Source organism: Coenobita brevimanus, chromosome 63 (assembly GCF_032717465.1).
Source record: "Coenobita brevimanus isolate Jiangsu-jjx chromosome 63, ASM3271746v2, whole genome shotgun sequence".
NCBI classification, from domain to species: domain Eukaryota; kingdom Metazoa; phylum Arthropoda; class Malacostraca; order Decapoda; family Coenobitidae; genus Coenobita; species Coenobita brevimanus.
In genome coordinates, this window is record NC_137016.1 from 613710 (window position 1) to 757888 (window position 144179).

A 144179-nucleotide genomic window follows, 5' to 3' on the forward strand; every position below is an offset into this window, starting at 1 on the left:
GACGCTTGGGGAACCATTATAATATATCAAGTACTACTATTTTCATTTTTCACTCTCAGTCACCACAAGCAGGCTAAGCCGGGGCCAGATTGAATTAAAAAAAAAAAAAAATAGTGTTCCATAGCCGTTGTGTAACTTTACAGGAAAAGAAAGCAAAATTGATCAATAAAAAACAAAACTTTTAGGGCAGAGTATTGCAGATAGGAATAGTGATATTTTTCATGATTTTTCATGATACGTTTGATTATTTCTGTTAAATCGATTTTGGAAGTCTGACACTAATTTTGTTTTGTGCTACACATTGTAGCGGAAACTTGAAAATGCTACATAAAAATTGGTTTTGTATTATTAGCCGTCGTAGCTTGTTATTGCATGTAAGGGATAGGGAAAAACAGTACTAATTTGCCACTGTCGGATTTATTAACGGTATAGTGTGCGAACAGGAGTAGACGCTAGTGCTGACCAATCAGGAGTAAGCTTTCAACCTGGGCCAGTGAGTGGCGGGGAGACAGGCCACCCAGCTATTGTTTGTACATGGTCGAGATAGAAGCCGCGCATCGTGGAAGCTGAATCTATTTTGTCACTTCTCTTGGCATCCCTACTTACGTCATGGAGGTAAGGGCTATCACTACTCAGCATCTTAACTATAGTAGGTTGCTGATTTCCAGTATTTTGACTCAGAGATTAAATGTACTTGTTTAATTGATAACGGGCCGGCCGACTGATGCAAAGGCTACTTGGAGTATAAAATTTGCTAGATTACTTGCCTTCCTTGATTATTGTAGTATCGTATGCGCTCGGTGATTTGTCATAGACGTGAGGGTTTCATGTGTGTGTTGTAAATGGTGGAATATCCATCATGAGTCGTGACGATGCATCATTATCCCGCGCGATCAGAAGGCTTCCCGTAAGTGAAGAATGGCCTGTGGCCGTTAACCCTAATGGAATTAGTGTCGTTCGGTTAAGCAAATGCAGTGCATAAGTGTACATCTTGTAAGTTAATTATATGGTGATAGGGTTAATTTTCAATTTGGCTTGCCACATTTTTTGGGGGGGAGTGGGGGTGATGTGTACTTTTGGGAATATCTTGGCATTTGTTTACCATAACAGACAAGGATAAACATATGCTTTACATTAAACAGCAGAGGCACCTTACCAGATCAAGTCTTCAGACATTCTTTTGAATTTTCTGATAATTTCTATAAGTGGTTTGGCCATGTGGAGAGGCTGGAGGGTGAAAGACTGACGAAGAGTGTATGTGAGTGAGGTGGAGGGGGGGAGAGGGAGGGGGAGGCCGAGGATGAGATGGAGGGATGGGGTGGAGAGGTATATGAGAGAGGGGGGTGTGAGTTGGAAGCAGGGCAGTGAAATTGCGGGGGACAGGGAGACATGGAGGCGATTTGTTTGTGGCCACCCCGAACGGGATTGAGGCGTCTGGCAATAGATAGATAAATAGTGTTTAGCCATGTTCCTTCCATTGTATCAACTTATAAAATGTTTTTTGAGTGTAATGGTGGACACTTTCAGTTGCCATACAGTACCTCTTCATAACCGTACATTTTAGCCAAACCCAACCTAACTGGCAGTTTAACCTAACATAACCAAGACTTAAGTAAGTTTTAGCAAGCCTGCCATTACAAATGTCAGTGAGGCAAAATAATGATGATAACATTGAGGGGGGGGGGAATCAACATGAAAATAGAATAATACAGAAAACAGTATTTATTGCCAGGTGCATCAATCCCTTAAGGGGTGGCCACAAACAAATCGCTTCTGTGTCGCCCTGTCCTCTGCCATTTCGCTGCCCTCCCCTCAGCTCACACCTCCCTCTCTCATATAGGCTACCTCCACTCCATCCCTCTATCTCATCCTTGGCCACCCTCTCCACCTCACTCACACACTTCCTCATTAGTCTCTCACTCTCCATCCTTTCCATGTGAATCAGCTCTGTATTTCACCTAACCCTTTCTTTCACGTCCACACCACAATGCTTCTTCACTTCCTCATTTGTCAGTCTGCCTCTCCATGTAACTCCACATGCTCCTTTCAAATAACTAATTTTCACTGCTCTCACTCTTGACTTGTTTCCTTCCAACAAGGTCCAAGATTCACTTCTGTATGTTAGAGTTGGTATCACAATATTATCATGCAGCAGCTTTTTAACTTTGAAACGCACTTCACAATTTCATATCACTGTCCTCAAAGAACCTGCAACCTCTCTTCCTTGTTGCACCCTGTCAAGAACTTCATCCTTCAAACTCCCATCCTTGTCACACTACCCAGGTACTGTACTTAGCCTAAATGCACTCACATTGTCCGTTTCGTCATCATCCAACCTCACTATACATTCAGTGACTTCATTTCTCTTGTGAAGGTAATAACTTTGTGTGAGAGGGCAACAAGCCGATAGAATGTAATATAAGCACCGTATTGAAGACAAGCCTTTAATAACTCCTAAAGACTGCAAATTTCTCAGAACACCTATCCCCAGAGCCACGGTTAGGGCCTGATTTTTCGACTTTTCTCAGATTGTAATTTTTTTTTTCTTACATATTTTAAGAGCTTGAATTTACACCCTGAAAATGTATATCACACTCATATGTCCAGTGGTTACCCTACTACCAACTGTCAGAAATAAAAAAAAAGTATAATTGAATCTGCTAGAGAATGGCAACTGACTAAACATAATTGAAAACAATGTAATATATTTTCTTAGGAATAAAACAAGGTGAAATGATGATCATGAAAGGATATTAGAGTTTATAATGGTGTGTAGCAAGGGAAAACCCCAAGTACCTGGAAACAAAGGGAAAGAATGAGGGTCCAAGGGCAACTCCAAGCCAGGTAAGTCCTTAGATAAAGCCCAGAAAATTTTGAAAACATTCGCCTTGAAAAATTCAGATTGGAGGACTTTTACTGTAAAAGTAATAGTTTTAATAATGGTAATAGCAACAATGATAATAATGATAAGTCAAGTAATAATAATAATAACCATCCATCCATCATCCGATCCTGTGTTGCCCCAGGAGGAGCGTAGGAGCCCGGGGCTAGGTAAGTAGGGCCTGACATTTAAGATGAGAGTGATCAGCCTCACTCATCCCTGAGTGGCATTACATGAGCAATAAACCTCAACCACTGCTTGGATATAAACCTACACCAGCTCAGTCCAATTGGGGCACCTTAATTACCCACTAAACCACCAGGTGCCATAATTTGGCTATATGTTTACCACCTAGCATAGTAAATGGTTTCCTGGTGTACAGGAAACCATTTGGCTTGTCACTCTGTGTAGAGTCACCCGTGGGTAGAAGGAAGAGGAAAGAATGAAGGAAAGACCGAAGAGGGAATGTAGGCAGAAGAAAGAGGAAAGAAAGACAGGAGAGGAAGGAAGAGAGGATAGGGCAGACACCCAAAGCAGCACTACATGAACTGAGTGGATTGTGAGTGCCCCCACCTACCAGTACAACTAATAACATCGTCATGACCACCATTGTCATTAATATCATAGTTCCACACCTGGGATTAATACCAAGTAGGGCCTCATCATTGAATCCCCCAGAGCCATAAAAAAACACTGATACCAGCATTGTCAGCAAAAACCAGCTCAGGAGCACAATAACAATGTTTTGTAGCCAAAAAAGACTGAGTTATCCAAAGTGTATTGCAAGTATTGTGCTGCAGGAAGTATTTAATGAGCAGAGTATAACTGGATATAAACTTGGGGGGATGGAGTTGACTAAAGTTACACAAGTAAGCCACTGTGGTCACTTAGCATAACTCCATGTAACCCATGTTGTAATAACCTACTCATTATCAGAAAAGTCACTATCTGACCCATCTGTACTTAACCTAAACCTTTTGGATAATGGAGGTTCCGTGTATTTGTTGTATAATAAACTGTGTAATTGTTCTCATCTGTCAAATGCTATCACATGACATATCCAGTCTCTGGACCAGGTGGTAACTTTTATTAGGTTTTGTAAGCCAACCAGTGTGACATTTGACAGAAGCTAATCTGATATTTTACCAGAGCCCGGATGGTGACCGTAACAGTCTAACGCCACGGTCAAGGTCAAGATCACGGTCTCGGCTGGACTCCCCCTCTGGCCACTCCCCTCCTTCCTCACATCGCCGGCCAGCCTCACAGTCTCGCTCTCCCCCTCCTCGCAGACGTTCCTTCTCAAGGTAGGTTACTTATCCATACTATTTATTTGTGCATGCCTGTGGAATAACTGAGGTCTTACATGCTTTTTGATGATTTTAGCATGACTCTTTGTTGCATTAAGGCTAGAGATTCATAATGCCTTTAATCTTACAACTCTGAATTAGAAGTCTAAAGTTTTTCCAGTAGTGAAAACCTTAACTATGTCCTTAGAAGCTATGTTTTGAAACTTTTGATTTGATGTAGAGCTGGAACCAAATTTGATCCCCCCCCCCACACACACACACACACACACACACACACATTTATTGATAGGTTTGATCCAGAAATGGAAAAGGTACAGACATGAGAAAACTATCAATAGTATGTTCAGTGAAATGGGTCAGTCACTCATTAAAGCCCATGGATTCCTGGTTCCACCTTAAAAGTTCAAGTGATTGGAACAGTATCCACCAGAATTAGTCTACTGGATGGAAACCAGATTGGGAGGTTGTTTGCTAATCACGCTCACTGTAGGATGATTTGACATTTTGAAAATTATATTTTTCTCCTGCCTATTTCCCTCGTGATCCATTATACTATCTTAGGTCATAATTTTGCATGTTACAGTGGTAGCTTGTAAGGCATGTCATTTGTCTGGTCCAAAATAGCTGACATATGCATTACTGTTTTTCCTCATCTGCTAAAGGCAGACAACCTCAGCACCACCAGGTTGTCAACATGCAGATTTTTTAATGTGTGTTCTCTGCAGATTGAGTATCCCAAGTATAGTCACTGGTCATTTCTTTTCCACTGAACACTGTTGTTAAACAGAATTCTCAGAGTACGTGTGTCATTATCAAAGTGTCCTGTATGCATTGTGCAGCTTTTTATTTATTTTTTTACAGTTGTGTATTGTGTTCCTTTTATTTTGCCTATACTGTATTTGAATGTTTCAGTTTATATATGGTATACAGTAATTATCTTTGTTTTTCAGTGGATAGAGACTCAAATTAGTGAGGCATTTGTAGTACCTTGGTATAATAATAGAGAGGAGAGGTTAACATCATGAAAGAGGATAGATATGGTCTATCTATAGCTCGACGCCCTAATGCCGCAAAGGGTGGCTGTAGACAAAACGCCTCCGGATCGATGTCACCCACCATTTGACTACCCTCCCCCCAACTCACTCACCCCTCCCTCATATACAGTACCTCTCAACTCCATCCCTCCACCTCATCCTCGGTTTACCCCTCCCTCCACCTCACCTGCATACACCCTCTTAGTCAATCTTTCATTCTTCATTCTCTCCACATAGATATGGTACTGGTAAATAATGAGTGAGAAAGCGAGGTACTGGTATGGAGGGTGATGAGGTTAAGGAACTGACAGTGGACACACTTGACTGGAAGAATTTTATACGGAGGAGGGTTTGGCACCTTGTGTTTTCCTCTTGAAGTGATGTCACATGAGTGACTGGATGCTAGGCAGTATGAAGTGCACAAATGTAAGTGTTTGTGCTTGCGAGGTGGAGTCAGAATTTTGGGGTTATTGAATGGTGACAATGAATGTGATCCATGTAATTGGCCTGGTTTTGGTTAAGTTTCTCGATTGGTGTTTTTCTTGCTATTTGGACCATTTCTGACTCACTTAGGTGGGAAAAGAGGTTTAGATGATGTTGATGTACTGTATTTATCAGAACGTATTTGCACATTTATTGCTGAATGCATTTTAGGGTGCTAGTTATTGTATTTAGGTATTACTTATGGTAGTAAAGCCATTATTCTCATTGGGTAAGGAGGCTCCCTGCCACCTGTTCCTCAGCAATTTATTTTTCAACACTGCTCATTAATGTCCCCTGGTTTGTGTCTCATGCCTTTTCATTATCAACTTAGATTGCATGAATGACACAAGAATATAGTAACGGAGCAGAATCAGAAGTTAATTGGCAAGAAAGATGTGTTAGTAAGCCTCCTAACCACGCTAGAATACTGCCCTAAGTCTCAGGAATGCAACTTCAGTACACCGTCAACATAACGAGGGTGTTTTTTTTATGTGTATATATATATATATATATATATATATACATAGATAGGCTCCAACATGCTGGCATGTCTTGGCCTGTCACTCTCTGACCTTGTCCCAGGTCTTTTTTTGGTCTGCTGGGGGGGTGGGGGGGAGTTGGTAGCAGGAGACTGATGCAATGGCTCGGGGTGGTGGTGGAGTCCGATGAACTACTATTGCCACCAGTATCCCCACCACATGCAGCACCCTAACCAGACATTATCACACGTATTTTGCACAAAAATGACACAAAATCACACACCACACAGGTTAGTATCACTGCCCTACTCAGTGGCACTGATGGGACACAGTTGCGATGGATGCACTATGATTGCAGCTTGCATAATATTGATGATGTAACATGATGCGGGGTAGGCGAGTGTACGAGAGATCCTCACTCGGTGACTGGCGGTGCAAGAAAAACGAAATGGGTGGAGGGGCTGTGCAAGTGTTTTTGTACATTTTGGTGGGTGGATGGGCTCAGCTGGTCGCAGAGCGTGCATTTCAAACTTTTTAGTCGACTACCCCTGGACGATACTGCGCAGGACCCATTGCAAAACCGGGGGTAGGCCTATGATAGGCAGGGTAGTGTGGTATTTCTACCCCCATCGCTAATCCGAGATACTGTATCAGGTATCATATAGCCGGGTATCCCGTGAGCATGTACAGTAGCAGATTATAGGAATAGTGATGTGCTGGGATGAAGATAATTGATAGTGGAGCTGTAGTTAAAGGACCAGTCAGCAGGTGGGAAATACATGCTGTAGTTAATAAGGGGAAGTTGCTTAAAACAGGATTGGATGATCATTGTGGAGATATTGAAGCATAATGGTGAGAAGGTAGGTAACACTTTACAATGTGCATTTGGTATGGGGTACTGTACACGTGAAATTGCTACCAAAACTTATAATTTCTTTGTACAGTATATAGAAAAGGTTAGCAAGGAAGAGTGTTCAAATCATAGGAAGATCATTCCTTAAATATTGCAAGGATGGTGTACAGTGATCCAGTGGTTACAGCGGTTTTAGTAATCACTGCTACATCAGAATCTTCATTCCTGCGGTTATCATGCAGGTTTGGGCTAAAAGAAACTTTATTGCATATCTGAGGTGGTATCTGCCAATAAGTTAATACATTTCCATCCATCATCCAATCCTACATTGCCCCAGGAGGAGGGTAGGAGCCCAGGGCTAGGCAGTTGGTCCAACATTTAAGATGAGAGTGAACAGCCTCACTCATCCCTGAGTGCCATTACATAAGCAATCAACCCCAACCATCCCTTGGATATAAACCTTCACCGGCTCAATCCGATTGGAGCACAATAATTACCCACTAAACCACCAGGCACCAAAATTTGGTTATATGGTTACCACCTAGCGTAGTAAATGGTTTCCTGGTGTACAGGAAACCATTTGGCCTGTCACTCAGTGTAGAGTCACCCATAGGCAGAAGGAAGAGGAAAGAATGAAGGAAAGAAAGACAGAAGAGGGAGTGTAAAGTCACCCATAGGTAGAAGGATAAGAAAAGAAAGACAGAATAGGATGGAAGGAAAGAAGGATGGAGTAGAGGAAAGGGCTGACACCTGACAGCAGCACTACATCGAGTGAGTGGATGGTGAGCGCCCCCACTTACCACAGAGATGCATTTCTTTATGGGCATAAATTTAGAAGAGATCTGTTACTTGACAAAATTTAGAATGTAAACTTTTGCCATTGAACATGTTAAAGTACTTTCATCTCCTACTGGATGCACTAGTGTTTGGTATTTTTGTGTTGAGAGTCCTCCATCATCTTGTACAAGATCCGTCAGATTTGTGGCAGAAGTAGTGGAAGCATACTAATGACTTGTCAGGGGCTTTATGCCCTTTGTTGATATCCGCGATCTTCCCTAATATTTTGGAATATCGACTGCTTCAGTGCCAGTATGGTTAAGACATAACTACAGTATATGATTGCCTTCATAGATGGAAAAGATATAATTTGTCATGCTGTCATTTGGGAAATTTAGCCATTGTAACATGCATATTTCTTATCATCATTCATTCATTGCCAGACGCCATGTATCCCAAATGGGGTGGCCAAGGGCTTAGAGTTAACTGTTTTACAGGGAGGGGCATTAATCCTCCACCAACCCCACTTGACACGTAGGGATGCCAACAGCATCTGGTGTTCCCAGGCGGTCACCCATCAAGTACAGGTAACTCGCACGGAACACGATCTCACGGAACGCGCTCGCAATTATACACGGTAAGGGCTGGGATACATATAAGACAACGTAAGATTAAAAAACCATCATGAAAACTACAAATTAACGCAGGAGAGGCCTTTGAAAGATCAAATCCTCGAACGTCACCGCAGTGCGCGGTTTGTTTTGATTATGTGACGATCTAGGCGGGAAATTATTCAGTGAGTGAGACATTCCCGAGTACAGTAGCACAGTATTTGTAAGTTAAATATTTAGAGTACTGTACTGTTCTGGTAAGTTTATGTGCAACTTAAAGTACTATTAAATAACGTTAAAGCAAGAAATAAAGTCTTATAACCAGTTTACCTGATAGGCGTCAGAATATTGCCTTTTTTATTTGTTCGTTTTTTCCACAGTACTGTACAGTATTTGTAAGTTAAATATTTACTGTTCTCGTATATACTGTACTTGTAAGCACTTAAATAAAGTTAAATCATTAAATAAAGCCTTGTAACCAGTTAACCCGAATTATATGATTACCCATGATCGGCGTCGGAATATTGCCTTTTTTGTTTGTTCGTTAAACTCTTACTGTACTGCTTTTCTACAGTACTGTATTTGTAAGTTAAATATTTACTGTTCTGGTATGTACTTTTAAGCAGTTAAAGCATTGAATAAAGCCTTGTAACCAGTTAACCTGATTTATATGATTACCCATGATCGGCGTTGGAACATTGCCTTTTTAGTTTGTTCGTTAAAGACTTATAATAAGAGAAAAATACATTTTTGTCTTGGTATCTTTACCTATTTGCTCAGGTTTGCTGTAATGGTTTGGATCATTTGATGCAATGCAAATTGTAGAAAACTGTGAAAACTTTCGGGAAGTGAATGAAAATCTGGGACATGAGACTGACCTTGACTTCACCCTCTCGTGTGTCATCTGTCAGTTCACCACCTGATATCGTGATGAGTGGATGTACGATTTTTTTCGCTCGTGGCCATGCCTAACCACACATAGTTACACCCATTATCTCGACCCAGACAGAAAATACAATCTTTTTCCTCCCTTGCAAAACACAAACAACCACCCTGTTTACGAGACAGCAATATATATTGCGAAAATAACAAGTTAAAATGATGGAGAAAGATGAACATGTTATGACGGAAGAAGTACGTTTTCCCCGTCTGTAAACGTATTTATTTCTGCTTTGTATCTGTATTCGTAATAATTAGACTTATTGTTAGTTCTGAAACTGCATTACGATTCTATTTTTAGCCATACTCGTGGTGTGGGAGCTGGAAGTTGTGACACAACTTCCTTATTGCTAATCGGACTGACCCTCCACTTTATTCTCCCGTGGCAGAGTCTAGCCTTGGAGGACGTGCAGTTTTCTCATTTAGGACTGAAAATTCAACTCTTTCGCTCCCTTTTCCAAGCATGGGCACAACGATAACTTAAAAAATAACTCGAAACTACCATAAACATATATCAAAAAGGTGAAAATGTATTCATAACATTTTTTTTTTCCAGCCATTCTTAACAGATTATGTACTGAAATCATTCGATATCACAGCACTGCATTTCTAAGTTCAATATGTACTGTTCTGGTATGTGCTTGTAAGTTAAAGCACTGGTACCAGTTAACCTGATTTATATGATTACCTATGATCGGCGTCGGAATGTTTCCTTGTGTTTACGTACAGTATTTGTGTGTTGAAGTTTTGCTGTGGAGTACTGTATTTGTGAGTTATAACATTAAATAAACCTTCTAACCACTTAAAGTGCTTTCTAGTGATTACCAGTGACAGATAACAGCAAAACAACACATTTGGGGGGTCTAGGGAGCAAAATATGGAGTAGTTTAAATATACGCGATTTCGCACCTAACACGGCACGGTAGGAACGAAACCCACGTGTTCCGTGCGAGTTACCTGTACTAACCAGACCCAACGTTGCTTAACTTCGCTGATCGGACGGGAAGCGGTGTACTCAACGTGGTATGGCCATTGATTCTGATTTTTGCTTTACACAACTATTATATACTGCATACAGTACAGTAATACCCTGATATGCGATACCCTGGCTTAATGAGGGGGGTAGAAATACCACCATACCTCGCCTAATGATGGCCAAACCCCGATGTAATGATGGGTTTTGATTTTGTTTTATTGATTTTGATGATATTTTAGACTAAAATTGTGTGTTTAGGTTCATTTTTAAACAGTTTTTAGACATAGTGTATTTTAGCATAGGTCGGGTGAACATTATCATTTTGGGGTACAGTTTACTAAGTGATTTTTCCAGACATTTTAAATTTTGATGACTCAGATTTTATTTGTTGGTTTTAGTGAGTTATTTACAGGTGTTAGGCTTTGGTTAGCTTCTTTTACAGCTGTTAGGACATTTAGATTGGCTTTAAACTTGTGTTTGGGCTGATTTGGGTGGGTTTTGGACTTGGGGAGGAAACTCAAGGCTGAAAAATGCATCCCATTACTTTACATGCTAAAACTACACCAATATATGATACCCCACCTAATGATGCGTTTTACCTAACCAATTGCATCATTAAACCAGGGTATACCTGTACACCCTTGATATAACGAACTAATTGGTACCAGACTCTTAGCGTTAAAGCCAAACACCATGCTGTTTGCTAATTTCCCAGGTGTTGTTGCTTTAACTGAACAAAGATCACTTAAATATAGAATGTTGTTTGGCCATACAGTCGTACACAATAACATATTGCTAGGTCTAAATGGCTGCTTTTCTTAATAAATGCTTTTTTATGGCTTCTCTTATGATGCTGGTCACCCACAGACTTATCCGGCATTTTATGGGATGCGGAGGAGCTCTTGTGTGTGTGTAGGGACGCCACGCTTTTCGGTGTTTCCTGCATGTCCATTCTTTTACCGAACAAAATTCGTTTAATGAACGTGACATTTGGCCAGCTGAAGGTGGTTGTTAAAACCTAAATTCTTTGAAGTAGAGTTCGGTATATCGAGAGTTTATTGTACTGTATGTTCACAGTAAACTCAAATATCTGTCATCACAACATCTGGCCCAGCGCAATGTCTAGCGCTGCTGGCTCAGTTCTGTTAAAGTAAAATCTGGCGATATTATGCAGTATCTGACCCTGAAACAGGATGTAACTGGCGGTTCTATGCAATATCCAGCGTGGAGGTTTATCAACCAGCTTGTAAATGGTAGCCAACTGGCACTGTAATACTGTACTGCATTGTATTATTACCTTATTGTATTTTATGCTTAATTTTCATCGTTTTCTCATGGGGAAGTTATTAGGATAGAGGTTCGAGATGGATAATAGTGCAGTATCCGGCTTGACGCCGAATATTGAGCTGATTGGGGTTGCTATGCAATATCCAACATTTATGTTAAATATAAGTAAAAAATGAACAAACAAACATTGAGGTTGTGAGCCTTGGGTGGTGTAGATTTGCTAAGATTTTAAAAGGTGCGATTAATATTAATGTGCACATGTAATGAATGTAACTTGATAGATTATGTATGCAGCACACCAAGTTTTAGTGAGCCACATTGCTTGGGAAATCAGAGCTGCACTGTTGTGAATAGTAATTACTGAAGCTTGTCTTACATCATGTTAATTAAACTGATATCTGCATGACGATACATATATGGCACTAAACATAACCAAAGTATATTCTTACATGAAAAATTAATTGACTGGTAATGACTTGTACACTTGGTGCTCATTAAGGTGTATGAGAGATTGTCAGCAGGTGTAACCTCCATAAACCTAACACATTTTGGTTATTTATTCAGTGGTGAGTGCTGTCACATTAGTGTGGAACAAGAAGTGGGTTCAGGAACACCAGCTCAGTGATAAAGATAGCAGAGCACAGTTGCACACAGTGTAGTTGTAGGATTAGTGCTGTTAGTGATCTCAGTGCCATATTCTTGTCTGACACTTACTGTTAGGAAGGTGTTGATGTACCACAGTAGAAATATTTTATAATGTACAGTTGAATCTCCATGCATTACTTAGGAAGGTGTGGATGTGTCATATTAGAAATACAGTATAATGTACAGCTGAATCTCTCTCTGCATTACTTTGGAAGGTGTTGATGTATCATATTAGAAAGATTTTATACTGTGTAGCTGAATCTCTCTCTGCATTATGTAGGAAGGTGTTGATGTGTCCTGTTAGAAACATTTACGTACAGCTGACTCTCTCTCTGCATTATGTAGGAAGGTGTTGATGTGTCATATTAGAAATATTGTATAATGTACAGCTGAATCTTTCTTTGCATTACTTGAGGGCCTAGAGTAATTGTGTGTAAGCAAGAATTGTGAAATATGCAAGCCTGAAATGCGCGCAGACACAGCCTGCATCGAATGGTAATGAGGGTGAAATCTGGACCGTACCCATTAACATGAAAGGGTTAAGTACCAAACGTCTGATCGTCCTGTAACACAATTTTGTCTTGCATTTACCACCAAATTTCAGTACTCATGATTATTGTACCTGTAACAGTTTTGGTCATATAATTTGTGATACAGAAATTAACTGTGGCCGCTGACGTCAACATGGGTTTAGCTTATAAAATCCAGAAAGTCGTTGGATAACTAAATTGTCACAAGCCTGGCTTGGGCTAACTTCATATTCCTTGTTGACCCATAACTCCACCACTCTGACACTACTTTTTCCATTCATTCCAAACCACAGAACTTCACGGTTCATGGTGCTTTTGGTCGAAATGATGTTCTGGGCAGTATATTACTCTGTTATGTAAACTTTTAATGTTATCGGCCACGGTTCAAAAAGGTCTAAACCCATCTTTTTGACAAATTCTCTTCATTTGCCATTTCTCCTAGTTTCACTAGTCAGTCATAACCCATCCATATACTTAACAGCAATAAATAGGAGAATCTAGCAGATACTGTACAACTTTTCTCATATTGGTAAGATTAGCCAACATTTTTCTGATATTGGTAATTTTAGCCAACATTAATACCAGGAATGTGGATGTTGGAGTGGCCCTGGTGAGAGAGGGTAGTGTTTGGAAACTCCCTGTACTGTTGTTTGCAGATGATACTGTGTTGTTGAGTGAAGACGAAGGGGAGCTGCAAGGCTTGGTGGATGAGTTTGGGAGAGTGTGTAAGAAACGGAATCTAAAGGTGAATGTAGGGAAGAGTAAAGTGATGGTCTTTGAGAGAGGTGAAGTCAGTGAATGTATAGCGAGGTTGGATGGTGAGGAATTGGAAAATGTGAGTACGTTTAAGTACTTGGGTAGTGTGATGAGTAAGGATGGAGGTTTGGAGGGTGAAGTGCTTGAAAGGGTACAGCAGGGAAGAAAGGTTGCTGGTTCTTTGAAAGCAGTGATAAGAAACAGGGAAGTGAGCATGGAAGTGAAAAAGTTACTACATGACAGTATTGTGATACCAACTCTAACGTATGGAAGTGAAGCTTGGACGTTGTTGGAAGGACACAAGTCAAGAGTGAGAGCAGTGGAAATGAGTTATTTAAGAGAAGCCTGTGGAGTCACATGGAGAGACAGGCTGACGAATGCGGATATAAAGGAGCGTTGTGGTGTTGATGGGGATGTGATAGGAAGCGTTATGAGGAACACACTGAGGTGGTTTGGCCATGTGGAGAGGATGGAGGGTGAAAGACTGACGAAGAGAGTGTATGTGAGTGAGGTGGAGGGGGGAAGAGGGAGGGGGAGGCCGAGGATGAGATGGAGGGATGGGGTGGAGAGGGATATGAGAGAGGGGGGTGTGAGTTGGGAGCAGGGCAGTGAAATGGCGGGGGACAGGGCGACTTGAAGGCGATTTGTTTGTGGCCACCCCAAACGGGATTGAGGCGTCTGGCAATAGATAGATAGATAGATTAATACCAGGCTTTGCTTCCTACAAAAATGAGTGGACACATATGTACTGTACTTTGGATATACTGTACAGTTGTTTATACACAGTATTATTATTTAACACAGTTTTTATGGAGAATGATGGGTAATAGATAAGTGGTAAATTCAGGAAGTTTCCCAGCTAGGCTTGAATGTATGGAACTACGTACAGTGAGTGTTCTTAACTTCTTAAGTGTGAGCAGATAAGCCTGTAGAATGACGAACCGGAGGACTACTGTATAGTGAATCAGTGACTTAGCCTTGTGTAGGTAGAGATTTGGCTGTATAATAGTGTTACCATTGTATGTGTGCAATTTCTAGTTACTAGTACCTAAGTTTTTATTATTATTAGTGTGCCCTGAACTTGATCATTTGATTATCCTCATAGCTAATTAGAAGCTAATTCGTACAAATCACAAATATATTGTAACACAATATAGTACTTATTTCGTTTATGAGCATCCATATTAACCTATTTCAGAATTGGTGATATAAACCAGGTATGAATATTGCCTTCAGGCCAACTTGTCTGTGTGATTCCTCTTGTAGAAGAAAATATAAGAGTGGTTGTTTGTGGGGTGGTGAAGGTGTAAACAGTGCAGTGTCTGATCTCCACGCCTTCCTAGCCATGTACTCTCCATCGTCACCCACGGTCCACAGTCACAGGCATGTCTCTTCACCCAGGGTGCTCTTATAACCAAATTGGACTTATGGGGCTCTTTATAACCAGATGGAGCTTAGTTCTTGTTTACTATATATATATATATATATTTATCTAAAGGTGAATGTAGGGGAGAGTAAAGTGATTGTCTTTGAGAGAGGTGAAGTCAGTGAATGTACAGCGAGGTTGGATGGTGAGGAATTGGAAAATGTGAGTACGTTTAAGTACTTGGGTAGTGTATAAGGATGGAGGTTTGGAGGGTGAAGTGCTTGAAAGGGTACAGCAGGGAAGTAAGGTTGCTGGTTCCTTGAAAGCAGTGATAAGAAACAGGGCAGTGAGCATGGAAGTGAAAAAGTTACTACATGACAGTATTGTGATACCAACTCTAAAGTATGGAAGTGAAGCTTGGACGTTGTTGGAAGCACACAAGTCAAGAGTGAGAGCAGTGGAAATGAGTTATTTAAGAGGAGCCTGTGGAGTCACATGGAGAGATAGGCTGACAAATGAGGATATATAGGAGCATTGTGGTGTGGATTTGGATGTGATAGGAAGCTTTAGGAGGAATACACTGAGGTGGTTTGGCCATGTGGAGAGGATGGAGGGTGAAAGACTGAGGGAGAGAGTGTATGTGAGTGACATGGAGGGGGGGAGAGGGAGGGGGAGGCCTAGGATGAGATGGAGGGATGGAGTGGAGAGGTATATGAGAGAGGGGGGTTTGAGTTGGGAGCAGGGCAGTGAAATGGCGGGGGACAGGGCGACTTGGAGGCGATTTGTTTGTGGCCACCCCGAACGGGATTGAGGCGTCTGGCAATAGATATATATATATATATATATATATATATATATATATATATATATATATCTGAGCAGCAGAAGGATTTTCCAATGAGATAGGAAAATGAGAAAAGCAGGCCAGGGGCACACAAGGATACTTTGTTTAAATTTTTGTCAGATGTCATGTCAGGCAAGTTTTACCTTCATGGCTGCAGTGTGTCTAAATTGGACAAAAATTCCTTGGTACACATCATTTGTTTTTGTGAATTTAATTCCTCCAAGGCAGTTTATTGGGAGTTAATTAAAACAAAGGTATTGCAAATTAAAACATAGTTGTTGCAAAAATTACAGATCAGTAACAAATACAGTGAGTCCTTGAAATATGAAAACTCAAAGTACGAATTTCTGATGGTACGAGAGTGAGGAATGTAGGACAAATTCCACAATACGAAAGTATCTGTCTCAATGATATGAAAAGAGATACGAAAGGAAATACGAAATTTTCAAAATGGGCGCACTGCACAGCGCCACGCTCGCTTGCAGCTAGAAAACAAACTAATCCCTCTCTGGTAAACACATTTCTCGCGCGCTTCCCAGTTGAGTCACGTCCGTCCTCTCTTCTCGGCTTCGCTGTACGTTACGCGGTTTTTCGTTGTTCTTCCTGCTTTCCTACTTTCACCATGCCTCCCAAGTGCTCTGCATCATCTTCAGCATCCAGGAAGCCAGCTGCCAAGAAGAAACAACACCGTACTCTGACTCTGGAGAGGAAATTGGAAATTATTAGGGTCCACCATATGACTTAGCACCATATCTCCACGAATGTTCAGCCCGCAGCACAGGTCTGTATTTAACTGTACAGTGTACTAATACTACAGTACAGTAATTAGTTGTATGTTTTATTTTTTAATGTCTGTACAGTCGTATAGTACTGTATACGTGTATTGCATACTTCTAAATAGGAGGGGTAAAGTTTCAGTGGGGGTCCAAAGGGATCCTGGAACGCATCCCCCCCTATATATGTATATTACAATGGGAAAAATCATTCCGATAAACGAAATTTTGGATTACGAAAGTTTTTTTTGGTCCCTATCCCTTTCGTATTTCGAGGACTCACTGTACCATGAAAATCACAATAAAACTAGTGTTAATCACAGTAAGGTGGTGTGGCATACTAGGCTACACTGGTGTTGTGGGGGAAGGAAATCACACCTGATATGAATGGACGAGTGGTTACGGAAGGTATGAGACGTTTAAATTTAAGAGAAGACGCAGAGGACAGAGATAGGTGGAGATGACTCATATCACGTCCGACCTCGGCACTGGGAAGAGAAGGACGCTAAATGATGATGATGATGTTGATTCCCTTAACTCTGTCAACAAGTTTCCTACTCTGCAAATACAGCACTGATAAGTGCTGGTGGCACCAATATAGATGAATTTCATGTATGTTGGCTTGAGTAATAACATTGAACAACAGTAGAATTGGAAGTCTTCAGTTAGTTAATTGATCACTGTGGCAAAGTTGTCCTCAAACTAATATGCTGGTGATGTTATTTTCATTATTTGAGGGGCACCAACTCAGCAGATGTTTGTGGGTTCCCTGCTAAATACCGAGAGGAAGCAGTTTTGAATTACATCTAAAGAATTCATGAGTGACATGGTCTAATGTATGTAGCAAAGTATGTACTGTACTATTTATTGTCAGTTTGATCCGTGATTTGTACAGTATATGAGTATACTTGTCTGATCTGAGTGATTAGCCCACAAAGCCCATTATTCAAAGCATGGATACCGTTATGTCTCCTTTTAGATGGAAAGTTTATTTTTATTTTAAATAATTATGTACTGTAAAGTGAGTTAAGATGATATAGTGACATAACATTTGTAATTTGTAAAATATCCTTAGATTAGGTAGTGCTTAACTCCCATCTGCCGGGTAACATCTATACACATCACAATGTGTCGTCCAGGCGGCCGCCGGGTAGCAGCTATACTCGCAAGTGTCTTCTCGGCACCAAAGAGTAGGGAGGGAGTCCCTCTGTAGCACGCAGGCGAGAGTCAGTCTCTTCCTTGTTTTTGCCAGGTGTACAACAGTGTCTTCAGGTTCCTATTTGTCTGATTCTGTCTGTGGCACCTGTAGTCAATTGCATCATCCACCCCTGCCAAGCGTCATTCCAACGATACTAGAGGAGGGCTCATTGATAGTGCCATAATGCATGCTTTGGATGCAACAGTGTCTGGTTTATCTAGTAATGGAGAAGTTATCATTTATAACGTTGAGAGCAAATCCGTAGTCGGCGCTGCGGGCAGACGCACGAACACTTCCCGCTCTCGCGCCTAAAATTAGTTCTCCTCATATCAGTGCAGTGACCGACAGACCTAGGGATTCCTTTCATTCGCAAGAGGAAGAATTGTTGAGTAATATGGTCGTTAATTTGTTTCCCTAAGTGCTAGACTTTCCTAGATGTTAAAGTTTGAAACAAGCAATTCCCAGGATATTGCCTGTAGTGAGGTGACAACTGCGTTTAAAGTAGCCCGGCATTTGGGGGTTAATCAGGCTAGTGAAATACAAGCAGTTGTTTGTACTGTACATGGAAAACCCTGCGGGAATAATTGCTGCGGGTTAGGGAAACAAACAAGCTAGTGCTTGGCTACAAAGCTTTAGTTAAGCATTTGACTACAGCAACAGTGCGTTTGCATATTTTTGAAAACCACCGTACTTTTCCAGAGATTAAATGTGAAGGAATGAGTACAGTAAGTAATGATACACATTGAGCTAATGCCATGATACATCCTTGCATTACACAGAGATGTATGGTTGGGTTATGGTTCATGTAATTAAGATAAAAATATAGATTGCATGTTTCATTTGCAGATCCCGGTCACGTACACCACGACGTCACCGATCACGTAGTGGATCTCCTCGCAATGGCCATGACAGTCGACGTTCCAGACGCTCACGGTACAGTATTCTGACAATCTAATCTGATCTCACTTTATCTCAGAACTCTCCTTTCCTCTCCTCTCTGGGCTCCTTTCCTCTGATATGCACTGCTCTGCACTTTTCCTGTCTCTTTTCTCTGATACATACTGCTCTTATCTCCGCACTCCATTGCTTTCCTCTGTTGTATACCGCTCTTATCTCCGTAGCTTTCCTCTGTTACATACTGCTCATATATCCATTGCTTCCTTCAGCACTCTTCTCAGCTGTTTGTTTTGTTTCCTCTCCTCTCTCCTCTAATCAGGTCTTCACTGCTCTCTCCTTCCTTTTCCTTTCCTCTCCTCTGCTCTGTACTGGGATAAGGCAACATTGGGGTCCAGTGGACAGCACATAGAAGCCACAGCTGTAGTTAGTACAGGTATCCCTTGTTTAACTTCAGGTAGTAGGTGGGTGGCTGTTTGGTAGCAGTAGTAGGTGGGTGGCTACCATCAGCCCAGGAGGTATGACAGTGAGAGAGTGTGAAATGTAACTATAATCTTGGTAACCAAACACACAATCATCAGCCTTCTGCAGGAAGCATTCAGCCACAGTACAATCCCTTGATGGTCTTTCTTCTGAGTGTCAGAATCCAGGCAGAGACTTCCATTGTTAGATACCTGTAGTATTGTACTTAAATTTTTCAGATTTTCTTCCAAGAAGAAAATTTACTGGTTTTGGCACGTGATTTAACTTGCAGTCCATAGAACACAACATCTGTACCATGACCAAGACCAGTATGGAGATTCCATACTAGGAGGCATGGGATCATTTATTAGTATGTACTGTATATGTTAAGTATCCCTGGTTCAGGAGTAGGGATGCATTACTCCAGAACTTATCGTTAAGCAAATTATCATTAAATGAGGGGTTAATAACATGGGTTCACTGAGGGATACCTCCTAGCATTCTGAGTGAACCTTTCAGTGGCATTCTTTCACCTGACCCAAGTCCAGACTCAGTTGAGATTTAATCCATTGTAAATAGATTATCAAGCACACAGTAGACCATGGTGATACAAAGTCACAGCTTAGTTATTCCGTCAACATCAGCCAAGTCGAGCTCTTCGTTGGTGATTGGCTGGCTGTTTCCTGCTCAGCTTCTCATAAACAAACAAAAACAGGGGGACCAGGATTATTCCACTTTGTCTCATTTATAAGTAGACTCAGATATAATGTACAGTACCGTATGTGGATTACATAATCTATGGTGTGTATTTCTGTAAGAATCATTGAAATGGAAAGATCAGTTTTTGGCATGGAAGTTGATACCACTATTACTGCATGGTGACCATTTCAAACAAACAGCATCCCTCCAAGGTACTCTTAAAATGAATTCATTAACCAGGGAGGTGAAAAAAAAAAAAAAAAATCTGTTGTTATAGCACACTATCTTTAAATGAGGGATACTTTTAATGTTAATATATGGTACAGCATTGTACAATGTATGCTTAGAATTACTGAGTGCCAAAGCACAGGTTTGGAATAACCTTTTTGTGTGGTAAACATACTTCTCATTTACAGTTGGGGAAAAAATGTACAGGTATCCACACCCAGGTGAATGATGGTTTCACAGTAGACATTTTGTTCATTGCTGTTTCTGTTGTATATATTTATTTCTGTTTAAGCTCCCATCTTTGATCATCATACCACAATAGCTTGATATTTGAAGTTGCTCACATTCTCCGTTTCCCGTCCATTTCAGCCTCACTATGCACTCCATGCCTCTCAAAATCCATAAATTACTCTGGTACATTTACTTTCATATTTTGTGTAGTACGTACACACCCTTCCAGCCGCAGTCAAGCGCTGCAGCTGCCATTCTTCGCTTAACAGAACAGTGTAATCAGCAAACAGGCAATATGCACACCTTGCCGTCTCTTCTGTATAACATCCCCATGTGTGTTGAATAACCAGAGACATGACATATTCCTATTTCAGTTCAGTATTCAGCTCACATAGTTCATCTTCCTCATGCACTGTTGCATGTACACCCTCATGCATACTCTTAACAGCATTAACAGTATCCCATATACTCCCTGTATTCTCATCATCTTCCACATTGCGTATCTTCCGTGTTATATGCTTTCTCCAGATCCAGGAAGGCAACATACAAACGTTTCCCTTCTGTACATCATTTTCTAGTATACATCTGAAAAGGAACATTGATCTACACACACCATCCCTTCCTTAAAAGTTTTAAATCCTTATGTTGTTTCAACAACTGTCCTACAATCATCTTTTCCTCTATAGGACAAATACCCCTGTAATCACACTGCATTATTCAAAACTGACTACCATGGTCTTTTAAATGGTGATTCAGCTGTACTGGGGGTAGTATTTCTCAAGGTATGTATTTTGGGGTGAAAACCAGTCCAGGATTGTATGTATCCTTTGTGTAACTTCTTTTTACAAGTGTAATTGGTCATGAACCAGCAAAAAATCCAGCTTGGTGTAATAATGACCTTTGGGAGTAAAGAAACTTTTGTCAGATTTTTGTTACACATTATTGTATTTATTGTTTTATCCATATTTAAGGATGTTTCCATAAGCTCGAGATGACACTGACAAATTTCTGATTTTTAGGTCACCAATGTCAAATCGGAGGAGGCATATCGGGACCCGTGACAACCCAGAACCTTCCAAGTGTTTGGGTGTATTTGGTCTCAGTGTGTATACAAGCGAGCGGCAACTGCACAGCATTTTTGACAAGTTTGGACCATTAGAAAAGGTTCAGGTGGTCCTCGACTCAAAGGTAAGATACCATTGACAGAACTGGCCTTTTAATATTTTAAATTGATTAGGTGCCTAGAGGTTGTACAGTGGGCATTGAGGAAATTTAGGACTGGCAGAAAGGCTGTTACACATGAGTGTTGATTGTGTATAGCAGAGTGTGTAAAGTTGGTGTTGCATCAGTAGTGTCCTGTCTTGAGTTCCATTCTGTTAACCCTTAAAGTACGATGACTGACTATCATCAGTTTGCAAGTTTACCACATAGAGTCCAATGACTGACAATTGCAGAAGGTCTGTCAAAAACTGCCGAGCACTAAGCGGGCCCCTTTTATGACATAAATGATTCCTACCCAATCAGAACTAGGAGATGAGGTGATGGGATGGAAGACCTTGCCCCCTCACCAGGTCGGTTGGGGGGGACCCATCCCCAGCCACTTCTCCATCTACCTCTTGCTAATTGGATACAGCCTGCTTTGTCCCCTCCTGCCCAATCTACTCACCAATACCACATCTACATTGTATAGGGGGTGTCTCATGCCTGTTCACCTCCCCTCCTCCTCCACTTCCCTCCACCCTCCCTTTATATCGCAGTTTCCCTGCTGTGATCACTTTGTATGATTCTTCCCGCATAATACCACTTCCCCTTCATTGGGGGGGTGTCGTCCTCCCTCCCCCACTCCACCTCCACCTTCCTCCTTTCCTATCCTTTGTCCCGAATATGACTAGGTAATTTCCCTGCCATGACCTGTGTCTGTGTACCCCCCCCCCCCCCCCTTTTTTTTTTTTTTTTTTTTTTTTTTTTTTTTTTTTCATGCTGACTCCTGCACCTAGTGTCATCAATAGAAACATATTTTACATTGATTTCAGTGATTTTGGTAAGGCTTTTTAGTGAAAATTAGGTTTTTGCTGAAGTTTTTGAGTTGAGGGTGGAAATTCCCCTCCCCCCCTTTTTTTTTTTTTTTTATCGCAGACTGATACACTTAGTTTTGTCAGTAGAAACATATTTTACATTGATTTCATTGGTTTTGTTAAGGTTCTTAAGTGAAAATTAGGTTTTTGATGATACTTTCATGTTTTCTCTCCTACTGTGAGGGGGAACTTATATAATCTTTGATGGGCGGTTTTGCAGTAACCATTAGGCCCAGGGGAATGAGACTGGCATTTTCAGGTGTGTAAATTCAAGATCTTGAAATCTATAAGGAAACATTTTTGCCTTGGTGAAAGTTGAAAAAAAAGACATGCCTGTGTGTGTTTCTGTTACTTAATTTTCCCTTTTACAACAATTTGGACCCACTAAATACACATTAGTATGTATTAGTGGATCCATATTATTGTAAATGGTAAATTGGGCTTCAGCACTTGGGATGCCTTGTACCAGTTGGTATAATTCCCATAGGTTTTGTGCTCATGCACTCGCCATGCTAGGTACCAGTTTATGTGACAACCAAGGGATTGCTGTATTGGTTCTCTGTTGAAGGTGTCTGTTCCTGGTGTAGGTGTTAGTTGGAGGTGAGGAAGTCTGTATATTCAAGGGTAGAAGAGGGTGCTTATGTAGTACATACGGATAAGATGACTGTTGGCAGTAAATGGGTGACTGGTTATCTTACTACAGGACACGAGTTATGCTTGTCAAATATTAAAAGAAGGTAACTCCTTACTGTACTACCCTTAACTTTCGTCTCTTCCAGACTGGTAAATCAAGAGGTTTTGCCTTTGTGTACTTTGAATCCATGAAGGATGCGACTGAGGCAAAAGACGAGTGTTCAGGCATGGAGATTGATGGCAGGAGAATCAGGGTGGATTACTCCATTACCAAACGACCACACACTCCCACCCCAGGCATTTACATGGGACGACCAACCACGTGAGTCACCAGGCTTCCATGGGTCATTTGTTTAGTGTAACAACAGATGTAGATTTTTTTTTTTTTTTTTTTATTTATTTTTTTTTTTTTAAATAATAATAATAAGATCGAAAGGTTAAAGTATCAGCACTTCATTTTGTATTGTGATAATGGATTTACTGGATACCCATTGATTATTTGCCATTCAGTCATATTTTTGGTCATATATTTAACCATATAGTGAATTAGTTTGGATTTTTAAATACTGTACATATTTTGTTTCAGAATGACGTGCATATCATAATCATTACCATCCTAACCTGGTAATGTGTTGATTTACCGATAAGGAAAGAAAGTTATGAACATAGCTCAGTAAAATTTCTATGCATATCATTCATTCATCAGCCATTGCTCCATTGCACAATACGGCATGGTATGGTAAATATTGTTGACCTCTTCATTGTACCAAGCAGTATCTAAATTAAAATTATTTATAGAATAAGAAGTTCACCATTAGTCCTTGGTCATTCCTCCTTTTGCTTACAGTACAGCTATTGGTAGATATATGGTATGTAGCAATCATTTAGAACTAAATGATGTGATGATGATGAGCCTGATCATTTGTGTTACTAAGATTGGATGGGGTAATAGGGATATGATGAAGTTATGATTCACTGGCGACTGTCAGAGGACCGAAGCTATTTATAGCACATACGTTCATTGTAATAGTGTTGATTTTCAGGAGATCTGGTTTTCATCTTTGCAATTTATTGGGACATCTATCTCTCCATTGCTAGACATCTTAATTCTGCAAGGGGTGGTCACAAACAAATCACCTCCATGTTGCCATGTTCCCTCCCATTTCACTGCGCTCCCCCCCAGCCCACAGCCTCATCTCTCATATGCCTCTCCATTCCATCCCTCCTTGTCATCATAGGCCTCCACTTCACTCACATACACTCTATTTGTTAGTCTCTCGCTCTCCATTCTCTCCACATGGACAAACCACCTCATTGTATTTCTCTAATGCTTTCTATCACATTCACATCCACACCACAATGCTCCTTTAGCTATTTCCTCATTGGTCAGTCTGCCTCTTCATGTTACTCCACATGCTTCTCTCTGGTAACTCATTTCCATTGCTTTCACTCTTGACTTGTTTCCCTCCAACAAGGTCCAAGCTTCACTTCCATATGTTAGAGTTGGTATCATAATACTATCTTGCAGTGACCCCCCTCTCCCCCAAATCATCAAATCCTGTGTTGCCCCATAAGGAGCTTCAGGAGCCCAGGGTTAGGCAAGTTGATTCTGACATTTAAGATGAGAGTGACTATTCTTACTCATCCCTGAGTGGCTTTATGTGAGCAGTAATCCCCAACCATCCCTTGGATATAAACCTGCACAGGCTCAGTCCGATTGGAGCACCTTAATTACTCACTAAATCACCAGGTGCCATAATTTGGTTATATGATTACCACCCAGTGTAGTAAATGGTTTCCCTCATTAACCAATGACTTCCAAGAGAAAGACACCAAAAAATTGTAGAACTTTACTTGGACACACACTTAACCATTTCTCAGCACAGAAGTAACATCAGTGCCTTGAAGACACTAATAGGTACTACAGCAGCACAACAAAGAATTTAAGGCACTGACTGTATCCTTTCTGAAGAAGCCAGCATTTGCAAAACACTGATTAACCCCCGGGGGGTATCTGATGTCGCACGCTCCTCCCTACGGGGGATTTCATGATTTTGGAAAAAATACACTTCAAACCCTAGTACTGTATCTGCCAAACTATAACAGCTAGAGAAAAAAATTAAAGATACATAAGACCCACCAATGTCTTTCATATGAAAGTATCCCCACGTCTCCAGGTGGTCCCATTGATGAGTAAGGATAAGTTAAAGTTCAAAGGGTGGCGGCAAGATGCTTGTGGCTATACACGTCAACCGGTGTTGCTCCACGGCCAAAATCATGAGGGCTATACACGTCAACCACCACATAGTGTGCCCCTGTTTTGCACTTGTTTTCTCTGTACAGATGGAAATACTCCATGGGAATTGTTTACAGACAGTTCTTTAGAAAACCCATTAACTGTCCCATCTGAAGCTGGACCCTAACCTCAACCAGTACAACCATGGATAAGCTGTTTATTAGTAAAAACGTGGGAGGGGGGGGAAGCACCTAAACCACAATATAGATCTTGTACGCCAAACTTACAACGATTTGAAGATGAGAGGAACATAGGTTATTGCTTACCCATTCCAACCTTGCAACTTCATATTGCATTATTCCCATCCACCAAAAAACAAGAAATGAACAACTGCCCAACACAACAAAGAGTATCTCGGCAACATCCTCCCCTCCACCCAACATTACAGACCACAGACATTTATATAAACACATAGACAGCACAGCCATCCAAAACCTTCAACCATTCAGCTTCCTTCAGGAACCACCAACAAACATACACCCTTGTAAAACTATCTTACCCAGAGAGACAACAAGAAATAAAGCTAGACTGCGATGTGGCCACCACCCTTACCTGCTACAGTACCAACACAAAATACTGTACAGCTCGCAGACCATCTACTTAGCCCACATCACAATATATTTACACACCACATGCACCATACTGTTACAGCACAGACAGTGTTTCAACATATGACAACAAAAGACCTCTGGGAACTACTGGCTGAAGTCACCGATTTCCTGTGGTTCACTGGGTTCACAACATAAATGAGCCTGGGGTTTCAGCAACAACACTATTATTTTATTTCAGCGCTATGAGTACAGTAATACAGTATTAGTTTCTTCACAAGTTTCGAGTAGTAGATGTAGCAACTAGGTAAGTACAGTATTTCATTTATAGCTCTTGTGATTTTATATTGCTACAGTATTTACAGATTCTGTTGGTTGCATTTTGGGGGAATATGTTTGTAGAAATTCAGGGAGGATTCCTGTAATTATCAAGTCGTGTAATACGTGTCCAGGTAAAGCTTAGTTAAAGAAACAGGCCAAATACATCTTTTGTAGAGCAGAAAAAAAAAAAAAAAAGTCAATAAAGTCATGCTTCATGGGAATCCTCTGGTGTGATGGTAGTGGCAGAATTGCTACTTCTGATATATTTGGTCACTCCCTCTTCTCGTTCTTTTATACTTATGTACTGTTTCACCCTCTTCTTCCACACAACATTGTCATTGTCCTGCAAATTGGTACAGTAAAGCTTCATTACCCTGGTATATTATACTATCTATCTATTGTCAGACGCCGTAATCCCGTAAGGGGTGGCCATTTGACTTTGAGTTATTGGTTTTACGAGGAGGGGCACTAACCCTTCACCAACCCACTTGTTGACACGTAGGGAGCACTTATGGTTTGGTTATATGGTTACCACCCAGCATTGTAAATGGTTTCTTGCCTTACCGGAAACCATTTGGCTTGTCACTCAGTGTAAAGCCACTGGTAAAGGAAAGAAGAGCAATAAGAAGTGACAGGAGAGATGGGAGATATAGGAAGAGAGGAGGGCAGGCACAGAAAAAGAATGATAAAGGCTAAGGAAGAAGTAGGCAGCACTACATCAAGTGAGTGGATGATGGTCTTTGGGAAAAACCCAGTCTGATTTTTCACCAGTACCCCTCCCCCCCCAATCCTGGCTCCCCCCCCCCTAAAACCTCCGCATTTAATGAGAAATATCGAAAATTCGGAGGGAAAGTGCTCACCTGAGCTTAGAAATGCCCAGTACAGGTGACCCTACCCTCACCTGGTACTGTGTTCTCTCGAGCCAGGCTCCAGAGAAGACATTTTCTCTGGGAGGGATAACTATTCCACACCACTCAGAATAGGTAGATATTTATGTATTTGATATGAATTTATGTGTAGTACAAGAGTATACTGGTTTTCATACAGTAATATAGGCGATATAAGCGTTGTTTCACTCACCGAACACATCAACATACCGCACCTTCCTTGGCGACATTGCCTGCTCATCACCTCTGCACATTTCTTCCTCTTGCACCACGTTATGTTTGTCCTCCACATTGTCATCGATTGGAGGATCACTCTCGCCTTGAATTTCGTACTGTAGCGCGACATGTCTTTACTGGCCAGGTCACTGGTAACAGGTGAGTTACCGAGACAGTGGCATGTGGGGCGGGGGGGTCACACGGGGTAAGGCATTGTCCCCACCTGGCCTTGGGTAGAGGAAGGTGTCCCGTGTATACGTACCAAAAATCTTGTGCAAAATTTGAAAAAATGTGCAAATGGCGGACCTTGAAATTGCAATGTGTTTATAGACGTCAGCGGGATGGGGTGGGTTAAACGATCTTATATCTGGAAAGCTTATGCACAGTGTAAGTCTGAGGCAATATTAAAATATGTGGACTTGTGCATTGCTTTATACAATGTTATAGTAAGATATAGAAGAGTGTATGCCTTTAAATGAATACTGGCATTGAAGTACATTATGCTTTGTTTTAGTAATTACAGTCTTGGACTATGGTGTAAGAAGCAGATATTTAGATATTTTGGCAAGATTGTGAAGAAAATTGTAGTATGGACTTAGTGGTAGGTGGGGACGCTCACCATCCACTCACTAGAAGTAGTGCTGCTCTCGGGTGTCTTTCCTCTCCATCATTTCCATCCATCCTCTTGTGTCTTTCTTTCCTTCATTCATTCCTCTTCCTTCTGGCTGTGGGTGACACTACACTGAGTGACAAGCCAAATGGTATCCTGTACACCAGGAAATCATTTACTACACTGGGTTGTTGTTTTCGTTTTTAAAGGCTCCAACATGCTTGCATGTGTCGGCCTTGGTCACCTAATGGCGGCTCTCCATGCTGCACGATCCATTGCAGCCTCCCTGTTCAGTCCCTTAACCCTAAGGTCACACTTAATGACCTCGTCCCATGTCTTTCTCGGTCTACCCCTCATAACCCCACCCCCAATATTAACACTTCTCACCTTCCTCACCCAACTATCATCCCCCATCCTCTCCACATGTCCAAACCACCTCAATCTACCTCTCCTCATCACAACACCAATACACTCCAGTCCCATCCTACCTCTCAACTCTTCCATTGTAAACCCAGCCCCTCCAGGCCTTGGACGCAGGGACGCACTGCACATCCACCTAATCATTGTCATTTCTGTACGTCTGAGCCGGCGAATGTCTTCCTCCTTCACTGCCCAGGTCTCACTGCCATACAGCATTACACTCCTAACACACGCTGCATACAAAGACCCCTTAGCACGTAGGGAGAGCCCCCTCGATGTCAGGAGAGGCAAGAGCTCCCTGAACTTCTTCCAACCACTTCTCACCCTAGCCACAGAGCTAGCTCCAGCCCCACCTCCAGCACACAACATGTCTCCTAAATAACAAAACTCTTCCACATACTCAAGAGATTCACCAGCAAGTTCAATTCTTTCACGTCTGACGATCTCCACCTGCTCACCCCGGCACGCCGTACACATAAAATCAGCATTATCTCGCAGTCTACCTCTGATACCACTACATCTCTTATGCACCCATTTATCACACACACCGCACAAGATGGAATTACTTCCCACGCCCTTGTGGCAAACTGCACATGGCCACTCTCCCTCGTCTTTGACAGTACCGCCACCAACCCTAGATATCATCACTTTTGTTTTATCTGCATTTACCCTTAAACCCTTTTGCCCCATACCATCTCTCCACTTCCTAAACCTTTCCTCCGCCTCCCTTTCATTCTCTGCAATCAACACCAAATCATCAGCATACAACAACTCCCACGGGAGTCCGTTTCTAAAGTCACGTGAAAGGGCTTCAAGTACCATGATAAACAACATGGGACTCAAGACTGACCCCTGATGCACACCAACATTCACGGAAAACTCATCACTCAAATCTCCATTCACTCTCACCCGGGTGTGAGCACCCACATACATGGCCATAACCACCCTAACCAGCCACTCCTCCAAGCCAAGCTTTCTCATTGCCCACTTCACCACCTCTCTAGGGACTCTGTCAAAGGCCTTTTCCAAATCAACAAAAACAAAATAAAGATCCCTTCTCCTACCAATATATTTTTCCTGAAGCTGTCGAACAATGAATATGGCATCAGTGGTCCCCCTACCTGGCATAAACCCAAACTGCATCTCATCAATATTCACTCTTTCTCTAATCATACCTTCTAAAACTCTCTCCATTACCTTCATTATCTGATCTAAAAGCTTTATACCTCTATAATTCCCTTTCCAGGGCATCACCCTTCCCTTTATACACATTTACAATTACACTCTTCAGCCAATCATCTGGGACAACACACTCATAAATAATCCTATTTATCAGGTCAGTGACTAAACTCACCCCTATATCGCCTGAGGCCTTCAACATTTCGGCAGTCAACCCAGACACACCTGCTGCCTTCCCCACCCTCATCCTGCCTATTGCCTCACTCACAGTAGCAGTATCAATCAAAGGCCAAGGGCCAGACACTGGATCTGCTGGCTCCAAACCTTCCCTGTCCCAGTCAAACTCCTCATTCAACAACCGGTTATAATGCTCTCTCCATGCATCTTTAATATCCTCACTGTTCACCACTACCCTTCCTTCATCATTCTTCACACACTGCTCACCTATGATATCCCGATTATCCCTCTTCACCTGACCTGCCACCCTAAATATATTTTTCCTTTCCCCATGATTTAGGTTATCAAGTAATTGTCTCTGTGACTCAGACTTTGCCCTGTATACCTCTCTCCTAGCCCTACGCTTGGCAGCCAAATATTCCTCTTTGCTACCACCCTTCTTCCATTCCCGGAAAAGCCTTCTGTTCTCCTTAATTGCAGCTTCTACACCCTCATCCCACCATGAAGTTACTTTATGTCTTGGTGGTCCTCTTGTCCAGCCGCATGTTACATCAGTAACTCTCAAGAAATTGTTCTTGAGGGCTCTGTACTGTTCATTAACGCCTCTGTCTACAGCTCCCTGTTCAGCCACCACTCTCCTCAACTCGCTATAGAAGGCATCCCTTACTACTTGGTTTTTCAGCTTCCATATTTTCCTCCTAGGTACATAAGTCCTCTTTTTCATCATTTGTTCTTTAAGCACCATATCACAAATCAGTAGTTTGTGCTGCTGCACACACTCCTCACTTCCTATAACTTTAACATCCCTCACTAACCTCCTATTGGCCCTCCTAACCAGAAAATAATCTATCTGACTGCTATTTCCCCCAGACTCATACGTAATTAACCTACTGTCTCTTTTCCTAAAATATGTGTTGCACACAATCATGTCCGTTGCCTCCCCAAACTCGAGTATCCTTTCCCCTTCTGCATTCCTTAGACCATATTTCCAAATTTTGGTGCCTGGTGGTTTAGCGGGTAATTACGGCACTCCAATTGGATTGAGCCTGTGCAGGTTTATATTCAGGGGGTGGTTGGGGTTTATTGCTCACGTAATGCCACTCAAGGATGAGTGAGGCTGGTCACTCTCATTTTAAATATCAGGATCAGCTTGCTTAACCCCAGGCTTCTACACTCCTCATGGGGCAACACAGGATTGGCTGATGATGATGATGATTAGAAAAATTCACTTTTAACCTCTTCAGCCAGTGCATTTACAGTATGTTTTGAAACCGTTGGTCATGCTAGATATTATAGGTTCTTTGATCTGATGGGGGCTGCACATCTCAAAACTTTTTTTCTTTTTTTTCCCACCTACCTCCAGCAAACTTTTTTTTATCAGTTTATGAACGACTTTCCGAACTGAAAGGGGTTAGACAGAGCCTTATGTAATAGTTTTGTTTACGGTTCTTTATGACAAAATAATCTGGTACTAGTCAAAATAAAGTGAAAAATGTCATCATAGTGAAAGGTTTCATAAGGAGGCAGGAATGAACTATGGTCACATTGGGAACACAGTAGAGTACTGTAGTGTGTAATTAGAACAAGTTACCCAAGAATGTATTTGATGTCATATCATTTTAGCTTCAAGAGTAGGTTGGATGGACGTATGACTGGAAAGCGTGGTGAATAACAAATCGTAGGTGCTAAATCTGTGAGGCAGAATTCTACAAGATTATTTTTTGATGCAGCAGTATCTCCAGGAGGAGCCCTTTCTATCTGCCTCTAGTGATTTTTGGAAACAAGGTGCTTCACTCCCATAGACTGAAGGTGAATTATGAAGATGAATTATTTCATGGAATTCTTAGTTCAGGAACAAGTGTACACCAGTATAAATTGTACTGAAGCATTATGCCAGCGTTTCTATGAAGTATGATAATAATATGCTAGAGTTGTCCAGAAAGCAGTTTGTGGCATCCAAACAGTAAAGAAAAATAATAGTTCCTATGATGACAAACAGGGTGGCTTTAGGAGAGGCAGAGGATGTGTGGATCAAATAATTGTTGTGAGACAGATAGTGGAGAAAGCTTGTGGAGAAGGCTTGTGAGAAGGACTATAAGGTGTTTATGTGATGCCCGATCCCTTTTATTGGATGTTGTTGTTTGAGGCTGACTTACAACGAGCACCACAATTGTATCCCTAGGGTTCGTTCGACCCTTATCCTGATATTGTTGGACTAACTGTGGAATCGTTTGGGATCTGAGATTATTCAAAATTAATTTAATTCTCTCCGTCAAATATCACACACAAGGAAAATTGGCCGTTCTGAATAATTACTAATAGGAAAGAAATTTGGTAGCTTGATCGTGAGTAGCGTGACAATAAGAGAATTTTTAGGTAGCGTAACAATAACAACTTTGGGTAGCGTGACAATGCAATAACAGAACTTTATACTCCCAAAACCGATTCAGCACAGGGGTCGAAAACAATTCCCACCAAGGCACGAGGGTTATGAGAAGAAGTTATACAGGATTTGAGAGATATTAGAGAGGAATGACAGTGAAAATAATCTTTTCAAAATGCTGAATTTACTAATATCTCTCCTTTCTTTAAATCACATTACATTATACTATTCAATTTACTAATAAATGACAACTTAAATTGATTTTTCTCTAAGAAATGAAACTTTACTTTTTTATAGAACTCTAGATTTTTCAATCATTTAACATTTTATTTATTCACAGTACACAGAATTTTCTCCACAATGAATTTTATACAGGCACATATACCTCAGTTAGCCAACAAATGTTATTACTCTTTAGATCTCACTCCTCCCCAACATCAGTAAAACTTAACATCCTGGACGAGTTGGTAACCCTTTTGAAAGACGGTACTTCTGACCAAACATTTTAACCACCTACATTACACTTGAAATCCTTCACTCCTGAATGAATTATCAGGTGCTGAGTGAGATTACGCTTCCTACCAAACAGTTCGCCACATTCAGTACACTCGTGGGCATATAGGGCTTTCTCTGAGCACATCAGGCGAGGGAGTTTGCCTTGGGGACTTAGGGTGCTCTACGAGCTCACCTGGCGTGGGAGAGCTCTAGGCCCCCAGAAGAAATGTTACACCCGACTCCATCGATACACTATATACCAAAAGAAAAATCACGACTATTCTCCTTTCACAAGATAAATTCACTAAACAATTACATAATCAAAAGAACTAATCACTGTGTTTTGTGTAAATGGTAAGTGCACAATGTAAATCCTAACGAACTTTGCTAGGGCAGTTACAATATGGCGGTTAGAGGGAGTTTTTGAGGTGGCGTTTTCACAGCATCTGTACGTGGCACGGAGACAAAACTGAGAGTGAGCGAGGAGCTGGCTAACGCGGGAAACTAAGCGACTTGGATGACGTGTAGGGTACTTTTGCTTTACCCCATATGAGGGTCACAATTCTAAACTTCTGATTCTGAACGGATGCAGATATTAATTTTCTTTACTCTCAATAATTTTCTTTACTCTCAATCTGACAGCGAAAATTTAGTTATTCTAATTATCCCACACAAAGAGTTGTAAGTTGAATCAACAGCGGTCGCTAGCATCCTCTCGGCGAGGAATACATTACCCAACTATTACGTCATGTCCTCGGGTAATAGCTAACTAAAATTTTTAACGACTTTCCCCCTCTATACGATATTATTTCTTCTATAAGCTTGTTAATCGACAACATTATGACTTTACTATGATTGCATCAGATCTGATCTAATAGAAAATGAGTACAGACGATACGCCACTCAAATACCCCACGTATGCCTCCAGCAAAGCTTCACCTACAGTATGTACAAATATTCTTAAGGACTAGCACAGCATAAATGAGATTTATGATCTTACAGCTACAGAAATGATAATAAAAAGAACATGTATTAACTACTAGGTACAAGCATGTTTCTATACCTTAAGCCTAGAATGGATTAGGATAAACACTTACAAATGTATAGCTTACGTACTAAAGCCTTAACTGACACGACTTCCTCATGTTTTGTCTCTTGTGGCATTACATTTATGACATTTATGGATCTGGAAAAGCGTATAACAAAGTAGATAGAGAAGGGTTGTGGAAGGTTTTGCACATGTACGTTGTAGATGGTAAGCTGCTAGGTGCCGTCAAGAGCTTTTATGATGGTAGTGAGGCATGTGTAAGGGTAAATGGGCACGATCAGTGTGGGCATGCAGCAAGGTTGTGTGATGTCCTCATGGTTGTTCAAGACATATAGGGATGGGGTGATGAGAGAAGTAAGAACATGAGTAATGGAGAGAGAGATAGCATTGGTAATGATTGGTGATGGATGGAATATCTCAGATTTGTTGTATGCTAATGATACAGTGCTACTTGCAAATACTGGGCCAGAGCTTGGTAGACTAGTGCAGAGTTTTGTAGATGCCTGTGAGTGTCGAGCCTTGAGAGTAAATTTAGAAAAGAGTAAAGTGATGGTTTTTGAGAGAGAAGGTGACTTCCAGTGTGATGTGATAGTGAATGGAGAGAGACTGAATTGGTGTAAGAGTTCAGATCAGTGATAGAAAAGTGTGGAAAATGTGCAAAAGGAGTGGAAAGTAGTGACACAAGGAAGGAAAGTAGCTGGTGCTATAAAGGCCTTGATAAGAAGCAGAGGCTTGAGTGTTGCAGCTGCACGAGTCTTACATGAAGGAGTGTTAATGCCAACTTTAACATGTGGATGTGAAACTAGGGAGTGGCATGAAAATGAAAAGTCAAGAGTAAGAGCAGTGGAGATGGGACTGCTGAGGAATGTCTGGAGTGCAGAGAGTGGATGGGGTACGGAATAATGTGATATGTGAAAGATGCGGAATGAAGAAGTCTGCAGACACCAGAATGGAAGAAAGTGTACTGAGATGGTACGGTCATGTGGAGAGAATGGATGACAGTAGAGTGATAAAAAAGGTATATCTGAGCGAATCTGAAAGAGGGACGAGGTGAGGTAGGCCAAGACGAAGGTGGAAAGATATGGTGGATGAGTGTTTGAGGAAGAGAGGTATGGAAGTTGATGACGCTAAGGGATTGACTAGAGATTGAGCTGGCTGGATGAATTTTGTGCAGAGAAGTGCATAACCATAGGATCGGCACCCCTTTTTAATGTGACAGCATTCAGATTGGCTCTGTCAGATAGGTATATGTGAAGCTGCAGAATGTAAAAAAATTTTGGCGTATCCAATAGAGCCAGGATTCCGGGGGCTGGAATGATGAGTGAATGGAAGTGTGGCTTATTGAGCTGAGCAAACTTTGACTGTCTTCACGTTGCTACTCCTCGTCCTGCCCTAGGGTGGGAAACGAGGTCTGGATGATGATGATTTTTTTTTTTTTTTTTTTTTTTTTTTTTTTTTTTTTTAAGGCATGTAAATCATAAGTGAAACAGGAATGTCTTGATGCAAAATAGTGTTGCGTTGTAGCAGTGGTTAATGTATCTCCTGGACAAGGCATGTCAGTGTTTGAAATACACTCATTTGTTGTCATATAGGTGACATGTTTTGAAATTAATTTTGCAAAGTAGTAAACAAAATTTATTTTCATTTATTGTGATTGGCTAAGAAAAAAATATTTTCACTTTGCATGAAGGCATATGAGTAATAAAATCTGATTGTATTTGGAACTCAAGATTTTATTTTCATCTATAATTGTTCGTTTTAGCAAGTTCGTAGCTCCTGATGCTTGTCTGTAGACTGTAGTGATGTTGAGAAGCTGCATGTTTCAGTCCTAAAGCGCCCTTATCCACCTAGCACTTTTGCAGTGGCCGCTGAGTAAAGTCCCATATTAGGGTTGTGACGCTTGCATATCCATCTAGTACTCTCGTATGGATTCCAGTTTCATTTTCAGATGTGTAGTACTGTACCGTATACAGTATGTATGTTCCTGATAAACTTTCATGCAAGTCTGTTTATGCTTCATGATGTTCATTTTTGCCTTTTTCTTCCAGTTTTGTCTGGAGGGATTGGTTGGGGAAGTGGGGGGACCCCCCACCCCTTTTTTTTTCTCTCTCTCTCTCTCCCATACTCCAAAACAGGAGCTGTCTTATGAGGGTCAGCTGGCCTGCTGCAATTATCCGCTTTTACTTATGCCCTAATAACATTTCTGAGTAGGAACAGAAATGCTTGGAAGTCCTTTTGTTCAGATGACCCCTCACAAGACGAAGGTAGGGGAAGAAAGTATGCCTGTTATGTACCGTTTCACCTAAGTTCTCAGACTTCACAGCTCACCAATCCCCACAAGAATCTTCCAGCAATATGACATGAGACCCGCAGTTGTGCATGTGTGTGCACTCACTCATTCTGCATGACTTAGAATATGTATTCAGTAATATTTAATATGTGGAGGCACCATTAAAAATACTGAGAAGAGGTTCAAAGTCTGATTCTAGAAAAAAAGTGAAATTTTGGAAGTTGAACCAAGAGGTTCAACTTTTATGGCAGTAAACAGTTAATTTTCACTTTATTGGTATGAATTTTGACATCATTAACTGTATTCAGTTATGAAAGTCAGATTATCATTCATTTTCTTAATGTAGACAAATTGTTTAGGTATTAGAGTAGATTAAAGTGATGGTATTGTATTGCAGACGTGGTGGCGGCCACGATCGTGGGTATGGTGGGAGGGGGGGCAGCGGCAGCGGAGGGTACCGGGGTGGGGACCGATACCGCTCCCCTTCCCCCCGGTACCGGCAGCGCTCCAGTGGCGGCGGCGGGCGACGGGACTATTATGATCGCGGGTATGTAGCTGGCACTGGGCCCCCCCACCACACCTCAAGTCATCAGCCACACACACAGAGGGTTGTGGAGGCAAGCTAACAGGGTGCACAAGCTGATGAACCACAAGTTATTGTCAAGTTTGTTTAAGGCATATCAGCAAGTCATTCAGGTTCCTCTTTGGCAAGTCCCACATCAAACAAATAATAAGAATGAGAAATCAAGTTAAGAATATGAGGATTCTCTAAGATACATGAGGTAAGATGGGATTATCTGAAAATGAAAAGGAAAGGATTATTATTACCAATTGGAACCTTTCTCAATGAAGTTATGCGATTGCCACGTCACTAAAATTCATGTTTGATTTGTTTATTCACTTTCTCTTTGGAGTTTGCACGGATTTGTGGTTACCTTCAGAGGAGTGTGTAAGAGGTTCATATTCTTTTATCCCAGCAGGAATATTGTGCTTTGGAGGTGTATGGCAGATTCAGTTTGTTGTGATTAATGAATGGGAAATTAATAAAGCCATTCTTAGGAGCCTTTTTGCATTATTTATATATATATATATATATATATATATATATATATATATATATGTATGTGTGTGTGTGTATAAAACCCATTATAAACTAATTAGATATACTGGTTTGTCACTAAGAGTGAGTGTTTTAGAATTAAGGCTTTCTGTCCAAATGATTTGATTGTAACCTTTGAAGCATGTGTTATGAAGTGTTGCACTTACTGGTGTGTCTAAATTATTGTGTGTCTTGGGATATCGTGGGTTCAGGTATTATTCATTTAGTGATGTGGAAATCGAGTTACTTCTCTTTAACTGTTGGTTCATCTCTCATGGCTGACATTTTGTTGCTATACAAATTAGAAGTCAGAGAGCTGTTGGCTAAATTTTTTATGGCATATAACCCTTCATGTGTACATAGTTCTCCAGACTAACATTTTGTTTTCCCTCCCTGTGTGGTGGCGTGGTACCGTTCCATGGCGGTGGCTGGGGCAGGTATGATCGTGGCGACAGGAGTTACTACCGGGGAGGATACGACCGCTACGATAGACCCCAGCATTATGATCGCTATGACCGCTATGATCGCACTTATGACAAGTACGACCGCTATGATCGCTCCAGGTCACGCTCGTACTCTCCACGTGAGTATTACATTTTCTCTTGTCACGTTCATGTCTCACTCAAGTGATAGAACTCCATAATTCCGTATAAAAAGTTCTTACAGTTTTTGAAGCTAAGCAACTTTTCACATTACCACTTTGATAAGTGGCAAAAAATGTCTTAATTTCTTTGAAATATTTTTTGGGGGCGCAGTGTTCATAAGGAAGATTTGAAAGAACAAATTTGTGAAAAGATTAACTTGAAGTGAGTACCAACTTAAACTGCAGACAAAATTCTCTTAGAATAAATAAGAAAATGAACAAGTAAATGGATAAAATCCTTGAGCCACCTGTCTATGGAGAGTGTTGGTAAACAAGTACTGTGTTTTATATGGATTCATGGATTTCTGTCACACTACATTGTGAATCCCATAGTGGAACTTTTTTGCTGTATGTATTTATTTTGTTCCGATGGCCTTCTTTGGTGTGGAAAAAATCTTTCATCACCTTTTGTATTGATTGCTACACTATTGCATTTTGTTCTGGCTTGACTGTTGAATTTATTCAGCTGAGAGAAACTCGTAGCAAGTAAAGGGTTAATGAAATGCATAATATGCACACCCCTGATTGGACAGAATCAAAGTGTAAAATACAGAAATATGCTCATTATATGTCCCTTGTTTTGTTATTTAATGTTTTCAAATCCACACTAAAGAAAAATTGCCATAAAATATACTTTGTTAAATTTAAATTTCAATTGCTAGCTCCTCCAATTTACAGTACCAGTAGTTCAGAAGGAATTGTGATATTTAATAATACATTAGATCTTATTAGCTCTTTAAGGTTGGTTGCATCCTTTAGCTTGTATGAAGTTGTCTGGTGGTAGCGGAATGTAGCCCTAAACTTCGTCAGCATCAGCTACAATATATCATAAAAGTCAAGGATGGTAGAAGTGAAAGTGGAACTGTTAAGGGATGTTTGTGAAGCAGAGAGGATAGGAAATACTGTGATATACAAAAGATGTGAAATAAATATGTTGTTGATAGGATGGGGGTGCATTTGGATGTCATTGTATAGGTAGAGTTGGTATAGATAGAATGGCAACAAAGGTACATTTTGTACTGGTATGACTGGATTTGGAAGTGAGAGGAGGTATGGTAGATCAAGAATGTGTGTGGAAGTGGTAAATGAGTGTGTAATATTTTAAGGTATGGAAGTTGAAGAAGGTGGGGAACAGACAGAGGATTGAAGTGGTTGGGTAAAGTATGTACAGAAGGGCACAAGGCAAGTTTATCCATCCATCATCCAGTCCTGTATTGCCCCACGAGAGCGTACAAGTCTGGGGCTGGGTAAGTTGGTCCTGACATTTAAGATGAGGGTGACCAGCCTCACTCATCCCTGAGTGGTGCCATGTGAGCAATAAACCTTAACCACCCCTTGGATATAAGCCTACACAGGCTCAATCCAATTGGAACACTAAACACTTGGGGCATGAATGGCATGCCTATACCTCCTGCTTACTGATAGGGATGCACTGCCAAAACAGCATACATGTATCAGTCAGTGAGAGTAGCATGGGTTCGTGGAGGTATCTTCTCACACATCTACATTTGACCTTTTTGGTGATATTTGCCCTTAACTCAGGTCCAAAACTAGTGTAAGTAAGGCTCACGGCCACCTAAAGCCACACATGCTGCCACAGTAAACCACCGTAGCATTATCAAATGTAGAACACGGTGATATTGTAAAGACACAGGGCATAGGGTATTGTTAGTTATAGAACCCAGTAATATTGGTATGACAGTACACGTACAGGTATTTATCATTCTATATCTCATTAACCTATCGCGACACTCAAGATCGGACCAAGTCATTGTCATTTTCCTCCCTGAGTTAAGAGAACAGGCATTGCTTTGGGGTCCCACATTTTCTTGCACTCCCCTCCTCATTGTCTTGAATATGAATCATTTGATTCTTGTAACAAGCTTTGAATTTGTTAAGCCAGTGGTGGACAGCTGTAGTATGAGCAGCCTTTGTGGTGGAATTTGGCTTAAAAAGCACTGGGTGTTGGTTTGCTTCTTGGGTGTTACTCACTTGCACATATTGCAATAGCAATTGCAGTATTTCAACAAGCATGTCACACTTTACAGTGGCAATCCAACTGGGATCCAGGTTCTTTACAAAGAGGCCAGTAGCTTTGTACAGTCTTCTGAGGCCATCTTGCAAGAGGCTGTCCATGAGACTCTTAATGGGCACAGTGAGCCCCACCACCTTGTCCTTTGTCGTAATCTGGTGTCCTGTGCTTGGTCATATCATCATTGCTAAGCTGCATGGTGTTGCCCTGCACATTAGGTTGATCAGCCTCATCACAACGAGCTTTCTGTGAGTTCGGCAATCTTGTCACAGCATGAACCTTGTGAAAGAGTGGACAAACTCCTTCCTGGTCATGCACTAAACACCATTCCGAGTCAGTGGCATCACATCATTCCTTGCCTCATCATAGTTGATCCATCCATCCATCCATCATCCAATCCTACGTTGCCCCATGAGGAGCGTAGGAGCCTGGGGCTAGGCAGTTGGTCCTGACATTTAAGATGAGAGTGACCAACCTCACTCATCTCTGACTGGCATTACATGAGCAATAAACCCCAACCACCCCGTGGATATAAACCTTCATTGGCTTAATCCGATTGGAGCACAATAATTATCCACTAAACCACCAGGCACCAAAATATGGTTATATGGTTACCACCCAGCGTAGTAAATAGTTTCCTGGTTACAGGAAACCATTTGGCTTGTCACTCAGTGTAGAGTCACCTATAGGCAGAAGAAAGAGGAAAGAATGAAGGAATGAAAGGCAGAAGAGGGAGTGTAAAGTTGCCCGTAGGCAGAAGGAAGAGGAAAAAATGAAGGAAAGAAAGATAGAAGATGGAAGGAAAGAAGGATGGAGGAGAGGACAGGGCAAACACCCGAGAGCAGCACTACATTGAGTGAGTGGATGGTGATTGCCCCCACCCACCATTAATCATTGTTGAACCTGCACTAAAACGTTTTCACTGTTAGCCTGTCATCTTCGTTAGTTGCTCTTTAGAATGGAGGTGGTATGCCTTACAGGTGGTAATCACACAGGTCCATTGACTGAATGAGTGAGGTGGCGTTGGGTACGAGACATGATGAACTTGATGTCAGCACATTTGTTTGTTACTGTAGATTGTGCAGGTGGATTATTGATAATTTAGAAAAAAATGCTTGGGTTGATCTCTGGGTATACTCATCCACTGTGGTTTAAGATGTGTGTCTGGCAAATGAAGAGTCTCTCTCTCTCTCTCTCTCTCTCTCTGCGTGTATGTAGCACGGGGGGAGGGGGATATTGGCTTTACTTCTCACTTTCCACACCTCTGTTTCAGATTACAGAAGAAGCTTAATCTCTGGTATCATATTATCCATTGATTTCGTATTTCTGACTGACCAAGACTTTTATCGCATATTGTAGCTATATTGTCGTTCGAACACTGGTGAACCATCCCCCTCCTCAACTGTCCAAATCATCACAAATCTCTATAATTTACACAAGAGAGTTTAACATCCATTTTTGATTGCACTATCTTCTATCTGCAACATAGATTTGCCACAATACTGATAATGCACAGTTCGCTGCTTGACACATTCGTGGAGGTAGAGCTTATGATATACTCTCAGATTATAACATAGGAGGTGCAAAAAAAAAAAAACATAAAATCTGACCTGTATCAAAAAGTGTGGCGTTTATAGCTTGGAGGCTCCGTGTGGTCGAAGCAAACAAATTCTTGCACTTTCGCTCAAGGCGTCATGGGCCTAGGTCTCATTCGTTTCTCAGGAAATGCTCTGTCCGAACCATCACTGTTCTCCCCTGCCATTTCAATACTGCTGTGCTTCTAAAATCCCTTGGATACTTAAGATTCGCTAGTTGGCTGAGTGTGCTGTGGTGAGCGTTTAGCAGGAAATACAGTACCTACAATATGTACTTCATTCATAGGAAAATATGCTTGGGTTGATTTTCATACTATTGGGGTAGTGTGTGGCATACCCTTGCTTATCTGGAAACCTTGATGGACCATCCAGCTTGTCTGTTGTATCTCAGAAATGTCAATTCCACCAAAGGAATTCGTTAGTGACCCCAAAATGTTTCCACCTTAACTGTTACAAGAATTATGGCAATATTCATTTACAAAACAAACTTTACCTTGAAAACTGGCAACAACTAACTATAATTATCCATCACACACCTCACAATATCTTGGCTTGGTAAGAAGAGAAAGACTTTGAGCCGTCTCTTATGGACTGAACTAGAACCTTATAGGATGATGGTTACAACATATTCAGTGTTCTTTATCCAGCTTTTTTTAAATGATGAACAGAGGAAGAAAAAAAAGTTCTCGCCAGATTAAAGGTGTCCTCCATTCATTTTTAAAAAATCAGAAACAGTTGGACTTGAACTGCTGTAGGTTGAAGTTTTGGGGGAAACTATTCTGGGGGAGTGAGTTCCAAAAAGAAGCAGTTCAAGGAATAAATGAATTTTGATCAGCAGAAGTTCTGCAAAATGGCAGTGTGACAGTCCAGTCATGAGCACTGTCAGATGCCCTTGTAGCACCGAGGTAGGTGTAGAGAGGTGGCACAACGGATGCAACTTTGTTAGAGCATATGCCATAAAAGCGTCTGTAAAATAATGCAAGGGAGGCAACATTCCATCTCACTTGTAGGGGAGGTAGTTAATCTGTAATTGCTGGGTATTTAATAATTCATGTACCCTTGTTCCGAAATGTGTCTAGTTGTGTTAGTGCAGTCTCACCACATCTGCTCCACAAGAGTGAGCAATATTTGAGCTCAGAGCAGACATGACTTGTATAGCTAACTGCCAGTCAGTAAAGAAATTACAGATTCTGTACAGTAATCCAAGTTCCTGTGAGAAGGTTTTAGCAAGTGATTTAATATGAGGGGTCCAAGTGAGGGTATTATTAAGTGAAACACCAAGAATTTCAATACTTAAGAGATGATTGGTGGCACTGAAGGCAATACAGGAATCGGGTAATATCTTGTCTGTTAATTAATTGGATATATCTGATTGTCATTGCATTAAATGAGACAATGTTATTTTCTCCCCTTTCAGCAATCTTAAATAAGCCTTGAGTTATGGAGATTGTTGTGCTGTGTTGGGAGTTAGAGATCTCAGACTTTGTGAATGGGTGTTTAAGTGTGAAGGAACTGTGAAATGTTGAGTCATACGCATATGAGTGAACGGAATTATGGGTGACAGACGAGATAATTGGGTTGGAACCAGGACTGATGCATGTGGCATGCTGGCATTAACTGCATGGAAAGTGCAATATACGTCATCTACCTTTACTCCAATGTTTTTGGTGCTGAGATATGAGGCAATGAGTGGGACAGAAGATGATAGGCAGTAGCGAGGGAGTTTGAATAGCAGGGAATGGTGCCATACTCTGTCAGAAGCATTAGAAATGTCAACGGCTACTGCATGTGTTTCTCCATGTTGGTCATTTGACTGATGGATGATATGTGTCAAGAGATTGAGTATATCAATGGTGGATCTTTCATGGTGAAAACCATAATGTCATTAAGTTGTTGGCTTCAAGATGTTTAGTAATGTGCTTATTAATAATAATCTCATAGGCTTTTCCCAAGAGAAGATTTGATAGCTGTTGGTCTTTGAGCAGAGGAATCAGTGGAACTTCCTTCTCTTAGGAATTGGGTGAATATTGGCTTCTTTCCAAGAATTATGGAATGGAAAAGCACTTATGCATAATCTGAATAATTTAGCTGGAATAGGTGCTAGTTCTGGGGAACACTTTTTCAAAACTGTTGGAGGGATTCCATCTGGACCTGGAGCTTTGTTAGTTGGTAAATTGTCAAGGATGGATTTTACATAATGTAGTCGGTATCTTCAATGATGCAGTTTTGGGAGAGTCAAGTTCTAGTACAGGAATGTTCTGACTGACTTCCTCTACGGTAGAACTTCCGGCAGGTGAACCGGCAAGGATGTTTGCTCTTCCACAATGGCCATTTATAGGGTTTCTGTCTTTAGATTTTGTTGGGGAATGAGTGTTGACTTTTTAAAGTTATTATTGAAAGAACTGAGAGTTGACCAGAATGTTCTGTTTTCTGTCTGTATATCTATATATTGCCAGATGCCATAATACTGTAAGAGGTGACCACAAACAAATTGCCTCCATGTCAACCTGTCCCCCCCCTCCCCACCCATTTCACTGCCCTGCTCCTAGCTCATCTCCTCCCCCTCCCCCCCTTATATACCTCTCCATTCCATCCTTCCATCTCATCCTCGGTCTCCCTCTCCATCCCTCCATCTCATCCTTGGCCTCCCCCTCCACCTCACTCACATACTCTCCTCGTTTGTCTCTTGCTCTCCATTCTCTCCACGTGGCCAAACCACCTCAGTGTATTTCTCCTAACGTTTCCTATCACATACACACCACAACGCTCCTTCACTTCCTTACATGTCAGTCAGTATCTCCATGTAACCCCACGTGCTCGTGTTGAATAACTCATTGCCACTGCTATCACTCTTGACTTGTGTCTTTTCAGCAAGGTCCAAGCTCCACTTCCATATGTTAGAGTTGGTATCACATTACAATACTATCAAGCAACGACTTTTTTACTTCCATGCTCACTTCCTGTTTCGTATCACTGCTCTCAAATAGTTAGCAACCTTTCTTACCTTGTTGTACCCTTGCACGCACTTCATCCTCCAAACTTCCATCCTTATTTGCAACACTGTCCAAATACTGTACTTAAATGCACTCACATTTTCCATTTCCTCATCATCCAACCTTACTGTAAATTCAGTGACTTCATTTCTCTCGAAGAGTATAACTTTACTCTTCCCTACTTTCACCTTTAGATTGTGTTTCTTACACACATTTCCATACTCATTTACCAAGCCTTACAGTTTCCCTTTGTCTTCACTTAACAATACAGTATCTGTTGTCATTAGGTTTATTTAACCCTTACACCGCGGGCTTGTTTTGCTTTTTCTTGCGGCTCCCGCGGGCATATTTGCGCTTCGATAGACTCTCTAAAAATATTTGCCAAAAATCAGTTATTAGTCCTAGAATATTAAAATCTTATATGCTTATGGCACATACCTTCAGCTTTCTCCTGGGATGTTTGTTGAGTCTTCGTCGAGTACCATAGGACTTGTGGAGACCTCTGAAGTTGGATAACAAAGTCTCCACTTTACACTTCCCGACAACCCGTAATATGATTACCACAGTCTGATATTATCACTAGAAACACCATTCTATGATTCTCAAATAGTTTGGAATCCATACTCCAAAAAAAAACACTGTCAGCAATGAAAATTACGAGGGCGTGTGACCTTCCTACTTGCGCTAGTTCGCCGCTGGTGTTCTGTCATTTATTATTCATAAAAACACTCACAGTTTATATTTCTATTACTATATAACACTTATATATATCTACAGTCTTTATCCATAAGTTTCCTTCAGTAATAGTAGTTTATTTCACTGTAGGCATTCAATTTCTTTCAGTAAAATACGTAGCATTCACTTTCTCGTCCTGTATACTGTACTAGCATTGAGAGTGAATGTCACGTTCACCTTCACTCTTATAACTCATAGTATTCATACATGCTAGAGTGAAACTTTCACTTTCATTACTCCTAGGGTATATACTCGTATTCTTATAATACTACTCATTTACATTTCTATTTACGTTCTCTATTTTATTTACGTTATTTACATTTCTGTTTTATTTACACTGTGTTATGCAATGTCACTTGAAGTAACTTATAAAACTATTTTCCACAGTTCACGTATATTTACATTCATTACTTTCACTTGCTTTTTACACGTTATTTACAATTCCACTTGCACTGTTTTACTCAATAGAAAGATCGTAGTCACTCTTTTATCAATTGTCAGCCCTTTACCTCTTTCCACACGAGGTTTAGTAGGGGGTAAAGGTCACAGGGCCCTTTGCACGGGGGTGAAAAACGGCGGTAGTTAGCAGGAGCAAACAGACATACCTTCACTTTGAAAGACGACAGTGAACTGATAGTGGTGGCCTCCTGCCGCCTGGCTTGGGTGAGTGCAATACTACCAACTTTAGCCTTGTGAGACCTGCTAATATGTAGCAATGAAATGACTGGCAGGAAACCAAGACAATACGTAATAAATTAGGTAGTTCCAGATGAATGTAAATATCACTTAGGCGTCTCCCTTCCCTCCTTATATGTATATTTATTATGAATATAGATTTTACGGCATATTTCAAGGGGAAATAAACAGCGAAAATTAGCGAACGAGTGCACGTGAGGTGTTGTCAGGTGATAATTAGCCAATTCCAGGTGTATGGCACTATCACTTACTTTTTTATTTCTTTTTTGTATATATTATTTGGTATAAGAATAGGGCATAGGGCTTATTTCAATGGATGAAATCAGTGGAAAATTCCAGGGAAGATTTACTTAGTGTAGAATACAGTGTGGTGGCCTGCAGTAATTAGGTAGTTCCAGGTGAATGTAAATATCACTTAGGCTTCTCCCTTCCTTTCTTGTATATATTTTTATTACGAAAATAGATTATACAGCATATTTCGAGGGGAAATAAACAGCGAAAATTAGCGAACGAGTGCACATGAGGTTTTGTCAGGTGATAATTAGCCAATTCTAGGTGTATGAGACTCTCACTTACCTTATTTCTTTCTTGTATATATTATTTGGTATAAGAATAGGGCATAGGGCTTATTTCAGTGGATGAAATCATTGAAAAATTCCAGGGAAGATTTACTTGGCGTAACACGGCCGGGCAGGCGAGAGGATAGGGTAATGGAGGGGAGGTAGGGAGGGGAGTCAAGAACGGGGAGAAATGGCTAAATTGTCAACAATGGATGGGAGTACAGATGAGATTAGGAGTGCTGACTAGTGTTGGACATACGCAGTACTGATAGATGATACAAGCCACCACTTGAAAGCCCGGGTGAATTCAGAATCACAAAAGTGACGCCCCGCTGTATGATCCCTTGCTCCCAAGCGTCACGAAAGTGACGCCCTGCGGTTAAGGGGTTAATAGTTTGGATGTCTGGTTGCAAAGAAAGTTTGAATTGGTGAGTTTTTTTACTGCTTTACATCATATCAAGGAGTGTTAAGTTTGACTGAGGGATTCAGTAGTTCTATATTTGAGTTAAGTGCAAAAGACTGTCGGGTCACTGCTTTGACACAATTGCTGTTGAACCATTTGGGGCAGTCCGATCTGTTTGTGAACTAATTTTAAAGAGTTTTAATATTACACCCAAAGGAATTAAAACTGACCCACAATAGTGACATAAGAATTTGATGGATGAAAACTCTTTGAGAAAACAAGCATCAGAGTTTTTAAAGTTGTTCTTATACATTACTTCCTTTTACCTGTAATTGCTGCATGCAGATGACATAAGATTGGGTAAGGAATCCTGCAGGATTAGTGGTCTTTGGTGGTTATAAAGCCTCACCATAGGGACCATTGAAGCAATATTGAAGCAATATTTCCCAAGTCTTCTTATTTACTTCTAGCCAAGCTACAGTTTAGTGCTGTTTTGGTTCTTAGTCCAGGTTTGACAGCTTCCCTCTTTTGTTTCTTGGCCTTAAGATGGTTACTTTCCCTGACTTTGTCTCATTCTGTTAGGTATTTGATGGTATATGAATATTTCTCTCTGCTAAGGCCCTTTGACAAATTCCCCTCCTCATTGCCAGTGTTGCAGATCAGTGTTTCCAATCCCACTACAAAGTCAAGAATAGAATTCAAGTTAAGCTGTAGAAAATACATGGTGTGTTTGTTAACATACAAAGCATGTGGGTATAAGGGTATTTATTTAAATGTCTTGCATCAAAAAAGTATTCTGTAAAAATAGTAAATATGGTCTCATAATACTTTCAGTCTTCTGTTGGTTGTTGTCAAAAGGTGAAGCTTTGATCCAGTGGTGTTAACTTATTTCAAGTGGATGATCAATATTTCAGTAAAAGGGGGGAGTGGGCTAGTTGCACCCATATGATTAAACAGAAGTCAACAGTCTTATTGATAAAATTAGTCTGTTGTATAACCTCAGAGCCACAGAGAAATGACTGATTAGAGAAAAACGACTGATGAACAGCTTCTGGTTCTTTGAGGCACAGAGGGTTATCTTGCCTCACAGTGCCAGTCTTGAGCTTGCAAGCAGAAACTTTGTTATTGCAAGAGACTTACGGTAGCTAAATGTAAGTACTTGAAAGCCATAAGACATAATTTAAATTCAGTTATAGTTTTTACTGGCAGCCAGTGCAACACAGTTGAGGTAGTGAGGGGATACTTGCAGGGAGACCAAGTGTAGGCCTTGTAGCCCTATTAACACATACTGAACTTCTAATAGATTATTTAGAAGACCGGTCCATTACACATTACAATAATCAAAACAAATCAAGACCCAGTGTTAAGTGATGTTATATCTTGTCTTTCCACTTAACACCCATTCATTTTTGTTTCGTAATATGCCATCATGGCGTACCTAACACTGGAACACTTCACCACTTCAACCCTGTAACATGCCTCAGTCACATCTCTCGTATTCTACACAGCCATACAAACCTGCCGATGTTTCCTCGTCGTTCGGCCAATACAGGACCTATAAAGGCTCAATACTTTTGCCATAAATTTTTTTTTTTTTTTTTTTTTTTTTTTTTTTTTTTTTAAATAATAATGTGGAAGTTGGTGCACCTGGGATGGTGCTTTATTGTGAATGTATAAAGCAGCTGCTGTGCTGTATTAGTCTCCAGTTGGAGCAGTTATGGTGTAATGGACAAAGTAATATTTCTCAGTCCCCATTGAGGAAGTTACTTTTCATGAGATTATTCTAAAATAGCCATTTTGAAAGATAACACACCCTACCCTAATCAATTTTATGTTTGTACCACCAACCCAGGTCGAATGAAGGCATCGGATTAGGTGCCTGATACGTTGACCATATGAAACAGGAAGGACTGAAATGCAAGAGGTTCCCCCCAAGTGAGGCATACAGCAGCTTAGTTTATTTAACAAGACCATTTTGTATCTATAATCAGTGAATATATTTTGGCTTATATTTTATATGGCTCACAATTTTATACTAATCCATGAGATGAAGTCTCTGACACCGAAAAATTATTTTTTATAATGATTTTCAAATTTTAAAAGTCTGATATTCTTGTGGACCATGTACATTTGGTAACGTGAGTTGTAAATGGAAACTGTACCAAGTCAGTTTTGGTGGTAAATTATTCCTTTGGTTGATCTGTTAGGGAGATGCTTCTCGTACTTCCAATGATCTATTATGTTCTAAATTCAGTACTCAGAGTAAGAACTTGCCAGAAACTTTTGAGTATGTTGTCTTTATCTTCAATTTGAAAAAGTAACTCTTGGCCATGATAGTGTTCCCCTAGTTTGAAAATTTTTTCAGGCTGCTTGCAAAGGGGCAGTGAGAACATGGAACAGATAGAGTGTACCACATGAAAATTATCAGTTGTCACCTTATGATAAAGGATATCATAGAGTTGGTAGTGCTAATAGCATTTCAAGAGCTGGTTATACTAGAGAAATGGAAAGCTTTTGAATAACTGAAGGTAGAGTGAGCACTAGTTAAGAATCTAATAACTAGAAATTCTTTCAGAAGTGTTACAGTATTAAAAAATTAATCAGTTGAATTAAGATGCTTGTGCTCCCATCACCTTCATGTGTAAGAGCTAGCTAAGAGATTAACTTCTAATAACAGTTCTAATGTATCAGCATTATCTGAAAGCTATGCCTGTCTACCATAAATGTACAGTACTGTCACTTTTGTAGGATACTGGTTCTCAGTATTGAGAATTCTTGCTCAAAGTGAGACATCGTCATGTATGAGTTCATGGAAAATCAAGGAATACTTTTGAAAGTGACAGTGCTTGAGAATCAACCTGCCCATCCATATGAATGTAAGTCACTTTGAATTTAACAGTTTGGTTAGCATGAAGGAAATTAAACCCTTTTGTGCGTGTATCAGTGTTCTGATTCTGTACTCATTTCATGTGTCCTGTATGTAAACAAGTAGCTAGAGCCTCCATAAAGGCTGAGGAGGAGGGAGGGGGGAGGAAAGGGGAAAGGAAAGGAGAGTGGGAAAGGGATGAAAGGAGGCAAGGAAGATGGGAGAAATTTTGAAGGAAGGATGAATTTACATAACAGTGCAAATATATGTACTTTGTTAACTACAGTACTTTTCATGTACGTACTGTCATCTTCTGAGATAATAATTATAGTCATATTAGATTCCAGATTGCACAGTTGCAAGTGTCTTGATATTTTGATGTATAGAGCATCACTTTAGTCCAAGATCAGTTTTTACTTAAAATGTGTGAACTATATTGATATTGATTTTTATTTCTTACACAGTTTTTTTCAATTATTCAGATTTTATCAACTTAAAAAAAAGTACATGAAGTGCTTAGGACGTGTCAAGATTATGCCAGTAACATAATTCTCCCAGGCAAACAATGATGCATCTGGCTATTGATAGATAGGAACAGTGATGCTTTGAGTAAAAATTTTCTCTCATATTTGTGTCAGCTTTGACACATACTCCAAAAGGATAACATGGTAACCAAGGCAGCATACAGGCTGGCTTTCTGTGGCCCCTCTTAGTTAGAACAGAGTATAGTCTAACAGTGCTGTCACCCTTTAGTCTGTTACTGCTGTACAGGTATTTAGGTTGATGTGGTAACATTGTTTATGGCAGAAACATAGAGTGCCAATCCGATTTATTCCTTGGGATGCTATTGGAAGGACTTAACAGGAAAACAGTGAATAAAGTGTAGTTCATCTTTTTTATACTTGGCTTGTGACTTACTAAGTGGCTGATGTTATTCATTAGTAGTTTCATTGATAAAATGAAGAATAGAATCTTGGTCGTTTCTGTTGTCTTACCTGTGTAGTATACTGTAGTTATTTTTTTTTTTAATGCAGTCTCATTATCATCTCCTGGGAACAACTACCTCAGACAGAGGGTAGCCTTGACAAAATTGCATCCACGAATTAGCTGTAAGCAGCATGACTTGTTATGTGGAAGAACAGTTAGACACAAGTGAGGAAGTTCATGAGTGTTGTGGCATTCATACGAATGTGCTAGAAAGTGTTAGGAATACCATGAGGTGCTTTGGCCCTGTGGAGGAAATGACGTTTAGAAACTTCATAAAAGAATGTATGCGAGGAGATGGAAGGAGAAAAGGGGAGATAGAGACTGAAAAAGAGGTTGTGGGAAGGAAAAGTGCTGACTGATGGTGGAGGACAAGACTGTGGGGAGGTGATTTGTTTGTGGCCACCTCTTCCAGAGTTAAGTTGTTTGGCTCTAGATGATTTCTTTATTAGGTGTTGGCATCTGTTCCTCTTTTCCGATACATGGGTAGAACTGATGTCACTAGAGAAGAAAGACTGCCATGGAATGTCAGCAGGATAATTTCTGAATCCATCCCAGTCTGCCTTATCAAAGTGCCATTGGGTCACCCTGACAGGTTCAGAGTGGGGAAGCTTGGAGGAGCCGACTAATGAGGCTTTGATGAGATTGTGGTCAGAGGATCCAAGTGGTGACAACACTTCTATCCTGTATTTCTCTGGATTATTTGTCAGGAATAGGTCCAAGAGATAGGCATTATGGTCAGGATTATCTGGTATTCTGGTTGGTTGCTTTACTAGCTGTGCGAGATTAAAAGCTTCTGCAAACAGCCCACTGTAGACCAGTATTGTCAGTCCTGGCAGAATGCGATAACCATTCTACATTGTGTATGTTAAAATCACCCAAAATGGTAATTTCATTGCTAAGGGAGAGGTTAAGGTCAGTCAACTGTGTGGATATGGTCATATACAGTGGGTTCTGAAGAAGCAATGGGAGAGTGATAGACTACACAGATATATTTGGTAGTATTTAGATAATTTAGTTTATACATTGAATAATCAAAATTAGTTGAAGTTCAACACAGTGTGAACTGCAATTTCAGATTTGATATAAACAACAGGTGCCACCTATTTACTGAAGTTTCTGAGGAGATGGTAACCAAGAAAACAAAATGATGATATTTCAGTAGAAGGAGAGATTTGGGATTCTGTGAGGAACAGGGCAAGAGGGGATATTGATTGAAGAAAAAAGTGAACTGATTTCAAATTGGTAGTAAGACAACGGATATTGGCCAAGTATAGGGCCGAACCTGAGCTTCTCCACTGACAAGCAAGAACTGTGTTTGCAATAGTCGCTCCTGGCACAGTTGCTTAATAGCGACCAGGAGGAGCCTGTGCTGCCAGCCCTACCCTGCTGGTGGTGGCAATCTGAGATACCACTGTGTTTGCTGATGTTAATGCAGCAGCCATTGCTAAGAGGGAATGGAAATAGGTGTGATATCTAATGTAGAGGTAATATGGGAGTATGCTGGCCTGCTCTCTGAGTGAGCTCCAAATCATCATGAGATGGTATTTTTTTATTCATTATGTTAAGATGATTTAACTACACAGGTTGTTAAACTACCTTAGATTACACATCAAGTATTGTGGGATATTCATCAGCTTGTGTTTAACCAAAACCGCAACTAGCGATGATGCAAGTAAGGAGAGGTCAGTGTAAATGTCTCACTTTTTCTAATGATCTCACCAAAAATTATTATCTCACTCCACATCTTTGGTCTTCATGTTAAGTAGCTTAATTAACTGGAGTCAAGGCAATGTGGAGAGCAGTGGAAATGAGTTATTTAAGAGGAGCCTGCAGAGTCACATGGAGAGACAGGCTGACGAATGAGGATATAAAGGAGCATTGTGGTGTGGATCTGGATGTGATAAGAAGCATTAGGAGGAATACACTGAGGTGGTTTGGCCATGTGGAGAGGATGGAGGGTGAAAGACTGACGAAGAGAGTGTATGTGAGTGAGGTGGAGGGGGAGAGAGGGAGGGGGAGGCCAAGGACGAGATGGAGGGATGGGGTGGAGAGGTATATGAGAGAGGGGGGTGCTAGTTGGGAGCGGGGCAGTGAAATGGTGGGGGACAGGGCGACTTGGAGGCGATTTGTTTGTGGCCACCCCGAATGGGATTGAGACGTCTGGCAATAGATAGACAGATAGAAGGCAATGTGCTGTTTTAGAGTGTGCTTTCAAAATTAACTTCATGGTACCTGGACATTTTTATGCCAGTATTATCATTATTAAATCCTATCACGGTATACGAAAGTACAGGCTAGCCCCTTCCCCCCTCCTCTCTTTTTTTTTTTTTTACATTTGTGGATTGCTCATGATTACTGGTTTTAGCTTGCATCCTACATTACAAAGTGCAGTTAGCAATGATGTAGAGAGGCAAGATATGGTCTGTCTTTGTTATATCCTTCAAAATTGTTACCAAAAAGTGGAGATTTGCCTTCTGCAGTCCATTATCAGTTTTATTTATAGGGCTGTTATCATCTTTCATTCCTGGGCAGGAATGACTATATCTGTTTCCAAATAATCCAGTGGTGATGGGAATTTTGGCTCTTTGGTTGATTGGAAATGTCACTGTGATTTCTGGGAAGGGTTTAGTCATACTTCTTTTCATTCAGTAGTGCATGATTTGACATGAGGAGCACTATGCCACGTCCACAGAAATGTTTTGCTTACTTTAGCTGTACTGATCATTGAGGTCAGTACCTGTCAAAGTAGTGTTCTAAGAGAACAGATTGTGTCCTGTGACATTAACTACATCCAAGTCTAGCTGGACATAAAGCCACAGGCAGTCCGATGTGGATTAATGGAATAATCAGGCCTAAAAATTATTTTCCAGTATTTAAGAATTAAGTTGTAGGTGGGGGCACTCACCGTCTACTCTCTCGATGAGCTGCTCTCGGGTGACTGCCCTTTCCTCTCTTCCCTCCTTCCTTCCTGTTCTGTCTCTCTTTCCTTCATTCCTTTCCTCTTCCTTCTGTCTACGGGTGACTGTACACTGAGTGAGAGGCCAAATGATTTCCTGTACACCAGGAAACCTTTTACTATGCTGGGTGGTAATCATACAGTATACTGTAGCCAATTTATGGCGCCTGGTGGTTAAGTGGGTAATTAAGGAGCTCCAATCAGATTGAGCCTAGGCAGGTTTATATCCCAGGGGTGGTTGGCGTTTATTGCTTACATAATGCCACTCGGGGATGAGTGAGGCTGGTCACTCTCATCTTAAATGTCAGGACCAACCTGCCTAGCTCCGGGGCTCCTACGCTTCTCATGGGGCACCACAGGACTGGATGATGAATGGATGAAAATGAATATTTAAGAATCTGATATTCCGTATTACATTACATTACAGTATTAGAGAAAATAGGAATAGTGACCTTGACTTATGGGTGTGATAAACCACAGGGATGTCAGGTATCTGGTCATTTCAGTAGAATGCTCCCAGAGATTGTATATGTTTATACTTGTGTAATCTAGTATTTGGCTGTGGTAAAAATGTTAAAGGCTTTTTATAAAATCTTATTTTTTGCATTTGTTGTGGTGAATGGTGTAGTAGCAAGCTGTGTTGATAAGCTGGAATTGGTATATTTAAGAAATTGTTACTCTAAAGCTGCATATTTAAAAAATTTGGATTATGGATGCACTGATGACATGTAGCTGCAGTCAGGTATCATTCAGCAGATGCTGCTGCCAAAGTACTGTATTTTATTTTGCAGGGTTGGAAGTAGGATTAACTGAAACTGTTTTGATAGTGTAAGATGCTAATGGTTTTGTTTTATAATTTACAGGAAGGTACAAGTATTGATTGGGTTAGCTCTCAGCACCTCTGCTTTATGCCCACCACTCCTCTCCTGTACCAGGTAAACCTGGCCACTACTGCTGCTTCAAAATAGTTTCAACAACTGTTGGGGCTGCCAGAAATATTATATCATTACATCTATTAGTTTTAAATTTCAAACATTGCAGTTAAATGTCAGTATGGTGGTCAGAACCAGTAATTACCTTTGTCATCATCATAATCATCGTCATCCCAACCCAGCCCGTCATCATCATTGTAATCACTATCATCCTAACCCTACCCAAATTCCACTGTTCATTATTACTTATAAATGCCCTATTATAAATTATTTTTCTTGCTTTCTTCAATTACAGTACACTTGATGCATCTTAAACCTCTGCCTACTATATAAACCATAATTCAACTGTATAGTTGTTGTCCCATGAAACTCAAAATTCAGTACAATATTTCTAACACACACACACACACCAGAGCAGTATGATAGTGCACTAATAAATTTAATTGGATTATATGCCATGAAACAATATAAAAGCAGTATTACTCGCACGTGTTGTTGGGAAATTTAGGTTTCATGATTTTAATGGAGTTATAATGCGTGTTGTTTGTTTAAGGTAATTCAGCATTCATCTCTGGGTATTCTCCATGGAACATAGTACAATAAGTAATGTTAAATACAGGCTTGGACTGGTGAGATAAAGTGGTCATATTGAAGAAGATAAATTATCTAAACAGCATTATCTCTAAGACCTTGTGAAATATTTGTGTGCTGTATTTTACAGTGGTAAGTTCAGGACATTTGTAATGACAGGAACTTCTTGGTATGTCACATGTTGTTGCCCTTTCAGGAATAAAAAGCTTATGACATACAGTATATATATATATATATATATATATATATATATATATATACATTCATACTGTATGGTGGGTGCGTAACACCCGTGCAGGAACAAACTCTCATCCTTTTTGTGTCCAGTTTTTTAATGCAGGAGTTATCTGTCACTCACAGTCATTCATATATGCAACAGGTCAGCTCTGGAACTCTCCCTCTGTCAGTATTTCCTGCTGCCTATGATCTCCAGTCTTTCAAACACAGTGTGTCCAGGCATCTCAAAATGAAATGAACGGATCTTGAATTTGGGTCTCTGTTTTCTTGTTTTTGCTCTTCCTTGGAGGGAACAGTCTTGCAGGCTTGTGGCCTTTGGTTCCTTCTTTCTTAGAAAAAAAAAAAAAAAACACCCCATGGATATAAACCTGCACAGGCTCAGTCTGACTAGTGCCCTTTAATTACACACTAAACCACTAGGCACCATAATTTGGTTATGTGGTTACCACCCAGCATAGTAAATGGTTTCATTTGGCTTGTTACTCAGTGTAGAGTCACATGTAGACAGAAGGAAGAAGAAAGGAAGAGAGGAAAGGGCAGGCACCCAAGAGCAGCACTACATCGAGTGAGTGGATGGTGAGTTCCCCTTCACTCTGATGATGTATGTAGATAGATAGATATAGATAGATTGACAAATAGATGCACAGTCAAAAACTTTCCAGCTCGGAAGTTAGCCTAACCTTCAAAGCCATTCTTGCAGTCTGCCTAATTGGACTGACGGCCTTACCACAAGTGTAAATTCAGTTCCATAGAGGTGTGTTTTTTGTTTTTTTTTAATATATAAATAAATAAAGGAGAGTGGTTGTCAGTCATTTTATGTACTTGACATTTGTAGAGTAGCCTCAAGCCCTCCACCACTTTTTTTTTTTTTTTTTTTTTTTTTTTTTTTTTTTAATGTGTCCTGGATTTATTTTGGAACAAGTCAGAGTACTGTATGACTTGTACAAGTTTCATGTTCTTGAGAGGATTAATGTTTCTAAATATTCCAGTCTTGAATGCTTCTGAACTACATAGATGTTTATTAGAGTGTCAGGCTAGGTTCATCTGCAGTTATTCATTAACATGTCTGATCATATGAGGAGTGTTGGGCAAAACAAGCTGTGGTTTATGGTTGTATAGGTTTCCAGTTTATATGATGAGGTGATCTTGGGTAGTGAATATGAACATTATTTTATGACAAGCTGTCTCAATAAAGCTTTATAGGGAGTAAGAAGTACTGTATGGCAAGTTTGTCTGCTCAGAAGTGCAGTGAAACCTATGAAAAGTAATTGAGTAGTTGGAAGACTGCCAAAAACTTTTGATGAATTGCCGACTTCAGAAAACATGTATTTGCTGTAGATTGCTTTAATGATAATTTTCTGTATGGTCTTTGATAGAAATTAGATTTGCTTTGATTAAGTCATACTTTTAAAATGATGATAAATTTTACCGGTTGTATGAGACAAGAGTAAGATAGCATGAACATTTCTTTGTGTAGATTTGTAAATGCAACACTGTATGATAGCTAATACTGTTCTGAATTATATATGTGTCAGATTGTTATGCTGAAAGAATGTAATCATTTTGTTTCCACATAAATTGCAGGTCTTAAATATGCAGCATACTGTAATGATAGTTACTTTCCAAGTAAGCAGTGGACTTTGATAGAAATACAAACTTTTGCTGAATGAAATTTTAATGACAGTAGCTGAAGTCATGTAGCTACTGAGTAAGTGTTGCAGTTTTGGTCCTTTTTTGTCAAAGTATTGAGTGTTTTCCTTTAGTTAATAAAATCTGTATAGTTTATGTTGTTTCTGTCTAAAATAGTATCCTTAATGTAATTATTACACAATTGTAATCCAAACAAAAACAGATGCTGCTGGAAGTTGGTAGTGATCTGCCTTTGTGTGTGTGTGTGTGTGTGTTAAGCTGACAAACACGACATCCACCTGATCTGCTCAGTAAGACTCATGTGCTGGTACCTCATGCAACAAATATTTAATGGTGACAATATGGACACTATTCTTAGTACACTGGTAGTAATTAGAAAGGAGGACGTATTGAATGGAAATATGTTAAAGTCTTATAAATTGCGAAGTCCAGACAATATATATGGAAAAATTATGAAGGAAACCAAGGAAGAGATATGTCAGCCACTTAGGTTATTTGATGATTCTTTAAGTTCTAAAAGTTCCAGTTGCGTGGAAGACTGCAGACATACACGATATGATGTATAACCTACTTGCTGCTGAAATAGGAATACCATGCATGGAAATTATTTTTCGTAGTTTACATCAAATTAAACAGTGATTTATTACTTAAATAAATCGCAAGGAAGTAGATACAACACTGAAGAATATTGTTATATAGTTGGTTATATATTGAATATTTCTCTCGGAGACGATCACTGTACTATACTGCATCAGCAATTTACTGTATCTAGTGTCCCGCAAATTATTATTATTTTTTTTTTCCGGAAATTATCCTCATTCTGAGTAAGAAAAAGAAAAAAATGATCCATTGACATTTTAACTCATGCATCAGTTTAGTTGTGAATCTTTAAATCTGACAGCCGTATGTGTGTGTGACGGTTGGATAAGATGAAAGGAGGACGCTGAGACCAGTGTGCTGTTACCACCTTGGAGTTACTGTTATTCACACAATTTACGAATGAATTATGTCTGTGGACAACCATTATGTGCCCTTGTAATTAAGATAACATGTACCCGTTATACTCATTGCTGTAATCATACGTAGCACTTTGCATAAGATCATTGTCACCTTGAATATAACTGCCCCAGTGGATGGGACGGCCGAGTCGGGATAGCTTTAGAAGACAATAAAATATATGGAAGAGCGTCTCTCCCAAGGCATATAGGAGGAATTACCTTGGGCTCCCCCGTGCTGCAACCGTGCACTTGAATTCCAATTTATATAACAGTTCACTGATGCACGCAGTGAAATCTTTGGCAGGCTTTTACCGTTTGTCGGTGAAGTTAGACCCATTGTCTCATACTAGTACAAGTAGGGGGGTGGGGAGTGAATTTTGGTCGTCATTCTCAAGATGCAGGTGCTTGGAAAGTATATAAACATATCAAAGGAGGTTACCCAGGAACATTATGAAAATGCATGAAGAAATTACATAGCCGGGCGGCCGTCCGGTGCAGGTGTTCGTGCTGAAAGGGCCGCACGCAGCCACACGGGTTGGCAAAACATGCGTCAGAGCTTGGCCGCCATGTTGCAAAAGTGTAGTGCACGTCGTCTGCTGTGGTCAACAACTGTACCGCCTTTAACTTCTCTGGAATGCTACAGTGTCACACCAAGCTAACAAATGGCACCAGGCAACAGGGAATAACTTTTCATGGGTAAGTATATACAGTTTGTATTATAAAATCAATACAAACGTCATATAGCCCCTGCACTGCTCACACTGCTGATGCATGGAGACGTGCAGTATTTCCACACGGTGAGTTTAGTGCAATGTAAAAAGTCAACGTGAATAACAGCTAACCTTATAATATAACCTTTTACAGTATCACAATGCATTAAATCCTAGTTCACTATGGTGACGTACTGTATTCAGATTCCTATGTACTGAGCCACATAGGACAAGCCCTCGCCACCTCACTTTCGTTTGTTCTTGTTTTTGGTTAGGATGGCGCTGTGTACATATTATGCAAATAAAATTAGAGTATGGTAAATATGTTAGAAATGTATTTACTCCAGAAAAGCAGTGTTGGGTGACTAGTATATTTTCTGGTGAAATAACCACCCTGACACAACCCAACCTTCCATGAACCTAACAATCTCGGAGGTTCAGAGGCTCAGCATTTCCAAGGTCATTTGGGGACTTGTAGTTCTGTATTTATTTCAGTTCATGGGATTCTAACCATTAACTGTCAAGCTTTTAAAATTTATGTGAAACTGCAAATATTTTCACCCCCCGAAAAAAAAAAAAATTATATTCCCAGTTTCTGATATTTCTTCCCCCCCTAAAATCTGATATATAATTCATTCATATTGCCACACTAGTTGAGTGGCGAGGGCAACAATTGTCACTTGGTGTTTCCCTTTTCTGTTATGTTCTGTAACACCCAGAATACATATACATACAGTATATTTTACATAAGTTAAAGATATAACCAATTTTTTACTATGGTGGCATATAGGCTAATTTGGATATGCACAGTCATACTTCTAGTTCTTTATCAAGCTTCAATTCAGCTATCATTCATATATTTTAAACGATGCTAAAAAGAATTCAACTTCATGCATATGTTAAGTTTATCATGAGTCATTATATTGTAGCCAGATTTCAGCAATAAATTCACTGCAGTTGGGGTAGAAGTACATGTTGTTAATGTGGATTGCTTTGGAGATGTGCTTGTGGCAAACACGCACCAAGTAAGAAAAGGTGCATTTAATATTACTTTACAATATTGTATGGGCTTTATAATAGGCCGTCACATAAGGAAATCCATGTAATATAAAGAAAGTTATGGCCAGATAACGTCAGCATCTGCTCCCTGTGCCCGTTTTTTTTTTTTTTTTTTTTTTTTTTCCTCTCCCCAGTCCAACGTCTTAGCCAATATGGCGGGGCTATTGACGTACATCGGCCCTATGCGGCAAAGCGCAATGCGGCATCTATGTACAGTACATGCACGCAGCCGTCGCCGTAAACGCTGAGGCCCCCCCCTCCACTTCCAGGGATAATTAAAAGGTGTTGCCCATATTACTTTCTAGAGTACCGTAAAGGGTTGATTATTCCCTGTATCTTACCCAACGAAGCAACATTCGTCAATCATGGATGGTTTATACGGTCATTTTAGTGGGAGAAATAAATATGATTGTCAGTAAAAGATTAAGTCTATGTATTAAAGTACTATAAAGCTAATTATTTATCAGTGTGATAATGCGTGTATGTATTAAAATACCATATAGCCTATGAATCATCAGTGTGATAAAGCAAGGGCAGCTTGGGCAACACCCTTGCATCCACCTGTGATATTCTACTCCACCTAGTTTTACACTCATTGGTTCAGGTCATATTTAAGGTAGAGAATCCTCACTAAACACACATGGGAGCCAAAGTGAAGTAGGGTGGAGCGTTTGTTTCGGAGTCGAAGAATTTGTATGATGGACAGTGTGACTTCCGATAATGTAGAGGTACACTAGATCATTTTGAAGCATTGCATTTCGGAGGCATTTTCCAATAGAGAATTCATGATAGGGGTGTTCCTGGACATCCATAAAGCCTGTGACATGACATTGTGACACGGTCAAGAGTATTAGTGAAGTTCTATGTTTATGGTTTAAGAGGTAATCTAACTATACTGTATTTCCAGTTTTGTGAGGGACGGAACTTTGTCAAATTGCCCTGTAACATAATATCAGATGTTTCCATGTAAGAAAACGGGGTGCCTTAGGGATGCATCCTTAGCCATACCTTATTTATGGTTACGATCATTGATATCCTGTCATCAGCTGCCATCCCGAGGAATCTCAAATACCGTTACTCATTTTATGCCAATGATTGTACAATATGGCACTCTTTCGCTTATGCACAATTTTTGGCTGGGTGGATTCAAACAGTCCTTGTGATTCCGGACACCAGTGGATCTTGCAGCGGGGATTTAAGTTTTCCTTCCCTAAGTGTGCCATAGTAATTTTTACTACCTGTAACGTCCCTGTCTTGTATTTGACTTTGGATAATCAGTAGGTGCCTTTAATCATCTGGTTAAAGTTTTGGTCTTACGTTTTGATCAGAGATTAAACTTTAATTTCATGTTAGTAATTTACTTGTTTATTGCGTTAAATCATCGAATATCCTTAAGTGCCGTACCTACTTGGGGAGCCGACAGAAAATATCTAAGCTTGACTATGCTTTACAGGTGTATGGGTTGGCATCAGATACCACACTGGGGAGGTTGAATGTGTTAAAGAATAAATGCTTGCGAATGTGTCTTGGAGCCCTGAGATGTACACATGCAGCTGGCATGGAAGTGGAGGCGAGTGTACTCCTCTTTGTATTGTTTGGGATTACCTGTTTTTGTTGTATGGCATAAGGAAAAGTGTTGTCGGCAATGTGGCCTGTACCCCCTGCGTCGACACCACCATCTTATGCAGGGGGTTCGTCTGCCACTTGCCATTCGCCTCCACTTTCTGACCCAGGAGCCTGGTGTGGACCTCAGTAACTGTGACAAATTGGTGTTTAAAAGTATAGCGCTTTGGGAGCCACCCAACTTTGTTGTTGATGTTTCATGGCTCACAGCATCAAAGACCAAGGTGTCGGAGATGGAGGTTCACCACCTATTCGGCAACATCATCAGGTGTCACTTGGGGCCTCACCAATTGTTCACTAATGGCTCCAGGTCGAGTGATGTGTGGGTACGAGTGTGTGGTCGACCGAATGTGCCGTCAGGTTTCGGGTGCCAACTTATATACCCGGTATCTGTGTTTACCTCTGAACTTTTTGCTGTGGACTAAGTCATAGGCTATGGTCTAAATTCTCGCCATGGCTTATTTGTCGTTTATTGAGACCCGAAGTCAGCCCTTCAGTCAAATGCTACTTGCACTACTCATTCTCCCGAGGTCCAGAGCCACATCTTTAATGAACTGCATTTGTGCAGCAGGTCCTTTAAGTCGATCTGGGTGCCTGGTTACTGCCATATTTATTGTGAGAAGGCCTGACATACTTGCGAATCAGCTGTGGAACTCGAGGAGATTTGGGATGTTCCTCTTGATATATGGTCGAGTCTCTTCCTCAGAAAGAATTCAATGAATCTTCTGTGGCAAGGTCAGTGGACTAGATTGAATATTTCAACTCCTTGATCACTGGGACACTGCAAATCGTCCTAGTCGCATGGAAAAAAGAATAATGGCACGGTTGTGGATTTCTTGTTCACATATTTTGCCATATGTAGATTAATAATTCCCCTCTGCACTGTGACATCTGTGGTGCACTGTTATTTGTCGATCATACAGTATAATCCTGCGCTGTCGGCGATTTGTTCGTGGATCCGAGTCACTTATAAATTGCTGCAGCACAGCAGACGTCCCCTTGACCCTTCCACCATCTTGTGTGGTAGGGATCTTATGACTGATAAACTGATGACTTTCTTGCGGGTGACCGGATTGATCAGTGTTGTGACTTTTACTGTGCATGGTTATGGTTCTTATCGACTTTAAAATATATATAGTTGAGTACTTTAATTAGGGTTGACAGTTTACGTATATAGAATAGTTCTTGCTTCTGACGGCTAAACCTCTTATACTGATGTCTCCTATATTAAGCCATTTGCCTTGCCTGACAGTCACCATTTGATAAGAGCAAGTGTGCCGTATCTAAAGAGGTATTGGAAATTTCAGCCCATTGTATTCTGTTTTGCAGTGTTTCACAATCGGTTCTGCTAGGTACTTCACACACACACACACACACACACACACACACACACACACACACACACACACACACACACACACACACACACACACACACACACACACACACACACACACACACACACACACACACACACACCTCATTAAACTGGTTAGATTAAAGATGATGATGATGATGAAATGGGTTTTACATGCTTCTTTGATGCTGCCTTGCACTTTTTCGTTAATACCCCGTCGCCGTAATCCCCTTCATTTTAACTCATTTCTCCCTTCACACAACTCATTCGTCAGCCCATCAGACACGTCAGAGTCCTGCCTTTGTCTCGGATTATGTAGAGTTGTCCATTCAGTGCATCCTTTGAAGCCTTCGTCATCAGTTACCCACTCAAGCGCGGGTCGTTTAGTATTTTTTTTTTTTGTCCGACTCTGGGCATAGGCTTAACAGCCTGCTCTCAAGGCCCAGTAGTCCTCCTACATACCATACTCCTCCACATGTCACCACTTCGGGGCTAACACCCACCGTCCATATTGAATACATACTAGGGCTGTCTCATACAGGACTGGTGTATTGGTAGCCTATTAGCGGAGGTATTTTTACGACATGTTGGTAGGTCTTCTGGTAGATCATTAAAGTCTTACTTTACGGAATTCAAATCCTTGAACTGTTCCCTGCCCCAGCGGGGATTTGAACCTGGGTCCGGTAGGACTGCAGGCCACCTTTCGACGGATCGAGCACCGCCTCCCTATTAGCTTATCCTGAATATTACTACTACGAGTCCTTCTAGGAGGAACTTTTAGAAGCAACTCTCATCTACAACCACATTTAGTAATAATTTTAGGAGTACTCCTAGAAGTTTTTATTAATACCGGCCCTGATCTACACAACCTCTTCCCTTCCTAAAGCCTCCCTGTTCTTCTCCAACTAATTCCTCTGTTCTTTCTCTAACTCACACATCTTATATCTGCATACACATGCAGTAATACACACATGGGTACACATGTTGTAGTCATATGATGGGTAATCTTATAATAACGGTGATAAGATGATGATTATGATGATGATGATGATGATGATGAGCCAAGATGATGTGTGGGATACTGAGAGGATCTTATGGGTAGTGTAAACACACTTAAATACTTACTAAGATTATTTAATTCAGCTGAGATATATTCTGGCAGTCAGATGTTAATATGCATGTCATAATAAAAAAAATATTTATATATTAATATCTTGAGACTCGGTGGCAGATATAATTAAAAAGGTGCATCTTACGTAGAGGTTAATGGATGATGATGCTATAAGCGATCATTTTCGACAGGTTTTACTCTAGATAATTAAAATCGTCTGACAGTAATATGAACAGAGGCAAAGAGACGTTCTCAAAGTGAAGTGGTTAATGTAAAGATAATGATAATGTTTAAGTATATAACACATAAGTGAAAAGAGTATAGTTAAAATGAAATATACAGTAGAGCAAATGTTACCGAGCATGATTGAAATGAGTCTTCTGTCTCGAACTGGAACTCTGTGAACCCTTGAAGCTCCGAATCCCATCAGTCACCCTCTAACCGAGAAAAGGGGACGTCGCAGGTGCTGTGTGTATATTAACTCAGTGATAGAATTATAGTGTGTAAACAGCTTCCCCGTCTTCTTGAGGTACAGCAGGGTAAGTAAGGATACTGTTCATTCGTTCTTTGATAGCTACGAGTTCTCTCCGCTGCGCCAAATCGTCTGTATTAATCTGAAAAAGTAAAGATGCGCTGTGGTGTTGATGTGGATGCGCTGGAGGGTGTTGGGAGAGGTACCTTGAGATGGTTTGGCCATGTGGAATGAAGACTGAGAGATTACCTATAGTTCTTCCACCTTAACTTGGCCCAGGTTTTCGTCCCTTTGTAGCTTATTTCATGTAGCTCAGTGGCAGGAAAATATAATACAGTACTACGGTTCTACGTACGTTCTTACCATGATGCTTGTTATTTATTTATTTATTTTACGCGTCATATTCTGGTATTCGTATTGCTACAGCTCAGAACTGAAGACAGAGACAGTAATATTAGGACAAGTTAGAGTGAAAGGAGTATAAGAGAGTATATGTGAGTTAGGTGGAGAGACGAGTAGTGGGAGACCGAGAATAATGAGTTGGAGGGATGCGGTGGAGAGGTATATGAACGATGCTGGTGTGAGTTGAAGGAGAGGCAGCCTGATGATGCATGACAGGGTAACATGGAGGCGGTTTGTTTGTGGTCACCCCTCCAGAGATTAGTTTTAGATATAAGAAAGAGCACCGAGATATAAATACATCCATAGTGGCGAGTCAATTGATTTTTCTTTTCTGTTGCTCTGTAAGGTCTTCTGTCAGCTTAACATAATCCTGGAGTTTTTGCTTGAATATATATCTTTATTAATCTATGCTACGTTCAGTGTAGGGTCGGACCTTACAGTCGGAGGGAGAGTGATAGCCAGAATTAACTCCCATGCTGACGAGGTGCCAGTGGGAGATGGGTGTCCGTAGGAGGGATGATGCATATGAAAGTGGAGAAATATGAGGGAGAGTGAAAGGCAGAATTAACTACCACATGCTGGCAAAGTACATCTGGGAATGGGATGGGTGTGTAGGGAGTGTGATGTTTGTGAAAGTGGAAATATTGTAAAGTATTGGTTATGTTTATGTGTCAGAGTGTGTGTATGTCATTGGTAGAAGTAATATGGTGTGAATATATGTAAGTATATATTATCTTTATTGATAGACAGTGGGTGATTCTGTACTTAGGAAATAAGAGGCTTTACGAAATGTTGATATACATATTTAGACACCACGTTATGGAGATGGTTTGTGTAATATCCTACAGACACACACAGCCACACCTCCATACACAGGCACACCTTCATACACAGCCACTCCTCCACACACACACACACACACACACACACACACACACACACACACACACACACACACACACACACACACACACACACACACACACACACACACACACACACACACACACACACACACACACACACACACACACACACACACACACACACACACACACACACACACACACACACACACACACACACACACACACACACACACACACACACACACACACACACACACACACACACACACACACACACACACACACACACACACACACACACACACACACACACACACACACACACACACACACACACACACACACACACACACACACACACACACACACACACACACACACACACACACACACACACACACACACACACACACACACACACACACACACACACACACACACACACACACACACACACACACACACACACACACACACACACACACACACACACACACACACACACACACACACACACACACACACACACACACACACAGCCTCTTCCCTTCAGTAGAGCTTCACCCATCTTAGGAGAAATCTCTAGACGCTGGCAGGAGTAGAGGAGACTGTTGACAACCCAGTTACCTGCATAGTTCACACCTGAGCCAATTATAATCATCAGGTTGTACCAGTTAAATAATAATAATAATAAGAAGAAGAAGCAGGTGTCATGATGTTGAATAAGTAAAGAATTTTCACATAAAACCATCACTGATATTATGCACCTGTACTGATGTGTTGATTTTACCTGTATGATATCTTGATTAGGAACTCAAAATGTGGCATGCAGGCTAATAAATCTGATCCCTGCTAGTCTTACATTAGTGACCGTCAAAAACTGAGGTCTTTAATTCTCCTTTGGTCTCATAGTTTTAAGATTAAGGACTAAATTAAGACCAAGTATTGAAGGAGTCTGTATTATTTCTGTGTATTTTTTTTTTTATGCAAGGAAGAATGAACCCAAGGCCATTTTTCCTGGATACCTCTATGACAGGTTTCCCTCATTCATTTATACAGTTTTATTTCTTTTATTTTCATTACCTTTTTCCTGATGTTCTCTGCGTGTTCCTCTCGCCAAATTCCTAACAGTAAGTGCCAGCAATACAATATACTAACACTATTTCATTTTTCAGAGAGAAGGAACCAAAGGCTGAACACCAACGCAAGGTAGTCAAACAAGTAAGCCAACGTCAAGACCATGCTGTACCTGGACACACAGCGTTAGAAAAATGGAGGTCGAAGGCAGGGGGACATGCACACCAAGTAAGAATGTTGAAGAGATAGAATTTTGGCAATGCAGGTGAGTGATTACAAGACACGTAGTATTTTTCCACATCATTTCATCAACTCCCCCACCTCTCTCTCTCTCTCTCTCTCTCTCTCTCTCTCTCTCTCACACAAATACACACACACACACACACACACACACACACACACACACACACACACACACACACACACACACACACACACACACACACACACACACACACACACACACACACACATTACATTAACCCTTCCACTACAGTGAGGAGATGGAAGGAGCACTTTGAGGATTTGTTGAATGTAGAGGGTGACAACAGTGCGAGTATAAGTGGTTGGGGAATGGCTGGGAGAAGGAGAGATGAGAGGAGGGAGGAAGAGATCAGTAGGGCGGAAGTAGTGGAAGCAATGAAGAAGATCAAGATGGGAAAGGCCCCAGGGATTGATGAAGTGTGTGGTGAAATGCTGAGGTATGGAGGTGAGATTGTTGTGGAATGGATATGGAAGTTGTGTAGATTGGCTTGGGAAGAGGGCAGGGTTCCAGAGGACTGGAAATCAGGTATAATTGTTCCTTTATGCAAAGGAAAAGGGGAGAGAGAAGTATGTGGTAACCATAGGGGTATTTGCCTTCTTAGTGTGACTGGTAAAATATATGGTAGAATACTCATTGATAGGGTTAGGCATATGACAGAGGAGCTAGTTGGAGAAGAACAAGGGGGATTTAGGAAGGGAAAAGGGTGTGTAGATCAGATATTTGTTCTAAGATGTTTAGTGGAGAAGTATCTAGAGAAGGGAAAGAAAGTGTATGCTGCCTTCATGGACTTGGAGATAGCTTATGACAGAATAGATAGGCAAGGTATGTGGAAGGTATTAAGAATATATGGGGTGGAGAGGAAATTGTTGAATGCTGTGAAGAGTATGTACGATGGAGGTAGGGCTACGGTGCGAGTGGATGGTGAGCTGAGTGAGTTCTTTGATCTCAGTGTGGGACTGAAACAGGGTTCTGTGATGTCTCCATGGCTGTTTAATATATACATGGATGGGGTTGTGAAGGAGGTGCAAGGTAGGGCAGTGGATGTGGGGGTGGCTCTAATGAATGAGGGTGAGATTTGGAAGATTCCGGTGTTGCTGTTTGCTGATGATACAGTATTGTTGAGTGAAGATGAATGGGAGTTGCAAGGTTTGGTGAATGAATTTGGGACAGTGTGTAGGAGGAGGACGCTGAAAGTTAATGTAAACAAAAGTAAAGTTATGGTGTTTGAGAGGAATGAAGTCACAGAATGTACAGTGAGGTTGGATGGTGAGGATATGGAGAGTGTGAGTGCATTCAAGTACTTGGGTAGTGTGATGAGTAAGGATGGAACTTTGGGGGATGAAGTGCGTGAAAGGGTACAGCAGGGAAGGAAGGTTGTTGGTACACTGAAAGCAGTGATGAGAAATAGGGAGGTGAGTATGGAAGTTAAGAAGTCACTGCATGATAGTATTGTGATCCCTACCCTGACGTATGGAAGCGAGGCGTGGACCTTGCAAGAGGGGAACAAGTCAAGAGTGAGAGCAGTGGAAATGAATTACTTGAGAGGAGCATGTGGAGTGACATGGAGGGACAGGTTGACGAATGAAGAAGTGGAGGAACGTTGTGGGGTGGATGTGGATGTGGTTGAGAAGATTAGGAGAAATACACTGAGGTGGTTTGGACATGTGGAGAGAATGGAGAATGAAAGACTGACTAAGAGGGTGTATTTTTAGAATTTAGACAGTTTATTGAGACAAACAGTTATACATACATATACGTATACAGGTATATCTATATATTACATTATCACCTCAAAAGGATGAGGACGCTGAGCTACTCTTCACCCTACTCCGAGATATTACATACTAACATAAGAACATAATGTACTTTTCACCCTGCTCTGAGATATTACATAAGAGCATAATGTACTCTTCACCCTACTCAGATATTTTGTTCAGTTACTCTTACATCACAATATAGCAATGTCTACTTAAGTATGTGTTTGATGTTTTTACAATTCAGTATACTTCCTATTTTATCGTTATTAAACATCCAAACGACTTGTTCGGTCACTGAGTCTACAGCAGGATTTCTAAACTGCGCTAATTTTGAGCAGTGAAGTACATAGTGTTGCAGGGTGTGGGCTCTGGGTTCATTACACAGTCTGCAGCACGTTTTATGATCTGGCGTATCCACTCCAAGCTGCCACAGATATTTATAGCCTAACCTCAGTCTAGTGCATACAGAATCTTTCCACTTATTTCTATATTTTCCATATGTGAAGTGGGTTCTCAGAGCAACGTTAGTATAGTGATACATAGTTTCACTACTAGAATGTTGCTGCTCCATTCTCTGATTTTCCTCTTGACCTTGTTTTGTTCTTATTATAGTTTTAATCTGTTTCAAGGTTAGTTGGCATACTACATCTATGTCTTCTTTTTCTGCTGCACTCTTGGCTAGTTGATCAGCTCTTTCGTTACCTGGTATTCCAACATGGGATGGTATCCATGTGAATGATATGAATCTACCCGATTGCTTGAGCTGATGCAGGACAGCTCTACACTGGAAGACTACGTCTGCCAGTGCAGGTGCTGTGCTCTTAAGGGACTCCAGTGCTCCTCGGCTGTCTACGAAGAAGCACACGTCTCCTTCACCTCCTGTGATCTCCCTGAGGCCGTATAATATTGCATATAGCTCTGCCTGAGTGGAAGACACGTTGTTGCTTATTCTAGAATTTATTTCGCTCTGTACACATGCACTGTCTGCTTTATCTAATATTACGATCCCACACCCTGCTCTGCCATCCTCTCTGACCGAAGCATCGCAGTAGACGTGCACACACACCACAAAGCCAGTCAGGAGACAGGACGTGTGTGCTGGGCATTCCCCAGGTCCTGTTCTCCACACTTATTCCTTTTTAATCAGCCCATACACCACTGACCGGGCTAATGTATGGCCCGGCCGGCACTATATGTGCAGGGAATCTTTAAACGAACGAAGTAGACGTGAGCAGTGTTTTCATTGTAGAGTTTATTTATTTAGTTTTGTGCATGTGTCCTTAACACACCTACAGCATAACATTCTTTCTTTTTCTGTAGTGGAGATATGCTCACCTTTACCTCTTCCTCTTCCCAGGGTGGAGGCCTAGGTGCCTGCGGTATCTCCTCACAGAAGTTTTGTACCTCGTATTTGAGTACGTTCCTCGCAAGCTCTTTCACATAGCCTTCTTCTTTGCTATCCTTATCTCATTCTAGTAGTTCAGTTACTCTTCTAGGAGCTGCCTAGCATGGGCCAACCGGCCTACTGCAGTTATCCTCTCTTCTTATGTTCTTATTCTTGCCTTGCCTCCAGAAGGTTCTGGTTCCGTTAACAACATCTTTGATGCTGTTACGGAGTCCCAGTCCGCTTTCTGACCGCATGTGTCTTATTGCAGCCGCCACATTGTCTTCCTGAATTCTATTTTTTACACTCTGCAAATTTAGCTCAAGTCTCATGACATCTATCATGGTGTTCCTTGGGCAGCTAAGTATGATTCTCATTGCGGCATTCTGGATTTTTTCAAGTTTTTCCAGCCTTCCTTCACCAAGGCAGGAGAGGACTGGGCTTGCGTACTCTAATACCGATCTGACAGTAGTGAGGTACATCATTTTTAGTACTGGTACACCCACCCCTGCACCACTATAGGCCATTGATCTCAAGGGCTGCAATCGTGCCTTGCATTGCGTTATTATGTGGGTCATCTCGGCATCTTTATAGTCTGCTGTGTAGCCGACATACATACCTAGGTACTTGTAAATTCTCACCCTCTCGATGTTTTTGCCATTAATTACTAAATGTTTTTCCCCTAACGCACGGCACTGGAACTTTGTCTTACTCTCGTTAATTACAAGACCCAGACTTTTGATCAGGTTGCCGAACCTGTTCAGTGCAGTTTGCATAACATCAAAAGTTTTGGACTGTATCATGATGTCGTCGGCATAGATTACTGCACTGACCCCGAAACCCAGGTTTTCACGCGCCACTTTGTTCATTAAAAGATTGAAAAGTAATGGGCTTAGGACTCCTCCCTGTGGTGTACCAAGCTCTAGATGCTTTTCCCGGGAGAGTGTCCCTTGGGTCCACACCTGGGCCCGCCGCCCAAAGAGATAATCCCCCACCCAGTGCAGCAATCTTCCCCTTACCCCCAAGCTAGCTAATTCATATAAAATTACTTCTCCATTGGCCTTATCGAATGCACCCTTGAGGTCAGTGAATACCCTGCAGTAGTCAGTATCGCTAGAAAGGCACTTAATGACGGCGTCTTTTGTCCCTTTACCTTTCATAAAGCCATACAGATTCACACTAAGCATGTCACCTATGAGGAATATTATTCTCTCTAACGTGATTCTTTCCATCATTTTTGAAAAGCATGATGTTAGTGAGACTGGTCTGTTTCCTCCAGTCGCTTTGGGAATAGGGATGAGAATTGCTTTTTTCCATGCTCTCGGTATTCTGCCCTCCCTGAGGGCACGGTAGGGTCAGGCTCCATATTACCTCACCCTTACCAGCTTACTTCGGCATTTGTCAGGTTAATATACATAATACATTCACTGTTATGTCCATCCATCTCTCTCATTCTCCTCATCTCACCCTGTTTACTCCCCTCTCATCATCATCATCATCATCATCATCATCATCATCATCATCATATTTCCCAGTTCTGTATTATATAACCCTTTTTTTTTTTTTTTTTACATACCTGTACTACATAAATGTAAGATGTGTTGTACTTCATGAATATAGGATATGGCTGTATGATAGGCCAGCCAGTTGCAAGTAATGGTGTGTGTGTGTGTGTGTGTGTGTGTGTGTGTGTGTGTGTGTGTGTGTAATTCACCGGGTCGGTCAGGATCACTTGATGGTCGTGATCGTCAGCTTTTACCCTCCCGGAAGGAAGTTGAGAGCTCATATAGTCCGATCTAAGGGCAAGGCTGTGACCACACACGCACACACCAGTCCCCTTGCTCAAGGGGGACAGTAACCACCCACTTCGTCAGTGAAACTTTTCGCAACGTGTGTGTGTGTGTGTGTGTGTGTGTGTGTGTGTGTGTGTGTGTGTGTGTGTGTGTGTGTAAACTTAACCCATTAGCTATGGTGGCTTCTCTTCAGTTAACATAAAATCGCTTACTGTATCCTGAAGTATATATACATATATATTTATTTTCCGGTCACAGCGTTCATCTAGCACGTCATATACTGTTCAGTTCTGCCGAGTTGCTCTTAGCTGAACGTATCGATGTAACGTTAGCCAAAACAAAAATACCGTCTTTGTAACTAATTCGCATCTTACAGTTTCGATATCTAATCTCATTGTTCGTACATCACGATACTTTAGGCAGACAAGAAAATAATCTACCGAAATAGAAAACGCTAGTTACATGGATAACTGATATATTTTTCGTTCCTGGACTAGGCACATTTTACCCCTCTCCTATTCTGTCCTACTTTAGCCTAAACCAACCCATCCTAACCTACTTTTCTCTGCCCTACACTACCCTACCCCAGCCTACCCTGCCCTAGCGTTCCCTGCCCTATCCTACCGCTGAGGTCTCCTGTAGGGATACTCGTTCTTCGGTTTTTGCCAGGCTTAGGGAGGTGGAGGAGATTAAGGTGTTGGACATCCGTTCTGGGGGCGGAGAGACTTACAACATCCCTTTGTCTTGTTGTAAACTTTGGTCTACCCTTTCCCTGTCATGACACTTCTCCGGAGTCGATAATATTCCCCATGCAGTGCTGAGGTACCTGGATGATGAAGCAGTGTCCTTCCTCCTGAGTCTTATAAATAGAATTTGGAGAGATTCGTCCACTCCTGCTTCTTGGCGGGGGGCTGTTGTCCTACCGTTTCACAAGCCAGGTATTGCAGGTCACCATCTTGGTTTGCGTGGTAGGTTGCCTTTACTGATTATGGAATTTTTCCGTATTGGTGCCACCTTGTTTCCCTCATATCCTCAAGAGGAGGGAGTGCCTCAAACTAGTGTCCTTAGTGTCACCGTCTTTGCTAAAGTTCAGGAAGATTTTGTTGGCTCTGTTCCGGAGGGAGTGTCTGCCTCGCCGTATCCTCGCTATCCACATCCGTTTGGGTACAGGGTGAAGGCTGCCATCGGGGATGTGGATGTTCCAACCTTTCTTGTTTGTCCTGTGCGTGTACCAAGGATGGCTCCCTGGCTCCTCTCAGGGGTGCAACCGTGTGTTTACTTTCCTGAGAGAGGGGCCTTTCTTTCCTCACAGACGGCTTTTTGCTATTTTTTTAGAACATGCTTCCTCTCACAGTGTCTCGATTCTCGTATGTACTGATGGATTGAAATCCCGTGAGGGGACAGGCTTGGGTGTTATATTTCCCGATTTCATTCGTGGTAGGAGTCTTCCTCCCATCGTATCTACTTTTATCGCAGAACTTACTGCTATTTTACTCGCAGTCAAATTGATATTTAGCTTCCCTCCTGTTTGTTATACAGTTTTTAGCGACTCTGCCGATCTCCATTTTGTGTTTTCCCGTCCAATCCTCTTTTGTTGTCTACAGTGTTTTAGAATGGCTGTGCTTGCTAGGGACTGCTTTGTGGTATTGTACCATCGTGAGCAATGAGCATACTGACGCTCTGGCAAAGGCTGCTGCCTCTCGCCCATCCTCACCTCTCCCCTGCCTCGCTCAGTGATATTCATCTGACCACTCACTGTTTGCTCCCACTGGCAGAGTAGGTGGGATGCGGTGGGGGCCAACAAAATGTGTGATATTTGTGGGTAAACGGGCCCCTTCATTTGCCGAGGTCTGAATGCAGGTGGGAGACGGCTTTATGCTGGCTCCGAATGGGCCATTCCTGGTTCTCTCATTGATTTTTAATGGAGGACTCTTCCCCTACTTTCTGTGTGGAATGCTTCGTCCCCCTGACTCTTCGGCTTTTGCTGATGGTGTCCACTGTTGGGGAATTGCGCCATCGTTACCTCTCTGAGCACCGGGCAGGAGAGGGATTATAGTCTTCTGTTGGTACTTGGAGAGGATGCTTGTTGTGGTGGAGGGGGAAACCTTTGCTTGGTGTGGGCAGCTGCACTACCGTGTAAAATTTAGTATACAGTGGTTTTAGTGTTCTTAGTGTTTTAGTGTTTTTCTTGTTTTAATTATGAATTGTATTTTGTTTGTTTGTGTGTGTGTGTGTGTGTGTGTGTGTGTGTGTGTGTGTGTGTGTGTGTGTGTGTGTGTGTGTGTGTGTGTGTGTGTATTTCATCTTTTCGAGTGCTTTTATTCTCGTTGTCGTCCGGCGGCATATGACCCTGGTTGTTGTATCGCCAGATTTTATTGTATATACTTATTCAGTTCAATTTACCCTACCCTACTCTTCTCAACCCTACACTAGCCTACCTCAGCCTACCCTACCCTACCCTGCCATTGCCGACCCAACTCTACCCTACTTTAACCTACCCTCCCCTGTACAGCCCTTTCACCACTACATTACTTTTCCTGTTTTCTTCTCTCTACCTTCGGATGATTTTCTTCACCTCTACAGTAGAGAGAAATTTCGAACTGGAAGGGTTAAACACTGCCATCATCAACCCCATCTCTATCAGGGGATCTCCTAAGCTGAATAAAATCATGCGGTCAGCTAGGACAATGTAAATAAATCGTTCTTGGTCTGAAGGGTTAAATGATTCTGTCCCGTCATCCTAAGAGGGTTTTCTGAAGCTGTAGGATATCGTCAGAAGCTAGCAAAGAGTAAAAGTGACATCCGCAAACCAAGAGCTCTGCGTCCAGCGCTCCGCGGTTCAAGTCCCAGAGGTGGACAGATGTTTTGACATGTGGACGTTACCAAGGCGTAGCTTGGTGGCCTACACTTTAATATTCTGGACTAATGGTGGTCTAGCCTCGTGCCCCTGCGCTCCACCTCATAAAAAAAAAAAAAAAAAGGAAAGCCAAGGGTCATGAATGAACTAAAGGACTGAACTAAGCGGAGAAGAACAAAAATCATAGAGAAGATCGCCCCAAATTTGATGAGACAGTGTAGTATAACTGAGTGAAATAGGCGTTGGATATGACGGAACTAAACGGCAGTTATATCCACCTCTCTTCTGTACCCTACACTACCCTGATTCAGCCTACCCTACCCTACCCAGCCCTACACTACCCTACCCAGCCCTACCCTACCCAGTCCACCACCACCCAGCCCTATCTTACCCCGCCATAACCCATCCTACCCTCCCAAACGCAACCATAACCTACCCATGCTTACCCTCGCCTGCCCTAATCGATCCACCTCTATTCTACCCTGCCATAACCGACCCATCCCTACCCTACCCTGCCATAATCGACCCATCCCTATCCCATACTGCCAAAACCAACCCAACCTTACCCCACCCTGTCAAGACCGACACAATCCTACCCCACCCTGCCAAAACCAACCCAGTCCTACTCCACCCTGCCAAACCCGACCAATCCTTACCCACCCTGCCAAAAACCGACCCAATCTTACCCCATCCTGCCAAAACCGACCCTATCCTACCCCACTCTACCAAAACCGAGCAAACCCTACCCCACCCTACCAAAACCAACTCAATTCTGCTCCACTCTGCCAAAACTGACCTAATCATACCCCGCCCTGCCAAAACCGACCCAATCCTGCCCCACCATGCCAAAACCAACCGAAACCAAACCTATACTCTGCCAAAACCGACCCAACCCTTCCCCACCCTGACAAAACCGACCCATACCTATCCCACCCAGCGAACACTGAGCCATTCCTATCACACCCTGCCAACTCTGACCCAATCCTACCCCACCCTGCCAAAACCGACCCATCTCTACCCCACCCTGCCAAGACCGACCCATCCCTACCCCACCCTGCCAAAACCGACCCAATCCTACCCCACCCTGCCAAAACCGACCCGATCTTACCCCACCCTACCAAGACCGACCCATCCCTACCCCACCCTGCCAAAACCGACCCAATCCTACCCCACCCTGCCAAAACCGACCCAATCCTACCTCACCCTGCCAAAACCAACCCGATCTTACCCTACCCTGCCATATCCGACCCAATCCTACCCCATCCTGCCAAGACCGACCCATCCCTACCCCACCCTGCCAAAACCGACCCTTCCCTACCCCACCCTGCCAAAACCGACCCATCCCTACCCCACCCTGCCAAAACCGACCCAATCCTACCCCACCCTGCCAAAACCGACCCGATCTTACCCCACCCTACCAAGACCGACCCATCCCTTCCCCACCCTGCCAAGACCGACCCATCCCTACCCCACCCTGCCATAACCGACCCAATCCTACCCCACCCTGCAAAAACCATCCAAGTCCTACCCCACCCTGCCAAAACTATCCCAGTCCTACCCCACCCTGCCAAAACCGACCCATCTCTACCCCACCCTGCCAAAACCGACCCATCTCTACCCCACCCTACCAAAACCGACCCATCTCTACCCCACCCTGCCAAAACCGACCCAATCCTACCCCACCCTGCCAAAACCGACCCGATCTTACCCCATCCTACCAAGACCGACCCATTCCTACCCCACCCTGCCAAGACCGACCGGTCCCTACCCCACCCTGCCAAGACCGACCCGTCCCTTCCCCACCCTGCCAAGACCGACTTAATCCTACCCCACCCTGCAAAAACCATCCAAGTCCTACCCCACCCTGCCAAAACTATCCCAGTCCTACCTCACCCTGCCAAAACCGACCCCTCTCTACCCCACCCTGCCAAAACCGACCCAACCCTGCCAAAACCGACCCAACCCTACCCCACCATGCCAAAACCGACCCAACCTTACCCCACCCTGCCCAAAAAAACTCAATCCTACCCCACCCGGCCAAAACCGACCCAACGCTACCCCACCCTGCCAAAACCGAACCATTCCTACCACACCCTGCCAAAACCGGCCCAATCCTACGCCGCCCTGCCAAAACTAACCCAACCTTACCCCACCCGGCCATAACCAACCCAACGCTACCCCACCCTGCCACAACCGTCCCATCCCTACCCTACCTTAACCAAACCAGTCTTATCTAACTCATTGTCCACATTAACACTTTTTTCCATTTTCATCTTTCTTCCTCCAGACGATTTTCTTCAACTCTGGAAATTTCGTACTGAAGGGGTTAGATACAGTCACCATCAACCCCTTCACTACGAGGGGATCTCCTAAGCTGAATAAAATCGTCCGGTTACCTAGAACAAAGTAACTAAGTCATTCTCTGTCTGAAGGGGTTATTGTGTCTGTCCCATCATCCCGAGAGGGTTTCTTTAAGCTCCAGGAAATCGTCTAAAAGTAGCAAAGTGTAAACATGACGTCTGCACTTGTTCTAGGCGCCACAGATCGAATCCCGGAGGTGAACAAAGTTTTTATATCAAATAGACGTTTTATATTTTATATTTTTCAATTTTCAGAGGCATTTACTCAGCTTTAGGAGTCTTATGGATAGGTTCAATCAAACGTATCGAACCTCCCATGTTAGAAAAAATAGCTTACAGAAATGCGTCCTCGTACTGAAGGGGCAGCATGGACAGATCGAGTGACTAAGATATTGAATTATGTATATGACTGGTTTTGTTGTTATTTCTGTTATTATTATTATTATTTCAGGCAAATGTCCCAGGCTTCTAGACTGGCTGACTAGCGAATATTATTAAGTCTCCCGTGGCTCCGTGCTCCTTCCACTCAAGAGCCTGCACTTCACGCATTCCACGCACAAGATGGCGCCACCGCTGCATTCCTGCGAAGACGAGAGGTCAAGAGGACGACACTTGCTTTTTGTTTGTTTGTTTATTGTAATTGCTTAAAGTTGTGATCCCTCCAACTTGAATAGCTCAGTTGTAACTATAGATAACTAGAATACGATGCTAGTCACGAAGAAGGGCTATGAAAAGATACTGAGCTCGTAGTATTTTTTTCTTTTAACTAAGATACATGAAAGAAGCTGCAAAAATACGAAAATACGAGCTTACTTAATGTAAATGAATTATAGTACGTTCAAGATGGAGGGAAGGCATTTTGTATTTTGTTTGTGATGTTATAGTGTCTCAGGATCCTAGGATCCTCTCTCGGCTGAACCAAATTGTCTGGCGTCAGCTGGAACATGATGCTAGAGTTATGTCGGTCGTGAGGGGGTTAATGGTGACGGTATTGACAGTCAGGCTCCTATGACTCACTCAGTCGAATAAAATCGTCTGAGTCAGCTGAAATGGGGTACTAGAGTTGTCCCGAGCATCACTCAAGGGGTTAAGAATCTTAACCCTCTGGTGCTTGGGACAACTCTAGTATTCCATTCCAGCTGACAGACGATTTTGTTCGGCTGAGTGAGTCATAGGAGCCTGACAGTTACCACACTGTCACCATTAACCCCCACATGACCGGCATAACTCTGGTATATCATGTTCCAGCTGACGCCAGACAATTTGGTTCAGCCGAGTGGGTCTGGGGCCTGGGGGGCACTAAATGAAAATATCCAAAAAATATTAAAGGGGGGGCCTTATCAATTTTTGCCACAGGGGTATTACCAAAATTGAACTTTTTAATAAAACCCCCTCCTCTCTCTGCCTGTGTTTTGTATATGTCGCTCTCTGTCTGCCTATGGTGTGTCCTGTCTCCCACCTTCTCTGTGTGTGGTATATCTACTGTGTGAAGGTGGCTGTGTACGTGTCTTGGTGTGTGTGTGTCTACTGTGTGAAGGTGGCTGTGTACGTGTCTTGGTGTGTCTACTGTGTGAAGGTGTCTGTGTACGTGTCTTGGTGTGTGTGTGTGTCTTGGTGTGTGTATGTATGTAGTAGCGTGTTTAAGTGTGTGTGAGCTGAAGTGTAGTAGTGTGTGTGTGTCGATGTGTGTATGTATGTAGTAGTGTAAGTGTGTCTTGGTGTTTGTGAGCTGAAGTGTAAGTATGGGGCCTTGTGGTTTTAAGGAAAGCCTGCTATGCAAACTTCCCTCAGCCACATTTTAAAGAAACCTCTATCACACCGGGAGTTGAACCCGGGTCCTCCTGATCAGCAGGCCAGCACCATACTGACTATGCCACGGTGCCCCCATTAGAATACCGGCTAAAACTTCTACTGTATTTTATTTCTTTACGTTACAAAAAATGGGAAATCGAACTACCATGCACAGACTAAACTAAATTATCATGTACCTATTAATGTCGCTTTAGGAGGAGATATTTCGAAATTTCATGAGCTACTTGGAATACCTAAGCCTGCAGTTTAATGCTAATCATGAACAAGTGCTAAGGAAAGAATATAGAGCAGTTGCTACTTATATAAAGGGAGAAAGTAAATACTGGAACTTAGCCTGCTAACCAACGGCAGGACTTAAACGATTAACCATATATTACATAAACTTAACACACAGTGACACAGAAACTAAAACATATGATACAAATTCTTTAATGAAACTTATAATGAGAGTACAAATGACAAAATATACACTGCACAGGAAGACAGTACAGTACTCAGTGAGAACTCTGAGAACGAAAGCCTATCTGTTGTACCGATTTATAAACGGAAGAGATGAATCGCTAAATTTGATCCACAGTAAAAAAAAATAAATAAATAAATAAAATAATAATAATGAATACATAAAACAAAGTCAAACCATACAATAATGAATACATAAAACAAAGACAAACCATATAGACTACATGTCCACCCCAAACTGACAAAAACCTGGCATCTCTCCACCTTGAATGCTGAGCTCTTTCTAGAGATAAAGACTAGATTATCATGCAAATCACAATGAAGATCTATGGGGAGGATGCAAAACCATAATACTGTCTTATTCTGCCCCTTAGATATAGGAACTAAGCAGTAGAAGGACTAAAATTTGTCAAGGTGAGCCAACTACAATGACACAGATGAAGTCTGAGATTATATAATGTGTAATCATGAACTTATTGCATCATTCAGTAAAGATTACAAAAGGAAAAGCTATCAAATCTGAAAGTGTAAGTACTATACAAGATATGATTAACCTTGTACATCCATATTCTGAGATATGCTTCCTATATCATAGCCTACACACAAATTCATCCCCCTCAACAGTAATGGTATATTCGTGCTGTCTCCTGACTTCCAATCAACTTATGAAACCTCTCTCCTAATTACAGTACAGTAATATGTTAATGAAGGCTGCTAGTAATTTCCTTCAGTATGATAATTCTTATTCAAAGGTAGCAGCAATGGCTAATGAAGGATGTAAGGTATGCAGTCCTTCCAGTTCAATATACTATATCTCCAATCAGGCTTTATCCAGTGTCTCTCCTACACATGATAAAGAATGTCATATGGGACTCTAAGGTTGAAAAGTCTCTCCTATGCTGATTAACATAGTTTAAAGGTAACAAGAATGGCTTAATGAAGCCTGTCCCTAACCCCTTCAGTCCAAAAGCTCTCCTATCAACCTTTAATTACTTTCCTACTGAACAGGTTCCTGAAGGTTGTAATGTGACCCTTCCAGTTTGAAAAGTCTTACCCAAGCTGAATAACAGTCTTAAATTAGCAAGAATAAAGGCTAATCATTGGAGCAATTTGTGCCCTGTAATCCAAAAGATGTAGTTATATTCTCATTTTACTATCTATTTCTACCACCAGACCATCATATCTAACTTGAGACAGACATATAGTACTGTATTAAAGGGATTAATGGAGGAAGAACAGGACTGAAGAGTATTGTATCGGTGCTGTAATAAGAAGGGGTAGATTGAATGATGGGGCATGTTGAAAGGATGGAGGATGGCAACTGGACACAGAAAATGGCTTGGAACAAGATCATAGAGTATGACATCAGGGATAGGAGGGTGATCACAGAGGTTGCCAGAGGACTAATCCCAATCAGCTAGGACCAATGGACCACATAGCTCTGAAGGGCAAGGAGAGACCTCGTATACGCTACCCTGGTGGGGGCTCAAACTGTCAACTTTATGGTTGTGAAGAGCAAGCGCTACTACTGAGCTACTGCAATCGAGCAGCATGGAAAGTCGCCATTAGGTGACCAAAGCCAATGCATGCAAGCATGTTGAAACCTTCATAAATGATACGATATAACCCCTCCAGTTCAAAGTCTCTCCCATGCTGAATATCATCTGAAGGAAGCATGAATAAAATCAGCTCATCTTTCAAGTGTGTGGTTAAAACTGAAATCCATCCACCCATCCATCATCCAATCCTACGTTGCCCCATGAGGCGTGTAGGAGACCGGGGCTAGGCAGTTGGTCCTGACATTTAAGATGAGAGTGACCAACCTCACTCATCCCTGAGTGGCATTACGTGAGCAATAAACCCCAATCATCCCTTGGATATGAACCTTCACCGGCTCAATCTGACTCGAGCACAATAATTACCCACTAAACCACCAAGCACCAAAATTTGGTTATATGGTTACCACCCTGGTGTACAGGAAACCATTTGGCTTGTCACTCAGTGTAAAGTCACCCACAGGCAGAAGGAAGAGGAAAGAATGAAGGAATGCAAGACAGAATTGGGAGTGTAAAGTCACTCGCAGGCAGAAAGACGAGGAAAGAATGAAGGGGAAAAAACTGAAATAAAATAGTTAATCCATGGGTCTTTGCATCTGGTATTGTATTTTAATCCTGTTAATTCTAAGTAATATCATTCAGCTTAGGAAAGAGTACATGAACTGGAGTGGCTAAAGCCTTGATCAACTTCTTTACTACTTGGAGACTCTTCCAATGGAGATTAAACTTGCTTACTGGCCTAGTTCTACCAGAGGAAACAATGGCTAATGGGGTCTCTGAAGATTATTAAAACTGTCTACAAGTTATTTTTTCTAGCCTGAGAGATCTCCAACCCTTTCAGATTAGTTGATGGCAAGTGTGGCAAGACTGCACAGATGATAAGACTACGGTTACTACTGCTGGTTCAGTACAACCTGCCAAATCCGAACATCCAATTTCCAAAATATTTTTTCATGATATAGAGGGGTGTTAATATCATGTCCTCATACATTTATAACTGAAGACTGAGTTCTTTTGTGGACATGTTTACGAGCAAAAAATAGGTTACTAATGCAAGTGCTTCAGTTTACTTATTGTTCTCAATTGCCTTGACTACATTATTTGTTTCACAAGTTCATTTCTCACAGCTGCCATTATGATTCCACTTTCCAAAATGTTCCATTTTGCATAAAGCCTTTGGACCTAGGCATTTTGGATCTGAAAGGTTGTACTGTACACCTACTACTATTGTTCTTCTTAGGCGGATACAATAGTTTACATATCTAAAAACTGAGGTGGTTTGGCCATGTGGAGAGGATGGAGGGTGAAAGACTGACGAAGAGAGTGTATATGAGTGAGGTGGAGGGGGGAAGAGGGAGGGGGAGGCCGAGGATGAGATGGAGGGATGGGGTGGAGAGGTATATGAGAGAGGAGGGTGTGAGTTGGGAGCAGGGCAGTGAAATGGTGGGGGACAGGGCGACTTGGAGGCGATTTGTTTGTGGCTACCCCAAACGGGATTGAGGCGTCTGGCAATAGATAGATAGATAGATAGACATATCTATTATCATTATCATAAAAAATACAATCTCATCATAATTCTTTCACGATATAGGATCCTGTGGCTAGGCTAACCTAGTCCAATACATGTAAGGGTAGATTACCTGTCTACATCCCTTGGTAGTGTTAAAAAAAAAAAAAAAAAAAAATCCAGTTGCTTCTCGGGGACAAAGCCATGCATGGATGTCATTCTGACTGGGCGTTCTAACCCCTAGATGTTCTTTTCCGGCCGCATGCCCTTACTGGCACCAACCTGTGTCATTGTAGGGTGTGGGGTGTGATGAATAAAGTGCATGTATGGTAGTGAAGAGCAGGTAGTTATAAAAATGTTTGGCAGAGTATGCTGGCCTACCCTCTATGTTTGTGACACCGAAAAATGTCAAGTGGGAGCTCCAGCTCTCCCTATCACCAGCTTTTCCACCTTCCTTGAGAGTACAATACTGCCCTCACAGGCTGGTACCATACTACAGCCTGCTCCCGATAATAATTATTTAATAATAATACAGTAATTATAACAATAATAATAATAATAATAATGCAGGTGGGGAAGGCACCAGGTGTCTCTGGGTTGACTGGTGAAACACTGAAAGCCCCAGGAGATACAGAAGCAAGGTTAGTAACTGACCCGATAAATACGATTATAACTGAGTGTGTTGTCCCAGATGATTAGCTGAAGAGTGTACAGTAATTGTAAATGTCTACAAGGGGAAGGGTGATGCCCTGGAAAGAAGAAATTATAGAGGCATAAAGTTTTAGACCAGAAAATGAAGGTAATGGAGAGAGTTCTAGAAGGTATGTTTAGAGAAAATGTGAATATTGATGAGATACAGTTTGGGTTTATGTCAGGCAAAGGGACCACAGATGCCATATTCATTGTTCGACAGTTTCAGGAAAAAATATATAGGAAAGAAAAGGGAACTGTACTTTGTTTTTGTTGATTTGGAGAAGACCTTTGACAGAGTCCCTAGAGAGGTGGTGAAGTGGGCAATGAGAAAGCTTGGGATCAAGGAGTGGCTGGTTAGGGTGGTTATGGCCATTTATGTGGGTGCTCACATCCAGGTAAGTGTGAATGGAAATTTGAGTGACAAGTTTTCCAAGAATGCTGGTGTGCACCAGGGGTCAATTTTGAGCCCCTTGTTGTTTATCATGGTACTTGAAACCCTCTCATGTGACTCCAGAAATGGACTCCCGTGGGAGATGATGTATGCTAATGATCTGGTGTTGATTACAGAGAATGAAAGGAAGGCAGAGGAAAGATTTGGGAAGTGCAGAGATGGTATGAAACACAAGGGCTCAAAGTAAATGCAGATATTACTAAAGTGATGGTGTATAGGGCTGGTGGCAGTACTGTCAAAGAAGAGGGAGTGGCCATGTGAGATCTGCCACAAGGGTGTGGAAAGTAATTCCATCTTGTGCAGTTTGTGATAAGTGAGTGCATAAGATATGTAGTGGTACTAGAGGTAGACTGCGAGATAATGCTGATTTCATGTGTGCCATGTGTCGGGGAGAGCAGGAGAAGATTGTCAGGCATGGAAGGACTGACCTTGTTGGTGAGTCTCTCAAGTATGTGGAAGAGTTTTGTTATTTGGAAGATATGTTATGTGCTGGAGGTGGGGCTGAAGCTAGCTCTGTGGCTAGAGTGAGGAGTTGTTGGAAGAAATTCAGTGAGCTGTTGCCTCTCCTGACACTGAGAGAGCTTTCCCTCTGTGCTAAGGACCTCTGTATGTGTCATGTGCCAGGAGTGCAATACTGTATGGTAGTGACACTTGGGCAGCAAAGGAAGAGGATATTTGCAGGCTTAAACATACAGAAATGACAATGAGTGGGTGGATGTGCAGTGCGTCCTTGAACGCGAGGCCTTGGGGGGCTAGGTTTATGACTGAAGAGTTGAGAGCAAGGATGGGACTGGAGTGTGTTGTTGTGATGAGGAGGTGCTGACTGAGATTGTCTGGACATGTGGAAAGGATAGGAGCTGACAACTGGGCGCAGAAAGGGATGTGTAAAAATTGGGGGTAGGGTTGCGAGAGGCAGACCAAAGAAGAGCTGGGATGAGGTCAAAGAGTGTGACCTCAGGGATAGGGGACTGCATAGGCAAGTTGCCAAAGATCTAGCAGCATGGATATCACTACCACTCAGAAATTTTATGCTATCTTTAACCATGTTATACCTAGATCTAGGTTTGGCTGCAATTATTTGGAGAGGGAACAAAATGATGAAAATTCCAAACCTGAACACTGACAGAAGAGCCAAACCCTCCTGTTTTGTGCCCATTTTGGGCCTGTCTGAACCTGAATCCCTGGGTTACCCACAGCACACCCTACCAACTCAGTTGCCTGGCCAAAGCTACAGTTCCCTACATTGTCATCTGGGATCCACTCGCACATGGCTCTGGTACACCACCTGCTGCAATGTGCCATTTCACTCAACCTGTGAAAAAAAATATCATTAATACCATCATCACCATTTGGGATTCATCTGCTTAAGGTTTTGGAATAACAGGTACTCCTAACATGCCACAGCAACAATAATAATAACTATGAGGTATTGACATCCTTGTAATAAGGTTTGCTAAAATTACAAGCAAATTCATAAGCAACAACAAATGATAAAATGAAAGGAAGTTGTGGTGCTAATGATGATGTGCATGAAAGCATTAGGAGGAACACTCTTGAGATGGTCTGGCCATGTGGATGAGCAGAGAGTAAGAGACTGGCCGGAAATGTGCATGTGTGGGAGGAGAAGGGGGAGACTGATGATGAGATGGAAGGAGGGAATGGAGAGAGATTTCAGAAAAGGTGTAAACTGGATGAAGGGTAACCAAATGGCAGAGGACATGGTAACACAGAGGTGATCCATTTGTGGTGATCATTTACAGTATTAAGATATCTCCAGACAGACAAATAGATAAACAGCTAGACTGATAAATAAACAGAGAGACAGACTGACAGGCATACAGATTCATAGTCTTGCTTACCTCACCTAAACTATGTACATTTGGTGCCCTCTCCCCCACCCATCCCACAGCCTACTGATAATTTCTCTAGCACTGCACTATGCTCTTTAACTTGACCCAAAATTGCCCTCTCCCCACTCTCAATGTTGTTTTAACAATAAGAGGAAACTACAAAATTACACTAGTCATGAAGATATGCTGTGAGAGAGAGTGTGGAGCTATAGCAATGTCCTACTTTGCCACTTAGCTTCACAAAACAGGCCCAGGGCTAGGCTACTGTAGTCCAGTACATTTAAGGCTAGATAACCAGCTAGCTTCCCTTGGTGGCATTACATGACTAAAAAGCCTCCAGTCACCACTTGGGGATAGAACTTATGCAATTCTGTCACTCCATATGGGGCATTCTAACCTCTAAACCACCACATACCATAACTACAAATAAACCATGCTTAACCCGTGGATTACGCATTTACCTTTCTTTATCCCACCCATGGCGTGAAAAAAAAAAAAGAAATTGTTTATTATAAACTTGGAGATGAACATCCAGGGCATCATCTGGTGAAAAAAAATCTCTCTCTCTCTCTCTCTCTCTTTCCATTTTTGCATAGCACCATGCATAAGTCTGCATAGAGGGAGTGCAGTGAAAAAACTTAAAAAAAAATTGTTAGTTTTTGTTTATTATAAACTTGAAGAGAAACATCCAGGCCATCATCCGGTGAAAAAGAAAAACTCTCTCTCTCTTCATCTTTGCATAGCGCAATGCGCAAGTCTGCATGGGGGTGGAGTGGTTAGCACTGATGCACGGCCACTGGAAGGTTAGCACAGCCTAAGCTGTGGCTCGCAATCCATGGGTTAATTATACTATACCCTTTTACTCTAACTCAGTCTAAAATTTCTATCATTTCATCTTAAGCACTGACCTGTAACAAGATATCAATACTAAATGATGATGCTAGTCACAAAGAAGTGCTATGGAAAGGATGCAAAGCTGTAACATTGTCTTACTGTGCCAGTATGTTATGTGAAGTAAGCTGCAAAGGCAAAAATCTGGGCCAAGCTATGGTAAAAGGACTGGCTTTAATACAGGTCAATACATTTTGAAAGGCAATTTATAAAGACCACAATACCTTCCTGATCTGATGCTTGAAGAGAAGATGAATAATGTGCATGTCTTTGTATTCCAGTGAAGGGATGGACCTCTCCAATTTATTGGGTTGCACTTTGGAAACCAACACTAGTCTCGCACAGCACACTGGTACTGTCCTCTAACCCTCTTATCCTCAAGCATTAACATCCAAGTACAGATCTGTAAGGAAAAATACCATATGGTACTTAAACCCTTTCACCTCTATGACATATTTCGATTTGAGATCATTTTATTCAGCACGATTAATATAGCCTTCATCAATACAGTCCCTCATACCACCTCAGCATAGTCCTGTAATCCTCAGGTTTTAGCTTCTGATATGATGTCAACATGGAAAGGTAACAAACTTTAACTCTTTCTGTTTTACCAAATAATTAAATTTGTCTTGAGAGACTGGTACAACCCTGCACAATAGTCTCCCACAGGACACTACTACAATCCTCTAACCCTCTTCTCAAGCTTTAACATTCACCCTCAGATCAGTAAACAAAAGACAGCAAATCAAACCTAACCCTATCAGCTCCACCACATCTTTTGATTCAGTAAGATTTTATTCAGCTTGATTCGTATACCCATCAACAATGCAGTCTCTCAACAGCTTCTTATTCAATCCTCTAACCCTCTAATCCTCAGACTTTACCTCTGAAGCTTCACATACATAGAAAAATCATTCAAATTTAACCCTATCAACTCCATTACATCTTTTAATTCATGATTACTTTATTCAATGTGAGAGACTGATATAACCTTCGACAATACAGTCTCTCACAAAACACTGGTTAAGTCTTTTTACCTCTAATTCCTCAAGGCATTACCTTCTAAGATCAGACCAGTAGTAAAGCAATAAAACTTAACACATTCTACTCCACCACACTGATTAATTCAAAATGATTTACTCTGCTTGAATGAGTATTATAACCTTCCAATAATACCATCACTCAATAGCACCTTGACATACTTCTCAAGCTCTCTAATCCTCAGGCTTTGCCTCTGAAGATCACAGCTATAAGGAAAAATAATCAGGGGAAAAGATTTATGAAAAGTTGAGATCGAATGGGATACAAGTGTTTGAGAGTAAATACGGATGAAACAAAAGTGATGATGTCTAGGGCTACTGGTGGTACCGTCAAATCGGAGGGAGAGTGGCCAGGTTCGGCTCACCACAAGGGTATGGGAAGTAACTTCATCTTGTGCGGTATTTGTAATAAGTGGATGCATAGATGTGGTCGTATTTGAGGTCGACTGCGAGATAATGCTGATTTTGTGTGTTTGGTGTGTAAGGGAGAGCATGTAAATTGTCAGGTATGAAACGACTGATCTTGCTGAGGATTTTTGAGTGTGTGGAAGAGTTTTGTCATTTGGGGGACATGTCATGTGCTGAACTTGGGGCTGGAGAGCTAAGGCCAGGAGTGGCTGGAGGAAGTTCTGGGAGTTGTTACCTCTCCTGCCATTGAGAGGGTTCTCCCTCCACACTAAAGGATCTCTGCATGCAGCATGAATTAGAAGCATAATGCTATATGGGAGCAAGACCTGAGCAGTAAAGGAAAAAAGGGGATTAATCCCCAAGCTAGACCTCATCAGATCATATAGCCCTGCTAGGGTTACAGGAGAGCGTTACCCCTCCCAGCACAGCAGCCACTAGGCGGGGCGCGAACTCACAGCCTCACGATTACGAGCCCAACACCCTACCACCGAGCTACCGCGCTCCCCGAGCAGTAAAGGAAGAAGGTAATGATTAGATGGATGTGTAATGCATCACTGAATATGAGGCATGGGGGGACTAGGTTTAAGACTGAAGAGTTTTGCTTAATCGACCAGATGGTATATTGTGAACTGCCATTCTGCATATATTTGTCAAACATTATGGATATATTAACCTAAATTCACTGTCATACCCACTGCAATTGATCAGGGTGTGGTAATCCAAAAGGAAACCCACCTTTTAGACCCGCAGCAGCAAGGTGGCTACGAGGCCTCACTCATAGAGGTGTTTAATGGGGTGCTTCTGAAAAGCCTAGTATTCCGTCAGATGGCTCCACTGTAGCAGTAAACACATTCCCGCGCCGTTTAAAAAGCATAATTTTATTTGTTAAATATTTACACTGTTGTGTGAAATTGTGAATCATGGTAATGTCATATGCCGTAATATAAATAATACAAATAGAACACGTATATATAACTTATCATGAATTGTTTATATTTATCATAAACGGAAATTAAAATATCACTGATGGCATGTGATGGCAATCCGCCATTTCAGTGGTCCTATATTATTTAATTTCTGCTACATTTAGTGCAAGTTAGATTCTTAATACATAGTTTGTTCAGAGTGTAAAGTACGCCTAGTGGGTATCTTGATTCATGCAGTCTCTATGTGGGCAGAAATTTAATGTTGAGTAAATACTGCCATTCACCATCATAAATCATCCGGTCTGAGGAACCGTCCCAAAACCAAGATCGTTTACGCGTCATTCTTTGCCCGGTCTCACCGAGGACAGACGACTGTGGAAGGTACACAAGCAAAGACATCGCCTCCAAGTGATCCACAAGATTCACACGAAGTCAAGTTCAGTATTCACGATTTTATATATATATATAAATTATATAGATATATATATATATATATATATATATATATATATATAATGTGATATATATATATTATATATATACATTATATATATATATATATATATATTATATATATACATTATTTATATATATATATATATATATATATATATATATATATATATACACACACACATGCAAACGTGAGAACACATGACGAGTAAATACTACTGCATCCTCTTAAATGTCTACCCCCAGTGAGATTGCATCCAGGTCAAGAGGACTGGTATGTGCACAAGCTACTGACTCAGTCAGTGGAAGATCTTACAAACATATGTGTGTGGACAGGTGGCCTGGAGACAGTTCTCACATGACCATACCATTAGGGACTTGCCAAGAGGGGGCAATGTGTGTGAGATATTGATGATAAGATGACCTTAAGGTATTTATTTGGTAGGCACTTGGTGAAATGTAAAAATTAAAATAACCACTAGTTCTCAACAGAAAAAGACACTGTAACACTTTATTTACACAAAGCTACAATGATACATATGAATATGACTCACTCATGGTGCAAGGAAGCTGCAGGGGAAGGTCTCTCTCTCTCAGCTCAACAGTCAGAAACTCACATTACTGAACTATATGTGTTTGTGGGTGTGTCCATTTACGACAGTAATGTAACCAACGTCGGGTACAGGGACATGAGAAATGGGCGTAGCTTAGTTAACAGCTAGAGAGGCAAGATGTGGGTATGACAATCACATAAAGATATAGCTCAGTGAAACACAGTGCCTGTACATAGTCACTTATGAACCAATGACAAATGTTATGAATTTAGCTCAATTGTTTCTACTCTGAGTGAATCCGTGACATTACACGCCATCAAAATAAAATTTTTCATGGAAACTTGACATCCCTCGTGAAAAAACTTAAACACGGGACTGTCTTGTGGTGCGCATGCGTGAAGGAAGCGATCAAAATGTTGAATGCCAGTATTTACTCAACATTAAATTTCTGCCCACATAGAAACTGGATGAGTCTAGATACCCACTAGGCGTACTTAACAGTCTGAACAGACAATGTATTAAGAACCAGATTTGCACTAAATGTAGCAGAAATTAAATAATACAGGGTCACTGGAAGGACGGGTTGCCATCACATGCCATCAGTGATATTTTAATTTCCGTTTATGATAAATATAAACACTTCACGATACGTTATATATACGTGTTCTATTTGTATTATTTATATTTGGGCATATGACATTACCATGATCCACATTTTCACACAACAGTATAGATATTTAACAACGAAAAATATGCTTTTTAAACAGTGCGGGGAATGTGTTTACTGCAACAGTGGAGCCATCTAGCGGAATACTAGCTTTGAAAGCACCCCATTGACCAGTTGGTGCTCTGCAGGCTGAAAGAAATTAAATAAATTACTTCCTCAAGTTTTTCTTTTATAACATATTACATGAAAAACAAAATGTGGCAGGTGTTAGGGATGAAATTCATGCATTACAGTACAGTCACTGCCTACATAATACCCAATCCTCTAGCATGAAACTCACATAACACAGGAGGCAAAATTTTATTTCCAAATTTAGTCACAACATGAAAATGATAGACATTATGCAGGCAGAGGAAGCTGCCCATTTATTCTAACACCTTACTATGTGGTGAGGACTGACATGTTGCGGCAAGGGGCTCCAAATTATCATTCATATGGTCATAACACGGCAAACTTGGGTCATGATATGGTGGGAACAGATACAACGCGGCCAGTGATCGTCACAGCACAGGTTGCATCAGCCTATGACGTATAGCTGTCATGTGTCTGCGTGGGGTGTCGTCACAGCCGACTGAGCATTCCTACCCCAGTTGAGCCTACCCTCTCCCCGCACTCTGGCTGCACTCATGCTCTGTGTGATCATTATGACCAGTAAGAGTCCTGCCCTGCCTCAGGACCCCACTCCACTTCCCTCCAGCAAGCCCACAACCTCTTCCATTCAAGGTAAGGAATCCTCCAGTGTTTATATGTACAGTAATCCCTCAATTAGCTTGATGTCCATTATCCGGACCCTGTGATCTGGCTATTCAAAACCAATAATCATACATTTTCCATTTTATTCGGACAAAATGCTTGCATCCAGGTGGAAATTATGGCTGAGCAAACATTTTCCCCTGGCAGAGCAATTTCTTTTTCATGTAACTGCAAGCTATGTCCCTGTAGTGGTGATTGCTTGTCTGCTTGATGAGTCTGTTTGACCACGGTCATTGCTTGGCTGTGGTTTATAGGTCTCCTTTACCAGACAAAGTAATGTTAAAAAACAAATTAGTGCTGTACAATGTTTTTTTTTTTTTTTTTTTTTTTTAATGCAAGGAAGAAGGAACCAAAGGCCATGAGCCCGCAGTAACAGTTCCCTCCAAGAGAAAAACAAAATACAATAGAGAGCCAAATTCAAGATCCGATCATTTTGAGATGCCTGGACACACTGCGTTTGAAAGACTGGAGATCATAGGCAGCAGGAAATACAGACATAGGAAAACAGTTCCAGAGCTGACCTGTTGCATAAATGAAAGACTGGGAGTAACGGTTAACTCTTGCATTAGAGAGTTGGACAGAAAAGGGATGAGAGTTTGCTGCCAGACGGGTGCTACGCGCCCGTCGTAGAGGTGGAGGAATGCAAGCAGACAGTTCAGAGGAGCAGTGACCATTAAAGTAGCGATAGAAAAGAGATAAAGATGCAACAGTGTGGCAAAGAGACAGGGGTTGAAGGGAGTCAGTAAGAGGAGGAGAGTTAATGAGACGAAAAGCCTTTGACTCCACCATATTGAGAAGAGCTGTATGTGGGGAGTCTCCCCACACATGAGAGTTGTACTCCACACAGGGGCGGATAAAACCCCTGTATAGAGTCAACAATTGTGCAGGGGTAAAGAAAGAGCGGAGTCGGCTTAGCACACTCAATCTCTTGGAAGCAGATTTTACAGGAGATGTAATATGATCTTTCCAAGGTAAGTCCCGAGTAAATGAAACCCCAAGCATGTTCAAGGATGATGCAGGATTAAGCTGAATATTATTAAACATTAGTGGGTATACCTGTGGAAGATTTTGTCAGGTTGATAGGTGTAAGAACTGAGTCTTAGATGCATTAAAAACAACCATATTATTTTTACCCCAGTCAGAGATACGAGCCAAGTCAGACATTAGGTGTGCCATAGCCTCATCCCTTGTTTGTTGAAGTAACTGTTGAGATGGGCGTTGCGGGAACTGAATGGAAAGGTGAAGGGTGGAGTCATCAGCGTATGAGTGGATAGGGTTAGATGTACAGCTTAGAAGATCATTCATGAATAAAAGGAAGAGAGTTGGTGATAGGACAGAGCCCTGAGGAACACCACTGTTGATAGATCTAGGAGAAGAACGATGGCCGTCTACAACAGCGGCTATAGAACGACCAGAAAGGAAGCTAGCGATGAAGAAACGGATAGAAGGATAGAAACCGTAGAAGGGCAGTTTGGAAATTAAAGATTTATGCCAGACTCGATCGAAAGCCTTTGAGATGTCAAGTGCAATGGCAAAGGTTTCGCCAAAGTCCCGAAAGGAGGATGATCAGGAGTATGAAAGGTAGGTGAGAAGATCGCCAGTGGAGCGTCCCTGACGGAACCCGTACTGACGATCGGAAAGAAGGTTGTGATAGGAAAGATGCCTTAAAATTTTTCTATTGAGAATTGACTAGAAAACTTTTGAAATACAGGACGTTAAAGCAATTGGACGATAGTTGGAGGGTTGGGAGTGGTCACCCTTCTTTGGGACTGGCTGAATGAGAGCAAACTTCCAGCAAGAAGGAAAGGTACAAGTTGACAGACAAAGGCAAAAGAGTTTGCCTAGGCAGGGTGTAAGCACAGAAGCACAGTTCTTGAGAACAACAGGAGGGTACTGTTGTGGCCTTTTCCAATAGCTCTCAAGGTTAGGGTATGTATGAAGGGGGGCCAAGGGAGAAGTCCATTATCCAGAAGGATCCACTATCCAGACATGCCGTTGCCTCTATTACATCAGATAACCGAGGGATTACTGTAGTGAAGTCTTTATTAGGTATGTAAATGTCTTGGAAAAAAAAAAAGAATGAAAATCGCCCCAAATGGAGAACTTGGGGCTGGCTTAGGTAACATGAAACCCTTTAACATGTAAACATATGGACATATGGCCTGATAAGGTGGAATTCTCATAAAGCAGGAGTTTCAGGGTACAGTACTGTATATCCGCATTATGTGAGTGCTCGCTGTATATGCAAATGGACTATATTTCCTCACTAGATTTGTTCATTTCTATCTACCTACCTACCAGCAGGCAAGGGTTAATACAGTATAGTATATAGCTGAAACCACAACTGCAATTACAGTATAAGCCATTTCTGTCACAAATGCCCCCTGGGGACATTGATGAATCCCCCTGGGGGCATCAATGACTCCCCTTGAGGATTAAATAATCCAAGGAAGGAAGGAGTTAATTGCAACTGAAATCTCATACAAGAAAAAAAATCAACAAATGGTGAGATATAAACAGAAAATACCGCAAAATACAGTGCTTGAATTCCAGACGTGGTTTCTGCTAAATACTCACATTTACCGTTCTGACTGGGGCAGCTGCTGACCTGGAAACGTACCCCTCAACAGCTAGATATCATGATCCCACCAGGGTGACCACCAGCAAATCACCTCCATGTCACCGTCTCCTCTGCTATCAGGCACTGGAATGAATATTTTCTTTTTAATACCTTCAGTCTTCACTAGTTTAACTCACAGAGCAGGGATTTTTTTTTTTTTCCATGCCATCTCATGATTATATTTAGCTTTGTATAGACTTCTGGAAGTGTAGGGGTTAGGCACAGCCTCACTGAACTCCTGCAATAGCAGAGACTTTGCATAAGTTGAATAAAATTGCCTTCTGGCACTATGAATAAACTGAAAAAGGCATCACCGGGATTGCAAGAGTTAAAGGGACTCGCGGAGTTTATATCCCCGATGTAAACAAACTACCCATTACAGTTTTTACACACATCCCCTCATTTTTTCCAGCCAATTAACCTACTATGCCTGCCCATGTACAGGATCACATTCGACCTTAAAACCTAAACAGATGGTGTGAATATCGGGGGATTTAAGTAGCACTGCTTACTCGAGTTTAAAGGGACATCTTGGTCACCTGGAGATACACACCGCGGTATATCATCCTTATAGCTAATAATTACAACTTACATCAGCCGACTACACCTCTCGATAATGACAGCAAACACTGATAAACAGTTGGGCATAAGAACTACCATAATAAGAAGTAGACTAACACCGTATAGAATAAAATCTTCACTCACCTCCAGCATCTCTCAACGTTGCTCCCATAATGCACCAGTGACGTCACCAGCGTTGCCACTCATGATCGGTGTATTTTTCAAGATTTTTGGATAAAATTTTCAAGACTGGGTAAAAATTTTCAAGGTACTATATACCATTAAAAATAATAAAAATAGACACTAACTGAATCTCTGATGCCATACAGAGTCAGCATGTGTACTTCCTGACTATTGATTTAAATTATTTTCCCTGCGATTGTTTGAATTTCTAAAAGTGTTACTTACCTGACCATCCAGTTTTAACACTGATCGAGTTACATCATGCAAATTTGTTCTGAAAAGTACTTTATCAACAGAAGAGCAAGGTGAATGTGACAAAAGAGTGAACAAGCAAAATCATTATTTATTTACAATATCAGACAGGCAACAAACTTAATATATTACTCTGTTCAAGGGTCAAAAAATTAAAGTACACATAATTACAATACCTGGCAGCGGAGGCAACACATTGTAATGAACACGTGAGCTCACTGCAGTGGCTGTCTACTTCCCTTCTGCCCCCTAGTACAACACCATTACCTTAAATCTCGACTCAGTAGCACTGTTCAACATTGTGACCCCCTTGAAATGGCAAAAAGGCCCCCAACTAGAGGCTTTCCAAATGGGAGAATCACACCAGCTGCGAGCTGATGCATATGTAGCGCGGCTGGGAACATGACCTTGACCATGACCTACTTCCATCAATTTTGAATTTGTAGATTTTCATCTCTACAACAAACCTGTAAAAATTTTTGATGATATCTTCAGTTGTTTCGAAGTTATCTTGGCAACAGATGCACAGACCTTGACCTACTTTCACTAATTTCTAACTCATAGGAGATTTTCGTCCCTACTATACACCTGTAAAATTTGTGATGATAGCTTGAGTGGTTGCAAATTAAGTTATTGTGCTAACAGGCACACAGACACAAAAACAAACTAAAAACAATATTCGTAGATTTTCATCCCTATCACACACCTTAAAAATTTGGTGACGATATCTTGAGCGTGTGTGTTGAGATTTACCTCCAGTAGGAGGCTTGTGGACCCACCAAATATCTTGAGCGGTTGCGAAGTTATCATGGTAACAGTAAGACAGACCTGGACCTACTTTCACCAATTTCGAACTCGCAATCGCTTTTTTTTTGCTTTTTTTTTTTCCTTACTACACACCTGTAAAATTTTGTGATATCTTGAGCTGTTGCGAAGTTATTGTGCTCACACACACACACACACACACACACACACACACACACACACACACACACACACACACACACACACACACACACACACACACATTGAAAACAATATCAGCTTTGCTATTGCAGCTGGTAATTATGAAAAACATTAAACACACACTTACCACTCTTGCATCATCTCCGTGATAGAGAAGTTGCGTGGTGGAAGTCACGGGCCACCACACGCCACAGCAAGGAATGGGAGTGGCAACTTGTAGATGTCAGGGTTGGTAGTTTGATGGCCAGTTTAAATAATAGTGGCAATAAACATTTAAATTACTTAACACAAAAACATCAGATTAATTAGTTCTGTAGTCATATGACTTATTTTCTCTGTTATATTTAGTGATATCGCAAGTGGAAAAAAAGGTAAGAACAAAAGTTTATGAGAAAATTTGAAAATTTTGCATTTGTTTGTCAAGATTTTGACATTTTTTACTTTTCTTTTTCAAGCTTTCAAGGTTGGGGTCCATTATTCAAGATCTTGAAAAAATTTTCAAGCAGTGGCAACGCTGACGTCACACTTCAAATTAAACATTTACTTATTAAATTTTAAGAAGAAAATTTCGCAAATATATTATCAGGCTTTTAAACATTAATTTTCGTGCAAACTGAATAGAGAGGTAAGTAAAGTGTTTCTTGTTAAATTAAAGATAACCCCATGAATCAGTGGCATCGTCATCTCTCTCTTTGAAATTCCATACAGAGTACCAGAGTAGGATCACTATTTACTATCCTGCCGATATATCTCTACAGTTTTACAAGGGGATTTAAAAATAAACGGCCTGGTGGTGGTGGCAGGGGATAAAATTTTGCGATACCAGTCTCTAATCTGCTGCCATTCCCTACAGAACCTGAGCATAATAGACGAGAAATTAGCCCAGGTTGATGCAGCAATTCTTAACTCAAAATTGCCCCAAGAACAACTTTCTGAAGTTTGTCAAACATTTCATGCAACACCCTGTATGGGAAATTTGGATAAAATATTGGTGATATAATTCCCTAACTGTGTGCCATTCCCAACAGAATCTGAGCAGTCTAATGAGTCCACGCTTTGAAGGTTGGGTTGAAACAGGGATGTGTCATGTCTCCATGGTTGTTCAATCTGTACATGGATGGGGTAATAAAAGAGGTACAAGGTGGGGTAGTGGATGTTGGAGTGGCCCTGGTGAGAGAGGATAGTTTTTGGAAACTCCCTGTACTGTTGTTTGCAAATGATACTGTGTTGTTGAGTGAAGACGAAGGAGAGCTGCAAGGCTTGGTGGATGAGTTTGGGAGAGTGTGTAAGAAACGGAATCTAAAGGTGAATGTAGGGAAGAGTAAAGTGATGGTTTTTGAGAGAGGTGAAGTCAGTGAATGTACAGCGAGGTTGGATGGTGAGGAATTGGAAAATGTGAGTATGTTTAAGTACTTGGGTAGTGTGATGAGTAAGGATGGAGGTTTGGAGGGTGAAGTGCTTGAAAGGGTACAGCAGGGAAGAAAGGTTGCTGGTTCTTTGAAAGCGGTGATTAGAAACAGGAAAGTGAGCATGGAAGTGAAAAGTTACTACAAGACAGTATTGTGATACCAACTCTGACGTATGGAAATGAAGCTTGGACGTTGTTGGAAGGACACAAGTCAAGTGTGAGAGCAGTGGAAATAAGTTATTTAAGAGGAGCCTGTGGAGTCACATGGAGAGACAGGCTGACGAATGAGGATATAAAGGAGCGTTGTGGTGTGGATGTGGATGTGACAGGAAGCGTTAGGAGGAATACACTGAGATGGTTTGGCCACGTGGAGAAGATGCAGGGTGAAAGACTGACGAAGAGTGTATGTGAGTGGGGTGGAGGGGGGAAGAGGGAGGGGGAGGCCGAGGATGAGGTGGAGGGATGGGGTGGAGAGGTATATGAGAGAGGGGGTGTGAGTTGGGAGCAGGGCAGTGAAATGGCGGGGGACAGGGCGACGTAGAGGTGATTTGTTTGTGGCCACCCCAGACGGGATTGAGGCGTCTGGCAATAGATAGATAGATAGATAGTGTGTGTGTGTGTGTGTGTGTGTGTGTGTGTGTGTGTGTGTGTGTGTGTGTGTGTGTGTGTGTGTGTGTGTGTGTGTGTGTGTGTGTGTGTGTGCAAACATGAGACCATAACATCAATATTGGTAAAAACAGAGGGGAGGTGAAGGGGGGGAAGACACGTGCCCGTCCATCACTGAGCTGAAAGGCACGTGGCATCCCCCCTCCCCTCCCCCCCTACCTCTCTCTCTCTCTCTCTCTCTCTCTCTCCTCTTTGCTTTAGCATCGTGTTCTTCAACGTCTAACAAACAAACAAGACAGGGCCACCTAAGAAGGGGCGCTGGAGAGGGACGCCTGCACGTGGTGGCAAGGACACAACCAGAAGACTCCACAGCCTGGGTATACAAAAGTTCCCTCGCTCCTTCCCTAGCCCAGAAAAGGAGGATGGTGGACTGCAGGGGAAGGGCAACGCAGTCTGCAGTCCACCGAGTTTATGCCCCAATAAGCCTGAGGTGAAAACAACAGCTAGAAAAGACGGTAATTCTGTGTGGTGTGTGTGTCTGTGTAACCTTCCCTTCATTCACCCCCTCCCCCTTTCCCTTCCCTCTCCCCCTCCCCTTTCCCTTCCCCCTCCCCTTCCCCTTCCCCCCCTTCCCCTTCCACCCCACCACATCTCTTGGTCTCTAGTTTCTTTTCTCCATTTCCTCTTTCTCTTTTTCTTCTTCCTCCTCCATCTTTTTCTTCCCCTTCCTCCCCCTCTTCCACGCTCCCTTTCTTCCTCCTTCACCCCCTCTCTCTTCCTCTTTTTCTCTCACCCTACTTGTCCCCCCCTCCTTCTCTCTTCCCCTCCTCCCTCCTCTCTTTCCTCTACCATCTCTCTTTTCACTTCTCTCTCTCCCTTCTTCCTCCTGCCTCCCTCTCTTCTCTTCCCCTCTCGACTGACACTTCCCGCGTCTGTCAGTCTCACTCTGCATATATATAAACACGTATGTACTTCACTGCTCAAAATTAGCGCAGTTTAGAAATCCTGCTGTAGACTCAGTGACCGAACAAGTCGTATGGATGTTTAATAACGATAAAATAGGAAGTATACTGAATTGTAAAAACATCAAACACATACTTAAGTAGACATTGCTATATTGTGATGTAAGAGTAACTGAACAAAATATCTGAGTACGGTGAAGAGTACATTATGCTCTTATGTAATATCTCAGAGCAGGGTGAAAAGTACATTATGTTCTTATGTTAGTATGTAATATCTCGGAGTAGGGTGAAGAGTAGCTCAGCGTCCTCATCCTTTTGAGGTGATAATGTAATATATAGATATACGTATATGTATGTATAACTGTTTGTCTCAATAAACTGTCTGAATTCTAAAAATACACCCTCTTAGTCAGTCTTTCATTCTCCATTCTCTCCACATGTCCAAACCACCTCAGTGAATTTCTCCTAATCTTCTCAACCACATCCACATCCACCCCACAACGTTCCTCCACTTCTTCATTCGTCAACCTGTCCCTCCATGTCACTCCACATGCTCCTCTCAAGTAATTCATTTCCACTGCTCTCACTCTTGACTTGTTCCCCTCTTGCAAGATCCACGCCTCGCTTCCATACGTCAGGGTAGGGATCACAATACTATCATGCAGGGACTTCCTAACTTCCATACTCACCTCCCTATTTCTCATCACTGCTTTCAGTGAACCAACAACCTTCCTTCCCTGCTGTACCCTTTCACGCACTTCATCCCCCAAAGTTCCATCCTTACTCATCACACTACCCAAGTACTTGAATGCACTCACATTCTCCATATCCTCACCATCCAACCTCACTGTACATTCTGTGACTTCATCCTCTCAAACACCATAACTTTACTTTTGTTTACATTAACTTTCAGCGTCCTCCTCCTACACACTGTCCCAAATTCATTCACCAAACCTTGCAACTCCCATTCATCTTCACTCAACAATACCGTATCATCAGCAAACAGCAACACCGGAATCTTCCAAATCTCACCCTCATTCATTAGAGCCACCCCCACATCCACTGCCCTACCTTGCACCTCCTTCACAACCCCATCCATGTATATATTAAACAGCCATGGAGACATCACACAACCCTGTTTCAGTCCCACATTGAGATCAAAGAACTCACTCAGCTCACCATCCACTCGCACCGTAGCCCTACCTCCTTCGTACATACTCTTCACAGCATTCAACAATTTCCTCTCCACCCCATATATTCTTAATACCTTCCACATACCTTGCCTATCTATTCTGTCATAAGCTATCTCCAAGTCCATGAAGGCAGCATACACTTTCTTTCCCTTCTCTAGATACTTCTCCATTAAACATCTTAGAACAATTATCTGATCTACACACCCTTTTCCCTTCCTAAATCCCCCTTGTTCTCTTCCAACTAGCTCCTCTGCCATATGCCTAACGCTATCAATGAGTATTCTACCATATATTTTACCAGTCACACTAAGAAGGCAAATACCCCTATGGTTACCACATACTTCTCTCTCCCCTTTTCCTTTGTATAAAGGAACAGTTATACCTGATTTCCAGTCCTCTGGAACCCTTCCCTCTTCCCAAGCCAATCTACACAACTTCCATATCCATTCCACAACAATCTCACCCCCATACCTCAGCATTTCACCACACACTTCATCAATCCCTGGGGCCTTTCCCATCTTGATCTTCTTCACTGCTTCCACTACTTCCGCCCTACTGATCTCTTCCTCCCTCCTCTCATCTCTCCTTCTCCCAGCCATTCCCCAACCACTTATACTCGCACTGTTGTCACCCTCTACATTCAACAAATCCTCAAAGTGCTCCTTCCATCTCCTCACTGTAGTGGAAGGGTTAATGTAATGTGTGTACGTGCGTGTGTGTGTGTGTGTGTGTGTGTGTGTGTGTGTGTGTGTGTGTGTGTGTGTGTGTGTGTGTGTGTGTGTGTGTGTGTGTGTGTGTGTGTGTGTGTGTGTGGGAGAGAGAGAGAGAGAGAGGTGGGGGAGTTGATGAAATGATGTGGAAAAATACTACGTGTCTTGTAATCACTCACCTGCATTGCCAAAATTCTATCTCTTGAGCATTCTTACTTGGTGTGCATCTCCCCCTGCCTTCGACCTCCATTTTTCTACCGCTGTGTGTCCAGGTACAGCATCGTCTTGACGTTGGCTTACTTCTTTGACTATCTTGCGTTGGTGTTCAGCCTTTGGTTCCTTCTCTCTGAAAAATGAAATAGTGTTAGTATATTGTATTGCTGGCACTTACTGTTAGGAATTTGGCGGAGAGGAACACGCAGAGAACATCAGGAAAAAGGTAATGAAAATAAAAAAAATAAGAAAACTGTATAAATAAATGAGGGAAACCTGTCATAGAGGTATCCAGGAAAAATGGCCTTGGGTTCATTCTTCCTTGCATAAAAAAAAAAAATACACAGAAATAATACAGACTCCTTCAATACTTGGTCTTAATTTAGTCCTTAATCTTAAAACTATGAGACCAAAGGAGAATTAAAGACCTCAGTTTTTGACGGTCACTAATGTAAGACTAGCAGGGATCAGATTTATTAACCTGCATGCCACATTTTGAGTTCCTAATTAAGATATCATACAGGTAAAATCAACACATCAGTACAGGTGCATAATATCAGTGATGGTTTTATGTGAAAATTCTTTACTTATTCAACATCATGACACATTCTTCTTCTTCTTCTTCTTCTTATTATTATTATTATTATTATTATTATTATTATCATTATTTAACTGGTACAACCTGATGATTATAATTGGCTCAGGTGTGAACTATGCAGGTAACTGGGTTGTCAACAGTCTCCTCTACTCCTGCCAGCGTCTAGAGATTTCTCCTAAGATGGGTGAAGCTCTACTGAAGGGAAGAGGCTGTGTGTGTGTGTGTGTGTGTGTGTGTGTGTGTGTGTGTGTGTGTGTGTGTGTGTGTGTGTGTGTGTGTGTGTGTGTGTGTGTGTGTGTGTGTGTGTGTGTGTGTGTGTGTGTGTGTGTGTGTGGAGGTGTGGCTGTGTATGAAGGTGTGCCTGTGTATGAAGGTGTGGCTGTGTGTCTCTGTAGGATATTACACAAACCATCTCCATAACATGGTGTCTAAATATGTATATCAACATTTCGTAAAGCCTCTTATTTCCTAAGTACAGAATCACCCACTGTCTATCAATAAAGATAATATATACTTACATATATTCACACCATATTACTTCTACCAACGACATACACACACTCTGACACATAAACATAACCAATACTTTACAATATTTCCACTTTCACAAACATCACACTCCCTACAGACCCAAACCATTCCCAGATGTACTTTGCCAGCATGTGGTAGTTAATTCTGCCTTTCACTCTCCCTCATATTTCTCCACTTTCATATGCATCATCCCTCCTACGGACACCCATCTCCCACTGGCACCTCGTCAGCATGGGAGTTAATTCTGGCTATCACTCTCCCTCCGACTGTAAGGTCCGACCCTACACTGAACGTAGCATAGATTAATAAAGATATATATTCAAGCAAAAACTCCAGGATTATGTTAAGCTGAGAGAAGACTTTACAAAGCAACAGAGAAGAAAAATCAATTGACTCGCTACTATGGATGTATTTATATCTCGGTGCTCTTTCTTATATCTAAAACTAATCTCTGGAGGGGTGACCACAAACAAACCGCCTCCATGTTACCCTGTCATGCATCAACAGGCTTCCTCTCCTTCAACTCACACCAGCATCGTTCATATACCTCTCCACCGCATCCCTCCACCTCATTATTCTCGGTCTCCCACTACCCGTCTCTCCACCTAACTCACATACACTCTCTTATACTCCTTTCACTCTAACTTGTCCTAATATTACTGTCTCTGTCTTCAGTTCTGAGCTGTAGCAATACGAATACCAGAATATGACGCGTAAAATAAATAAATAAATAACAAGCATCATGGTAAGAACGTACGTAGAACCGTAGTACTGTATTATATTTTCCTGCCACTGAGCTACATGAAATAAGCTACAAAGGGACGAAAACCTGGTCCAAGTTAAGGTGGAAGAACTATAGGTAATCTCTCAGTCTTCATTCCACATGGCCAAACCATCTCAAGGTACCTCTCCCAACACCCTCCAGCGCATCCACATCAACACCACAGCGCATCTTTACTTTTTCAGATTAATACAGACGATTTGGCGCAGCGGAGAGAACTCGTAGCTATTAAAGAACGAATGAACAGTATCCTCGCTTACCCTTCTGTACCTCAAGAAGACGGGGAAGTTGTTTACACACTATAATTCTATCACTGAGTTAATATACACACAGCACCTGCGTCCTCCCCCTTTCTCGGTTAGAGGGTGACTGATGGGATTCGGAGCTTCAAGGGTTCACAGAGTTCCAGTTCGAGACAGAAGACTCATTTCAATCATGCTCGGTAACATTTGCTTTACTGTATATTTCATTTTAACTATACTCTTTTAACTTATGTGTTATATACTTAAACATTATCATTATCTTTACATTAACCACTTCACTCTGAGAACGTCTCTTTGCCTCTGTTCATATTACTGTCAGACGATTTTAATTATCTAGAGTAAAACCTGTCGAAAATGATCGCTTATAGCATCATCATCCATTAACCTCTACGTAAGATGCGCCTTTTTAATTATATCTGCCACCAAGTCTCAAGATATTAATATATATATATTTATTTTTTTATTATGACATGCATATTAACATCTGACTGCCAGAATATATCTCAGCTGAATGAAATAATCTTAGTAAGTATTTAGGTGCGTTTACACTACCCATAAGATCCTCTCAGTATCCCACACATCATCTTGGCTCATCATCATCATCATCATAATCATCATCTTATCACCGTTATTATAAGATTACCCATCATATGACTACAACATGTGTGCCCATGTGTGTATTACTGCATGTGTATGCAGATATAAGATGTGTGAGTTAGAGAAAGAACAGAGGAATTAGTTGGAGAAGAACAGGGAGGCTTTAGGAAGGGAAGAGGTTGTGTAGATCAGGGCCGGTATTAATAAAAACTTCTAGGAGTACTCCTAAAATTATTACTAAATGTGGTTGTAGATGAGAGTTGCTTCTAAAAGTTCCTCCTAGGAGGACTCGTAGTAGTAATTTCGCTCCTACCATGAAGTGTTACCAACACAAAGAATCTATCTATCTATCTATTGCCAGACGCCTCAATCCCGTTTGGGGTGGCCACAAACAAATCGCTTCCAAGTCGCCCTGTCCCCCGCCATTTCACTGCCCTGCTCCCAACTCACACCCCCCTCTCTCATATACCTCTCCATCCCATCCCTCCATCTCATCCTCGGCCTCCCCCTCCCTCTTCCCCCATCCATCCCACTCACATACACTCTCTTCGTCAGTCTTTCACCCTCCATCCTCTCCACATGGCCAAACCACCTCAGTGTGTTCCTCATAACGCTTCCTATCACATCCACATCCACACCACAACGCTCCTTTATATCCTCATTCGTCAGCCTGTCTCTCCATGTGACTCCACAGGCTCCTCTTAAATAACTCATTTCCACTGCTCTCACTCTTGACTTGTGTCCTTCCAACAACGTCAAAGCTTCACTTCCATACGTTAGAGTTGGTATCACAATACTGTCATGTAGTAACTTTTTCACTTCCATGCTCACTTCCCTGTTTCTTATCACTGCTTTCAAAGAACCAGCAACCTTTCTTCCCTGCTGTACCCTTTCAAGCACTTCACCCTCCAAACCTCCATCCTTACTCATCACACTACCCACGTACTTAAACGTACTCATATTTTCCAATTCCTCACCATCCAACCTCGCTGTACATTCACTGACTTCACCTCTCTCAAAGAATCTGCTTAATATATTTAATAAATTACCATTAGAAAGCCTTATAGTATCATTAAGTAGTTTAAAAATGAAAAACTACTTTTCATATATAGAAACAACATCTATTTGATCATATTTTTTGATTCTTTACAAATGTCGATAAAATGGATAAAATGTAAACATATCGTATTGCTCTAAGCGACGTAAACACAACCTACCCAGCGAGGAGGGCGTCCTGTGAAGTCCAGGGTTGATAATATTACACAAATGTAGTAATTCAGTTGAGAAGAAAAGAATAAATGACAGGACAGGTGTACTTCACAGAAAATGGCTAAAGATCGAGTAAACGAGAGGGTTGGAGAGATTACCCAGAAGAAGACCTTTGTGGCACATGCGACAGACCAGTGAGATCGAACCATAATGGCTTGTAATTCACCGGGTCGGTCAGGATCACCTGATGGTCGTGATCGTCAGCTTTTACCCTCCCGGAAGGGAGCTGAAAGCTCATATAGTCCGATCTAAGGGCAAGGCTGTGACCTTCACACACGCACACACCCGTCCCCTTGCTCAAGGGGGACAGTAACCACCCACTTCGTCAGTGAAACTTTTCGCAACCTGAGCGAGGCGCGAACTCCCGTCTACCAGATGTGTTGTGAGTTTTGTGATAATTGGTATCACATATCGTTTTCGTTTTTCGTTTTTAAAGGCTCCAACATGCTTGCATATGTCGGCCTTGGTCACCTAATGGCGGCTCTCCACGCTGCACGATCCATTGCAGCCTCCCTGAAATGCCGTGAATGTTGCTTCCTCTCATCCACTTTCTTGCCAAATTCGGGCATCATGTGTTGATCCAGGCCACCTTGCAACCACGTCCAGTATTTTATATTCACTCTCAATCGCCAACTGAATGTTCATGCTGTGGTAATTTTTCCTATTCACATACACTTCTTGGTACTCATTCTCTGATCATACCTTCTAGGACTCTCTCCATTACCTTCATTATCTGGTCCAAAAGCTATATGCCTCTATAATTTCCTCTTTCCAGGGCATCACCCTTCCCCTTGTACACATTTACAATCACCCTCTTCAGCCAATCATCTGAGACAACACACTTATATTTAATCGTATTTATGAAGTCAGTAACTAACCCCACTCCTATATATCCTGAGGCCTTCAGCATCTCAGCAGTCATACCAGACACACCTGCTGCCTTCCCCACCTGAATCCTGCCTGTTGCCCTGCTCACAGTAGCAGCGTCAATCAAAGACCAAGGGCCAAACAGTCGATCTGCAGGCTCCAAACCTTCCCTGTTCGTCAAACTCCTCATTCAACAACCGGTTATAATGCTTTCTCCTTGCGTCTTTAATATCCTCACTGTTCATCACCACCTTTCCTTCATCATTCTTCACATACTACTCACCTATGATATCCCTGTTTTCCCTTTTCATCTGATTTGCCACCTTAAATATCATGTTCTTCCTTTTCACACTATTAGTCCCCCATGAAAAATAATTACTACGGTATTCATTAATTAATTTTAGGCATTTTTATAGAATGACGGGGAAATCGTCCACGATGTGAGTTGTTGTGGCGGGGAATCGTCTTATGTTTTGACGGCGAAATGGCGAATTGTCCAGGAGCCGTCCTCATTCCTCTCCCACCCCTCACCCGTCCAGGCTTGGCGCTGTGTGGGCGGGGTGTGGTCTGTCTTTACCTTTATTCATTTCAACTATGGACGAGAGAGAGTGCTAGGGATCAAACACAACCAAAGCTGATGCATGCATGGAACACTCTCATTAGTTTCCATGGACAATGGTGTAAGGAAAATTTGCTGCTGATGATGAAAAGTATCCATAGAAAAGACGTCACTCTGTATGCCATGTTTGCCTGTTGGTAAAAAAAAAAAAATAATAATAAAGCTTTCAGATTACAAATGGCGGTAAATCTTCGGAATTACGCCCAACTAACGGACAGTGAAAACATTGTACTCAATAGTGAACTTAAGGCATTCTAAACACTTGGTCTTCTATAGGCATCTTAAGCAAATGCAGTCTTATCTATATGACTGTCTATAGCCAGACGCCTTAATCCCATAGTGGCCGTTTGACGCCGAGTTACTTTTTACGGGGAGGGGCACTAGCCCTTCGCCAACCCACTTGTTGACACGTAGGGAACACGTAAGTGTTGGTTATATGGTTTCCATCCAGCGTTGTAAATAATTTTCTGGCTTACAGGAAACCATTAGGTTTGTCACTCAATGTAAAGCCACCTGGAAAGGAAAGAAACGTAATAAACATAGGCAATGCTATGCTGTTGCAACCCTCCACTTGATCAAGCACATATAAAACCTCCCTGCATACCTAACCAAGCGCATAACGGCCCTCATCTCCTTTACCCTCTGTATAACGCATGCAGAGACATTAAAACTTAAATTTTTCAGTACTTTATCCATGGTAATGGTGAAGTTATGAGCAGATCTGACGAAATTATGATTCATGCTTTTTTCATTAAGGCAGCCACTTTTTTATGATTACATAATAGGGACAGTCATGAAACTTTATGCTTAATTAGATATTTATATATTCATTTATCATGTACAGTTTCTGCCTCCTAAGTTAATGGTTGCAAAGTTTTAAGAGAAAAATGCATTGGACCCTTCAGATTCCTTGTGCAGTTCCTCTGAAATTTGAGATTTCTTTTTTCTTTCTTCTTTTTTTTCTTAATTTTTTCATTATTATGAAAAAACTGCTTAAGACACAGCATTCTATGGTAGCTATCAAGAGGCACCAATTCACTATAAGACACATAACTGTGTGAAATTTCATGACTTTACAGTGAATACTTTCTGAGTTCTGGGCCCGAAACCAAATCTCTACTCCACCTATTGTTGTTGAGCCCTCTGACTTCGTCAGGTGGAGGGTAAAAGGTGACAGAAAAAAAAAGGGAGAAACAGGATGAGAAGAGGGCAGACAGAAAAAGAATGATAAAAGTGAATGAAGTAGGTTGCACTGCATCAAGTGAGTGGATGATGGTCGTCACTACCTACCATCTCTTTAGCTGGGGGAGGGGGGACTTCTCCAACTTTCTCTTTTATTGCATCTTAGCTAAAATGAGCTAATCTACCTAACTTAGCCTAGCCTTACCTAACTTACCGTGACCTAATTTTGATGTGTAGATGAAATAAAGGACGGAGGAAGGAGCTGGACACCTTCACCACGCCTCGTTTATTAAGTAGGCTACGGTACCAAACAGTGCATATTCGACGGCTGTGCACAGAAGTAAAATTGCTTACAGATGGATGGATAAAAGAAATGGTGAACATATCAATTTCAATCTTCATTAACTGCGTGTAATTCCAAAATGATACCAAGACACCTTAACTGTTCCCTTCAACGTACTGCACATCTTATGAAGGGATGGATGCATTACAAATGTTAATAGTTTTCTGACCACTTAGATGAATCCATAAAAAAAGCTGGTAAAGAAAAAAAAAATGCTGAAATGAGTGGCCCCCAAATATATACCTGTACTGTCCGCCAAAAATTTAAAACCACAACTGAAATTCGAGTTTTTGAAAGTACTCTCTGTTTATATCTCATGCTGAAACTTTTCCTATATGACACTTCTATTGCAGATTAACTCCTTCTCCCATCTGGAGCCATTTAAACACACTGGGGTGCCATCAACTCCCCCAGAAATCATTTGTAACGGAAGTGCTACAGCAGATGGGTATTAGCAAGTGCTGAGATTATGAGAAAAACTTCAAAATACATTAATTTTATTTGTGGTGTCTACTAAATATTACGCTTTTACTTTAGGACAGCCAGTGACGGTTTCAAATGAAGTGTAGAGTAATATCTAAGGCCACGTCTGGGAGCTTACACATACCAGCTCACACCCGGCTTCCTGTTTCATCATCATGAGTGGCTGGACAACACCCCCAGGCAAAACCCCTGCTTCATCACACTCAAGGTTAGTATACAGTGCTGTTCAGTATTCTGCATACACAGACTGCATATTTTACTGTCTAACGTGTTTATTTCTCCCATACAAATGTCATCCAAACCATCCTTGGTTGACAAACGCTCTGAGTGAAAGGAAAGGCCAAACCCTCATTACTTTGGCAAATGACATGGGCAACATCTGATCGCTATCCTTTATAAGAAACGGACGACATAGGTAAATTACTAGTTCTGAAAGTTATAAAGTTTACATACGATGCTCAGCAGTCTTAATACAGCACTTGTGGTAAAAAGCTGTGGCCAATCTTGCAGCCAAGGCCTCGAGTTGCACCACAGTGACATTAGACCCACAGCTACCCAAAGCATGTGACAGACGTTATTAGCTAATTTCAGGACTGCGTTTCACTATCACCATCAGGAAACGTGCTAATACGTACATGATTACCCATATGTTAATTCTATTCTCGCAACGATCGAAGTGGAGCTGGATGCAACCTGGATGAACCCCCTTCATGTTTCCATAATAGAATACAATCGCTTATAGGTAGCAAATATAAACAAAAATCTTAATCACCGGGTTGAAGGAGAGCTGGATATTTTTTCTCCATATTTTGGGTGTGGGGTTACGCCTAGGATGGACGGGGTGGGGGGTACTAGCAAGCCTCTTCAGTTCGCGGGACTTACAAACGATGTCTTGTGCTGAAGGAGGTGTGGAAGGTTGCATCTAAGCTCTCCAGTTCCATAAGTCTCTCCTGAAGTCTGTATACATCCGAAGGTAACGGGAATGCCATTGGAGTGAAGTGTCTAATTTCCCTATTCTGCTCCACCTTTCTTCCCTCCCTTCATTCCTTTTTTCTTCCTCCCTTCTCTCTTTTTCCTTCCCTTCACTCTTCTTTCTTCCCTTCACTATTCTTCCCTCCCTCCACTCTTCTTCCCTTCCTTCATTTTTCTTCCCTTCCTTCACGCTTCTCCCCCCTTTCTTCTCTCTTATTCCCTCCCTCTCTCCCTTCACTCTTCTTCTCTCCCTTTCATCTCTCTTCTTCCCTTCCTCCCATCACTCTTCCCTCTCTTCACCCCTCTTCCCTCCCTCCCTTCACTCTTCCCTCTCTTCATTCTTCTTCCGTCACTCCCCTCACTCTTCTTTTCATTCTCTCCCCGCTCTTCACTCTTCTTCCCTCTCTCCCCTCACTCTTCCCTTCCTCCCCTCTCTCTTCCCTCTCTTCACTCTTCTTCCCTCTCTCCCTTCACTCTTCTTCCCTCCCTTCCTTCGCTCTTCTTCCCTCCCACTCTTCACTCTACTTCCTTCTCTTCCTTCACTCTACTTCCTTCTCTTCCTTCACTCTACTTCCTTCATTCCCTTCCCTCTACTTCCTTCCCTTCCTTCACTTTACTTCCTCCCTACCTTCACTCTTTGTCCCCCCCTCCCTTCAATCTACTGCCCTTCCTCCCTTCATTCTTCTTCCCTCCCTCCCTTCATTCTACTGCCCTCCCTCTCTTCACTCTACTTCCCTCCCCTCTTTCACTGTACATCCCTCCCTTCCTTCACTCTTGATATCTGGCCATTATAGGCACTAATATATATCTCATCACAATGTGCAGTATGTAGTGTCTGCAGGAGATATACACAACTTCTCACTAGGAATGTCAATCCACATGATGTATATCCTCAAAACTGTTGTTCCACACCATCAAGAATGTCTTAACACATGATGCATCTCAATCTCACTGCAGTCCAGCCGACCAAGAATTTCGTGACGTATTCAAACACGTGGGGTAACCAGCTCTAGTCGGTTAGTCCACGTGAATGGAAATCTACCAGACACTACGTCACACACACACACATCCCCTCCGAGCTGTACATAATGTCGGAGAGATTCCCTTCAGGTCAAGAGGGGTTAGAGAGAGCCAGACAGTACGATCCAGGGCAGAAGGCAGGAGATAGGGTCAGCTAGGAAGTTTGCCGTCACGCTACGTTACGCTCTCAGTCACATTTCGATATAACTGTGTACAATAAATTCCGTAACCCAAGAGTGCTCTGTAACTCGCCTCGCTTATGATACACAAAAGGGGAAGGTGAGAAGGAGACAGACCTACCTGTTCACTCTGCTCGATGACGCACTATTTTACTAAGCAGCGGCCCACGTTACACTCCACTGGTGATGGACGGGAAGCCAATAATCTACGAAACACCTACAGTCTCTCCATCTAATCAGACCCCTCGGCTACGTTCATCGACATTCGCGGTAACGGTGAACAACGGTAAACTACGATAAATTACGTTCATCGATGCGTCCCTCCCTCCCTCCCTTCACTCTTCTTTCATCCCTCTCTTCATTCTACTTCCCTCCCTCCTTTCACTCTACTTCCCTCCCTCCCTTCAATCTTCTTTCCTCCCTCCCTTCGCTCTTTTTCCCTCCTTCGTTTCACCCTACTTCCCTCCCTCCCTTCACCCTTCTTCCCTCCCTCCCTTCACTCTTCTTCCCCCCCTCCCTTCACTCTTCTTCCCTCCCTCCCTTCAAGCTTCCTCCCTCCCTCCCTTTACTTCCCTCCCTTCTTCCCTTCCCCTCCTCGATACCAGAGACCCCACAGCAGGACAACACTTAAAGTACCTCTCTCTCTCTCTCTCTCTCTCTCAACCCATTTGTTATATTTCCAAATCTTGCGTGGTCCAAGTCGGGCTGGATCTGCTTTATCTCCCCAATAAACTCTTTCAAATGTGGGTAAAACTCAATGTTGTGGTTGAGGCTGTTGCTTTGTGCTGTTGTGGTGGTTGTTGTTGTGGTAGTTGTGGTGGTTGTGGTTGTTGTTGTGGTGGTTGCTGTTATTGTTGTTGTTGTTGTGGTAGTTGTGGTGGTTGTGGTTGATGTTGGGTATTTTGCTCTCGATCACTGACATAATTTAATATTAGGCTAGTCTATCTATCTATCTATTGCCAGACGCCTCAATCCCGTTTGGGGTGGCCACAAACAAATCGCCTCCAAGTCGCCCTGTCCCCCGCCATTTCTCTGCCCTGCTCCCAACTCACACCCCCCTCTCTCATATACCTCTCCACCCCATCCCTCCATCTCATCCTCGACCTCCCCCTCCCTCTTTCCTCCTCCACCTCACTCACATACACTCTCTTCGTCAGTCTTTCACCCTCCATCCTCTCCACATGGCCAAACCACCTCAGTGTGTTCCTCATAACGCTTCCTATCACATCCACATCAACACCACAACGCTCCTTTATATCCTCATTCGTCAGCCTGTCTCTCCATGTGACTCCACAGGCTCCTCTTAAATAACTCATTTCCACTGCTCTCACTCTTGACTTGTGTCCTTCCAACAACGTCCAAGCTTCACTTCCGTACGTTAGAGTTGGTATCACAATACTGTCATGTAGTAACTTTTTCACTTCCATGCTCACTTCCCTGTTTCTTATCACTGCTTTCAAAGAACCAGCAACCTTTCTTCCCTGCTGTACCCTTTCAAGCACTTCACCCTCCAAACCTCCATCCTTACTCATCACACTACCCAAGTACTTAAACGGAAATAGCTTCTGAATTCAAGGTTATACTATTGATAATCACAACCACACCTACCATCATCACCAAAAACCACAACTGCCACCATCACCAACAACCACAACTACCACCATCACCAGCAACCACAACTACTAACATCAACGACCACAACTACCACCATCACCAATAACCACAACCACAACTACCACCATCAACAACCACAACTTTCACCATCACCAACCACAACTACCATCAACAACCACAACTACCACCATCACTAACAACCACAACCACAACTACTACCATCAACAAACACAACTATCACGATCAACAACCACAACTACCAACATCAACAACCACAACAACTACTATTATCAACAACCACAACTACCACCATCACCAATAACCACAACTACCACCATCACCAACGACCACAACTACCACCATCACCAATAACCACAACGACCACCATCACCAACAACCACAACCAGAACTACCACCATCACCAACAACACAACGACCATCATCACCAACAACCACAACTACCACCATCACCAACAACCACAACTACCACCATCACCAACAACCACAACCACAACTACCACCATCACCAACAACACAACGACCATCATCACCAACAACCACAACTACCACCAACACCAACAACCACAACTGCCACCATCACCAACAACCACAACTACCACCATCACCAACAACCACAACTACCACCATCACCAACAACCACAACGACCACCATCACCAACAACCACAACGACCACCATCACTAACAACCACAACTACTAACATCAACAACCACAACTACCACCATCACCAACAACCACAACCACAACTACCACCATCAACATAAAGAAAGTCAGAACGATTGTAAAGAATATGTATTTTAATCTGTGTAAAGAATCAACATTATTCTTAACTCTTAACCGCTTACATGGGGTGGGAGACACACACACACACACACACACACACACACACACACACACACACACACACACACACACACACACACACACATTCAGCCCTTGACGTAATGGAATAAGTGATTTAATACATGTGAATTACTAGCTTTATTAATTCACACAACACCTCACCACAAAAATCTTATTACCTGTGTGAACAGGGCCACAGACCAGTTCCCTGAGGCCCGTATTCTCCTTAAGACCTATTCCTGAGCGATTTATTTTGCTCATTACACTTTACTGTCCTTCTCAGTATTATTTAAAATCACTCCATTGTCGCCATACTCTAAAAAAAAAAGAAAAAAAAAAAGCACAAGAGAATATTAGGTACTCATATCCAAAAATAAATCGCTGTGGAAGAGGTGCTAGGGAACCACACACTTTCACACTATGCATTAAACTATCCTATAATATTTTCTACTCCTATTTTCTGTTTTCATTTTATTTTTACTTTCTCCAGTGGATTTAATTAGGTCAAACAAGGCTTCCTAAACTGAAGGGGTTTAATGTTGCTTTTATTAACCCCCTTCCTACTACACATCATCAAAATGTCAATAGATACCAAGAACAATTTATTACCGACGTGCCCGGGCTGAAGGGGTTTAATGTATGTAGGTACGAAATGGATAACAGAGTGAAATCCCTTAAGCTATAAAACAAACTCGCAGTGTTCTAGTTAACAGATTTCGAAGCTGCTGATTATATGCTGGCTCTTATAGTTATTTATTTTGATTAATGTTATTATTATTATTATTATTTATTATTATTAGAAATCATATCATAGTAAGCTAACATACATTTGAGCGAGACCCATGGCACTGAAGAAGGAGTTACACTACCTTAAAATATATTCGAAAATTACGGTATAAGGCCATGAAAACACGTCTTAACTTATTAAATTTAGGCCCGTGTTCTCGTCAGTATAGGAAGCTCCCTAGCACTTCTTCGTTACTAGTCTATTTTTGCATATGGCACATTATTATTCCCTTGTATGACATTTACGCAGGCTACGTAGAATAAAGAAAGATTTCAACAGAAGCCGTTGATATTATAAATATTAAAACGGTACGCGCAGATATTATAAACTTCTAAGCAGAATGTGCAGATATTATAAAGATCTTAGCAGTATATATAGATATTAGAAATCCTTTACAACACACAAATTTGTAAGGTGCAGGATGCAAAATATATCGCTAAGAAAGAAGTGCTAGAAAGCCTCCTGTATCATTTCAGTCCGATGATGTTTATACATTTTAATCTCGTTGCCTTAGACGACTGTACTCAGCCCAGGCTTTTATTACAGTAGTGAAACTCTTTCAGTTCGAAAAGTCTCTTCAAGGTTAAATAAAATCGTCTGATGGAAACAAAAATTGCATATAAAATACGTCATGGGAGTGAACTTGGTAATCATCATATCTGTGGAGTTTTGGCGGGAGTTTGGTGATGCTTCGTTTTATTTGATTTCTTCTGTTTTCTGCAGCACCAAACTCTGCCAAAGAAATTAAGAGTTAGTAAATCAATATGTTCTTGGGAAAAAATGAAATATTATTCAATACAACATTATTATATATCACTATATATTATATATTATCATGCATTATGTATTACCGCGTAGTATTTTATATTATTATATACTATAATATTATATAATATTATGTAATCATTATTATATATTTATTATATTGTATTATCATATATTATCATATGTTATTTTATATTATTATATATTATATTATTATATATATTATTATACATTATATTATATTATTATGTCATATCATTATGTGTTACATATATATTATTCTATTATTTATGTACAGTACATCAGCTGGTAACATTCAAATAAATATATATCTATATCTATCTAATTACATATTATATATTATTCTATTATTTATGTACACAAGCTGGTAACATTCAAATCTCTCTCTCTCTCTCACTCTCTCTCTTTCTCTGAGCTTCTGTGGTACAGTGGTAGAGTGTGCGTTTTCGTACACGGGTGTACCAGGGTTCGTGCCCCGCCAGGGTAATAAACTTTGGGAGTGTTCACCCGGCCACGTACTGCATTGGCAGACACAAGGGATGCTGTGGTTCGCATACTATAAAGTATGCTTGAACCCAGTCGGCTTGCGCGGGCCGATTACACTTGGTTCACACATCCAAAGCCACTCCAACACTACAATTACACTTACAAGCACTTCTCACCCTGCATACAATCTCTACCAGACAGCCTAAGCCACTTGGTAGAGATACATTGGCTGTATCGTCCCGACTTCGGTCGGGATAGGCCGGTCCTGCAGTAGATACTCAAACGGCTGATGATGATGATATATATATATAGAGAGAGAGAGAGCGGGAGGGAGGGAGAATCATAAATATACCAAGGAAATTCACCATCATCATCATCCGGACCTCCTTTTCCACTCTAGGGCGGGGTAAGGAGTAGCAATGTCCAGACAGTCCAAATTTGCCCAGTCCAATGGGCTAAATTTCCATTCACTCATTATTCAAGCCCCTGGAATCCTGGCTCTATCAAATACGCCAAAAACTTTCACCACGTTCTGTAGCTTCACATAAACGTATCCGATTAAGTCAATCCGGACGCTGCCATGTTAAAAAAGGGTGCCAAATCCCTGATCATGCACTTCTCTTCATAACATTCATCCAGCCAGCTCGATCTCTTGTCAGATCCCTGGCCTCACCGACTTCCAAACCTCTCTTCCTCACACACTCATCCACCATATCTCTCCACCTTCTCCTTGGCCTATCTCGCCTCCTCCACTGGACCACTTTGCAGTTTTATAATATTCCAGTCTCCGGACAAACATAGATAAACAGATAGATAGATAGGCAGGTATAGACAGATAGATAGATATAAACAGACTGATAGATACAGATAATAAATAAACACATAAATTAACCTAGTACAGTTTGTTTAGCTTGGTGCTCAGCTGCCTGGTTATGCAAACGTCCCTCAGGTGCTTCCCTATCCCCTGAAACGAGGATGGTGGACCGCAGGAGAGGAACTTCAGCCTGCAGTCCACTGGGTTCACGTTTCGGATGAGCTTGGGGCTACAACAACGCCACCAACAGCAGCATTAGCAACAAGAACAACAACAGCAGCAATATCAACAGCAAGAACAACAACGAAGCAATAACAACAAGAACAAGAACACCACCACCACCACCACCACCAACAACAACAACAACAACTACTACTACTACTGCTACAACTACTGCTACTACTACTACTGCTGCTGCTGCTACTACTACTACTACTGTACTAATACTGCTACCACCACCACCACCACCAACAACAACAACAACAACACCTACTACTACTACTACTACTGCTGCTACTACTACTACTACTACTACTGTACTAATACTGCTACCACCACCACCACCACCACCACAACAACAACAACACCTACTACTACTGCTACTACTACTACCATCACCATCACCACCATCATCATCACCACTACTACAACTACTACAACTAGATCACACTGGCTTATTTCTCGTAGTTCAGTGGCAAAATATAATTACTCTCCTGCCCTACTTCCTTTCTGTAGCACTTCTTCGTGACTCACATTCTACAGTATAGTGGTGTTAATCTGCCGTTACATATCAGTGGCAGAAAGACAATATCCTGCTTCTACATCCTTTTCAGCACTTCTTCGTGACTAGCAGAGTATTTTAGTGTTAATCTCTTGTTATCGCTCTGTGGCAGAATATAACAATACATTACTATACCTCTACCTTAATTCTGTTGCACTTCTTCGTGACTAGCATAATATTCTAGTGTTAATTGTTATAGCTCAATGACATAAGGCAATATTAAGGCTGCGCATCCTTTCCATAGCACTTCTTCGTGACTAGCACCATATTCTCCCAAGTTAAAGATCAACATTCAAGATGAGAAGATATCAGATGTAGACCATGTTAATGTAAAAGGAGTTTTGTCAGTCTCTCCTCATTTACTTCTCATTCTCTCCCCATTTTCTCCACATAGTTAGTCTCTCCCCATTTTCTCCATATAGTCACTCTCCCCATTTTCTCCGCATAGTCAGTCTCTCCCCATTTTCTCCACATAGTCAGTCTCTCCCCAATTTCTCCACATAGTCAGTCTCTCCCCATTACCTCCACATAGTCAGTCTCTCCCCATTTTCTCCACATAGTCAGTCTCTCCCCAATTTCTCCACATAGTCAGTCTCTCCCCATTTTCTCCACATAGTCAGTCTCTCCCCATTTTCTCCACATAGTCAGTCTCTCCCCATTTTCTCCACATAGTCAGTCTCTCCCCATTTTCTCCACATAGTCTCTCCCAATTTTCTCCACACAGTCTCTCCCCATTTTCTCCATTCAGTCTATCTCCATTTGTCAATTTATTTTTATTTTCTCCACTTTCCATCACAACCAAAGAACACTAATATGCTCCCGAATTTCCTCTCCCTCTCTCTCTCTCTCTTCGTTAACATTCATCTCTTCTCAAATAACTCACTTCACTCCTCTCATTCTTGGCCTGTGTCCTTTCAAGCTGAATAAAATCGTCTGTTAATGGCAATAATTCAGTAAAAGGAAGCGTCATTAGGATGCAAGGGATTACTGTAATAGAACACATCAATCTGGAGCGCCTAAATCCACTAGCCCACGTACCTGGCAGTTTTCATGTTTCTATTAACGGTGACTACTTCCCCCACCCAGCAGCCGAGACAGGAAGTCGCCCAGAGAAGTGAAGAATCTGGCACCAGCTTGGTCCAAGGCCTGGCCACTGCCTGAGTTGTAGAAGCTGCAGGGAAAAGGATTAGGTTAGGTCGAGTAAGGTTGGGTTGGGTTGGGTTGAGTTAGATTAGGTTAGGCTGGGTCAGGTTATGTTAGGTTAGGCTGGGTCGGGTCGGGTTAGGTTAGGTTAGCTTAGGTTAGGCTGGGTTGGATTGGGTTGGGTTAGGTTAATGAGAGTGTAAAAGGCGTATGTTAAGTGGCGCTGTAGGCCACACTACATTTTTTCATAGTAATTCATTACCCTTATTACACCCTAATGTCCTCTTATTATGTTACTTGTTTATGCTTATTACCGGCCAAGTTTGCTTCAGCAGCTTATAAGAGGATAAAAGGGTGTAATATACATAATAAATGCTGAGGAAGAGGTGCTACGAAGTCTCCTGTGCCATTTGGAGTACAGCATGAAGCCTATCGTCTTAAAGATTTACCATGGATCAACTAGGACGGACTCACCCACTCACTCTCTCTCTCTCTCTCTAGTTTAAAACAACTTACTCCTGTGCAGCCTGTCTGTGAGCAGGACTCTTGTGGCCTACAACAACAAATCGATGGCTTTGCTGAGTTGGAGTAGCTTCATTAACTCTTCTTGTTTGACCTCCGCTGACTTGACCTCCGCTGGTTTGACCTCCGCTGGTTTGACCTCCGCTGGCTTGACCTCCGCTGGTTTGACCTCCTCTGGCTTGACCTCCGCTGACGTGACCGCTAACTTGACCTCTGACTTGACCTTGACCTCGATGACCCTCTGCGAGATTACCTAGGGCCCTGAAGAACTGGGCGCCTGCTTGATCTAGGGCCTGGCCACTGGCTGAGCTGAAGAAGCTGCGGGCAAGAGAGGGGGAGTTAGGCCAGGTTAAGGTGCAAGGTTAGGCAGGGTAGAGCAATCAGTGTAGGGTGAGGCAGAGTAGGACTGGGTTGGTGCAGGATGAGTATGGCTAGGGTAGAGTAGGGCAGGGTAGGGTTGGGTAGGGTAAATTCGGTACAGCCCCCGCCCCCCCCATGTGCATTAACAGGCAGGCTACAAAGATTCTGTCTATCATGGAATATACCTGGTGCGGAGAATGAACACTCTTTGTGAGAAAACCAAGGCAATCCGTTATACAATATTATAGCTTCGCTTTAAGAAAGAATGCCGGTATGGAAAAATTACCAGCACTACTTAAGTGTAATATTTTAGCTACTTTGGTAGTGGTTTAGGCTTCAGAAAAACTTGAAGACTAAAGTTAGATGCTCATAAAGACGTAAAACCTCTGTATTTGGGAGTTTTGTGTATGTCAGGGCTAATGAATGTGTCAGTGTCATCCACAAAAAGTGTTTACCGCCACTATGCACAGAATCTATCTGTCTACCTATCTATCTGTCTGTCTACCGTTCTACCTATCTATCCATTTACCTATATTTATTCGTATATGCATGTATAGATCACACCCCCGCACAACTTACTCCTGTGCAGCCTGCCTGTGAGCTGGGCTTTTATCAACCCGCACCACATGAGTAGTCCCGCCGCCATGGCCTCCGCCGCTGGTACCGTCTGAACTCACTGCCACGGACTTCTCAAAATCGAATTGAACGTTTTGTGGAGCCGACAAAGCCACCCCACACAGCGCCACTACACACACCGCTGCTGCCAACATCTGTGAAAAGAAAATATGAATTAACATGGGTTGGGTTAGGTTACAGTAGTGTGTAGTATGGCTGTTTTAGGTGGGATGGGATGGACTGAATTCGTTCGGTTGGGATGGGTTGGGTTACAGTGGGATGGGTTTGGCTGGGAAACATGGGTTTGGTTGGACTGGGTTAGGTTGGATTAGGGTGTGGAAGGGTAGCTTTGGGTATGATCGGTTGGTCTGGGTTGGATTGGGTTTCGTTAAATAGTTTGACTTGTATATGATTACGTTAGGCTGACTTGGGGTAGGTTGGGTAGGTTATGTTAGGTTTGGTTACGCTAAGGTTGGCAACTGATCCGTAGGGTCGAGAAGCACTACTTTCTGACAATGGAGAAGTGATCTGCCCCCACTCAATATTTCACGCACCGGCGAAGGTGAGGAGGACTTTTGTAAATGTAAGGTGAGAAGTGAATGAAGAAACTGTGTTGGGTTTTGTGAAAGAGCCTTTGTGTGTCATCGATTAAATCTCAAAAGGGTGGGAAGTATACGAACACATGAAAGGGCATACTACTGTTACTTCTCATCTGTTTTACCAAATAATATGCGATATTCCGTAGCTTAAGAAATGTCACCCGTACTGAGAGGGCCAGAAACAATTTTCATCAATCTCTACTGAGCGATACCGCCGTCTGTTATTTTATGCCTGCTGCCATTAAACGATTTAATTCAGTTTCGGGAAGACTCCTCGTAGTGACGGGGTTAACATGACTTGCGTGTTTATAGTTATTTATTCATTTAGTTTGAGTCAGTTCTAATTACTATTTTTTGGTCCATAAAGATATGACCACCAACAATACATACAAAAACTTGTTTCCCTCAGGGACACTTTTTTTTTAACGCCAGTTTCAAGAACTATTTATGCGGAAACGTCTAGGCAATGCGTCTGAAAGATTAGAGGTTTAAGGCAGAGAGAAAAGACAGACCTGAGGAAGACAGTTCCAGATTTAATCAGTTGTGTACGGTGCCCCCCCTAAATTAACCTTATTTTACTGTCTATTTTTGAAACACTGGATGAAATTTTGATATGCGAGTATTCCCAGTTTACTTCTTACGTGTATACCTGGAATTCCTAGCAATACAGTGTAAAGATGCAACTTATATTTACCTACGAATTACAATGTCCATTCAAAAATACTTGCCTACCGAAAATAGAGGGAACAGCAACGACGCTCACTGTGAAACTAAGATCACTTGGGGAAACACACACACACACACACACACACACACACACACACACACACACACACACACACACACACACCTTTAAGTAACTCACAAGATATCAGTTTCGACAGATAAATCTAACAATTGATTAAAATTACTGTACCTATTTAATCAGCCATAGAGACTGGAGAGAGAGAGAGAGAGAGAGAGAGAGAGAGAGAGAGAGAGAGAGAGAGAGAGAGAGAGAGAGAGAGAGAGAGAGAGAGAGAGAGAGAGGCGCGAGGAGAAACAGATCTTGAGTAGTGGATTGTACAGCTGTACAAAAAAAGTATCGTTACGACGTAGTACTAAACAATATGACAAACGACGATGATTTAGGAAAAACAGGCAGGGGGCTGGGAAACTGTTGGTACCCCTGCATATCCAGCAATGTTGGTTATGCATGGGATACAAGAGGCATTTCCTGTGTCTGAGGTAACAAATGGGTCGATATGGATGTATCAACCCTTCGGAAACAGCAGCCATCGTAGTGTTCGTTACGTATCTATCAGACTTCTGAGTAACGATACTTTTCGTACACCTGTAAACGAAGGAAATATAGGTTATGATTATAGGGTAGGGTGGCAGGAGAGGAGTGGGTGAGATGGAGTCAAGTCCTGTACTATCCCGCGGCCTCTGAACTAACTGCAAACTGGGCAGCCAAGGAAAGTAGGAAGAAGTGTGAAGGCTGCGGGTATCATCTTTTATTCCTGATTAATATATTCGGTTTAAGGGAAAAATATCTCCACTGATTCCTTTAATACGGTGATGTTTTTATTTCTCATTACTTTTTATTTTATTTCTTTATTATTTCTGCTTATCACTGTGGTTTCATGTCCTTATTTCCGGGTCCTACTATACCTACCCCATGTATTACCGTAATAGGAAATGTGGTAATGATGATGATGATGATGATGATGATGATGATGATGATGATGATGATGCCGCCAGATTATTTTATTCAACTTCGGGAATGTCTCTCGTAGTGAACTGGATAGCTTACTGATTGTTGGCATTTCTCTCCCGACCAAAATCGACTGTTAGCCATAATACTACGAAGGTTAAATAAGATACATTCAATAACAACTTCCACAGCAATAATAACCAGGGATGAGGGATTTATTCATTATTAAAAATGGGCTTTATCGAACACGAAAGGTTAGATAGAGCCTTGATTTACTATTTTTTTATGCAAGGAGGAAGAAACCAAAGGCCAGGAGCCAGCGAACTGTTCCCCCTGAAAAAAAAAAAAAAAAACAATGCAGCAGAGAGCCAATTTTAAGATCCGTTCATTTCCAGTTGCCTGGACACACTGGAGATTACAGGCGGTAGGAAATACAGACAGAGGGAGGCAGTTCCAGAGTTGACCACGAATAATGCCTTCGATACAGTAGTGAGTTTACGGTACCCTGACAAGTTCTCTAACCCCTTTCAGCTTAATTGATAGTCAGGTGTAGTAAGACTGAATGGCTGCTTAGACTGTATCCCATTTACACTAACTTGGCCTAAACCTGCCATCTCTTCACCTTGACTACTGAGTTGCAACTAAAGATCAACACTATATTACGATGCTAGTCACGAAGAAGTGCTATGAAATAGAGACACAGTATTATATTCTGGATTTGAACTTCATGACATAAGCTTCAAAAGGGCAGAAATCTGGGGCAGGTGAAAGGAGTATAGTGACCATGGAGACTCATTTCTTCCGCATGACTAAAGCCTTTCGATTTTCAAGCAGCAACGATTTAGTTTCTGAGTTGTGAGAGTGGCCAAGATTTTTAAGATGAAGACACACTATAAAGGTACTTCCTAGTTATAACAAAAAAAATATATTTGGTTGGTGCAAGGGAAAAAAATCGCCCACGTAAAACGCAAAAACAGACTGGCTAAAAAAAAAAAAAAAAAAAAAAAAAACTCTAGGAAGGATTGTGAGCGAAAAAAAGGTAGAATAATAATGACCTTTAAAAAAATAAAATAGATAAAAAATTGATTGGGTTGAGAGCAGGTATGGCTGACTGGATTTCATTTGATGGAACTGGGCCACTCTCACAACTTTGCATGTCGTGGTTGCATAAAATTAGACGTGCTTTAGTGAGAGAGAGAGAGAGAGAGAGAGAGAGAGAGAGAGAGAAACACCTGCGCTAGCCTTCCTTCGCCCGTCCTCCTAAAAAACATCTTACAAACCTACGATCGTCTGCCTCAAATAACCAGTCCTTTTTCTTTCACAGGAGGATCAAGGGACATGGGAAGCCCCTCTACACCCTCTCCTTGTCCTTCCTGCAATAACACACCCAAGTTACGATAGGAAAATATCTGAGAATCCATCACAGTTTAAAGGATCGTAGCTAAAGTTTTACAGTACACGTAAATGTTATCTTTCATCACTGACCAGTTTGTTGTTCGTCGTTTGTCACTTACATGTTTATTATAATTTGAAGGTGGGGTGATAACTAGCTTTATAACACACACACACACACACACACACACACACACACACACACACACGAGCCTTAGGGGTGGCTGACGTGAGAGGTTCAAGGTCATGAATGGTCAGGTGTCGGAAGGTGAGTTTTATAGGAATGTTAGAACAGGTTATGGTGACTGTGAAGATGGTGAGTGTTGTAGTAGAATTTACCGAGAGAGAGAGAGAGAGAGAGAGAGAGAGAGAGAGAGAGAGAGAGAGAGAGAGAGAGAGAGAGAGACTCCTATTATCATTTCTTCCTACTCCAAAGGGAAGAATTTATAAAAGCTCTAAGCCGGTCTTTTTATTAACTATTCTTCTTAAAAACGATTAGTTATCATATACATTTTTGTCCGACCATATTTTTCCCCAATTATATTCAATGTAGTTTGGTTGTGATGTGTTTGGTGGCTGTACGAGTGAAGGCGGGTGCTGGTGAGGGGTGCCGTCATGTGGTGGCACTGTTGTAACTCGGTGGTTACGTAAAAGTCCCTCAACGCCCTCCCTACCCCCCCGAAATATGGATGGCAGACTGCAGAAGAATTGAAACTCAGCCACTAGTCAGCCAGATTTACATCCAAATGAGCCTGGGATAAGAGCACCACCACAACCACCACAACCACCACCACCACCAACAACAACAACGATTAAAGATAAATGTACTGCATAAACAAGGGCCCCAACACTGCCAAGGGAATGCAAGATGGTCTCCACACAGCCACAGTACACAGACATGTTTTTGCGTAAATTGCAATGATGATTAATGAACATACAAAAACACTGGATACAGAAATTTGCCTGTTTACGAGTCTATAGTTTGACGTTTGACACCACAGCACCATTTAAAATACCTAGATAAAAAAAGGGGGGAGAAAAAGAAGAAAAAGGCGTCTTGGGCTATTGATCTATGTAACAATTGTGTCAGGTTTGAAACGAATTCGTAACAGAATGGCGCCAAATTGAAAAAGCGTTTGGAAGAAAGAAGGAAACGGAGGAAACATTCTACTCTTTGGTGAGGTAACATATCAAGCAATCTTACACGCAACTCTCCACCCCACCCCAGTCCCTACCCTCTCATCATCATATCCGCTTCGTCTTCCACGTCTCATTCGCCAGTATCTCACTCCTAATCTTCCTTCAACTATTCTTCTACTTCCAGTTTGTTCTCTTTACACTTCTCCTTCTCCTCCATCCATCTTCATCATCGTCATCATCATCATCTTTTTCTTCCAGTCGTCCATCTTTCCTAACTTCTTCCCTACTCTCTTCTCTTCTCGTCTCCCTCTTACCCTTTCCTTCCTCCTCCTCCTCCTCCTAACAATTCAAAGGCTGATCATAAACTGCTGAATTTTTTTTCACTACTTTCCTCTGTATCCGGGTGCGACTTACATGGAGAGAGAGAGAGAGAGAGAGAGAGAGAGAGAAAGAATTATCAAAATTACCAAATTCCCTTCGAGCTGTAGCTACCGTTCTTCTGTGTAGTTTAGGGCAGATGACAAGGCTACTTCCCCCGATGGCATTACGTGACCCCAGCCGAGGCTATAACCACCAATGAGGCTCCAAGTCGGGCGGAAACTGTTGTACCTTCAGTAAATAACACTTACACATGTGTCTATATATTATCTCCATGCTAACAATTTACGGCGGTGTATGTGGTGGATATGGACGCCTTCATGTGGTGGCACTGATATAAACCAGGGATGGGGGGGTTCAACTGCCTAGTTATGCGAACGTCCCTCAACTACTTCCCTGTCCCACGAAAGGAGGAGGGTAAGCTGCAGAAGGACAGCAACTTTAGCCTGCTGTCTACTGGGTTCACGTTCACATGAGCCTGGGGACATAACAAGAACAACAACAACAACAACAACTACTACTACTACTACCACTACTACTACTACTACTACTACTACCACCACCACCACCACCATAACAATAACAGCAACCACAACGTCAACAAAAGCAGCAAACTAGATTATTTATTATCTACTAGGAAGTGAAGGAACATGTAGCAAGATACTGGTAGACGGTGACACATTGCGTATTGTCAGCCTAGATTTACACACTTCCCTTTTCCTAGAAGCTGGTTATTCAGTTTTAATAAATAATTGTTTTCGAGTGCACTGGGGTGAGTTAGGAAGATGGAGTGAGAACAGCAGAGGAGAGGAGAGGAGGAAATGATGATGATGATGATGATGATGATGATGATGATGATGATGATGATGATGATGATGATGATGATGATGATGATGATGATGATGATGATGATGATGATGATGATGATGATGACAATAATAATAATAATAATAATAATAATAATAATAATAATAAAAATAATGATAATAATAATAGATGTTAAAGAATAAGATAAGGCATAATAAAATAAAGAATAGTAAAGAAGCCGTCGGAGTGAAGAGATTTATAACTATGCTGTCCTAACCTTCCTTTACCACCCTCCCCTCCCTCACCCTTCCTTCCCTCTCCACCCTCCCCTTCCCTCCCTCCCTCCCCTTCCCTTCCTCTCCCCTCCCTTCTCCCCCTTTCCCATCATCCCCCTCCCTGTCCACCTTCCCTCCCTCCTTCTTCACACTCTCCCCCTCCCTCCCTTGCTCCCACTCCCTCCACACCCTCCCCCTCCCTTCTTTCATCAAACCCTCCCCCTCCTCTCCCCTCCCTTATGTAAATGTCCCACTCCCTCTCTGTTCTTCCTGTTCACTCCTCCTCCTCCTCCTCCAATTCTTACTCTGTTCCTCCGTTCCCCTCTCTCCCTCTTCCATCCCTCCGTCCCCTCCCTTCCCTTCCCTCTTCCTTTCCTTCTTCCTTCCACTCCACTCCTCATTCTCTTCTCCATCTCTCTCTCCCATCCCTCCCCTCTTTTCCTCCCTGTTCCTTTCCTCATTCTCTCCTCATCCTCTTCTTCGCTCTCCTCTCCATCTTCTTCCTCTCTTCCCTCCTCTCTCTCCTCCCTTCCTCCCATTCTTCCCCTTTTCTTTCCTCTCATCCATCTTCGTTCTTCTTCTCACCCTCTTTCTCCCTCCTCTTCTTCCTCTTTTCTTTCCTCCATCTCTTCCATTCTCTCCTTATTTTGCCCCTCCTCTCCTCCTCCTCTCTCCTTCTCTCCACTTCTTCTCCTTCCCTTCCTTCGCCTCTTCTCTCCTTCCTTCTCTCCTCTCTTCCCTTCTTTCTCTTTTCCCTCTCTCCACCCTTCTCTTCCCTCCTTTCCTCCCTCCCTCCACCCTTCCATCTCTCATCGCCTCCCTCCGTTCCTCTTCTTCGCCCTCTTCCTTCCTCCTCCCTCCCTCCCTCCAAACCTTGCACGCCTCGGGGCTCGGGGTTTTCCAGCAATCATACCCACCATCCTTTAGCCCACCTTACTGCCTCCCTCTCTTTTGTGCTTCCTCATTGTTTGTTTGTCAGTTTTTCTGTCTGTCTGCCTCTCTCTCTCTCTCTCTCTCTCTCTCTCTCTTTCTCTCTCTCTCTCTCTCTCTCTCTCTCTCTCTCTCTCTCTCTCAAAACAGACTGGATAAATGCAGAAATAGACCCATACCAGCACGAGCCTAACTCAGATCCTGCTTGCTACAACTAACTAAAACACACACACACACACACACACACACACACACCAAGGTACCATGTTCCAGGCATTGCACACCCACTGGACACAGCCAAGGATGCATCTATAATCCCTCTCAAAATCAACTTGTACATAAGATTATTTGTGTATATGATTTTCTTCAATCCTACAGCCAACTTACATTTCATCATAAAGTTAGAGTGAATCAGAGTGAATATTAGAGACTTACATTTGTGTTCTGAGTGGCAGAGTGAATATTAGGGGCCGAGTGTTGTGTTCCGATTGGCAGAGTGAATATTAGGGGCTAAGTGTTGTGTTCCGATTGGCAGAGTGAATATTAGGGGCTGAGTGTTGTGTTTTGAGTGGCAGAGTGAATATTAGAGGCTGAGTGTTCTGAGTGGCCGATTAGAGTGAATCAGAGCGAATATCAGAGAGAATGAGTGTCGTATTCTGAATGGCACCTAAGATATCGCAATATCTGTTCCGTAGCGATTTATTCTGCACTGTCCACTTCCACGTCCTCAGCCTGCAGTCCACTGGGTACACGAATGACATGAACCAGGAGTAGAAGCAATAGCGACACCTCAATACTCTCTTCTGTATTACTGATGCAAATTCCGTCAGGTACAGAGATGCACTGTGACCCATTCGTAGCGCTTCTCTTCCATTCCGCCGCGTGTGTTTTCGTGTGTTGCGGGGACTGTCCATTCAACGTCGTCTCTGTGTACCCTGCATCATTTATTCCTACTACCACGGCCACACCCACGCCCACACCAGGAGACTGAGCTGTTCCCGCAACACATAAGATCCCAATAAATGAGTTTGTTTTGGAGCTCTATTTAAGGGCCAAACTGTTTATAGATACCGTTAATGAGAATATCGCTGTGAAATATGTATGAAAAATCGACACGAAAAAGGTGGTGCGAGCTACTCTATGCCACTTAAAGGAGGCCCCCCCCAAAAAAAACAAAACAAAAAAACATGGTCCCATAGTAGTAATAATAGTAGTAGTAGTGGTAGTAGTAGTAGTATACCCAGGTTCATCTGAAACGTGAACCCAGAGAAGTGCAGGCTTAAGCAGGTATTCCCCTGTGGTTCATCGCCCTCCATTTGGGGGGGATCAGGGAAGTAGTTCTGGGATGTTCGTGTAACCCGGCAGTTGAAAGGCCTGGCTAGATCACTGCCACCACACGAAGGCGTCCCTCTCCATCACGAACAAAGAGAAAGAAACAGTTGATCGTTCTGGAGGCTAGTTTAGAGTCAGAAGAGATTCGGATCCATCACATATGCGATCCCTGACCTTCAACACGACACGGGTATAGCAGCGTCGAAGGAGCCTCTTATAGTCCTGTCTTTCCCTTATACGGTGTAGGGCCCCCAGGCTAGTCTACCGCTGCACATCTCTCTCTCTCCTTGTCGGGATGAATTTTTTTTTTTAATGAATAACATCGTCTGGTGAGAGAGAGAGAGAGAGAGAGAGAGAGAGAGAGAGAGAGAAATCAGCCAATGGCACTGAGAATAACATACAGCTGTCACAGTTTCTTGGTTTGCTTGGGAGAGCGTTTCGTGGATGGGTTGTTAAATTACGCACTGACCTTCAAAGCAACGCCACCTGAGAGAGAGAGAGAAAGAGAGAGAGAGAGAGGACACATACACACGTAACAAACACTGGTATATTCCACCTTGTATCGCCACACGCACACATACACTCACACTGTCTTGACAAATGCACACAGTTTCACCGCTTCGTTTTCAAGGTGTGTGTGTGTGTGTGTGTGTGTGTGTGTGTGTGTGTGTGTGTGTGTGTGTGTGTGTGTGTGGTACAGCTAACGGTACTGTCATCCCTTTAAACAAGAATAACTCAGTATTTCCAAATTTCGCGGGAGAAACGGGAAATATGCACAGTGACGTGATGATGATGATGATGATGATGATGATGATGATGATGATGAATTGATGATGAGGATAATGATGATAATAATAATGATGATGATGATGATGATAATGATGATGATGATGATGTGAGATGATGTTGCCCATTTCCTGACGTCCACCATCATCCCTTCGAGGGATAGGGAGGGAGGTAAGGGATGTTTGTATGGCAAGGCAGAGGTGTTTCTCCGTTATATTGGTGCCCTCGCGTGAAGGCGTCCCTCCCCTGTTGTAAAATGATGCCTTAAAAAAACAGAGCAAAAACCTGAGTACAGTATATTGAAATGTAAGACAGACACAGGAAGGTGACTGGTGACACAGGTGGTGAAGGTGAGCAGGATAAATGATCAGGAAGACGGCAGAGAGAGAGAGAGAGAGAGAGAGAGAGAGAGAGAGAGAGAGAGAGAGAGAGAGAGAGAGAGAGAGAGAGAGAGAGAGAGAGAGAGAGTATTAAATGTAAGCCAGGTACAGGAAAAAGACAGACGATATAGGCGAAGGTGAGCAGGATAACGTAACAGGAAGACGGCAGAGAGAGAGAGAGAGAGAGAGAGAGAGAGAGAGAGAGAGAGAGAGAGAGAGAGAGAGAGAGAGAGAGAGAGAGAGAGAGAGAGAGAGAGAGAGAGAGAGAGAGTGATTGGGCATGGATGTGAGAGTGAGGGAGTGAGAGTGATTGACAAAGCGAGAGAAGTTAGAGTGACTGACAGAATAAGCGACCGTAACTTTAACAGTAAATCCAAGTGAGTGACTGTGAGAATGAATGAGGATGAATTAAAGTGTGTTAGAGCGAATGGGAATATAGAAGAGTGATGGTGACAGTGTGAGTGACAGCGGGGAAAATGAGAATTCGTGGATAATGAGTAAGAGTGTGATAGCAAATAAGTGTGACAGTGAAGGAGTGACGGAATGAGAGTGTGAGTGCAAGGAAGAGTGAATGTGACACTGCGAGCACGAGGTGACAGCAAGTGAGAGAGAGTTTAGAGTGAGTGAGAGAGACTGACCGTGCGAGAGATGAGATGAGGGTCTGAAGTGAACATGAGTGAGAATGAGAGCGTGAAGTTAGAATACAACATGCGTACAATGACAGCCATGAAATGAGTAGTTATGAAGTGAGCATGAGTGAGAATGAGAGCTGAGAAAGAAACTGAAAACACGCAGTGACGGTGAATAAGAATGGCTAAGTTAGAGTGTCAGTGAAGTATTCTACCTCCATCAGTACAGATTTATTTCCTGAGTAAAACTGCAAGAATAAGATATGGAAATGGTCATCGTAGTGTTTTATGGAAAAAACAGAAGAAAAAAGTTGATTCCTTGAAAAACTGTCTTTATGAATGGAAACTGACCAAAGAGAATGACAACTTCAAGATGCGTTCATTCTGACATACCTGGACACACTGATTTTAATATACTAGCGGTCCTAGGCAACACGAAAGACAAACTGAGCACGACAGTTCCAGAGTTGACCGGCTGTAACCACCCTCCCCCCAAAGTATCGGCCCCTTAGGGTACGATGGTTGTGAAAATAAGCGCGTTCTATAGACACACATGAATCTATAAAGCCGGTGTCTCAAAACTACCACCAGTATGTGAATTTTTGTGCAATTCCAGTTCTGCTAAATATCAATTATAATTTTTTCACGTATAATCACAGGATGCCCCACACATCACAGTATTTCGTCGTGTTTTTAAATTTGTACCGTAAGAGGGACGGTGTACACTCGATAAAAACTTTTACAGCCTTCAACTTTACGCTTTGAAACAGTGGACGAATCGTATGAGAATGTTCCCTAATAACTTCTTGTAGTTGTATATGGCTTGTAATTCTATCAGTACGAAGTGAAGAAAGAACTTTATGCAACATATGATGTAAACACTTGATTCAGAAATACTCGCCTAAAGAAAAAAACTCAAGAAACAACAGCGCCCGACGTGACACCACAAATCACGTGTAAAGATATTTTTTTTTTGATCAACTGTACATGAAGGCCCAAAAGTATCAGTTAACTCTTGCGTGTGAGAGTTGCACAGAACAGGTGTGTGTGTGTGTGTGTGTGTGTGTGTGTGTGTGTGTGTGTGTGTGTGTGTGTGTGTGTGTGTGTGGCCAGATGGGTGCTGCATACCCGTCGTAATAGTAATGGGAGAAAAGTGCCGTTCTATGTACTCACAACGATAAATCAAATATTCAAAATCTATAATTATAATTCCCATCAAGTAGCAATGGTGCAGAGATTCCTGAATATTAGCAGGAGGAATCAGACTGTATTGCAAAGGTGGTAATACAAAAAAAAAAAAATACACACACAAGGCGAGATGGTATGAATGACAATACAAAACACGATAAAAATAGCTGAGAAAACGTGATGGGATTAGAAGACAAATTATGAACACAGTGGGAGAGAAGCACCCACACCGAAGGGCCTGAGGTGAACGATGATGATGCTAAGGGGGTGGAGGAGGAGGAGGAGAAACAAGGAAGAAAGGAGGAAGGGAAGAAAGGAGAGGAGACAGAGGAGGGAAAGAAAAGATAATTTACACAGGGAAAGACGCAGAGACTCACCTTGAAGGGGTTTAAGTGTTGCTGTGGGGATCTAAGACTGTAATAATGACGATGACGATGGTGATGATGATGACGATGGTGATGATGATGATGATGATGATGGACAAAGGAAAATTAAGATACAGAGGAAGGGAAGGAGAGAGGAGAGGAAAGGAAGAGAGAACAACAAACATGGAGGGAGACAGCGACCTACCTTGAGGGGGCTGTGTTGCTGAGGGAGTCTGAGAGTGTACTGACGCTACCTCCACTATGCTGCCTGGCCAAATGAGGGGTGGGGGGAAGAAGGGGGAGAAGAGGGGGGGATGGGGAGGTGCAGGAGTAACCACCCTTAAAAAAAAAAAAAATTGCATCCACCTGCTCGCCCTCCCCCCAGCCTCAAAGCACTGTGAAACCTTCGACAATACACGGATATGCCAACTACATTCCTTTCATCTTAACTTGGCCCAGATTTTCATCCTTTTGTGGCTTTTTTCACACATGCCAGTGACAGAACAATATAATCCTATGACTCTATGTCCTTTCTACAGCACCTCTTCGTGACTAGCAAAATATTCTAGTGTTAATCTAGTGTTGCAACTGATCATTCAGGATGGAGAGATGGAAATTTTTGGGGGAACCACGTTAGAGTACAACACACACACACACACACACACACACACACACACACACACACACACACACACACACACACACACACCTGGCGTAGATAATAAAGGTGCCGTATAAAAAAAACACCATGATCGAAAAACACAGTAAAGCCACAGCATAGGCCTACACCCACACCCAACACTGTATTTCCTGTACGATCCTACCTGCCCTTGTCACTCCATAACCTCTTGCTTCCTTCCTGCTAAACTCTTGATAATAAAAAAAATAATAAGAAAAAGACCAAGAACAAGAGGAAGAGGAAAAGGCGGAAGAAGATGAAGAGGGAGGAGGAGGAGGAGGAGAGGAAGAGGTGAAGAGAGGAAGGGAGAGCGCTGATGGACACGGAGAGAGAGAGAGAGAGAGAGAGAGAGAGAGAGAGAAATCATGAGTAAGACAGTGATGAAACAGTACAAGGCCAAAGAACAAGAAATCAATAGAAGAAAAAAAAACTAGCGAAAACTGGAAATGTGGAAAATATGTGATGATGATGATGATGAATGCAGATCTGGGAGTAATGTCATGAAGTTATCTTTCTCAGTTGCATGTATCGTGACCACAGGAATTCTCTCTCTCTCTCTCTCTCTCTCTCTCTCTCTTTCTCTCTCTCTCCATCTATTTTTTTATGTATATGTACAATATATCTATAGCCTATCTACCTATCTATCAATGTTTGTATAAATCTACCTCCATCACGCTGTTTATATCTACACCTATATCTGCATCTACCTATCTCCATCTATCTATCTGTCTATCTATCTATGTGTGTGCTGTATTGTTTTCGTCGTTTTTGCCACTTGGATAATACAGGATACAAGGGAAGGCTGAGTAGCGCTGCGTGAGGCTAACTTGGTGGTTATAACAGCTGGTGAATTTAGACATATCATCAGTCTCTAGACATATCATCATTCTCATTATTATCATCACTAACGCTTCCCACATTCATGAGGGAAGTTTTCTCGTTTTTGGTAAAGTTATTATTATTATTATTATTATTATTATAACAACAACAACAATAATAATAATAATAATAATAATAATAATGATAATAAAAATTGTTATTATTATTATTACCACCGCCAAGGAGGTTGTTTTACCTTACGTTGCTCGGTTTGTCTGTTTGTCTCTTAGAAGGATTGGTACTCCAAAAGTTAAGGACGAATTTTAATGAAATTTTCCGGAAAAGTGGGCCATGGAACGAGGAAGAAATTATTAAATTTGGGACCGGATCCGGATCCGAATCCGGAGTATCCCGCACAATATCTCCAAAAGTTTTCAATGAATTTCAATGATATTTTGTTGAAAGGAGAGGCATAGCGCAAGAAAGAACTGATTAAATTTTGGAGTGGATTCGGATCTGGATTCTTTTTAATGGCAATGGCATTTGAGGAGGTATGAGCTCTCTGAGTGCTTTTAGTTACAATAATGATAATAATAACAATAATAATAATAATAATAATAATTCATTCATTAATTGCCAAACGCCATTTATCCCAAACGGGGTGGCCAAGGGCTTAGAGTTAATTGTTTTACAGGGAGGGGCACTAATCCTCCACCAACCCCACTTGACACGTAGGGATGCCAACAGCATCTGGTGTTCCCAGGCGGTCACCCATCCAAGTACTAACCAGACCCAACGTTGCTTGCTTATTTTAAAACTGCGATAATTCAAAGGCTATTTGGCCTACAGTTTTCAAACGCAGTCAGCTGTTTAGTCGGACAGCTGTATGCTTCTTTTAACCAAATATATATGGCGGCAATCCATCTACCGGATCTACAGATACCATCCGGAACACAAAAAACTGAGTCAGCCAAGCTGTCTCAAGAACCGCTTAAGCTGGGAGGCTGAAATTTTACTTTAAAACAGCTTTAAGGCCGAGGGAGGCTGAAAGTTGGTATGGTTCGAATCGGTGTATTAATCTCTGAGATCGCTTGTGGTAAAAAAAATTGGGACATTTCCAGATACTCCAGATGTCGCCTAATTTTCCATGAAAGATTAAAGCTAGAGACACAAAACTTGGTGGAGTTACAGACTACCTAAGGTGACTTGCACAAGATAAGTGACCATGACCTTGCCTGGGGTTAATAATTGGGGCTTTTCTGAATATTCCGGATGCCACCTAAGTTTCCATGAAGGCTTAAAGTTAGAGCCACTAAACTTGGTGGACTTATAGACTGTGATGACTTAAGGCGACATGCACATGACCAGTGACCTTGACCCCAAAATACCTTTATAGTTTGGCTTCTAGCAGACAATGGCTGTTGGAAGTTTTTATCAAAATTGTCCTTGGATAATTTTACGATGTTCTGGTTTGTACTAATACTGTTTTTATTTCTACTGAAAGTTTTATTAATGTTATCACTACCATCATCCTCCTCATCATCATCATCATTATTACCATCATCAACACTGCAATTAGTCATCATCATCACTGCTGTAATTAGTCATCATCATCGTCACTGCCAAATCATTATCATTGTCATCATGATGAGGAAGAAAAGGCAAGAAGAATGAGGGAAGAGAGTTAGAGAGACACAGAGGAAACGAAAAATGGAGAGAGGAGGAAAAAAAAAAAGTGGAGGAAGGAGACATGAGAAGAGGGATGGAGAGATGTGAGAGAGAGGAAGAACAAATTTTAGGGGATGAGGAGAGCGAGGGATGAGGGTGGGGTGGAAGAGGAAAGAAAGAGTTGAGATGGAGAAGAAGTGGAAGGATGAGAGAGAGAGAGAGAGAGAGAGAGAGAGAGAGAGAGAGAGAGAGAGAGAGAGGAGCGGGGGAAGATGAGGACTGGAATGCACAAACTCACTCTGCAAACACCTAGATAGCGTCACTGTGTTGTCCCCTAGGGTTCTCCTGCTCCTGATAAAATTTCTGTTTCAAGAACCCAGATCTTGGCTCACGGACCCCTTCATTACAATGGTTTATATATTATTATTATTATTTCACTCCACAGCTCTTTGGGAGTAGTCAGGGCGCAGAATTTCTCCATGGGGGATGTTTCTAAAGTACGGAATAATACAGTGCGCTGTCATAGAAATCGAGAGCATCACAGAAAACGTTTTAGGGGTGACTAGTGTATTATACGTTTTCTTCCCACTGCAATTCATAGCCTCGTGTGTTGAGTGTGGAGGCGCAGTTTTGTAATATTCTTAGCTCATTCTTGCTACCTTCAAACAATTTTACTGAGCATGGGAGATTTTTCGGACTGGAGGACACAGATATAGCTTTCCTAACCCCTTCACTGCTTGAGGGCCTTCTTAAGTTGAAGAAAATCGCCTGGAGACAACAAGATCAATAATAAAACACGTCACCGGATTAATGAGGTTAAGGGTCGTAACTGGTGGCTCAAAATTTCTTAACATCTCTTCCTTAGTGATTTAATTTGTACACTGCACTTCAGCATCATTAATGCGTACTACGTTTTCAATACAATATAAATAACACAGAAGAGTGTTAAGGTGCAGTTATAAATCGCTATGGAAGAGTTGCTACGAAGTCTCCTATGCCATCTAAAATATGACCCAGAGAGGCTCACTAAAGTCAGCTTGTATTCATCTGACCCTCTTGACTTTAATATTATGCCGTGGTTACATGAAATTCGACAAGCATTAGTTATGCGGTAAAAATGAGTCTCCTTGGTTACTAGTTAAATATATCCCCCCAAACGACTACACCTGCCTATCAAAAAAAAAAAAAGGAGAGAGAGAGAGAGAGAGAGAGAGAGAGAGAGAGAGAGAGAGAGAGAGAGAGAGAGAGGTTATAGCATATTTTCCTTCCAATCAAATTTTCTCGACCTCTGGCACTTTAGAGTCAGGCTCCTATGACTCACACAGTTGAAAAACAATATTAATAATAAAAAAATAAATCGTTCGCTGTTCCGCGAAAAAACTGCTAGAGCTGTGTCGTTCAAGAATGGGTTAACACTGCAATTCTTCCTTATTATTAATTTCTATACATACAATTAATATAATTTTTTGTCAATTATGCATTTTTACTGAACACATGTGATTACTAAAATGAACGAGAGAGAGAGAGAGAGAGAGAGAGAGAGAGAGAGAGAGAGAGAGAGAGAGAGAGAGAGAGAGAGAGAGAGAGTATGCACCGAATTTCACGATTCGCAATCAATACGTATTTCCCAATCGCACGAATATGATGGCTGAAGGAGGAGGAGAAGAAGGAGACCAAGAATGAGGTTTAGGGATAAAATCAAAAGTGTATGAGCTGTTGCAGGAGGTCTCTCTCTCTCTCTCTCTCTCTCTCTCTCTCTCTCTCTCTCATTTTTGTTCACACGTTCATACTCTTTCTCTCTCTCTCTCTCTCTCTCTCTCTCTCTCTCTCTCTAACAGGTATTTTCTGCAACACCAGTATTGACTCATTCATAAATTTTTTACATGTCGAATAAAGAGCTGTTCCTTAGACTGGTTCAGGATACGCATGACGACTCCTAATCTTCAGCATGGCCCTGTAACCCCATGACGCTATATTATTCAAGAATTCCTGCTCCCTCAATTCTCTGCTGCCTGTGTGGCTGTTGCAGGAGCATAAAAGTGGGCAAAGGAACTCCACCTCAGAGGATATACACCCCAGCTCTCTCTCACCCACTCTCTCTCTCTCTCTCTCTCTCTCTCTCTCTCTCTCTCACACACACACACACACACGCACACACACACCTGCACACGCTGACCGATAAATAAACATAAAATCCTGCCAACCCTCCCACCCACATTTCACTGAACTACAAGCTACAGGTGTCGGCCAAAGCACCATCTCAGAGGGCATCAGCCTGGACTGGACTCGGGCTGTCGAGTGGTAGAGCCCAGTGGCTGCATATTCAGCTTCGATAAAAACGATTATCAGGGCTCGATGTATCGATATACTGTATACATACGGTACATAAAGGTATGTAATCATGCATTCATACATGCATGCAAATGTGCACACATGCATATATCCAAACATATGCACACACACACACACACACACACACATATATATATATATATATATATATATATATATATATATATAGATAGAGAGAGAGAGAGAGAGAGAGAGAGAGAGAGAGAGAGAGAGAGAGAGAGAATGTTTTTCGTTCCAGTACATTTTTCACTGTTCAGCTACCATCAAGACGAAATAATATATCAAAGGGATTTTGTGATGGCATGGCGCTCGCTCGCTCGTCACGCGTCCACAAACCGCACTTCACTGGTGTATGACCCAGGGTGTAATACATGAACTGCAGACGGCCACAAGCATTTCCCATCCATCATGTACATACGACCCAAAACCTTAAAGCATTTACAAGATTTCCAACCATTTCTCTTTAAGGCTTTATGACCTGCATTACTAAAGATTTTTCGGTCCTGTTCGTCGTAGCACAGGGGGTTTCGCGGCACCTTTCTGTTAGCGATTTACTTTGTCTCTTTCACATTAACGTTCTAAAGTATGTTATTGGTATCGTTTCAATATTCACATACTTTGCATCAAGGATATAAAGGAGGAGATGGAAGTGTTGTGTTCTAGGCGGCATAGGAAGCTTCGTGGCACCTATTTCTCTGCGATTTATTTTATTTATTGCATCTTAACATTCTTTTGCATGCTATTTATATCGTGCAACCATCAACACTAATTATATCAACAACACATGAGAGGAAATTGACATGTAATGTGCAGAACAAATAGCTGAAGAGAGGGTGCTACGAGATAAGAAAGCATCAGAATACAAACGAGTACCAAAGAATATATATAAAGCAGAGCAAGCATCAACAGACCTATTGATCTTTTCGAGGACGTTTTATAGAGTAAGTTATGACTAACATAAGTATTATATGAATAAACCAAGGATAATAAAGTAGGAAGGCTTCCCCACCCACCAAACCCTCCAACCGAACCAGGCAGGAAATAGTGAGAAGGATCACTATGCAGCCTCAAAAAACTGACACGAAAATTTCATCGGACAAGATGACATGGAAAACATTCTACATTATCGTACGTGAGAGGGAAAGTAACGTCAAATTAATACTGACATATCTACATATCTGTATTATTCTGTAGGTGTGTTCTCTATGCTTTATAACGTAGAAAACACTATATGTCCAAAAAGTATCATTCAGCAGCGACCATGATGAGCGGGGGATTAAAAGCCTAATACTTATCAAATTCATTTTCAAATGTTGGTATACTATCACTTTACCACACTGGAGGGCAATTTACTCCATATATTCACAACGCTGCTGAAGAAGAAACGTTCAACTTCGTGTGACTGGAAACGTTTGCCAATAGCACTACGACCATTTCCTCTAGTATAATTGGGCCCACATACTGTATGCAATTATTCGACTGCCATATTATCACGCCCTTTGAAGATTTTGTATAATTGCATTAAAATCTCCCTGTAGCCTTAAAGTAGGCAGATCCAGGGCTTGTAAAGGTTCCTCGTATGTTTTATTTCTCAGTCAAGATACCATTCCTGTCATTTTTCACTGTACTCAAGCTGCTCCACACTCTTTTTATAACAAGGTATTCAGGCCTGAACACGATACTCCAAGTGTAGGTGTACCAGAGAATTATGTAAGGGTGGGATGATTCTTTTACCCGTCCCCTCCCTGGAGCAGCTCGGGGACGGGCATTATTTTCACTCGGTTTGTCTGTGACTTAACAACTTTTTGCGAAAACTACTGGTGCGATTTTGACTAAAATTACAGGGATGATGGGCTATGATCTGATCACCTTATTTAATTTTGGGCCAAACTGGGCCATAGTCCAGGCTGTAGGTCCCAAAAATGTAAAAAAAAAAAAAAAAAAAAGTTCAGATTTTTTTTTTCCCACCATTACTCCTTTGAAATTCGTCATATCGACATGAAATCAAAACCTAAAGGTGCATCTTTCAAATCTACATCCTATAACATGCCTCAGTAGCCTACATCAGTGGGGTCACCCCCCGGTTATCGGTATGGGGGGGGGTGTCAGGTGGGTAAGCCTATGGCCTAAAATTTCAAATGGGCATAAAATCGTCAATATTCACCCGATTTACTCCAAATTTGATGTGGCATCTTTGACTAGATATCCTGTTGTGTTTAAACGTCAGCACTATTATGACTGCCGGGGACGGGTCTGATGTGCCTTGGCACTGCTTCTTGTCTGATTTATATTCGAATGAGTTACCTGTTTCCCATTAATTTTTTGACTTTCTTAATAGCCATTGTACACTGCTTGTTTCAAATGATTTGTTACTGTACTTCCTACAGTTTTTTTCGTGGTAAATAACATGATCGAATTCAGCATTGTTTCGAGTATAGCTTTTTTTTCTTTTCTTTAATGACCCTTAGTGTTCTGGAGTATATTGAAAAGGACGTCTGGGGGAGAAGGGGGGGGGCAATAGATGCAAAGAGCGTGGGTGGGGGAGTGCTGCTTAAGATGTAGTGGTTGGTATAAGATAAATCGACAGACACCGGTACAAACAGATATTGACTGATACATGCAGACACAGAAACACACAGAAGCAGAAACTGATAAATTGGTGGGCAGGTATAGAGAGAGAGAGAGAGAGAGAGAGAGAGAGAGAGAGAGAGAGAGAGAGAGAGAGAGAGAGAGAGAGAGAGAGAGAGAGAGAGAGATTTGATAAATCAATAGCCACTAGGCAATAGATTGCTTGGCGACTTAAAAATTCTCCAAGTGTTAATAATTCTGATATACTCACACGCACCCGCAACTTCATCCCTTAGTTTCAGAAAGCCTCTAATCGGATGTTAATGTTTTAATAGCAACATGGTCAGGTGCCTCGAAAACTGGCTAATGCAACGTATACAAAGACTTGACATTAATGGAAATAAATTGGATGAATATTACATGTCGAATGCCACAAAGTTCAGTATAGCTGCTTTTATGTTTTTCATTTCCATAAGAGATTGCTTTATATAATACAGATATTTACTGAGAGTATATAATTGTTTGAAAAATTATTACATCTTTCAAAAACTGACAACTCGCTTACAGATGGTGATACTGTAAAAAAAATATGCCTCATTTACCTTTTCCTATGAAATTTCCATGACAGTTTTTCAGTACTGCATGGTGATCCTTCTTACTTTTTCCTGCCGGCTTGGTTTAGAGTGACTGGTTGGTGGGAGGCTTTCTTGTTTTGCCATCTCCCACTCGAATATTGGATACCGTAGTCATACCCTCCTCTGTAACATGATTTCCTTTGTATTCCTTTTACCTCTGACTCTCGCCCTTACACACCCTCTTATTCTCACCCATACCCTCATTCACGCTCTCACTCACACCCACACACTAACCCACATGCACACCTTCCCCACCCATACCAGTACCCACACTTATACCTTCACCCACACCAACACCCACAACAATACCCTCAACCAAACCTCTCACGCCCCCACCCACCCACACACACCTACCTACTGTACATCCCCACTCAGTATCGGAAACAAACAGAGCATAACCTGGAGTGACCGTACTTGGGGCTGGCTTATGTACACTCCACCTCCTTGTTCTTGGTGTAGTGGCCATATTATTCACAGTACTTGCGTGGAGGTGGAAGCAAACCCCTCATTTCTGACCATCATTCATTGAACAGGTGCAACAGCGTGACGTGAGCAACCTGCATGGTCCATTACACCGTAGGCAGCAAAGTTATGGAAATGTCACCCGTGTTCTACCACCGTCACATGCTTCAAGTAGAAAGAACTCAAGGGGCATATACCTCCTCCAACACCAATACAATTTATGATTTCCTGCAACCTGATCCTGATTCATCTGAAAATCTATTAAACTCCTCCTTGATGCTCTGCCCACCTATCCATCATACTGAACTGAAACCCGATTTTTTTTTTTTTTTGACATCTTGTTTTTTTAATTTCTTCCACATATATACCAGTGATTACTATAGATTTGTTGATATCTGCTGAATCTTTGACCAATTTTGGGTTGTTCTGGATTTTTTCACTTCCTTTTTAGTGTTTTTGTTTTCTTCGACTCTTGTTTCTAGGTCTTTCTTTACTGTCAACATTTCAGCATACGAAGTTTCCATATAATTTTGGTAAATATGAGTGAATACATAACCTCCTCTAACTTCGGTATTAATTATCGTCTAAAACTAAAGGCTCGTCCACACTTTCGCGTCCCCAGTTACATAATACGACACTAAAATTCCCTCTATCAACCACCACACTTTTATGCCTACTCTCCGCCACCCCAATCCATCCCGCCTGCTCCCCCCCCCCCACAGACTCACCCATATAGTTCTCTGCTCTTGGTCTATAGGTCGTATTGTAAGTGGCTTCGGATAATTCGTAACACCTATTCCTTAACGATTTATTTTGCACATTACGCTTTAGTATCTTCTCAAGCGTTATCGATACAAACTATATCAACATCAGGGAGAAATAAATAGCACAAAGGAGAATGTTAAGGTGCCGTATGGATATAATTCACAAAGGAAGTGGTGCTACGATGTTTCCTATGTCATCCTGCATACCGTACCACACATCCTCTTGTACGAGTATGTTATTGAGGGAAACTCTGTCAATATTCAACGAGTTAAATTACAAGGGCTGGTTAGGGTGAAATATGTAAAATAAATAGCTGATCGAGGGGTGCTACGAAGCCGCCTATACCACTTAGGAAAAAAAAAGTCCTATCCCTCTACATTCTTGACATATAGGGTGGTGCATAAATAGCGCTCTACTACTAACTCACATAGCGGTCTTTTAGGTGTTTTCAGGCTCAGTCTCCTGGTGTGGGCGTGGGTGTGGATGTACTAGCAGGAAACGAATAAATGATGCAGGGTGGACACTGATAACATTGACTTTAGCCGTCCCCATAAAACACAAGAAATCACCTAGGGGAGCGCAGGAGTGTTTTATATTTAGATCACCTTGGATTGTGGACGCGAGGGTATGACCAAGTGAAATATATGGCATCAGAACACGTTTTCTTTTGTTCTGGGATTGACGTTCTGTGTGCGGTTGATTTGCTGGGGTTGAGTCGATGGTTTGTGACGTAATTGGTGAAGAGAGAGAGAGAGAGAATTAGTGTGTGTGTGTGTGTGTGTGTGTGTGTGTGTGTGTGTGTGTGTGTAAATTATCTTCACGTTAAGTATCGTCCTTGAACTATCATAAATTCCCACACTTACGTAGAGAATGGGTGAAAATAACAAATAAAGTTACTCAACATGCTGATTCCTCTTTACCTCGCCTTCCCACCAGCTGAATAAAACAAAAGCAATAATTTAGAACTCTATTTTGTGATTATTGACTTGCTGAGGTATAAGCAAGCATCAGGATACATTATTTTCCCACGAATTATGAGTAAATAGCGATAATTCAATTTAGCGTGTATTTTGTGGGTACCGGCCCGTTGTTGAGCTTGACCCAATAAGCAGGCCATGTAATATTTACGGACCAACACACACACACACACACACACACACACACACACACACACACACACACACACACACACAGTTAGGTGCTTATCTGCTACTGCGACCACATAACGTGACGTGTTGAGGTCTTGGCCACAGAGGGATGCAGTCGTGGTTATTTTGCACACCATATTGATCTCACAACTAAGCTCTGCAAAATATTACCGCAGTTCTTTAATTAATCTCTCTGAACACCTGACGCACTCGGAGTCAAGGAAGTTTGCAATTCACCGCCTATGATCCTATGAAGAACTACCTCCCCCAAGCATTTCCCATTATTACCCTCAATGCTTCAGTGTTTCCAGCAACTACACAAGAGATACGTAGATTCTTTAGTCACTAAGTAATGCTCTCAGTAGCTTATTATAGGACATCACTTTCGGAGATGAGCGGAGAGTGAATTCTTAGCAAAAATGCGACATCAACATGGGTCCAAATCTTAACCATCACGGAGCTACAATTACCAATGACCTTCTGGGCGAAAATGATCTCCCTCATAATTCACCGCTAAGGTCAACAGTATCTATGGCTCGTAATGGTTAGGATGGGACCCATGTTAAGATGTTATTTCTTGCTTAGAATTCACGTATCTATCATTTCCTCCCGAGACACCCTGTATATTTTGAGATGGTTTAGCCAATGCGGAGAGGATGGAGGAATGAGAGACTGACTAGGAGAGTGCATGGGAGTGAGGTGGAGAAGAAGGGGGGGGGTGAAGAGAGGCCGAGGAAATGATGGAGGGATGGGGTGGAGAGATATACATGTATGATAGGGAGATCTGTGTTGGAGAAGGGGAAAGGACAGCCTGATAGAGGAGGACAGGGTGTCAGGGTGCCAGACGCCTTAATCCCTTACACGGGGTGGCCACAAACAAATCGCCTCCATGTCACCCTGTCCCCTTCCATTTCACTGCCCTGCTCCCAATTCACACTCACCATTCTCATATACCTCTCCACTCCATCCCTCCATCTCATCCTTGGCCTTCCCCTCCCTCTCTTCCCCTCCACCTCACTCACATACACTCTCCTCGTCAGTCTCTCAGTCTCCATCCCCTCCACATGGCCAAACCACCTCAATGTTTCTCCTAATGCTTCCTATCACATCCACATCCACGCCACAACGCTCCTTCACCTCCTCATTCGTCAGTCTGTCTCTTCATGTGGCTCCACAGGCTCCTCTCAAAAAACTCATTTCCACTGTTCTCACTCTTGACTTATATCCCTCCAACAACGTCCGAGCTTCACTTCCATACGTCAGAGTTGGTATCACAACAGTCACGTAATAACTTTTTTACTTCCATGCTCACTTCATTGTTTCTTATCACTGGACACTGCCTTCAAGGAGTCAGCAACCTTTCTTCCTTGTTGTACCCTTTCAAGCACTTCACCTTCCAAACTTCCATCCTTACTCATCACACTACCCAAGTACTTAAACGTACTCACATTTTCCATTTCCTTATCATTCAACCTCGCTGTACATTCGCTGACCACCTCTCACACCTCTTCACCTATTTATACATATATAGTTTATGTGTCCGACTCTGGGCATAGGCTTCACAGCCTGCTATCAAGGCCCAGCAGTCCTCCTACATACCATACACCTCTACATGTCACCACTTCGGCGCTAACACCCACCGTCCATATTGAATACATGCTAGGGCTGTCTCATACAGGATTGTGTACTGGTATCAGCGGGGGTATTTTTACGACTTGTCGGCGAGTCTTCTGGTTGATTAGTGAAGCCTGATTTAATGAAATTCAAATCCTTAAACTGTTCAACTGTTCTCTGCCCAGTGGCGTCACCAGGGGTCAGATTTTTGGGGGGCTGTAGCCCTTGTGTAGGTAGAAGGGGGAGGCGAGCGAAGCGAGCCTATGCAGCTGGGGGGTACGGGGGGGCGCTGTAAGCCCTCCCGGAAAGTTTTTTTTCGGAAATTGAGCAGTTTTAGGGGCATTTTTGAGGCCTATAGATGAAGAAAAAGTAAAATAAGGTCTCACAGGCTATTAATATGAAACTTATAGGACACATGAATATTGATGGGCCTAATACCAGGT

At 41.9% G+C, this 144179-nt stretch overlaps 2 protein-coding genes across 5 annotated transcripts; one reads left to right on the forward strand and one right to left on the reverse strand.

The window, feature by feature from the left end:
• Positions 1–545: 545 nt before the first annotated feature.
• LOC145404303 (uncharacterized) lies at positions 546–54368 on the forward strand. 4 transcript variants are annotated; one of them, XR_013898171.1, is made up of 9 exons: positions 546–615; positions 4031–4185; positions 18586–18672; positions 21273–21441; positions 23108–23283; positions 36229–36378; positions 37368–37513; positions 48440–48522; positions 54260–54368. XR_013898171.1 is itself a non-coding variant. In XM_080275824.1 (8 exons), exons 1-8 carry the CDS (start codon positions 610–612, stop codon positions 54274–54276), a joined length of 906 nt encoding a protein of 301 aa, XP_080131950.1. In that variant the 5' UTR covers positions 546–609; the 3' UTR covers positions 54277–54297. The 4 variants fall into 4 exon arrangements, 3 of the variants coding, with proteins under 3 accessions (XP_080131950.1, XP_080131949.1, XP_080131951.1); XM_080275824.1 differs by lacking the exon at positions 48440–48522 and having other exon boundaries at positions 54260–54297; XM_080275823.1 differs by lacking the exon at positions 54260–54368 and having other exon boundaries at positions 48440–48622.
• Positions 54369–114236: 59868 nt separating this feature from the next.
• Positions 114237–131242, reverse strand: LOC145404320 (uncharacterized). Its single transcript, XM_080275840.1, has 5 exons — positions 131232–131242; positions 119094–119284; positions 118149–118472; positions 117528–117660; positions 114237–114354 (listed from the first exon to the last, which is right to left on the reverse strand). Exons 2-4 carry the CDS (start codon positions 119282–119284, stop codon positions 117549–117551), a joined length of 627 nt encoding a protein of 208 aa, XP_080131966.1. The 5' UTR covers positions 131232–131242; the 3' UTR covers positions 114237–114354; positions 117528–117548.
• Between the last annotated feature and the right edge of the window lie 12937 nt (positions 131243–144179).

Bases quoted from the DNA above. Each gene is read 5' to 3' on its own strand.
- LOC145404303 (XM_080275823.1), top strand. The intron at 4,186-18,585 runs GTAGGTTACTTA...TTTCATTTGCAG, and splicing joins CGCAGACGTTCCTTCTCAAG to ATCCCGGTCACGTACACCAC. The intron at 37,514-48,439 runs GTGAGTATTACA...CCACCAACCCAG, and splicing joins GTCACGCTCGTACTCTCCAC to GTCGAATGAAGGCATCGGAT.
- LOC145404320 (XM_080275840.1), bottom strand. From the start codon at position 119,284: ATGTTGGCAGCAGCGGTGTGTGTAGTGGCGCTGTGTGGGGTGGCTTTG. The intron at 118,473-119,093 runs GTAAGTTGTGCG...TCTTGCCCGCAG, and splicing joins CACAGGCAGGCTGCACAGGA to CTTCTTCAGCTCAGCCAGTG. The intron at 117,661-118,148 runs GTAAGTTGTTTT...TTTTCCCTGCAG, and splicing joins CACAGACAGGCTGCACAGGA to CTTCTACAACTCAGGCAGTG.